The following is a 144179-nucleotide window of genomic DNA, read 5'->3' as shown; positions in this document are numbered from 1 at the left end:
TGAATTTCTAGAAAATAAACATCCATTTAAACAATATTCAGATCAAGAAACAGAACACTACATGTAAGTCAGGTACCCCTCCTGCCTCCTTCCAGTTAATAATCCCAAAGGGTAATTCCTATCCTGACTTCTTCCTCTGTAGATGAGCATTGCCTTTTTTTATGGCTTCTATGAATAAAATTGTTCAGTATGTATACTTTTATGCCTAAACTTTTGCTCAGCATTATTTTATGAGGTTCAGGTATGAAGTCTTTTTATCAAGAAAAATTATGAGGAGCATCACTAATTCTGCCAAATGAATGAAAAGTTCCCCTACTTTTCCTAATGATTTCTGACATACTAGTACTGAACCAATTCAAATGGACCCAGGTCATTGCAAAGCTGGACTTTAAGAATGTCTATAATCTCACTCGGGTACAGTAAAAAAAGATAGATGCTTGTTTTTAACAAATTCATAGACACAGACAACCAGAGGGGAAGGGGGTAGGGGAGGTAGAAGATGGTAAAGGGGTATAAATGGTGATGGAAGGAAACATGACTTTGGTGGTGAACACACAATACAATATACAGATGATGTATTGTAGCATTGTACACTTGAAACCAATATAATTTTATTAATCAATGTCACCCCAATAAATTCAACTCAATAAGAAATCCATAAATTAAAAAAAGAAAATGGTGAATGGAAAAGAGCCTTACAGTTAAGCATGGGATGATTTAAGTAACCAGAAATGTCAATTTTCGGCTGTATTCTGTCCAGTAATCTGGGACCCCATCCCTGTTCCAACATATCCTGAATGGGATACTCTGTTTGAATAAGTTGTCAAATGTGTATCACAATCACCTGGAGGGCTTACTAATACACAGGTTGCTAGGTCCCACCTCCAGAATTTCTGATTTCAGTAGATCTGGGACAGGGGCTTGAAAATTTACATTTCTAACACATTCCCAAGTGATGCTCATGCTTCTGGTTCAGGGACCACACTTTGAGAAAAACGCATCTACTCAATTTGTTTTCACACCATGGTACTTGGGAGTCCATGGAGTCTATGAAGATGCTCTGGGGAGCACCTTGGGGAGCAAGGGGGAAGGTAAATTGGTGAAGATCAGGAACTCAGCCCCACTTCAACTGCAGCAGATCCTCAAATAAGGGTTTGGGGGTTCCAAATGATATTTAAAGTAAAGATTCTGCTAAAAAAAGTTTTTAAAAGCTGAAAATCACTATGCTAAGAAATTTTTAGATCCCAAGGGAATGTAGTATTTAAACTACATGGGTGGTATATCTGGAAAATAATCCAACATGCTACAGAGACCTGGCCTCATATATGCCCTTAATCTAGATGGTCCTGAGGGGAACTTAATATCCTTGGAACTTAAAGAAGTGTTTATAAAAAAATAAAGAAATGTTTATTTATGAGGAAGAAACTAATAAGGAAAATGCTTAATTATAAATAAGGTGCAATATTATATATCCCAAGTATATTTTTTTCTGGCAATATGGCACACTAAGATTACATGTCCCCAATTACACACACATATTAATTTTAGATAAGCTATAACAAAATTTTTAATTTATAGCTGAGCTTAAGAAACAAAAGAGTAAACTAAAAGAAAAATTAAAAGAAGAAACTAAAAGAAAAATTAAAGCCAACCTAGTAATTGTAAACAGACCTTGCAATGGCCCAACGTGGTATTAGTCTAAGATATCAGGCCTTGAGTGCTAGGACTTAGAGCTAGGAACCTAATGCTCATGCAGGTACTGACAACCCAGCCTCAAAGTTTACCAGAGACAGAGAAGCTGCAACTTAAATCTCTGGATAAAGCATTTAGTAGCTTCTCTGTCCATGAAAAGGGGTTTGGAAAGTAAGCAGTGAAGAGCTTTTGCTCTCTCTGGAGCCACCTGAAGAAATACCCCTCAGGCCCATTTTATATGTGGATGTAAGGTATAAATTTACTCTACTGTGTGTCATGGGACCCACATGCTGAAATATTAAAATAAAAATTGAAGCAGAACCAATAAAACCTCTAGAATCTCAGCAAAAGCAAGCACATTTTTATAATCCATGGTACATGGAACCCCACAGAGAAACACAGTATCCATTGAAGATGTGCTCAGAAACAATAAAAATACTTTACTTTCAAAGAAATGATACAACATGCAGTTTCCATAAGAAAGAGAGTTAGTAGAAACACTGATGAGAACTCCTCCTCCTTTTGAGAATGAAATAAGGACATTTTCAGAAAAACAAACCAAGGAAAGTTTAGCAATAATATACTCACTAAAATAACTACTGAAGGCTATACTTCAGGAAGAAGGAAATGGAAATCAGAGAGCAGGGGTGAGTAGAAGGCAGGAAACAGTGAACAAACATTGGTAAACATAAGGAAATTTAAATAAGCATTAAGTATATAATGTTGAATAATATGGAACTTTAAAAACAAGCTGGTGCAAAAAAACATTGGAGCACATATACATGTAAGACAGAAGGAGACTGTTAATATTTAAAGTATTCTAAGGTCTTTTTATTGTTTGGGGGTAGGATACGGATATTACCTGAATTTGGATCTTGTTAAGTCAAGTATGAATGTTTAACCAGTGAAGAGTACATGCAGTTTCTGGCAATAGCAAGCTTGGTTATTTGATTCAACTTTCCTGTTGAAGTAAGAAGTATGTTGGACAAAATCTTTGAAAAGCACTGAAGAGCTGAGAAGACAGCAAAAGCTTCTAGGCCAAGTTTTGGATGAAAGCTTGTAACCAGAAAGGTAAACAGAATGTTCCCGCACCACCAGTAAAACCAATTTGTTCTGAGGCCATTTGCCTCCATTGACCACCTGAACTTTGATTCAGTAGCCACACAGGGCTAGAGGGAGAAGAGTTAAGGCTTAGGGCCAGCCCAAGGTAGGAGTTTAATAGGAGACCCTCTCCGCATTAACCTGAGATCCCAAAAGGCTACATTAGCTGCATAAGGGCCAACCAGAACAAAGCCTGCCCCTGTTCCCAACAATCCCAGAGAACTGTACAGAAGGCTGCCCTGGCACCAAGCAGAGCTTGCTTGCTCAAAAGGAAATGTAAAAAAGGGGAGAGAGGGTAAAAAAAAATCCATTCCTGAGCAAATGAGGCTCCATTCCAGTTCTAAAACAGATTTTCACCTTTATCATCCATGGCCTGAATCAAGTTCAAGTTGTGAACTTGGTTTTCCCAGACAGGTAGTACCCCATGGGGCTCAGTAAAAACAAGTACAAAGCCTCTTGAGGAGACTCTATCCATTGTAGACCTCAGGAAACTCCCACAAATAAATTTTCAAGAGCAATGACCAGAAAGCAGACTAAAATAGTCAGGCACATAAGGAAACAAGGCAATTTGAATTTGAAACAGCAGAGATAAACAACACAAACAGACCCAAATAGATTTCAGATAATAGATTACCATGCACATATTTTGAAACAACTATGTGTACCATTTAAAATGAAACAAGTTGTTAACTTGAAGATATCTGAGGGAAGAAAAATCTATAAAAAGTGACATAGCATATTGAGAAAAAAATAATTTATAGAAGTGAAAGATAACAGCTCAATGAATGTATCTGGCAGAAATGTGGACATACATGGAGAGAGTGTTAATGAGCTAGCATCTAAACCCTCAGTATGGAGAATGGGGAAAAATAGGAAAGAAAACAGGTGAGAAAAAAAAAGATGAGGAGGATGCAATGAGAAAATCCAGCACACTTTTGATAATAGTGTGAGAGAAAGGGAATATGAATATGAATATTAATGGGGCAGAGTTAATATTGAAGAGAGAATGGCTGAAAAATTTTCTAGACCTAATGAAGGAAGTCAGACCACACTCAAGAAGGCCAACAAATCCTAAGTAGGATAAAAAGAGATCTAACCCAGACTCTGCAAACAAACAAACAAACAAACAAACAAACAAACAAAAACAAAAAAAAAAAACAGAGAAAGAGAAAATAAAGTCAGTGAAAGGTGACAGATCACATCATAGAAACAGCAATTAGACTGACAGCTGACTTCTCAAAGAAAAATAAATTACAAAGCCACATTAGAAGCAAACCAACCGCATAACTGAAAAGATAGAAAGATTGTGAAAAGGCTCAAGGAAATCACATGAAACAAAATGGAAAAGATCAATAGCACCATGACTATAGAGAGACCTACAGCCGATAAGGTAGATGAAGCTGATGTGAAAATCCTTCATCCCACTTCAGATACATAAATACGGAACAAAACATATGTAGCCATGTTTAGAATCAAGAAAGGGAGATCACTGAGCACCAGAGACAAAGAGGGAAGACAAAGTTAGATCAGTGAGTTGAAGCTAAAACTGACCTAAGAGGTTATCAGATTCTGGCATTCTCTAGTAGGATAATGAAAGGGAGGTCTGGGGACCCTTGGGGGTCCACACAGTCAAACTGGTTTCACAATAGTACTGAGATTTTATTTGAATTTATCACTCTGATTTGTCCTTCTTTCTATAAGTATACAGCAGAGTTTTCCCAAAGCTACATGCCCTATGATATTGCAACAGATAGATGCAGAAGGTGATATGAAAATATAGCTGTCTTCTATTAAGGCAGCCATTAAAGAGATTTGCAAAAATGGAAAGCAATGAGATTACATTTTTTGCATATTTTGGAATATATACATATATAGTTATTTTTAATTACAAGTATGATTTTATGTAATATGTTTTCAGTACTGTTATTTTAAATGAACAAATTAATATTTAAAAATTTTATCACTTTTAACTTCTATTATGGCAAATATTGATCGATGTAATCCAAATAAAAGCTCCTTAGGATGTTCAATATTCTTTAATTTTTATTTTCAAATTAATATAGAGTAAAAATGACTTTGTTGGCACGCAGTTTGATTAATTTTAGCACTTGTATAGGTTCATGTAACATTAACTACAACCAGAATAAAAAACAGTTCTGTTATCCTCCAAACTCCCTTTTGCTATCCCTTTGTTGTATCTTCCACCCCCACCCCCTCCGGAGCCCTCACAACAACCACTGATCCATTCTCCATCACTATGGTTACATCTTTTTGAGAATGCCATATAAATGGAATAATACAATATATAACCTTTTGAGATTTGCTTCTTTCCTTAGCATAATGCCTCTGAGATTCTTCAAGTTGTTGAGTGAATCAATAGTTCATTTCTTTTTATTGTCAAATAGTACTACAGTTTGTTTATCCATTCACCGGCTGAAGAACATTTGGGTTATTTCCACTTTGGGGCTATTACAAATAATGCTACTATGAACATTTGTGTACAGGTTTTATGTGAACATTTCTGTAAATACTCAGGAATGGGATTGCTGGATCATATGGTAAAATTATGTTTAACATAAGAAACTAAAAAATGTTTTCCAAAATGGCTGTAACGTTTTGCATTCTGAAGAACAATGGAAGAGTTGCAGTTGCTCCTGGCTGGGTTTGTTCAGTGTTTAGAGCTTTGGCTCAAGGACCAAAGGGTCAGGGGTTTGATTCCCAGTCAAGGGCATGTACCTTGGTTGCAGGTTCAATCCCTGGCCCTGGACTTGGCGGGTGCAGGAGGTAACCAATCCATGTGTCTCATGTCTCTCTCTCTCTCTCTCTCTCTCTCTCTCTCTCTCTCTCTCTCTCTCTCTCTCTCTCTCTCTTTCCCCCGCTCCCTGTTCCCTCCCTTCTAAAAATCAATGGAAAAATATCCTCTGGTGAGGATAAAAAAAAAAAAAAAGAGCTGCAGTTGTTCTGCACCCTTGATAGCAATTGGTATTGTCAGTTTTTCTATTTTAGCCATTCTAATAGATGTGTAGTGGTATCTCATTATGGTTTCGATATGTACTTTGCTAATGGCTAATGATATTGAAAATCTTTTCATGTGCTTATTTTCATCAATATATCCTGTTTGTTGATGTGATTGTTCAAGTCTTTGGGTCATTTTTAAAAAATACCTTTATTGTTTAAAGCATTACATGTCTACTTTTCCCCCCACTGACCTCTCCCAGCCACTCCCACCCCACAGCACATGCCCTCACCCCCACTACTGTCTGCATTCATTGGTTATACTCATACGCATGCATACAAATTCTTTGGTTGATCTCTGATCACCACCCCCCCTTCCCCCTGCCTTCCCCGTTAGGTTGGATGGTCTGATGCTTCTATGAGTTTGGCTCTATTTTTGTTCATCAGTTTTTGTTGTTCATTATCTTACACAAATGAGTGAAATCATATGATATTTATCTTTCTCTGCCTGGCTTATTTCGCTTAGCATAATGCTCTCCAGTTCCATCCATGCTGTTGCAAATGGTAAAAGTCACTCCTTTTGTACAGCAGCGTAGTATTCCATTGTGTAGATGTACCACAGTGTTTTAATCCAGTCATCTGCTGATGGGCACTTAGGCTGTTTCCAAATCTTAGCTATTGTAAATGGTGCTGCTATGAACATAGGGGTGCATATATCCTTTTTGATTGGTGTTTCTGATTTCTTGGGATATATTCCTAGAAGTTGGATTACTGGGTCAAATGGGAGTTCCATTTTTATTTTTTTGAGGAAACTCCATACTGTTCTCCACAGTGGCTGCACCAGTCTGCATTCCCACCAGCAGTGCACGGGGGTTCCTTTTTCTCTGCCTTCTCGCCAGCACTTGTCGTTTGTTGATTTGTTGATGATAGCTATTCTGACAGGTGTGAGATGGTACTGCATTGTCCTTTTGATATGCATCTCTCAGATGATTAGTGACTTTGAGCATGTTTCCATATGTCTCTTGGCCTTCTGTATGTCCTCTTTTGAAAAGTGTCTATTTAGGTCCTTTGCACATTTTTTGATTGGATTGTTTATCTTCCTTTTGTTAAGTTGTATGAGTTCCCTGTAAATTTTGGAGATTAAACAGTTCTTGGAGATAACATTGGCAAATATATTCTCCCATGCAGTGGGCTTTCTTGTTTTGTTGAGGTTTATTTTGCTGTGCAGAAGCTTTTTATTTTGATGTAGTCCCATATGTTTATTTTCTCCTTAGTTTCCATTGCCCTAGGAGCTGCATTGGTAAAGATATTGCTACATGTTTCTGAGATTTTGCTGCCTATGGATTCTTCTATGATTTTTATGGCCTCCCATCTTACATTTAAGTCCTTTATCCATTTTGAGTTTAGTTTTGTGTATGGTGTAAGTTGGTGATCTAGTTTCATTTATTTTGCATGTATCTGTCCAATTTTCCCAGCACCATTTATTGAAGAGACTGTCTTGACTCCATTGTATGCTCTTGCCTCCTTTGTCAAATATTAATTGAGCATAATGGCTTGGGTCAATTTCTGGGTTCTCTGTTCTGTTCCATTGGTCTATATGTCTGTTCTTGTGCCAGTACCAGTCAGCTTCTCATGGCTGTGGACTTAGATCTAGAATCCCCTGCCACCAGCAGCCCTGTGGACTTCCTTTCCACAGTTGGATGTTACGCCAGTTTTCAAGGGACGCAGACTTGGTGCCATGCAGCTTCCTTCTGACCCTCTCAGCTCGGTGGTCTCGTGACTTTCTCTAGCCCAGATCCCCGATCCTACCATTCTTCAGGCGTCCTCTGCCCTTTCCATCTGTGAATTATCTCACCAGCTGTGTCTACTTCACCAATTCTGGGTGGGTGTTATTTGATTTAGGTGCTCCTTCTATCTGCTCTGGGATAAGGCTTGGGACACGTCTGCCTATTCGGCTGCCATTTTTTCTCCCTCCTGAGGATATTTTTTTCCATTCTTGGCCATTTTTAAATGGAGTTTTTATTTTCTTACTGTTAAGTTGTGAGGGTTCTTTATATTTTTTGGATACAAGTCATTCATCAGATGTGGGAATTACAACTATTTTCTCCTGATCTGTAGCTCTTCCTATTATTCTCTTCTGGTCTGGGTTTACCTTCTTGCCTTAAACAACTAAAAGGATGGATAAATTATATAAATCAGGAGTTTTGAGGCATTGAACATCAGGCAGCAAAGGACATGATCCTTGAGAGAAAATAAACAAAGTGAGCCCTATGATTAGGGATGGTCATATTGGTGTGGTTCTATTGGTGGACTCTCTATTCTATCTATCATTAGGAGAAACAATGGCTAAAAATTCCCCTTTTAGAGGAGAGTTTTCTGGTCACAGCACAAGCAGGGAAAACCTAAACAGAGCCTGACAGTATTCCTAAGTCAAGAAGACAGAGCTGAAAATTCAAGGACAAGGTGATTAGATTCACAGGGCACAGTAGTGTGTGTGGGTTCTCCTAGAGTCTTCAGCTGAGTACTGATCAGCATATGTATGTGAGGAAACTACCCAATGTCATGGAATAAATAATAAAAAGTGAGCATGGAGAACAAATTTTGGAGCTCAAACAGGACTGGGAAGAGTTGATATCCCCAATATCCAGATTGCAGAAATATTTTTAAACATAATTTTAATTTTTCAATTACAGTTGGCATACAATATTGTATTAGTTTCAAATGTACAATGTAGTTATTAGACATTTATATACCTTATGAAGTGATCCCCTGATAAATCTAGTACCCACCTGGTACCACAAATTCTTATTACAATATTATTGAGTATATTCCCTATGCTGTACTTTACATCCCCATGACTGTTTTTATTACTGGCAATTTGCACATCTTAATCCCTTCCCCTTTCCTCCCCTTCCCCCCACAGAATAGAGAAATCTTGAAATACACAGGGCTTTGGGTAGAGTATTCAGAAGAATAGTGCTTCCGTAGAGGACAATATTAAAATGCTGCTCTGATCTGTTGGGGGAAAATTAAAGATAAAATTACTTGCCAATCCAGGAAATCCTCTCCATCAATGGAGTAAAGAAAGAAAAGAGTTTCATTATTGAATAAGCGTTAAACCAGACTGATGCATTACAGGCAATCTGCTAATGAGATTGCAAAGACAGAAATAAATCCTAAATGAATGATAAGTTGTCTCTATGTAAGAGGACTTAAAACATTGTTTATTATACATTCTTTCATAGTTCATCCTAAGTTCACCTGGTAATTGGAGTAGCCATCTGTTCTAGTTAATTGCTTTTATGTGAAGGAAAAATAAAACTTCTCATATCTCTACAATAAGCAGGTGCTTTCAGTTTAGAGCAAGGCACCTAAGCTAAGCTCCTAGGATGACATCTTCCTTGATGTTTACATTTCAAAGAATGGCTCCCAGACCTTTAAGAAAAAAAAATCTGCGTTATAAGGCTGGCAGGAAGCTTATTTAGTCTTTGAAAAGATTTACATACATATAAAGGGACAAAGGAAGGATTCATAATACTAGGTTTCTCAAGGAAATACTCTAAGACACAGGAGAAAGAAAAGATCTCTTTCCTTTTTGGTAACGAGGAATGTTCAATTTTATTTTTATTTATTTTTCCAGATTCTACTTTACAAAGATTATAAACAAGTTTCAAAAGGATCAAACTCTTTCCAAGTAACTTAATTGCATCCCAGGAACAGCTAAAAGGTATTAAAAGAAATAAAAAAAATGTAGTGCCAAACAACATAAAATTCACAATGTTTGGCATCCAATAAAATATTACTAGGTATGCAAAAAAGCAGGAAAATATAATCAATAGTAAAAGACCTAGAAATTGAACAGATTAATAGAGGTAGTAGACAAGGCCATTAAACTGTTATAAATACAGGGGTGGGCAAAAGTAGGTTTATAATTGTTCATATAAAAATAATACAATAATTAATAAAGAATAAACTGTGTTTTGTGTACTCACAACTATAAACCTACTTTTGCCAACCCCTGTATATTTCATACATGTAGAGGCAAACATGAGTATGTTAAGAAGAGAAATGGAAAATGTAAATAAAGATTCACATTGAATTTATAGAGATGAAAATACATGTTTGTGATATAAAATACACTGGGTGGTTTTAAGAGCAGATTAGTCACGTCAATAAAAAAAGATTAGTGAATTTGAGGACATATGAAAATTATTAAAAAAGAAACACAGAGAAAAAGTCTGAAAATGAATGAACAGAACATTACTGAGTTATGGGACTATTGCAAGTAGCCTAATACATATATGTATGATTCCCAGAAGAGGAGAGAGAGGAGGACAAAGAGAAATTATTAGGAGAAACAATGGCTAAAATTTTCCCAAATATTATAAATTTATAAACTCACAAATCTAAAAAACACTCAAAGTACTCCAAGCACAAGAAACAAAAAGAAAACTACAAGTCATGTCAAAATCAAATTGCTCAAAAAACAGTGACAAAGAAAAAGAAAAGCTAAAAGGGATTAGAAAAAAAGACATTATATACAGAGAAATAAACATGAAAATGGTACATATTTTTATTAGAAACCAAGTAAGTCACAAAACAGTAAAGCAGCATTTTTAAAGGACTGACAGAAAAAACTGTCAATCTATAATTCTATATGCAGCAAAAATATTTTTAACCCTTTGCACTTGCTTGCTTTTTTCTCGATTACTTTATTCTACTCGGGATTTAATTTTTTAAATACCCCAGATTTTACAAAGCACGACAGTAGAATAAAAAACTGGAGTTTCTTTTCATACAAAATTATTTATTTGGATTTTTTAATATTTAAAATTATTGATACATTCAAAGAGTATAAAAAGAGCTGCTACCGATGCTAACCGTGTGGAGTCACACTCGACATCCAAGTGCAAAAGGTTAAAAAGAAGGAAAAATGCAGTCTTTTGCAGATACATAGAAGCTGAAGTAATGTATCACTAACAGATCATTACTGTAAGAAATGTTAAGGGAAGTCTTTCAGGCAGAAAGAAAATACCAGGTGGAAACCTGGATCTATATAAAGAAACTAGAGGCCTGGTGCACGAAATTCGTGCATGGGGGGGTGGGGGCTGTCCCTCAGCCCAGCTTGCAACCTCTTCAATCTGGGACTCCGGTGGGATCGGGCCTAAATGGGCAGTCAGACATCCCTCTCACAATCCAGAACTGCTGGCTCCCAACTGCTCTCCTGCCTGCCTGCCTGATTGCCCCTAACCGCTTCTGCCTGCCAGCCTGATCACCCCCTAACCACTCCCCTGCCAGCCTGATTGATGCCTAACTGCTCCCCTGCTAGCCTGTTTGCCCCTAACTGCCCTCCCCTGCAGGTCTGGTCACCCATAACTGCCCTCCTCTGCAGGCTTGGTCCCCCCCAACTGCTCTCCCCTGCAGGCCTGGGTTCCCTCCAACTACCCTTCCCTGCAGGCTTGATCACCCCCAACTGCCCTCCCTTGTAGTCCTGGTCCCTCCCAACTGCACTCCCCTGCTGGCCTGATCTCCCACAACTGTCCTCCCTTGCAGGCCTGGTCCCTCCCAACCGCCCTCCCTTGCTGGCCATCTTGTGGTGGCCATCTTGTGTCCACATGGGGACAGGATCTTTGACCACATGGGGGCAGCAATCTTGTGTGTTGGAGTGATCGTCAATCTGCATATTACTCTTTTAATAGATAGGATAGGGGCCTGGTGCATGGGTGGGGGCTGGCTGGTTTGCCCTGAAGGATGTCCCAGATCAGGGTGGGGGTTCCCTTGGGGCATGGGGCGGCCTGGGCGAGGGGCCTGTGGTGGTTTGCAGGCCGGCAATGCCCCCTGGTGACCCAAGTGGAGGCCCTGGTATCTGGGGTTTATTTATCTTCTACAATTGAAATTTTGTAGCCTGGAGTGGAGCCAAGCCTTCTGCTTGCTCCGTTGCAGCTGCCATTTCTGTTGGAATTTATGTATCTTCTATAATTGAAACTTTGTAGCCTTGAGTGGAGGCCTGGGCCAGCAAGGGCAGGTGGAAAGCTTGGCTTCCTCCATTGCCGGGGTAACCAAGCCTCCCTCCTGCTCTCTGTGGCCGTAGCCATCTTGGTTGGGTTTATTTGCATATTCGCTCCTGATTGGTTTGTGGGTGTAGCAGAGTGGTGGCTAATTTGCATATTACTCTTTTATTAGATAGGATGAAGAGATTGAAAAAGGAAACTATGTGAGTAACTACAGTTTTGTGTTGTTTTTTTTTACAGAGAGGAAGAGAGAGGGATAGAGAGTTGGAAACATCGATGAGAGAGAAACATCGATCAGCTGCCTCCTGCACACCCCCTACTGGGGATGTGCCCATAACCAAGGTACATGCCCTTGACCGGAATTGAACCTGGGACCCTTGAGTCCGCAGGCCGATGCTCTATCCATTGAGCCAAACCGGTTTTGGCTGCAGTTTTTTTTCTTATTTTAAAATTATCTTGAATAGATAATTGACTATTTAAAGCAAAAAGGATACAATGTATTATGGAGTTTATAACATATGTAGAAACAAATATATAAAAACAACCACATAAAAGCAAGGGGAGGGAATGTGGAAGGATACTGTTGTAAGGTTTTTATACTATACACGAACTGTTATAATATTTCCTTAAGGTTGGTTGTGATAAATTAGAGATGTATACTATAAATCCTAAAACAATTACTAAAGCAATACAACAAAAGTTATAACTAATAAACCAAAAAGGAGATAATCTGGAATAAAAAAAACCTCATTAATCTAAAAAGAAGGCAATGGGGATAAAGAAAAAATGAGATAAGAGAAATAAATAGCAAGATGTCAGATATAAATGAGACCATATTAACAATCACATTAAAGATGAGTGGCCTAAATACCACAGAGAAATGTATGAAAAAGCATGACCCAACTATATGCTGCCTATAAGACATCCACTTTAAATATAGAAAGACAAATAGATTAGGAATGAACGAATAGAGTAAGGTATTCCAGCTAATCAGAAGGAAGCTGAAGTGGCTATGTTAATATAGGAAAAAGTAGATTTCAGAGCAAGAAATATTACCAGAAATAGAGTGTCATTTCATAATGATTAAATGGTCAATTTATCAAATAATTGAACTTTAAAATGCCTGAGGTAAAACCTGATAGATTGCAAAGAGAAATAGACAAATCCACAAATATGAGATTTCAATGCCCCTTTCTTGATAATTGATAGAAAAAGTAGAAAGAAAATAAAGATACAGGAGACTTAAAATTATCAATCAACATAGCCTAATTAATATTTATAGAAAAGTTCACCAAAAATAGAAGAATATGCATTCTTTTCAAGGGTTATGCAGAATATTTACCAAGTCACCAAATTCTGAGCAATAAAGCAAATCTCAATAAATTTAAATGGATTCAAGCAATGTGAAATATGTTCTCTAACCACAAAGGAATTAATTTGTAAATCAATAAGAGAAGGATATCAGAAAAATTCCAAAATATTTGCAAAGTAATCAATGCACTTAAAGAAACCCATTGGTCAGAGAAGAGAAATCACAGGGAATTAGAAAGCACTTTGAGCTGAATGAAAATGAAAATATGACTTACCAAAATATGAGGGCAAAGGCTAAAGCAGTGCTTAGAGGAAATCTCATAGCACCAAACACTTACATTAGAAAAAAGAACCCTAGCTGGTTTGGCTCAGTGGATAGAGTGTCCTACTGTGGGCTGAAGGGTCCCCGGTTTGATTCCTGTCAATGGCACGTGTGTTGGTTGCAGGTTTCCCAGCCCTGATTAGAGTGTACAGGAGGCAACCAATCCATGTGTCTCTCTCACATCAATGTTGCTCTCTGTCTCTCCCTCTCCTTTCCACTATCTCTAAAAATCAGTGGAAAAATATCCTTGGGTGAAGATCAACAACAACAACAACATACACACACACACACACACACACACACACACACACACACACACAAGGAAAGATCTCAAATAAATGACCCAAGCTTCCATCTTAAGAAACTAGAAAAAGAGAAGCAAATAAAACACAACACAACATTAAACAGAAGAATAGAAATAATAAATAATACAGCAGAAATCACTACAATATAAAGTAGAAAAAATTGAAGCCAAAAAGCAGGTTCTTTGAAAAAAAAATCACTATAATTAACAATTTTTTATTCAGACTGAGTAGGAAGAAAAAAGAGGATACAATTTACTGGTATCAGAAATGTAACACAGGCACATTATTATAGATCCTAGACATATTAAAAGGATAGTGGAGGAATATTATGAATAATTTGATGCCAATAAATACAACAACATGTATAAAATGAACAAATCATCTGAAAGACAAACTACCAAAGCTCATTCTAGAAGAAATAAATAATGTACACATACCCATAACTAATAAAGAAATGTACATTTTATATACAAACCTTCCCATAAAGTAAACTCCTGGCACAGATGACTTCACTTATAACTTCTACCAAACATTTATGGAAATAAAATACAAATTCTATACAAACTCTGCCAGAATATAGAAGAGGGAAGAGCACTTTCTAACTAATGATATCTGGCCAGCATTAGTCTGATACCCAAATTAGACAAATTAAAAAAAGGAAAATTAGAGACCAATATTCTTCATGAGCATAGATGCAAAAATTCTTGACAAAAGTTTAGCAAATAATCTAGTATATCATGAACAGGTGATTTATCCCAATAATACAAGGAGGCTTTAGCATTTGACAACCAACCAATGTAATTTAAAATATTAAAAGATGAAAAATAATAAGCCATATAATAACTTCAGTAGATTCATTAAAAATAATATTTTACAAAATCCAACAATCCCTCATGATAAAAATTCACAGCAAATTAGGAAAAAAAGAGAAATTCCTCAATCTGTTAAAGGACACCCACCAAAAAACCCTATATGTAACATCATTCTTATAGTGAAAGATGGAATACTTTGAGCCTAAGATCAGGAACAAGGAAAAAAAGATCTGTTCTCCATTTATAGTCATCATTCTACTGGAGGTCCTAGTCAATACAATAAGGCAAAGAAATAAAAGGTATAGCGAGTAGAAAGAAAGCGGTAAAAAAGTTTTTATACTTGGATGACATTTTAGTATATGAAGAGAATGCTAAGGAATTCACAAAAGAAGCTATGAGGATTAATAAATGAATTTAGCAATGTTGCAGGATACAAGATCAATATACAAAAATCAATTGCATTTCTATATACTAACTGTAAACTATTGAAAACTGAATTTAAAAAACTCTATACCATAAAATACTTAGAGATAAATATCTAACAAAAAATGTGCAAGATCTGTGCATTGGACATTAGAAAACATTGCTGAAAAAAATTACAAAAGACCTAACTAAATTGAGAGGTATATCACGATCATGGATCTAAATATTCAATATTGTTAGGATGTCAGTTGTCCCTAAATTGATCTAAATATTCAATGTATTCTCTCTTTTTTCTTTTTTATTGAATTTATTGAGGTGACAATTGTTAACAAAATTATGCAGGTTTCACATGTACAATTCTACAGCACATCATCTGTACACTATATTTTGTATTCACTATCTCAATGCATTCTCATTTGAAATCCTATGAGAATTTTTAAAGAAACTGATAAGCAGATTGTAAAATTCATGTTAAGTCCAATAATCTAGAATAGTCAAATGCAATCTTTTAAGGGATAAGCAATTGATTAGTTGATTGATTGCAAGGTCAGATCCTGTCTTTACTTAAAATTTTATATTTTGTTCAATGTGGATTTTTACTTTAATTTTGACTTTTTAAAGTACTGCATTAAACTGCTATTTTTTTGATTACTGCTTAATTTTTTCCAGTTTTATCCTATCTAATAAAGAGGAAATATGCTAATTGACCCTCATGCTGTTGCAAAGATGGTGGCGCCCACAGCCAATAAGGAGGAAATATGCTAATTGACTCTCCCACCCTCAAAGATAGTGGCACCCACAGCCAATAAGGAGGGAATATGCTAATTGACTGCCCCACCCTCAAAGATGGCAGCACCCACAGCCACAAGATGGTGGTGCCCAGTCCCCTCAGCCCTGCCTGGGCGGCAGGCCCGGCCACTCCACGCGCCTGCCTCTGGAGTCTGCCAGTCTCCCCAGCCCCCCAGCCGCCCAGGACTGGCCCAAGGTGCAGGCAAGCCTCAGATGGTGGCTGCCCAGCCACCCAGAGCCACCCAAGGCTCAAGTAACCAGGGCCAGCCAATGCTTGCGTTGCCAGTAGTGGCAGCAGCAGAGGTGTGATGGGGTGTTGCCTTCCCCTGATCGCCAGGTCGCCTCCTGCCCCTGAGGGGTCCCGGACTGTGAGAGGGAGCAGGCAGGGCTAAGGGACACCCCCTCCAGTGCATGAATTTTCATGCACCGGGCCTCTAGTTGAGATATAATTGACATAACAAAATGTAAGTTTAAGATGTGCAATGTGATGATTTACTACACATATTCAAATACAATTTGGAAAAGGAGAATAAAGTTGAAACACAACAACCGACTTTAAGACTTATCAAATGGAAAAAAAGGAGACATACACTGAGTGGCCAGATTATTTTATTATGATCTCTGAACACATAATAATCTGGCCACTCAGTATATATATATATACACACACACACACACACACATACATATATACATTAGAGACCCAGTGCATGAATTCATGCATGGGTGGGGTCCGGCCAGCCTGGCCAGGGGGAGGGGACATGGGTGGTTGGCCAGCCTGCCTGCTGGTTGAACTCCTGGTTAAGGGGACAATTTGCATATTAGCCTTTTATTATATAGGATATACACTGAGTGGCGAGATTATTATGCATTCAGAGATCATAATAATCTGGCCACTCAGTGTATGTACTACTATTTGTAATACTTTAAACAATAAAATTTAAAAAAGGTACAGTAATCAAGACAGTGTGGTATTGGCATGAATATAGGTAAATAGATCAATGTAACAAGAATAGAGAGTCCAAAAATAGTCATGCAGAATTGATTTTTGACAAAGATGCACAGGCAATTCATTAGAGAAAGGATAGTATTTTCAACATATGGTGCTCAAATAATTAGATACCCATATGCCAAAAATAAGCTTTGATGCATTCCTCTTTTCATTTATAAACATTAATTCAAATGGTCATATATCTAAATGAAAAATCTAAAGCTATAAAACTTCTGGAAGAAAACATAGTAGAAAATCTTGTTTTTAACATTGAGTTAGACACATCTTTCTCATAGACATATAATATTGAAAGCATGTTTTATAAAAAAATTGTTGTCCAGCTGGTATGGCTCAGTGCTTGAACATCAACCCACAAATCAAGTTGTCCCTGGTTTGATTCCTGGTCAGGGCACATGCTTGGGTTGCAGGCTTGATCTCCAGTAGGATGCGTGCAGGAGGCAGCTGAACTATGTCTCTCTCTCATCAGTGTTTCTATCTCTATATCCCTCTCCCTTCCTCTCTAAAATCAATAAAAACTTATTTTAAAAAATTGGTAAAACCACTGTATACATACTAAGATTAGCATACTAAGTTTATATAGCACAGCTTTCATTTTGTTACCTTTCAGTATGCTTATTTTTAATACCATATTTAGGAAGTAGTAGCACTTTCTTTTGTATTTCATCTTTTCTACCTCCTTTACCACACTTTTTGAGTTATAGCAAGATGATGTCATAATCACCACTTTATCAAATGTTTCTTTTAAAAAGGATTTCATGAGAGTCAAGAAGTAGATTTATCCCAATACTGAAAATTCTAGGTGTCCTCTCACTCTGTTGTGGCTGTGGGTGGCACTATGAGACAGGGAGTAGGCTCTGAAAACATAAAGTCCTAGGTTTGAGTGTTGGATCTTAACAACCAAATGATCTTTATATTTTACTTACCATTCTTTAGTCTCCGTTCTCTTAAGAGTACAAAGGAAATATTGAAATCTACCTTGTGGGATTGCTATAGGGGTTAAATTAAATTGTATATGGAACAGATCAGATACAATACCCATACTGAGTAGGCGGTCATAAAGGGGAAATATTGCTTTTGTAATAATGGCAGAGTCAAGAAATAAAAAGACTATGTAAAAAATTGATAAATTGGGCCTCATCAAAAAATTTAAATCTGTGCTTAGAAAGGTGCTATTAAGAGAATGAAAAGACAAGCCTCAGATTGGAATAAATATTTGCAGATCCATATTTAACAAAGGACTTGTAGGACAAAAATATAAAGAACTTTCAAAAGCTGAATAGACCAGTAACCATTAAATTTAAAAGTTTTTTTTAAAAAATATATTTTATTGATTTTTCACAGAGAGGAAGAGAGAGGGACAGAAAGCCAGAAACATCGATGAGAGAGAAACATAGATCAGCCGCCTCTTGCACACCCCCCTACTGGGGATGTGCCCGCAACCAAGGTACACGCCCCTGACCGGAATCGAACCCGGGACCCTTGAGTCCGCAGGCCAACGCTCTATCCACTGAGCCAAACCGGTTTCGGCTAAATTTAAAAGTTTTAAAAAACCCCTTTAAAGAAAGGCATGACTAACATGACTTCATCATAGGTTTTTTTTTAAACCAACCTTCAAAAATCATATAACCTCAACTTTTGTGATGAACAGGAAAACATAACTTATTTTTTGAGGTTAGAATAATCTTGATGCCCAAACCTTACCAAAACAGTGCATTAAAATTTTTTTATAAGCCAATCTAGATTGTTAGCAGAAATGAAAACTGAGCTAAGATACAAGCAGGTTTATTTCCTACTGTGTGCTTTTAAAAAATATGAACAAGAAGGTTTTATTCAATTATTTCAAGAACTAGAGGCCCAGTGCACGAAATTTGGGGGGGCGGTGTCCCTCACCCCAGCCTGCACCCTCTCCAATCTGGGACCCCTTGAGGGATGTCTGACTGCCCATTTAGGCCCGATCCCAGACATCCCTCTCACAATCCAGGACTGCTGGCTCCCAGCTGCTGGCCTGCCTGCTTGCCTGATTGCCCCTAACTGCTTCTGCCTGCCAGCTGATCACCCCCAACCACTCCCCTGCTAGCCTGATCGACACCTAACTGCTCCCCTGTCGGCCTGATTGTCTTTAACTGCCCTCCCCTGACAGCCTGGTCACCTCTAACTGCCCTCCTCTGAAAGCCTGGTTGCCCCTAGCTGTCCTCCCCTATACATCATAAGATGTATAGATTTTTTTAGTAAGATGGGGAAGCCATTGGGTTTTGAACATAGGAGTAACATAATTTGATTTGTGTTATAAAAGGATCATTTTGACTTCTGTGTTGTGAATAGAATATAGTCTGGCAAGGGTAGAACCAGGGAGATGAGTTAGGAGAATATTACATTAACCCAGGTGAGAGATCATGGTGTTTAGGAATAGTGGGATGGTGGTGGAGAAGGTAAGACGGGGTACAATTCTGAGTATATTTTGAAGAGGAAGCCAAAAGGATTTGCTAATAGGTTAGATGTGGGTTGTGAGAAAAAGAGACAAACCAAAGAGAATCAGAAGTAAAATTAGGGTTAAAGTCATGGCCCAGGTATTTTGGCTTGAGTAACTGGAAGAATAGTTTTCCATCAACTAAAATGGGGCATGCTGGGGTGGAACAAATTTCTAAGGAAAAACCAGGGGTTCAGCATTGAACATATTAAGTCTGAGACATCTAAGTTGAGATGTCAAGGAGGCAGTTTGGTATATGATCTGGAATAGAGGGGATATATTAGGTCTAGAGTGATAAGTTTAGAAGTCACCTGCATATTAATGGTAATTAAAATCATGATACTAGATGAACTCACAGGGGGAATGAATATAGAAAAGAGGAATAAGAGCCCTTGAGTACTTAAGTATCATCTTGTCCATTTTGTCCTTGTGCAATTAGGTTTTTGGATCTAAGTGGTGGACTGTATTTTTCCCTGTTCAGCTTGGTATTTTCTCCTTTTGTCAATGCCAGTGTGTTTCCCTGTAGTTTTTGTTGGACACACCACTATGCCCCTTGTCTCTGCCATCCTTAGCTTCTCATAGGTAGGTTGATTGATATGCTCATCTGCAGTCAGGCCAGTCCCAGTTCCCAAAACAATTCATACTGGAAGCATGAAGAGTTTCAGAAATATCAAAATCTTCCTCAGTGGAGCTTAGGATGGAGTTGCTATCCTTGTTGACTCAGAATAGAATTCCCTTCTCCAGGACTCTGCATCCCCATTGCCAGGAGTGAAGGACAAGTCCTGAACACCTACCCATTTCTCCCTATTAATATTCACAGACTTGCCACCACTATCTGCTTTAAATTCACTAGAACTAAGCTCCTTATGCCCTTCAACTTTGTTTATGTCAGTAATCACAAGAACCCTGGAACTCCTTGGTCACTGCCTACACATCTCATGTTCTAATCCCATACAATTTTGTGAATTTACCTAATCTATCCCCACTTCTTAGACCTCTCCAGATCCTGAAATCCTTCTACTATGTCCTCTGGAACCATAATCTTGGTTTGCCCAAGACAAGTCCAGTTTATGCATGGTGTGCTACTGTCCTGGCCAGTTTAACATTTGCCATTCTGAAAAGTGTCCCAGATTGGATGATAAATTTATATAGTCACCCTATCCAGAATGCAAAATCTCCAGCAAAATCCCCTATATCTTTTTAAAAGTTTTATTTTATTTTTTTAAAATCCCCTATGTCTTTTCCCTGTTTGCTGACTGCTTCCCCCATTTTCTTTTTCTTTTTTTAAAATATATTTTATTGATTTTTTTACAGCGAGGAAGGGAGAGGGATAGAGAGTTAGAAACATCAATGAGAGAGAAACATCAATCAGCTGCCTCCTGCACACCTCCTACTGGGGATGTGCCCGCAACCAAGGTACATGCCCTTGACCGGAATCGAACCTGGGACCCTTCAGACCGCAGGACGACACTCTATCCACTGAGCCAAACTGGTTTTGGCCCCATTTTCTTGATCTGACTGAAATCTGGATCTATCCAAGGGCCTTACAGCCTTCTTAAGCAGTGGTTATTTTTTCTTCCACAGATTGAGGCCCTCAATGCCACTTCCAAATCACCCTCCCTTTCTCTTCCCTAAAAATCTCCATCTTTGAATTCCCTGTCACAAGATATATTATATATAATATAATTACATATAATATACAAAATTATATGTATCTAGACTCAGCCGTCAGGGGACCAGTTAGGTGTCGATCAGGCTAGCAGGGGAGTGGTTGGGGGTGATCAGGCTGGCAGGCAGAAGCAGTTAGGGGCAATCAGACAAGCAGGCAGGCCAGCAGCTGAGAGCCAGCAGTCCTGGATTGTGAGAGGGATGTCTGGGATCGGGCCTAAACGGGCAGTCAGACATCCCTCACGGGGTCCCAGATTGGAGAGGGTGCAGGCTGGGGTGAGGGACACACCCCCCAGTGCACATATTATGCACTTGTAGTAGTTACCTATAGACCATAAGGTGCCCATGCAGTTTCTCAAAGATTTTACCTTGTCTCACTGTTACTCTCTCCAATTATTCATGTTTTAATTCTTCATGATTTCAATATCTCAATATCTGATCCTTTTAACACCCTAGCCTCTCAGGTCCTTGAAATCCTCTCTTCCAGTTTTTTCTCCACTTAACTGCAGTCCCTTGCCTCTATCTTGTCATTACTAATAACTCCTACCCACTCCTATATCCACGTAGCTGAACAAGGCTGGAGAAAAACACAAAATGACACTCTTTGCTTTAAATTCAAGACCACGAACCTGAAGTGGGCACTTAATGTCATCAGGAAATAATATTATCCCAGTCCATTTACTCTCCCGGTTTCCTAGACAACTATTTCATATCTTCTCCTCTCCCTTCAAGCCTTTAACACCTCTGCACTGGTCTTCTCTCTCAGCTCATGATCTTGCTTCTGATTTCACTTAGAAAAGAGGTAATCAGAAAACAAAGCCCACAAATTTTTACCACTGCATCTATGCACCTACCTAAATCTATGTATATAATTAACCCTTTCTGCTATGACTATGGACAAACTGTCTTTGCCACCTCCCCACTACCACATACTTGTTTACTAGATCCCATCTTCTCTGGCAACTCTTTCCTCTCTTGCTCATCCTATATAATCCTATATAATAAAAGCATAATATGCTAAGTGTCTGACCCTTTGTTCGGCCAGTTGCTATGACATGTACTGACCACCACGGGGCAGATGGTCCGACCAGTAGGTTACCTGGGTTCTGGATGATTGGGACTGGGTGAGACAGGCTGGACATGCCCTGGAACCCTCCCATGGTCCCTCCCTGGCCCCGATGGTGTACCGGTGGGGTCCCTCAGCCTGGCCTGTAGGGATCAGGCCGAAACTGGCTCTCCGACATCCTCTGAGAGGTTCTGGATTGTGAGAGGGCACAGGCCAGGCTGAGGGACCCTACAGGTGCATGAATCCGTGCACTGGGCCTCTAGTCAATTATAAATTCTTCTTTTTGCCTCTATGGGTTCTTTCCCATCACTTTCAACCACAGTATTATTGCTCCCATTAAAAAATTTAAGAAGTCTTCTTAAGAGCCACCTTCCCTAGCCCACTATGCACTCTCTCTTTTTTTTTTTAATCCTCACCCGAGGATATTTTCCCATTGATTTTAGAGAGAGTGGAAGAGATGAAGGAAAGACGATGTGAGAGAAATGTTGATGTGAGAGAAAGACATGGATTGGCTGCCTCCTGTATGGGTCCTGACCAGGGCCTGGGTGGAATTGAACCCAGGACCCTTAGATCCATAGGCCAATGCTGTATCCATTGAGCCAAACTGACTAGGGCCCTATTTCTTTAAAAACTATATTTTTTATTGATTTCTGAGAGGAAGGGAGAGGGAGAGATAGAAAAATCAATGATGAGAGAGAATCATTGATTGGTTGCTTCCTGCAAGCCCCACACTGGGGATCAAGACCCCAATGAGGGGCATGTGCCCTGACCAGGAATTGAAACTTTGCCTCCTGCTTCCTAGGTCCATCCTCAACCACTGAGCCACACCAGATAGGCACCCATCCCATTTCTTTGTTCCTCTTTACAGCAAAATCCTCACTAGAATTGTTTTTATTGATGTCTATCTACAATTCCTCTTTTCCCATCCTTAAAAAAACTTTTTATTTTGAAATAATTACAGATTCACAGGAAGTTGTGAAAGTACTAGAGAGGCCCTTTGTAAACTTCACACAGATACCACCCCCTACATAGTTACATGTTACAAACTATAGTATAATTTCTAACCCAGGATATTGACATTGGTACAAAATGTGTTATTAGTTCAATGCCATTTTATCACATGTGTAGATTTGTGTAACCACCACTGCAATCGATATATGAACTGTTCCAACACCCTCTTGATAGTCACACCCTCTCCCACCCTCCACCATCCTTAACTCCTGGCAACCACTAATCAGCTCATGCCACTCCATGGTTGCTGAGGTGAAAGCAGAGGTTGAGAAGCCAGGTACACAGGACACATGTGCCAGGGTGGGTTGAGGCCCACAGCACACTGGTTGGTGGGCTCTGCATCAGCAGCAGCCAAAGGTAGGCCTTCTCCTGCTTGGGAAGCAGGAGTCAGATGCCAGTGGTCCAGTGTGATGAACCATGTGATGTGCCTTTTCTCCCACATCACTGATTTTTGCCGGGCCCCTAGGTGGCCCACCACACAACACCTTGCAGAATGTGTTCACATGGGCACCTGTAGAGGGCCCCCTGAGAAGACACATGGACATTCTTTAGATTGCTGTTGACTAAGCCCGAGACATTGGCGGAGTCATGTCAGTTGCACCCCGCCCCAGGAGTGCGGAGGTGTTGTCAGTTCCTGGCTTACCTTTGTCTAGGTTCCGGAAGAGGGCTTTGAGATGTGGAACCAGTCTAGCACCGGAAAAGAGGAAATGAAATGGACCTGGGCCCTCCCAAGCTCCTTTGATCTTAAGTTTTCCGGTGAAACCCCCTTGTATATTAGAGGATAAATAAATGTGCTGCGTGGCTCAGGGCAGTCATCTGTCCCTGCAGCAGAAGAGGTCAGCGACCCACCCGGGACCCAGCTTGAATCTATCTCTGTGTCAACTCTCTTTATTTCATTATTTCTCAATCCCTGACCGCCTCTACCAAGAACCCATTTCATCTCTCTTTTCCGTGCTGGCCACGGAAGAGGGAGATCCCCACCGCATCAGGCCCCAGCAGGCACCCATGTGGAAGTCTGCCCAGCACAGCAAGCACATATCCAGGAAACTGTCCTCGGTTTACATCATGACCTTTTTGGTCTCAGGGAGACACCCTGAAGCCCAGCTGGATGTTGTTCACTGTGAAGTCCAGGCAGTACACCTTGAGGGGCTTGGTGTCCTGGTATCTGAGACTCAGCATTTTGCTGCCCTCCTGGTAGTGTAGCAGGGAGATGCTGTTCATGACGGCTGTGATGAGGATGAAGTGTTTCATGCCAATCGTCTGTTGGAACTACAACTGCGTGTCAAGGAAGGCCATGTCCCGCAGCTCACTGGCCCCAGGTTCCACAGGACCTACATCAGCTAGCAGTCACAGTGACAGAGGGTGGTTAAGGGCCCCTTCTGCTCCTTCTCATACAGGACCTTGAACTTGTTCTTAGTCATATGGTAAGTATATCGGTAGTTTAAGAAACTGCTGAATGCCAAAACCGGTTTGGCTCAGTGGATAGAGCGTCGTCCTGCGGACTGAAGGGTCCCAGGTTCGATTCCTGTCAAGGGCATGTACCTTGGTTGCAGGCACATCCCCAGTGGTGGTGGTGGGGGTGGTGGTGCAGGAGGCAGCTGATCAATGTTTCTAACTCTCTATCCCTCTCTCTTCCTCTCTGTAAAAAATCAATCAAATATATATATATATATATATATATATATATATATATATATATCACACACAAAAGTATGTTTCCATTAAAAAAAAAAAGAAACTGCTGAACTATTTTCTAGAATGGATTATGATTTTACATTCCACCAGAAATGTAGGAAACATAGTTTTTCTTTTAAAAAATATATTTTATTGATTTTTTACCGAGAGGAAGAGAGAGGGATAGAGAGTTAGAAACATCGATGAGAGAGAAACATCGATCAACTGCCTCTTGCACACCCCCTCCTGGGGATGTGCCCGCAACCAAGGTACATGCCCTTGACAGGAATTGAACCTGGGACCCTTGAGTCCGCAGGCCTCCATGGTTTCAGATGAGAAATATGCCTTCATTTAAGTAATACCCCCCACCCCCAACCAAGTAAGATGTCATTTCTCAGTTGGTGCTTTCAAGAGTTTTTCTTTGTCTTGAGTTTTCAAAAGTTTTATTATGTAAGTGGAGGCCTACTGGGAAGTACGGTATGTCATTCCTCAGGTTCCAAGGTCCCTAGTCAGGTTTCCTTCTTCTCTTCATCTTTCAAAATATTCTTATATTTGTTTTATACATAATGTACTTAGCAGGAAGAATAGGGATAAGTACATTCGCTTCATCTGGTGAACTGGCCAGATTATTATGCATTCAGAGATCATAATAATATATATATATATTTCAGAGAGGAAGGGAGAGGGAGAGAGAGATGGAAACATCAATGTTGAGAGAGAATCATTTATTAGCTGCCTCCTGCACACCCTACACTGAGAATCGAGCCCGAAACCTGGGCATGTGCCCTGACCTGGAATTGAACTGTGACCTTCTGGTTCATAGGTCTCTGCTCAACCACTGAGCCACGCAAGCCAAGCACTTCCTCCTTCTTAAAACACTTTCTTCACTTGTTTCCAGGACACCACACTGCTCTGGATTTTCTCCTGTCACATGGCCACTCTTTCTTAGTTTTCAGTTCTTCCTTGGCTTCCTGATTTCTTATGGGAGTGCTCTGAGTCTCAGTCTTGTTCCGTTTTGTTCTGTCTATCCTGTTCTCTTCCGTTCTCTTCTTTTGGTCATCTCATCTGATCTCTTGGCTTTAAACGCCATCTACTGTCAACCTTCAAATTTGTATCTGCAGTCCATACCTAAACTACAACTTGTACTTTTAGCTGCCTATTTACTAGTAATATCTCCACTTAGATATCTAATATATATTTCAAATTTTAAAATGTTAAAACTGACTTTCTGCTCTCTACCTTTTCCAAACCCATTCTTCCTTCATTATTTGCAATTGCTTAGGCCACAAACCTTGGGATCATTCTTGACTTTTCTCTTTCTGTAACACCTCACAGCCAATCCATCAGCAAATTCTGATGGTGCTACCTTGAAAATAAATACATAATCTGACCTCTTCTGATCACCCCACTACTATAACCTGGTCCAACCTGCCATTATCTCTTGTACAGATTGCTGATATAGCCTCCTAACTTATGCTTGTCCCTTCTACTTAACACAGTAACCAGAGAAATCCTTTGAAGAAAAGTCAATCAGACCACTCCCTTTCTGAAACCCTCCCATGGTTACTAAGCCATGACTCGAGCAAGAATAAAAAATCCTTACATTATCAACACATGATCTGGCCCACTGTGAATTCTGTGACCTCATCACCAAGTACTCTGTTCCTTGTTCACAATGTTTCCACCACAGCAGCCTCCTCACTGTTCCCAGTCACACCAGGCATGCTCCCATCTAAGAGCCTTCACAATAGTTGCTTTCTCTCTGGGTGAAATACTCTTCCTCTAGGTACCAGCATGACATACTCTCTCATTCCTTCAAGTTCCTTCTTGTGTCACCTTCTTAAATGTCACCTTTTCTCAAAGCCATATCTGATCACTCCATTTTAAATTGTCACCCTCCAGATTGTGCTATATTCCTTTGCAGCTTAATTATTTTTTTCATAGCACTTACCTCCTACATATACCATATAATATTCATGTTTATATTGTTCATCATCTGTCTTCACCCCCTCTTACACACACAAAGTGTAAGCTCAGTGAGGGCATGGACTTTTGTCTTTTTCTTCACTGCTATATTTTCTGTACTTGAAACAGTATATGGCACATGGGAAGTACCCAGTGTATAAATAAATTAACAAGCCACTAATGCAGGTTGTAGTGTCCTAGTACTAATTAATCGGTAGTGGCGATTTCAATTTTCATAAGCTTGGAGTCTTAAAGTTTTGTTTTTAATTTGAATTATTTTTAATCTCCATTACATCTTAGAGTCAACTTATCTGTTCTTGTATTGTTAGGTTCTGGACTTTGCCAGGATAATGGAACGACAGTAACTCAAAATAGAATGTATTCTTGTTATATTCCTATCCAGTTTAATAAATCACCATTCTGTATATTCTAAAGGGTATTTAAAATGACCGACAAAATATATAAAAATGTGAGAATTAAGCCAAGGGAAAGTACAGATAGGCAAAATAAAATGGAATAAGAGGTGAGATTATCATAGAATACAGTATGTAAAGTCCTGTTCGCTTGCTAGGGGTGGACCAAACATTTGACTCTGAGCTTTCTAGTAGCCAATGCAAAAACAAGGCAAGAAGTGCATGATTCACTTATCCCAGCCTTCCAAGAGCAATGGTCTCTTCCCAGAGCCAGTTCTTCGCTCTACCACTAGATGGCGCGCCTTTCCACGTTATTAGATTACAGAGCAAGCCCCTCAATGCACTCCTAAACTGAGCCCAATATTAATAATAAACATTCTTTCTGAATTACATACCTGGCTCTTTACCTTCACCATTTAGTACTAGTGCAGCTTTGTGGGGAAGCTGTTAATATCCCTACTTTAATGATAAGAAGACAGGTTCATAAGTAAAATCTCTTGCATAAGCCTGGATTCCAAATTAGATCTCCGATTATTACACCACGTCGTCAACCTGCTGTCATTTGGAAAGCCTAAGACAGGTCTTCTTATTTCTAATTGGTGGAATTCTTGGGAAGCTCTCGCTGAGTGGAGGGTTTTCTTAGTGCTGCTGCCACAAAATGCAGTTGGAGTCAGAGACTAATTTTGGCTCTGACCCTTAAGGAGCTGTTTTAGACCAGGAAAATCACTTAATCTGCGTGCCTCAACTTCCTCTTCTGTCAAATGGGAATGACTAAATCTTCTCCACCTAATTCTGAAGGTGGTATGAGGATAGAATGGAGAAAGAGATGTGAAACACCCTGCAAAGTAGAAAACACTATAAAGTAATGTATTAAACCCAGCATTTGTTGAATGCCTACCATAAACTGGGCACTGTAGTAGTGGTGTAAGGCAATACTACTCAAAGTGTGATCCATGGGCCAGTGCCAGTCCACAAACTGTTTAATACTGGTCTGAGACAAGAAATTGAGAGTAAATGTTTCAAAACCTTGACAACAATTTGACAGAATAATTTTGTTTGTTGAATATAATCATTAAAAAAATTGGGCATGGATTTTGAATGTCTCTGTTTTGATTTCATTTTTCTAGTAATTCATTTTTATTGTAATTTATAAAAGCATTGGTACATGATGGATTTGTGGGGAAATTGTCATTCTCCACAAATGGTTTGAAAAGCACTGCTGTGATGAATATAAAGGAAGTATAGGCCATGGACCGTGCCCTCAAGGAGCTCTCACACTAGGGGGTGAACGGGTACCACATGGTTCCGAGAAACCACTAACATTGTTCCATGTGCTTCAGTCATTCATGGAACAGAAGGCTATACAGATCTGGATGGACTCAACAGATTAGAGACCTGCAAATCCTCAAAAGCACTCCTTAAACAAACTCTTATATTTGCCCCGTTAGCATACTGGTAGCACTAACGTAGATAGAATTGGATTTCTCTCAAATATTGGACAATCTGATATGGCATTTTTAAAAAGTAAAATTTCTTATAATAACTGTCTGTCAAAAATTATGATGGACCCAATTAAAGAACTATAAAGACTGGGTTTTTGCATACCATAGACTTTCTAGTATATTCTCACTAACAGGGCTGATGGGGTTTTTCTTCAGCTGGCAGTAAGCTAACTAACTGGCTCTTCAATCTGAACACTACCCTTGACAGGTTATTAAAAAAATTTTCCATATAACTTTTTATGATATATAATTGAATGGGTAGTACGCTTCAATAGCAAAAAATGGAGAAAGTACACAACTCCACATCCTGCTTTTCTCACATACTATACCACAGAGAATTTTACATAAAGAGCTTTCTCATTCGATAGATGTACCATTATTTATTAGATTAGGTCCCTATTGATGGACATCTGATTGTTTCTCATTTTTTGTTATTGCAAACAATGCTACAGTGAATAGCCTTGTACACACAGCAGTTTATACCTAGGTACACATAACTGGAAGAGAAATTCTTAGAAATAGAATTTGGGAATCGAAGTCTCAAATTTGTAATTTTTATAACTCTTGAAAAATTGCCCTTAATTGACGAATTGTACTCCCACCAACAATTTATGAGAGCACTCTCCCCCTCCTTTGTCAACACAGTGTATTACTAATATTTTAATACTCTACCAATGGTATCTCACTATAGTTTTCATTAATATTTCTCCAATCATGATGTTAGCTACTATTATTGGCATAGAAGCCATTTGTTCATTTTGATACTCAGCGTACAGGTACAGAGCAATTACAAATGATCCCAGATCACTATGTTTTCAGAGTTTCCTAACCTACTGTCTCTATAGATCCTCTGAGCTAAAGAACTTTGTTCATTTTCTTTTTTTAAGATTTTATTCTTTTGTATTGCTGAGTAGTATTTCATTGTGTATTCACTGAGTGGCCAGATTATTATGATCTCTGAACGCATAATAATCTGGCCACTCAGTGTATATCCTATATAATAAAAGGCTAATATGCAAATTGTCCCCTAGACCAGGAGTTCGACCAGCAGGAAGGCCGGCCAACTGCCCATGTCCCCTCCCCCTGGCCAGGCTGGCCGGACCCCACCCATGCATGAATTCATGCACCAGGCCTCTAATATATATAAATATAAATATAAATATAAATATAAATATAAATATAAATATAAATATAAATATAAATATAAATATAAATATATATTATTTATATTTATATTATTTATATTTATATTTATATTATATATATATATATATATATATATATATATATATATATATATATACACATACTGAGTGGCCAGATTATTATGCATTCAGAGATCATAATAATCTGGCCACTCAGTTTATGTGCCATTGTTTATTATTATTATTAAAATATATTTTTATTTATTTCAGAGAGGAAGGCAGAGGAAGAGAGAGATAGAAACATCAATGGTGAGAGAGAATAATCGATTGACTGCCTCCTGCACATCCCCTATTGGGGATGGAGCCCGCAATCCAAGCATGTGCCCTTGACTGGACTCAACCTGGGACCCTTCAGTCCTCAGGCCAACGCTCTATCCATTGAGCCAAACCAGCCAGGGACATTGTCTTTTATTCTGTCCTACTAGAAGCCCGGTGCATGAAATTTGTGCACGGATTGGGGTTGTCCCTCAGCCCAGCCTGTACCCTCTCCAATCTGGGACCCCTGGAGGGATGTCCCACTGCCTGTTTAGGCCCGATCCCGGTGGGCAGTCGGACATCCCTCTCACAATCCAGAACTGCTGGCTCCCAACTGCTTGCCTGCCTGCCTTCCTGATTGCCCCTAACCACTTCTGCCTGCCAGCCTGATCACCCCCTAACCACTCTGCTGCCAGCCTGGTTGATACTTAACTGCTCCCCTGCCAGCCTGTTTGCCCCCAACTTCCCTCCTCTGCCGGCCTGGTCACCCCTAACTGCCCTCTCCTGCAGGGTTGATCACCTCCAACTGCCCTCCCTTGCAGGCCTGGTCCCTCTCAACTGCCCTCCCTTGCAGGCCTGGTCCCTCTCAACTGCCCTCCCTTGCAGGCCGGGTGCCTCCCAACTGCCTTCTCCTGCTGGCCATCTTGTGGTGGCCATCTTGTGTCCACATGGGGGCAGGATCTTTGACCACATGGGGGCAGCTATATTGTGTGTTGCAGTGATGATCAATCTGCATATTACTCTTTTATTAGATAGGATAGAGGCCTGGTATAGGGGTGGGGGCCAGCTGGTTTGCCCTGAAGGGTGTCCCAGATCAGGGTGGGGTTCCCTTGGGGCATGGGGCGGCCTGAGCGAGGGGCCTGTGGTGGTTTGCAGGCTGGCCATGTCCCCTGGCAACCCAAGCGGAGGCCTTGGTATCTGGAATTTATTTTCCTTCTACAATTGAAACTTTGTAGCCTGGAGCGGAGCCAAGCCTGCTGCTCCCTCCACGGCTGGCAGCCATTTCTGTTGGGGCTATAATTGAAACTTTGTAGCCTTAAGCAGAGGCTGAGCCTGGACAGGGTGTGCGGAAAGCTTTGCTTCCCCTGTTGCCGCCGGCAACCCTGGCTTGCTCTCTCAAGCTCCGTTCTGCTCCCATTTCTGTTTGAATTTGTTTACCTTCTATAATTGAAACTTTGTAGCTTGAGTGGAGGCTTAGGCCTGCAACGGCTTGAGGAAAGCTTGGCTTGCTCTGTTACCTGGGAAACCTTGCTCTCTGTGGCTGTAGCCATCTTGGTTGGGTTAATTTGCATACTTGCTTTGATTGGCTTGTGGGCGTGGCTTGTGGGCATGGCTTGTGGGTGTGTCAATGGTGCGGTCAATTTGCATATTACCTTTTTATTAGGTAGGACTTTTGTAGAATTATCCCAAACATTTATTTGGCACCCATTTTATTGAAAACTAGTATCTCTAGGGGCTAACACAGTGCCTGGCACAATAGTAAGGGCTTAAACAAAATATGGAACAAATCAATAAGAACAATACAAGAAACATTCACTCCCTGCATTACATAGCTATATACTCCTATAACTATTTCAGTCAGTATTTGCAATGACAACTTCAAAATGAAAGATAAAGCTGCTTTAGACATGACAGTTCAGGTGCCACCATGATCTATTGCTCTGAAAGTTTTTCTCTTGCAAAATCAACTCTAAAGTGCTACCTTTTATTATAACAGAGAAATGCACTGCTTTATTCTTTCTTTATAATTAACTTATAAGATCACATTGTCTTTACTCTTTGCTTTGTAAGACCTGAAATGGCTCTTCACCAAAAGTCTGTTGACCACTGCGGGGGTGGGGCGGGAACATTTTTCCAGCTTTTCCCAAGGATGGGGGAGGTGAGCAGAGTACTCATTTAAGTTGATTTATCTACACTCTCTTGGCCAGACACATTTGTGACCATGTGCACACACTTGTGGGACACCTGGCTAAGGTTCTCATGGGGAAAAGAACAGAGTTAACAGAATCTATAACTCTTGATTGAGTTATTCACTTTGCCTCGTTAGCACCACACTCTAGCCATTTCACATGGGGAGGTATTGTATAGGCAGATGTTACTCACTATATAAATAGTTCCTGAAAATCTTGGGGTTCCAAAGGCTTCATCATTATCATCATCATATCATCAATATTAATACTAGCTAACACTTATTGACCACTTAATCTTTTTTATGTTTTATATCTACCCTATTATTCCATTTTACAAATAAGAAACTTAGAGAAGAGTGAAAATAGGTAACTTGAATGAGGTGAAATAGCTATTAAGTGTCTGAGCCTGGATGTTTTGAGCTCAGGCAGTTAGGCTCCAGAACCTACTCTCAAATCTGTTTTGTTTTGCAATTCACAAAAGAGAAAATGTTTTTTGAGCCTGGTTGGTGTTGCTCAGTGGTTGAGCATTGACCTACGAACCAGAAGGTCCCGGTTCGATTGGAGGGTGTGCAGAAGGTAGCCGATCAATGATTCTCTTTCATCATTGATATTTTCTCTCTCCCTCTCCCTTCCTCTATGAAATCAATATAAATACATATTATAAAAAGTTCTTTTTTGAAATATACTCCTAAATCCCAACAGGAGCCCTCCAAGTTGTCAGCAGTCAGTGGTGACTCCAAGTGGTAACAAGGGTGTACTGCATCCATCTCATATTCTCCATAAATCACTCCTGCCCAAGCTCTCCCAAATGACTTTATTCCAAGTAGAGCCAATATGCTCACTCTATAGAGGTAGCTTCATGACAAATCTGCTTATAACCAGATTGCCATCCTTCAAACTGTCTTTTTTCTTTTCTCAAAGAAAGGGGCTTCTTTCCAAGGTTAGCTTGTATTTTGCATCTCATTTCATCTTGTCACATATTTCACTCCATTATTTATCCTCTTTTTTTCTTGCCTCTTCAATTTCCATTTCACTAATGGCTCTTCCCTTTAAATCTACAAATAAGCTCCAGTTCTCCTATCCTGGAATGACAAAACAAACAAACTCACCTCTCCTTGACCAATCACCCCAGATCCACCTTCTTGAAAAAGAGTTTCAATAAAGGGGTTCCCTTGCTTAAAAGCCTTAATTTTTTTCAATCACCTTTTGAAGTACAAATCTCAGTCCAACATTCAGGATCTTCGAAAATTGGGCCTCTCTGGATCCGGGTGAGGCCACGCGCCCCTGGGTCTGGGAGAAGCCACGCACCCCCGGGGCTAGGTGAGGCCATGTGTCCCTGGATCTGGGTGAGGTCTCGCGCACCTAGGTCCGGGTCAGGCCACGCGCCCCTGGGTCTGGGAGAGGCCACGCGCCCCTGGGTCTGGGTGAGGCCACGTGCCCCTGAGTCCGGGTGAAGCCGTGCCCCTGGGTCCGGCCAAGACCAAACCAGAGGGAGTCGGACCTACGTTACCACCATTTGTCCACCATCCAGAGCTGAGGGGTCAGTGCTGACATGTACACATAAGGAACTGGTGGACATTGAAACTGGGTCTCTAAAGAACTGTTGGTCCAGAAAGAAACTCACTACAGACTGATTCATTTGCCTGTCAGCATAACTATTATTGCTCGTCTCACATTCAGTTCTTATAAGTATATCTCTAGGGACACATGATCTCGCTCATCTAGGGGAAATGATGAACAACATAGACTGAGGAACAAGAACAGAACCAGAAACAAGGAGGCATCGATCGGACTAGCGGGCCTCAGAGGGAGGATAGGAGAGGTTGGGAGGAGGGGGGAGAGATCAACCAAAGGACTTGTGTGCATGCATATGAGCCTATCCAACGGTTAAGTTCAACTGGGGGTGGGGGCATCCGTGGGGAGGGGTGTGGGATGGGAATGGGGGGAAGAGGACAAATATGTGACACCTTAATCAATAAAGAAATTAAAAAAAGAAAAGAAAATTGGGCCTCAATTTACCTTCTGATTATGTCTCCCACAATCCTCCCTAAACTTCCCCACCATAAGCTTCAACCTGAAAGGTCCTCATTTGTGATATTTTTTCCTCACAAGATGTTATCTCCACTTGGATTTACCTTTATCAGAAGACTCAACATAACCTATTTTAATTAATTATTATTAAGTTATAATTCTTTCTAGTTACTTGTCCCCCCGTCACCCACCCATGCACTACGAGTGCCCGAAGGCAGAGACTAAATATTACCAGGTGAGAAAGTAAAAAATTAGCCTGGACTGAGAAAGCAAAAATTCAGCCAGTCATCAGGCTACAATAACAGACACTAATAAAGCCAGCTGCAAACTTAACAGGGAACAGTATTTATCCAAAAGACATGCAGCTGTAAAGTGATAACAACCCTATTTATTGGAGTGAACACCACTTTTTTTTATTCATTGAGAAAATTTATTTTCTACAATTAGAGATGATAAGAAACTTTTCTGCTTGAAGTCATAGTAGTGAGAATAAAACATCCCACATTTGTCTAGAGGGCATGTTTCTTTGACTCAGAGAAGCAGCCTTGATTTCCAGTCCAGGTGCAGAGCTTCAGATAAGAGGTATCTAGACACAACATTTCACATCTATCTTTGCTTTGTGGTCCCCAAGGAAACAGGACTCTGGATTCACTTCACGGCCCAGACCTGATGTTGACCTCTTCACACAGCCGAGTTTTGAGCTTACCAAAACAATGCTTCATTTAAAATCTACCTAAACTCCACCCTTCCCCCTAAATCCTATAATGACTTTTTTTCTTTGTTGAGATGTCCCACAGTTTTTCTGGTGTGGGGTCTCCCTCATTGCAATGGGTCAAAAAGCCTGACTTAAACAATTTTATTGATTGATGAGAGGGAGAGGGAGAGGGGAGAGAGGGAGAGAGGGAGAGAGAGAGAAACAGCCATCATACTTTGTTCAACTCATTCATGTATCCATTAACTGATTCTGTATGTGTCCTGAATGGGATCGAATCTGGGGATTGAACCACAACCTTGGCATATCCAGACAATGCTCTAACCAACTGAGCTACTCGGCCAGGGCAAGCCTGACTTTTTGGATTACAGATTTGTCCTTGGTGGCTTTGCACCGACTGGGTGTTTTGTATCCCTGGCCCTTTAGCTTGCCCAAAGTAGGCATCCAAAGTTGCTCACTACAGTAGGCTCTGAATTAGAGTACTGGGATTCTAGTTAGATTACCTGGATTGATTATATGGATTCTAGTCTCAGTTCCACCATAGCTAGTTAGCAGGATCATCTATAATAATAAAAGCATAATATGCAAATAAACCGAAAGACCAAACAGAATGACCATCTGGACGACCTTCCGGATGACCATGCAATGACACGCACTGGCGCCAGGCCAGCCAAGATGGGTGTGATGCGATTGGTCGGGGGGGGGGGCCCCCTGCCATTGCCCCAAGATCTCCCTGCAGAGGGAGGCCCAGGCCACCCTCTGCAGGGCGATCAATGGGGGGGCTCTGCGATTGATCACCCCACAGAGGGAGGTCCAGGACACCGGCCAGCAATGCTGTGGCAGGTGTGTGGGGCCAGCCAGTGATCACCCCGCAGAGGAGGCCCAGGCCAGTCAAGTGATCACACCCCACCCCTGTCACCTGCAGAGGGAGGCAACCAGTGGCAGGAGAAGGGAGCCAGTGTCCTACAGATGGCAAGCAGTGGCAGCCAGGGGAAGGAAAGCCCAGATAGGCCCTGATTGTCAGCCAGGCCTAGAGACCCTACCCAAGGGGTCCTGGATTGCCAGAGGGTGCAGGACAGGCTGAGGGACACTCCACCCCCCACCCTGTGCACAAATTTTGTGCACCCAGCCTCTAGTCTTACATAAAAGTCAATGCATCCAATTGACTTTTTTTCTTCTGTAAAAGGAGGGGCTGTGACTTATAATACTAGGGCAAGGGTTTTGGTGTCTGGTAGACCCACTTACTACCACTTACTAAGATGTGTGATTTTTGCTTTTCTGAGCCTCCCTTTCTATTTTAATTGTTAAAATGGATAAAATACTAAAAACTGCCGTGTAGATTTCCCAGTGCAATGAGAATCAAGTTGGCTGTTACAAGCATCACTATATTTGATCACTAGTCCTACTTCCATTACGTAAGTTAGGACAAGTTAAGCTTTGTGTGTCTCTGTTTTCTTATAAATAAAAGTGAAGAAATAATAGTCCCTGAACCAATGGGTTATTGTGGGCATTAAATGATATGAAAATAATAAAGGTATTGAAAAGTGTCTTGCATATTATTAGAGTCTTAAAATGTGTGAGCTAATAGAATTAGTATTCGATTTCTAGTAGTAACTACTCTGTGGGCTCAGGATAAACAGTTTCATGCTAAGGACAAAACCAAAAATCGTTCCGCAGGCTCTACACAGTGGAACACAATGCAGTACTTCTCTTTCAAAAGCAAAGGACACGCCCAGCAGTGGGTTTAGGGCCTGCCCAGTCCTCATTAAATATGGCAGCGAGGGGGGGGGGCTACCTATTGCGGCTGCGCAAGCGTAAACCCCTCCCAGCTCCTCGATCTCAGCTGCAGTTTAGGTCCCGCCGCCACCCGAGCTGGCATCGCCCCCTCCCCGCTTGCCCAAGGTGTGGGGAGAGGGCCCCGCCAGGGCGCGCAGGCGCAGACGTCAACTCTGCTTGGCCGATACTTGGCAAGGCGCCCGTCACGTGAGCGCGCGCCCGCTCGGCCCCTCTCCTCCTGGCAGGGCTGTGAATGAAGCTCAGCCGGCTACGTGGGGCGCTAGCTCAACTTGGTGTTCTGGGCGCCAGAGCCAACTGAGCGCTCGGCCCGCCAGCCGCGGACACGGGCTTCACCACTCCAGATCTCGGCGACAGGTAAAGACATTTGAGCTGTCCCTTCCCCAACAGGTCCTTCGCGGCCCGCTGCCTCCCGGCCCACCCCCCCGAGCACCCCCTGCGTTCAGCGACAGGGAGAAGCGCTCCCCGCTGGCTCGGCCCCCTGGAGATGGGGGTTCCCCACGCCTGGCCGCCGCCTGGCACTTGAAGGAGTTAGACCGGCTAGTTCTAGCCAGCGAAGGGTGGCATCTTCTCGGGAGCCCAGCCCTAGTCTCCGAGCTAGGGTCCCAGCAAAGTTTTCTCGCAGAGCGGCGCCAAGCCCGCCCCGCTTTTGAAAGGGGGAGGTTAGCTGCAAGGCGTCCCTTTTCCAGAAGTGGAGCAGGGTGGCTTCGGCTGGCAAAGCTCTGTCAAGGCCCCGTTCTCCTGCCTCCAGCTCTGGACTCACAGGGTGGTGTGGGTCTTAGAGAAGTGGAGTCCAAACTCTCGGAAAACTAGTTGCTGCTAGTTTTTCTTTTCCCACTTAGCGGAAAGGCGGTTCTCTCCAGATTGTCCAGGCTTGCGCCTGAGTGCCTTCACCGTGAAGGGCTTTCCTTTCACATTGATGCGCCTTTACCTTACATTTCAGAGCAAATCAGTTTCCTGGACTGCCAAGTGAAGCCGTACGTGTGCGCCTGATAACGTCTGTGTAAGCTACCTCGACTAAAGTGAAGGAAATCCAGAAGTGTGGGGCATAAAAGCCAGTAAGAATCTACTTTACATAAACTCCATACGTTTATTAGCAAGTATCTGGGTTGGACTTTAGAGATGTTAAATTTTGCTTGTTTCCACCAAGCGCGGATCGGTACTATGTAACTGCACCCGAAATAAGGGGAGGGGGTGGGGGGGGGCGTGGAGGAGAAGAAGGCAAACCCAAACACCGTTCCAGGTTCCAGATAAGTAAGTCCTGGGAGCGCTTTTTTATTTTTCTTTTTTTTTCTGGCGAATCCATCCTAGGACTTTGTGGATCTTTCTTTATGCAAAGCATTGTCTTTTCTCTGTTGTTGTTTTTGGAACTAGTGTACACCATTCGCGCTTTGTCCTTGAAACATCCATTATGAAGGCCAAAATGATCACTCCCAACTTTGTGTTCGTCTTCAGTACGTGTGTGCTAGTGCTTTTATTTCATGGTGGAGGTGATGCTTGTATAAAAGCTATGGAGCCCGGCCAGCGTGGCTCAGTGGTTGAGCCCGTTCACCTATGAACCAGGAGAGGTTTGATTCCCTGTCGGGGCAAGTGCCCGGGTTGCGGACTCCATGCCCAGTGTGAGGCGTGCAGGAGGCAGCTGACCATTGATTCTCTCTCATCATTGATGTTTCGATCTCTCTCTCCCTCTCCCTTCCTCTCTCTAAAATCAATAAAAATATATTAAAAATATATTTTGAATGGGGGAGGTTAGATTTTTATGGTTTCCACCCCCTACTGGGGATGGAACCTGGGACACTTCAGTCCTCAGGCCCACGCTCTATCCACTGAACCAAAACTGGCTAGGGCCGATCAAAATATATTTTTAAAAAAGTTATGGAAATAACAATGTGCTTTGATGTTGACCAGGTCAGAAAGGTTAGAACATTTTCTTTAAAAAAAGCAAGTTGGCTCATATGCTAAGTAAGGAAGACCAACTTATTAACTAAGAACTTGTTTAAATGGACAAGCAAAGTGTTCAATATATTAAAACTCAAAATCAAAGTAATCGAATCTTTTCATTCCCCCCCCCCCATTCCTAGCACCTTTTAAAAAAATGTTTTCATTGACTTTTTTAGAGAGAGAGAGGATAGAAACATAAAAATATCAATGTGAGAGAAACACCAATTGACTACCTCCTATATGCTCCCTCCTGGGGATCAAGCTCAAAACCCAGGGACCCAGGCATGTGCCCTGACTAGGAATCGAACCAGTGACCTCTTGGTTCATGGTTTGACACTCAACTACTGACCAACACTGGCTGGGCCCTAGCATCTTTTATATCCTTGCAAATAGTATTGTCCTAAGGTGGAATTTGACATTTAAAAAATAGGAATGAGCTGGATTAACTTGACTTTACTTAAAGTAGTATTGTATTTTCTGGCGTATAAGCGACTGGGCATATAAGACGACCCCCAACTTTTCCAGTTAAAATATTGAGTTTGGGATATACCCGCCCTATAAGATGACACCCGGCGTATAAGACGACCCCCAACTTTTTGAGAAGATTTTCCTGGGTTAAAAAGTCGTCTTATACGCTGGAAAATATGGTACTTTATTTTTGCTTTGGTCTTTCTCCACCCCCTTCCCCTTTATAAAAGCAACATATGCTCCCTACAGGACATTGGCTAAGTGTGGAAAAGTATAATGAAGCAGAGAGGAAGAACCACCCAGAGAGGATCACTCTTTTTATTATGCTTCCTTCCTTTTCTTTTCCTATATAAGATCTATTTTAAACTTTAAGTAGTCACAAAATTTGCTGTCCCTTCTACAATTTCTTTTAATGTGAAGTCAGGGGTTTGGGGAAGGGCATTGGATATTATGCTGCTCTTTATTTCCCAAAGCATGGAACATCAAGATAGGAAAGATGCTTAACAATTATCTCATCCAAGCACCCATCCTTTGAGATTCCAAATCCCGTTTGTTGAAGGTCCCGTGATTCACACAAAATTGGACAGCACTCAGTGGCAATGTGAACTGACTCTTGATCTCCCCATTTTATGTGTCTGCAGCGATCCCTTGCTGCTTAGGGCGAACTTGATACTGCCTGTCTGCATATCTTTGAAAGAGAGATTTAGGGAGGGACAGGAGAAAGTTTTCAAGGATTTGAAATATTTTTTAAATTTAGGTATCCATTTTTTATTTACATTTTCAGGGTTGGGGCTTGAACATCTGTCATAAAGTAAGACCACACCACTGCTGTTCCATCTATATCCCGTTAAAACCTCCCTACAAAACTGGGGTGCTCTGGGAAACTCTGAGCCTGTGACCTCAACGTGGGAGTGGATAGGATCAACATGGCCATGTGGCAGGGTAAGAAAATTAGCACTCTTTCCTCTAACTGGTTTTTCCTCCTTCTCTATCTTCCATCCCTGGTTCCCCCAACCCCAGCTAGTGGCAGGCAGCCAGCTGTTTCTTTAATTTAACCCTTTGTCTTCACAAGGACAAAGCGTTTGTGTTTAAAAGTAGTTCGATAGCTAGAAGTTAAAAATATTTAAAAGTGGGGATGGAGGAGTGGTGGGGGAAGTAGAAGGAAAATGTCGTGCCAGAAGCATTTTCAAAAAACTTCCTTTGTTTGAACATGTGCTCGTGAGGGTTATATTGAGGAAACAGTATATTTTTTTTCATATTTGTGTTTTTCATTTGTTTCTGGCAGTTTTCTATCATAAGGTTCTCAAAGGTGAAGGAGACAGATGTCAACACCTTCCTGGCATCCTCTTCCCAGTAAAAACTTTAAAGCATATTTAATGTTACAATGTTTATGTTTGGTGATAGAAGGAAAATGCCTGTTTAATATTATGAACTACTCAAGAGCAAAGCTCACTGATATATTGCCTGCTGGATTATATCTCTTGTGAAGCTGTGAATTGCTGCTGGCACAAAGTTATTTCTTACTTTTAGTGGGGTTGAGGATTGGGCCCTTTGGGATAGTATCAGAATCTTCAGGGGTGCGTGGGATTTTTATGTTATCAAAGCCGAGTGTAGGTTTAAGACTTGATAGAGTAAACTACTCAAATGGGTCTATGACCCACAAAAGGTTAAGGATGGGGTAGAATGAAGAGTTCAGATGTTTATAAATACTCAACAGGTAGGTTTGTTGGTGGTCTGATGTAGCTTTTAAAACTGTATCCTGTTGGTTATGGCTTCAAGTATGGAGTCACACATATGTAACAACTATTTTTTGATATAAGAGGGTTGTCAAGTTAAAGACATTTGTTGAAATGGGATTCTGCCTGTGTGCCTGCTTTGACTCACACAATGGGCATTTATCTGGAGCAGTTTGAATATTCTTGTTAAATCCTGAGATATTCATTCATTCAACAAACAGAATACAGAGATGAATAATACACGGAACACTAGACAGTTCCTTGTCTTATGGAAAAGACAGACAAATAAACAAAAATTGTGTCAGGCTGAATAAGTGTTATAATAGGGAGAGGTACAAAATGCAATAGATGCCCAGAGGAAAGCATAATGAACTCTGAGTTTTGAGCCGGTTTAAATAAACGAGTGGGAGTTTGCCAGATGGGCAAATGAGAGAATTGCATTCTGGGCAGACAGAGAAGCACTGTTTGGGAACTTCTAAGTTGCTCTGTGTGCCTCGTGTGAGATGTGTGGGGCATGACCTCAGATGAAGCTGGGAAGGTAGTTGGGGGGCCAGATAAAAAAGAGCCTTGTATGTTCTACGGAGGATTTTATACTTTTATCCTGAAGACAAAGATTCTAAACATGGAAGTAACATGGTCAGATTTTGTTTAAGAAAGTTGACTTTGGCAGCAGTGTTGAAGTGGGGTGGGAGCTGGATAGAATGAAAGCCAAGAGCCATTTGGAGAGTTTCTGGTATACTGCTTTAGGGAAGAGATGGTAAAGGTCTGAGCAGAAACAGGAGCAACAAAGATAGAGAGAATGGAATGAATTCTAGAAATGTTCAGTGACCAGATGTGGGAGGAAGTGAGCCTGGAGCTATTGGTGCTATTCACTCAGATGGGGAATGTGGGAAGTTATGAGAGGGGCATGGGGATGGATGGTAGGAACTTCCTGTACCTTGTTTCGTTTGGCTTGTTTTGTTTGAGACACCTGTGGGCTGTCAGGTTACTGTTTAAAAGCCAATTATGAAAATATGGGACTGGAGTTTGCGCGGGTGAGGATCTGAAGTATTGTTCTAAATGATGCATAAAAAGCACATGTGTTTTCTCTGTGTTTAATGGAAATGCCATTAGTAGTTAATGATTTATTTATTGTATAATACATATATTTTAATGGATAACAATTTTAATAAAAAGGTCATTCGTTATTTTCTTTTTTTTGTTTTTTACTTTGTTTTTTTTTAAATTTTATTTTTTATTTTATTGATTTTTTACAGAGAGGAAGGGAGAGGGATAGAGAGTTAGAAACATCGATGAGAGAGAAACATCGATCAGCTGCCTCCTGCACACCCCCCACTGGGGATGTGCCCGCAACCAAGGTACATGCCCTTGACCGGAATCGAACCTGGGACCTTTCAGTCCGCAGGCTGACGCTCTATCCACTGAGCCAAAACGGTTTCGGCCATTATTTTCTTAATAAATAATATATTTTCCTATCTCAGGCCCTAGAATCTGATATGTCTAAAATCACATTGGAGTAAAACCTAATTTTTCTAGCATTAGTGAAGAGGGGAGTATGACACTTAAGTAACTACAACACATTTCTTGTTTTGGGCAACCTCTGAAGTGATAAGCATTATACAATAGTAGTTTGGGTGGCAGCATAGTATAGTAGTTAAAAGTATGGGTCTGGGTTCAACTCAATTGGTTCCATCATTTGATAGTTGTGAGACCTTGGGCAAGTCCCCTAACCTCCTCTGTGTCTCAGTTTTCACCTTTGTAAAATGGGGATAATAATAGGACTCACTTTATAGGGTTGTTGTAAAGATTGAATTAATATATGCAAAGCACTTGGAACATAGTAAGTGTCCTATAAGGTGTGTGCCATTATTACTAGTACTGAGACATTTAGAATATTGTGTATCATATAATAAGTGCTCAGTAAAACTTAGCAATAGCTGTTGTTTCTACTATTATACTTCTATTACTACTATTCCCTGCAGGCAATTTAATGTTGTTCTTGGAAGTCCCACCCTGTGGTAGTCTGTTTGGGTCTTTAGTTAGAGGTTTAGAACTGAAGAGATCCTTAGAAAACCTCTAGCCCAAACCCCAGAGCTTAAGTGACATGCCCATAATCAAACAGGTTGGTAGTAGTGACTCAGGTCTCTTGATTCCTTATTCTAATTTTCTTTCCATGGGCTCATGGAAGAGGGGATGTGTGGGCCTTTCAGCTCATGGAAGCTCTGAGTCAGTCTCTGAAGCTAGCTTAAGTGGTAGAGGAAGCCAAGTTTTCTTAGTTTCTCAAGTCACCTCTGTTCAGTTCCTCCATGGAGAACTGGATCAGAATTCCCATACCTCTTAAACATGGCCAACGTAATTATTTTGACTTCTTGATGGAGCCCTCTAATACATTTCCTGGCCACTTTAAACAGAGTATACTGGGCATAATTTAATATTTTTTGCTAACTCAGGATCATTATTAATAACATCAATTTTATTGGCCTAATAGTTAAGGAAATGTTGAAGAGAAGACTAGCCAGTTTGCGATGAGATAAGGTTGGAGACTTGTGTTGTCAGTTGTTATTTATTTATTCAATTAAGATTTATGGCCCTGGCCAGGTAACTCAGTTGGTTAGAGCATTGACCCCATACACCAAGGTTGTGGGTTTGATACCTGGCCAGGGCACATACAAGAATCAAACAATGAATGTATAAATAAGTGGAACAACAAATTGATGTCTCCCTCTCTCTCTCTCTCTCTCTCTCTCTCTCTCTCTCTCTCTCTCAAAGCAATCAATCAATCAATCAATCAATCAATCAAATAAAGACATTTAGGAAGCACCAGTTATGCACCAGGCACAATATGTAATGGTCAGTAAAAACAGGTATGGTCTCTGCTCTCATGGAGCTTACCGAATAAGATAAAAGTAGCATTTCAAATTATTGAAATGTGCTGAAATGATTTGGAAAAATTATACCAATATAAATTTAGAAGGATTAAAATCGTTTCTTAATAAAGGAGGGGGTGCATCAGAATTGCCTGTGGTGCCTTTTAACAATATTTCTGTTCAGGTTTCACTCCCCTTCCAAAATTGTGATTCAGTCTTAAGACATGAGCATTTAAAGAAGCTCTGTAAGCAATTCTGATGTGTAATCCTGTTTGGGAACTGCTGCATTAAAGAATCTAAAATTTTTTAAAAAGATAAAGACATGATAAAGGAACTAAAAAATATAGGAGAATATATAATCTTGGGGTAGGGAAGATATTTATATGTATTATATCAAAGGTAGAATAATAAAGAAAATATTAATATAATTAAGTATATGAAAACTTTAAATTTCTGCACAAAATCATAAATAAAGTTAATGAGGAAACTAGAAACAATTGCAACAAGACGCATTCTTTTTAAAAAATATATTTTATTGATTTCAGAGAGGAAGGGAAAGGGAGAGAGAGATAGAAACATCAGTGGTGAGAGAATCATTGATTGGCTGCCTCCTGCGTGCCCCACTCTCGGGATCGAGCCTGCAACCCAGACATATGCCCTGACTGGGAATCGAACCGTGACCTCCTGGTTCACAGGGTGACGCTCAACCACTGAACCGTGCCAGCCAGACAAGACTCATTATTCTTAATACATAAAGATTTACAGAACAGTAAGAAAAAAAATAATATTTTACTAGAAAATGAGCAAATGATGGGAATAAGAAAATACATAAAAGAAGAAAATTTAAGTTGCCAGTAAACATGAAAAATATTCTTAGTAGTAAAGGGGAATTAAAATGGCCCTGGCCAGGTAACTCAGTTGGTTAGAGCATTGACCCCATACACCAAGGTTGTGGGTTTGATACCTGGCCAGGGCACATACAAGAATCAAACAATGAATGCATAAATAAGTGGAACAACAAATTGATGTCTCCTCTCTCTCTCTCTTCTCTCTCTCTCTCTCTCTCTCTCTCTCAAAGCAATCAATCAATCAATCAATCAATCAAATAAAGACATTTAGGAAGCACCAGTTGTGCACCAGGTACAATATGTAATGGTCAGTAAAAACAGGTATGGTCTCTGCTCTCATGGAGCTTACCGAATAAGATAAAAGTAGCATTTCAAATTATTGAAATGATTTGGAAAAATTATACCAATATAAATTTAGAAGGATTAAAATAGTTTCTTAATAAAGGAGGGGGTGCATCAGAATTGGCGTATCATCAGTCAGAGAAAGTACCATCTGATCTCACTTGTATGTTGAATCTGATGAACAAAATAAACTGATGAACGAAATAGAAACAGAGGCATGGATGCATAGAATAGACAGACAGCTGTCAGAGGGGAGGGGGTTTAAAGGCTGGATGAAAGAAGGTGAAGGATTAAGCTACATAGACTCAGACAACAGTGTAGTGATAGAGGGAAAGGGGTTGGGGTAGGGGGAGGTGGGCAAAGGGTGGGGGGAAATGGTCATGGAAAGAGACTTTGCTTGGGGTGATGGGTGCATGATGCAGTATGATCTTATAAACCAATGTCACCCCAATACATTTAATAAAAAAAAGTAAATTGGTATACCACTTTCTCCAACGAAATTTGCAAAGAGTAAAAAAGAATGCATGAGAAAACTCAGTGTTGGTGAAGACATTCTCACACACTTCTGATGGGAATGTCAATTTGGCAATATTTATCAAAACCTTTTGACCCAGTACTTCCCTTTCTTGGAATTTATCCTAAGGAAATAATGAAAGATGTGTACAAAGCTGTATCAATAAGGATATTGATTGTAACATTTTCTATAGTGGGAAAATTGATGGCACTTGGATTCTGATGCATTGATACAATGGAATACTATAGTTGCTAAAATGATAATGTAGCGTTCTATTAGGTTCTTTTTTTTTTTTTTTTTAATATATTTTATTGATTTTTTACAGAGAGGAAGGGAGAAGGAGAGGGAGAGGGATAGAGAGTTAGAAACATCGATGAGAGAGAAACATCGATCAGCTGCCTCCTGCACACTCCCCACTGGGGATGTGCCCACAACCAAGGTACATGCCCTTGACCGGAATCGAACCTGGGGCCCCTCAGTCCACAGGCCGACGCTCTATCCACTGAGCCAAACCGGTTAGGGCAAGGTTCTTGATATGATGTTAAAGGGTGGGGCAGAGGGAGGCTGATCTCAAATGATCAATAGTTGAAAGTGTGGGCTCTGAGCTTACAGCTGGTTTGAAATTCCACCTTTATCAACTGCATGATGTTGGGAAGTTACTTACTTTAGTGTTCTTCAACTTCCACATCAGTTCAAGATGGATATAATAGCAGCAAAACAGCAGAGAACTTAATAGTTCCCAACTTGTACACACCCATTAGGATCCCCTGGGGATCTCTTAAACCCACCCAGGCTCAGGCCTTACCTAGTCCAATTAAGTCAGAATCTCTGGGGACAGGATTTTAGAAGCCCCCGTCCCTCCCCCCCGCCTAAGTAACTCCAATGTGTAGACAAGTTTGGGAACTGCTGAGTAATACATAGGGTAGCTGGGAGGATTAAATGAAAATATCAGTGTCTGGCATGTGGTAAGTACTCAATTCATGGTGACTATTGTTAGTAACTGTTATTTTATTTATTGACTTACTTATTTTTGGTTAACCCTTACTAGAGGATATTTTTTCCATTGATTATTTTTAGAGAGTGGAAAAGAGAGGGAGGAGAGAGAGAAGCGGGGAGAGAGAAACATCAATGTGAGAGACACACATCGATTTGATTGGTTGCTTCCCACATGCTCCCTGATCAGGGCTGGGGATCGAACCTATAATCCTTTGTTTAGGTACACAGGCTGATGCCCTAACCACTTAACCATACTGGCTGGGCAGTAACTTATTTTTTATAGTATGATCCATTTTAATATATGTGCTTGTGTCCATGTATGTATAATATAAATAAAAGTCTAAGGGGATATAGACAAAAGTATTTATAACGAAATTATAGTTAACTTTGGTTTTGCTTATTTGTAAATTTTTCTGTAAGTAACATGGATTCCTTGATGATTTAAAAAAGGATAATTTCTGAGGGAAATATCAGATATATGTGTGCCATACAGCTTTATATACTAAGGTATTTATAATAGTGAAAAACTGAAGACACAGTTTCCATAGTAAGGGGAATGTAAGTAAATTATGGTAGGTCCATAGAGTAAATTATCTGGCCATTAAAAATCAAAAGTAAGGCTGGGGAAAATCTTCATGATATAATGGAAAAGTATGGGATTATTCCATTACTGGCTTTTTAATTTAAACACTAGAGGCCTGGTGCATGAAATTGTGCATGGGGGTGGGGTGGGGTGGGCCAGGGGGGGGGGCAGTGTCCCTCAGCCTGGCCTGCGCCCTCTTGCAATCCAGGACTGCTCAGGTAGGGTCCCTAGGCCTGGCAAGTGATCAGTGCCTATTGGGGCTTTCCTTCCTCCAGCTGCTGGCCGCTGGCCCCATCCCTGCAGCTGCCACTGCTTGCCATCTGTGCAGCGCTCCCCCTTCCCCCACCATGGGTCGCCTCCCTCTGCGGGCAACAGGTGTGGGGTGTGATCGCTTGGCTGGCTTGGGCCTTTCTCTGCAGGGTGATCGCTGGCCGGCCCTGCACACCCACCACAGCGTCACTGACCAGTAGCCTGGGCCTCCCTCTGTGGGGTGATTGTGGGGCGATGGCGGGGCCCCCCCGACCAATCGCATTGCACCCGTCTTGGCTGGCCTGGTGCCAGTGCATGTCATAGCATGGTTGTCAGGAAGGTCATTCTGACGGTCATTCTGCTGGTTGGTCTTTCGGTTGATTTGCATATTATGCTTTTATTATTATAGATGGGTTTTTGTGTATCTCTGTGTTTCATGTTATATACACACCTATGAATGTAACAATCAATAGAGAATGGAAGGAAACGAAACAAAGTTGTTAAAGTGGCTATCTCCAGGTAGTAGGATTAACTTACTATTTTTCTTTTATAATACTTTCCAAATTTTATGCAATGTATATGTATTACTTTTATAATCAGAAAACAAGTATTTGAAAATGTGATATGAAATAATAGTGCCTCCCACAAGGAGTGAATTGTGTGGGCTTCTGGACAGCTGCTTCAGCCATTCTGTGTCCTCTCTATCTCCAAAATAATAATAATAAAAAAGAAACCAAGCCCCTGAGGGTTTGGTTAGAGCAGTTTTTTTTTTTCTTTTCTATTAATACTTTCTCAAGTGCTCTTGTAGTTTTTGACTGCCTCTCCTCTTGACTCCAAAAACTCTTGGGGAATGAGAGTGGGGACAGGGAGATTGTACAAAAATGGGGAGATGACAGTGTGGGAATGAAATAACAAGGCAAGGTGGCGAAATATATCAGGGCAAGCATGAATAAAGCAGAGGACAATTTTAATAAAATAGTTGCAATAAGAAAAGGTTCTGTTGGCTTCAGATCCAAAGGAAGCGTATTTCCACCTTGCAGTTTTTTGTGTGTGTGTGTTTTTTTTTTTTTTTTTAGCACATCACAGTGTATTTGTAAACACTGGTGATTTAGCTAACACATGGGGGCCAGGGGAGCATCACAGAGTGTTCAGTGAGTTGATGACAGAACTTCAGTGTGAAATCTGGACAGCTGTGTGGCTTGATAGTTGGACTGCTATCACCTAGGAAAAGCCATCTGTTCCTGCCTGTTGACCAAAATGTTAGTATCTGTGTAACTCTCAAACGAAAGTTATGCTGTTAGAGCAGGAGTAAAGAAACAGAGCCCCTCTCCCCACTTTTTTGTCTGTCTGGCCCAGTGTCTCACCTACAGCCGATACAGAAATGAGCTGTTTTTCTGCACTACTAGTATTGCTCTTCTACAACTCAACTCCTCAGTGGGGCAGGATAGGTGGGGAATGGATTATGATAAAAAGCATTGGTTAGGGGACAAACCAAAATAATTTTCCAGCCCTGGCTGGGCGGCTCAGTTGGTTGGAGTATCCTCCTGTACACCTAAAGGTTGTGGGTTCGATCCCTGGTTGGGGCCTATGCAGAAGGCAAATGATCGGTTTCTCTCTCACATTGATGTCTCTCTCTCTCTCTCTCTCTCTCTCTCTCTCTCTCTCTCTCAATCAATAAAAACATATCCTTGGGTGAGGATTAAAAATAGAACAAAACAGCCCAGCCAGCATGGCTCAGTGGTTGAGCATCAACCTATGAATCAGGAAGTCACGGTTCGATTCCCAGTCAGGGCACTTGCCCGGGTTGTGGACTCGATCCCCAGTGTGGGGCATTCAGGAGGCAGCCCATCAATGATTCTCTCTCATCATTGATGTTTCCATCTCTCTTTCTCTCCCTTCCTCCCTGAAATCAATAAAAATACATAAAAAAAAACACAGAACAAAACCATTTTTCAGACAATTTTTCTCTAAGAGCCAGCTATTCCTTCCCAAGCAAACAATTGTGGAAGGAACATGGGCCTTGGAATCAGATACACGTGTATCTGAATCCAGCTCAGCCAGTTGGTAGCCAAAGTGACCTAAACTCCAAAGGCCTCAATTGTCTCATCTGAGAAGCATGGTATCTGGAGACTGACTCCCTAGGTTTGAATCCTGGCTTGGTCATTGCTAGCTGTGGGCAAGTTATTTCATGACTTTTTGCCTCATCCTCTTCATCTATAAATACCTTAATAAACAAAAATAAAAAATAAAATAATATGGGGTTAATAATAATCATACCTACACTTAGGATTATTGGGAGACAAAGTGAGTTAATATGCACATATACGGCCTTTCAACATTGCCTGGCACTTGTTAAACACTGTGGTACATGAGAATGAGAATCACCAAAATGCCTAGCCTGTCTTAGTTCTGTGATTGTATAATAATTGCAGTAGCAGCAGGAAAACAAATTGATATGCTCTTAATCGGATGTTTTCAAACTGGAAAGTGTCTTTAAGGGTAATCTATTGCAAATGTCTCATCTTGGAAAGATGAAATCAAGGCCAGTCTCTGCCTATTTCACTCTATTGCATTATACTGCCTTCCTAGGCTAGACTATTTTATAATTTTCTGCTAGATGTTAATCCTTCCCTACTCCACTTTATTGCTACAAGCTCAGTGCCCCTCCCGCCCCAAACAATTGTTTTGTCATTGAGGCTTCCAGGGTGTGTTTTCTCTTCCCGTCACTCTGTTAGCATTTTTGAAATAAACTATAGGTTTTAACCAAAATTATGATTCAAAGTTTCCTGTTTCATGTAAGGCTGTTCTGTGTGTGGTGGGGCAGGAGGGGAGGATGGACTAGAAAGTTTCAGTACAGGTGGCCACACATGCCAGATTCTTCTTATTCCTACCTTCTGTTAACACCAGGTATTTATAGACCTGTGGCCAGACCAAAGAAACTGTTGAGGACTTAATAGGATGAGGTAACCCCTGTAGTAGTGACCTATTTTAATATTTTTCAACCCAATGCCACTCAGGTACTAGGTAGCATTTTATTATATTTATTTAGGATTTCTGCCCTGACGACTTCCATGAAGAGCAACACAGAAATTGTAACACAGAGCAGTTAGAAATAAATCCAGGACAGGGACTATTCAATGGAGATGAACTGGATATTACCAAGTATGTGGGATACTCTGGGCATTGAATTTTTCTTTTTTTCTGCCCTGCCCCTCTCCCTCCAAAAAGATATCATTAACATCTTCTGGACAAAAAAAAAAAAAAAAAAAGTTCATAAGTAGAGAATCCCCCCTGGCCCTGTCTGTACTAAGTCTTCTAATAACTCAGCACTGAATATTTCCAGGTTGCAATCATGATCTTGCCTCTTGAGCTTGAGAGTGATGAGAGGCAGGTGGGCAGAGGAATTGCTGCTACCCAAATTTCCCTCTGCCAAGGCCTTCTTTTCCTTGGGCTCTACTGGTAATTTTAGCTAATAAAAGAGTAATATGCAAATTGACCATACCTCTGCTACACCCACAAGCCATGCCCACCACCAATCAGGAGCGAGTATGCAAATTAAACCAACCAAGATGGCTACGGCCATGGAGCGAGCAGGAGGCTTGGGTTTCCCTGGCAATGGAGGAAGCCAAGCTTTCCGCCTGCCCTGGCCTGCCCTGGCCTCCGCTCAAGGCTACAAAGTTTCAATTATAGAAGATAAATAAATCCCAACAAAATGGCGGCAGCCATGGAGCTGGAGAGAGCAGGAGGCTTGGGTTTCCCCAGTGATGGAGGAAGCCATGCTTCCCACAGGCCTGGCCTGCCCTGGCCTCCGCTCAAGGCTACAAAGTTTCAATTATAGAAGATAAATAAATCCCAGATACCAGGGCCTCCGCTTGGGTCGCTCGGGTGTGTGGCCGGCCTGCAAACAACCACAGGCCCCTTGCCCAGGCCACCTCATGCCTCAAGAGAATCCCCACCCTGGTCCGGGACACCCTTCAGGGCAAACCAGCTGACCCCCACCCATGCACCAGGCCTCTATCCTATCTAATAAAAGAGTAATATGCAAATTGACCATCACTAACACACAAGATGGCTGCCCCCATGTGGTCAAAGATGGCTGCCACAAGATGGCCAGCAGGGGAGGGCAGTTGGGAGGGACCAGGTCTGCAAGGGAGGGCAGTTATGGGTAATCAGGCCAGCAGGGTAGGGCAGTTGGGAGGGACCAGGCCTGCAAGGGAGGGCAATTGGGGGCAATCAAGCCTGCAGGGAAGGGCAGTTGGGGGGGACCCAGGCCTGCAGGGGAGAGCAGTTGGGGGGGGACCAGGCCTCCAGGCGAAGGCAGTTAGGGGCAATCAGGCTGGCAGGGGAGCAGTTAGGCATCAATCAGGCTGGCAGGGGAGTGGTTAGGGGCAATCAGGAAGGTAGGCAGGCGACCAGTTGGGAGCCAGCAGTCCTGGCTTGTGAGAGGGATGTCCTACTGCCCGTTTAGGAGTATTGGGCCTAAACGGGCAGTCGGACATCCCTTGAGGGGTCCCAGATTGGAGAGGGTGCAGGCTGGGCTGAGGGACACCCCAACCCCCGTGCACGAATTTCATGCACCGGGCCTCTAGTAGATAATAATAACAGAGCCTCTTCCACTTACATTCTTTATAGCGAATAATTGTACTGCCATCCACCCAGATATCCAAGTCAAAACTTTGTGAGACACCATACAGTCCTTGTTCTTCCCCATGTGTAGCCCATCCCTGGTGACCTAGATAATTTCCCTTTGTTGCATTCTGGCAAATGCCTACTCCCTTTTGGTAATCAGCTGAAAAGTTGTCTCTTCTCTGTAGTCTTTCTTAAAACCTTGGCCATCCTCTGGTAAAATTTGCCTTAATCTTTTTTTGTGTTTCCCCACTATATTGTATGCCCATTGACGGCATTAGCTGTATTTGTTTAATACTTCTGTTTTTATGCTGGCTGTGTGCCAGACACTACATTGGTTAAGTGCTGGGGTTTTAACAGTGACCTCAAAAGTCATGATTCTTCTAATGAACAATATAAACTGATGAAAAAAAAGATCCAGAGACATTGAAGCATGCAACAGACTAATGAATCTCAGAGGGAAGGGGGTAGGGAGCAGGGAGAGATTAACCAATGAACTTACAAGCATATAAGCATAGCCCAAAGACTGGCAATAATGCCTGGGGAGGGGAAGGGAGTAAGGTGGTGGGGATCACTGAGGCGGGGACATCTGTAATACTTTCAACAATAAAGATAAATTAAAGAAAGTCATGATTCTTGCCTCCTAAGTCTTGCTGTTGTGTGAAGGTGTTGGAATACAAACAGATAAACACACAAGTATTTCATTATGAAGTGCTGTGAGTGCTACAAAGTAAAGTCCTGTGAAAGAGAATAATACATGAGACAATTTACTAGAAGGAGGGTTCTGGGAGGAAGTGACAAGTTCAGCTGAGACTGAAAAATGGCTGGGCATAGTGAATGAGGTATACAGGGGCACGGGATGAAATTGGACAGGTGGGCAGGGCTCTGGTCACACAGGGTTGTGTAGGTCATGTTACCAAATACCCTGAGTGCAATGTGAAGGCTTGTGGATAGATTGGTTAGGGCAGAGTGACAGTAAATGAGAGGGGAGTGTCTTGTCCATCTTTGCATACCACAGAGAATGTCCAGCACATCCTATTGATCTTTTGCTTAATGAGTAATAATTGCCTTACCTTCCTCTAGAATTGCCATGGGGTTTAAATGAGGTATGGTATACTGAGGTGCTTTGCAAAATATCAAATATTAAGCAAGTGTTATTCTAGATATGATTCACTACATTCCTTTTTTAAAAAAATTCTCACCCAAGGACATGTTTTTATTGATTTTAGAGATTGAGGAAGGGAGAGAGAGATAGAGAAACATTAATTGGTTGCCTCCTGAATGTGCCCTGACTGGGGATCAAACCCACAACCTAAGTATGTCCCCTGACTGGGAATCGAGTCCACAACCTTTTGGTGTATAGGACAACACTTCAACCAACTGAGCCACCTGTCCAGGGCCCCCTAGATTCTATACAGTGATGCTTACAGACATTCATTATCAGTGGAAAAAATAAAACAGATTCTTCATTTAATTAGCAAAATCAATCAGATCATCTCATGCCATGAATATGCAGATGTATTGTGTTCTTACATAGTTAAAATGTGTCTTAATTGCCAATGCCTTTAACTAATTACTAGAGGCCTGGTGTGCAACATTCGTGCACTGGGGATATGGGAGTCCCTTGGGGGATGTCCAACTGCGGAGGGGTCCTTACTTAGCACTGCCGTAGAGGTGGGAGAGGCTCCCGCCATGGCTGCTGTGCTCACCAGCCATGACCCCGGCTTCTGGCTGAGCAGCACTCTCCCTGTGGGAGCGCACTGACCACTAGGGGGCAGCTCCTGCATTGAATGTCTGCCCCTGGTGGTCAGTGTGCGTCATAGTGACTGGTTGTTCCACTGTTCGGTTGATTTGTATATTAGGGTTTTATTATATAGTATGGCTGAGTGCAAAACACCTTATATCACACCACTATGTAGCGCTCTTGGTGTTAGAGATAATTGTGGGTATGTTGCCAGGAGGAGTATAGGTTTCTTTTCTGTGCTGCATTCACTCATAAAATCTCCAAACCTAAGGAATTAATTATTCAAGAGATGGACTATGCTGTACACCTGAAACCTACATAAAATAACATTGAATGGCAACTATAATTGACAAACAATAAATTCATATATATATATATTTTTAAAAGAGCTGGATTAATTTTGAGGAGTATATTGTGCCTTCTGAATTTGCGTTTGGATGGGGGCAGGGCTAATCACAGCAAGGTGTGGCTGCCACTAACTGTGGCATTTGGGTTTTCAGACTGTGTTAAAATAAAAGATGTAACAAAATCTCCAGTAAGTAGCTATTTTTGTGTTAAATATCTAGTTCCCTTTTTGAGCTGCAGGAACTTTAGGCGATTGATATAAAAGTTCACCTCTGTGCAGTGTTGGTGGCAATATAAATTGCTGGAGCACATTTAGAGGACAGCTTGATGTCCTTATCAAAATGTAGGAATTGTATATCTTTTGTCCCAGTGAATTTAGACTAAATAAGAACTGCACAAAAGTCACTTGGTAGGGGATGTTAGTTGACTTGTTGTTGCCATTTTTTTTCACTATCAAGAATCGATGTCTATTATGAGAGACTGGTTATATTAACAGTGGTGTATACACACAATGGGATGCCATGCATTTCATTAAATGAGTGAAGTAGATGTATATAAAATGATAGGGAATGCTGTCCAGGATACATTTTAAGTGGGGAAAAGGGTGCATAGTGGTATTTGTACAACAGAAAGAAGGGGAGAGCAGAGGATAGGCATGAGTTTGTATATATGTATATTTACATATGTATACACATCTTCTGGAATGATGCACAAGAAACAGTTATTGTTACCTTGGAAATTAGGATTGTCAGGACTAGGGGTTTTTCATTTCCACTTGACACCTTTCTATACTGCTTGAGTTGTTTACAACAAACTATAATGCCTTTAGAGAATAAAATTTAAATAACACCCATACCCCACTTGAATCTTTTCTTGATACTATTATACTAAGAAATAAAAGCTGTAATAGTGATTCAAGTGAGAGGTCAGATCTGAAGCACAGGAGGCCGATTCTGGGAAAATAAAGGGCCTCTGAAAGCTACCAGGGAATTATAGTGGCTAGGGGCCTTAGGGGAGGAGCATGTGGCTTTGTTAAACTGTGGCTTCATGCTAAGAAAGTGAGATAAAATTAGGTTAAAAGCTTGGTTTCATTGTTTGCTTTTTTTTTGATGAAGCAACTTTAATTATGTCATTGGTTTTGGTCTGTGGGTATGTTAATACCGAAGTAACATAGTGATTGTATTGTAGGCCACAATTAAACAATTAAGTGTCTTTGTCTGGATAAATAGTTGTTCTTGCTTAACTTGTTTAAATATTGTAAGTGAATGCTAGGCTACAATTTCTTGAGCGTTTTGCTTAAGGACCTGAGGAGGACTGCAGGTATGGTCTTATGTTGAAGTGGAGATTTAAGTTCCCTGATATTTATATAATAATGTCTTGATTAAATTAAATCCTCAAATGCTTCAAAATCATTTTAGTCCCTCTTCCTCCCCCCAAAAGGAGGCTTTTGCCTGAGATACAAGAAGTAAAAGGAATGTCCAGCTGAATGTCCTCTTGATTTGGTTTAATGAATAGTTCTTTCACTCAGTTGTGTGTTTAGAGACAAAGAGTCAGTAGCCTGCCGTAACTGGCCCTGGTTCTCTAATATTTGAAATTTTAGTCAGGAGATGGGTGGTAGAAAACTTAACAATAGATCAAGAAACAAGACAGGCTTTACTCTAGGATATATAATTGTATGCATAAGATGTATAATTGGGCAGGCAGCAGAGACTGGAGTGATGGGAACAATTATGAGAAAGGAGAAAGGCTAAATAATTTTGGACTGTTGATAGGTGTAGAAAGACTGAAATAATAAAGAATGCAACTTTTGAGATATTTTTCTGGTTGTAGAAATCATAGAGCATGAGGAGCTACCTAGAGTGTGGTTTGAGATTGAACCTGGAGCCTGGACCTGGAAGTTATGCTTACAGAACCAGAAGGAGGATTCTCATTTTTTAAAATATATTTTATTGATTTTTCACAGAGAGGAAGTTAGAGGGATAGAGAGTTAGAAACATCGATGAGAGAGAAACATCGATCAGCTGCCTCCTGCACACCTCCTACTGGGGATGTGCCCGCAACCAAGGTACATGCCCTTCACTGGAATCGAACCTGGGACCCTTCAGTCCACAGGCCAACGCTCTTTTCACTGAGCCAAACCGGCTAGGGCAGGATTCTAATTTTTGATGGTGATCACAGCAGCTGTTAGAATTAGCCCCAGCTTGAACTAGGCATTAAAGAAGATGGAACTTGGAGAAGCAACCGGATATCCTAGAAAGATGGACAGAGAAGACCTGAGCCTCAGGTGGGCTGGATTTTATATCTGCTGAGAGCCAGCATTTGGTTGCCTGTGTAGAGGATGTTGCTGAGAGGCCCCACTCCATAGTAAAGCATTCTGATTTGACTGAGGTAGAGAAAGAGATGAGGGTAGATAATAATAGCTATTATTTATTGGATAATTACTGTGTGCTTTCCCCATGTGTTTTACATGAATTTTGAGCTTGTAACTAATAGAGCCTGGATCCAAGACAGTCTGTCTGGCTTTAGGTCCTGTGCTCTTGATTACTCTGTATTCCTAGAACCATCACTCCAAGAATTCCTCCTCTATCACTACCCTCGAGCAATCAGGGTGGTAGCCAGTTGTGAAAGAAGGAAACTTCCTATTAGAGCAGTGGTCGCCAACCTTTCAGACCTCATGGACCACCAGTGGTCTACAGACCACCTGTTGGCGACCCCTGTATTAGAGTACTCTTGCTGTGGTACTAACGAGCAAGTAAAATAATCTCAAGGGAGTAAGAAAGCAGAATACTTGAATAAACAGCTGATGGATAAGTGAAATGCAATTCTGTGGCCACAATTCTGTATTCTTTCTAAACTGAAGAACATAATTTAGTATCTTCTGTGTGGAAGACACTACTAGGTGCCACTTGTGGGACTATGAGGACTATCAGAAGCAGATACTTTTACAAGGTACATTTGAGGGGAACGATAAAAGAAAAGTATCATGCTAGGCCTATTATATTTTTGTGCATTGTCTCATTAAATCCTCATAACAACCCTTTATTGACCAAACGATTTATTATCAAAACCATGGAACTTGTGAGTGAAGTGGTGTGCTAATCAGATGGGGTACTGACCCAGGAAAACCAGGACATGTGAGACAGTTGGTAGTATCCTCATTTCACAAATGAGAAAAATGAGGCTCTAAGTTACAAGGCAAGGAACTGGTAGAGAGAGGACTTAAAGCCAACTCTAGTTCCCAAACTAAGAGATCTGTGCTTAATTCTATAAGCAATGGGGGCAATTGAAGGGCTTTGAGCAGGGAATGTCATGGTTAGAGCTATGTAAGATGAATATCCTATATAATAGAAGCCTAATATGCTAAATGTCCAGTCAACCAGTTGACAGTTCAACCAATCAAAACGTAATATGCTAATGATATGCTAAGGCTGCTCAACCCCTTGCTTTGACATGCCACCAGGGGACAGACAGTTGACTGGTCGACCAGTCGCTATGACGTGCACTGACCTCCAGAGGGCAGACAGTCGACCAGTCAACCAGTCGCTATGATGTGTACTGACCACCAGGGGCAGATGCTCCGACTGGTAGGTTAGCTTGCTGCTGGGGTCTAACCAATTGGGCCTGAGGGAGATGGGTCTGACATGCCCTGAAGCCCTCCTGCAGTCCCTCCCTGGCTGTCCAACCTCCTGCGTCCCTCCCCGGACAGCTGTCATGTGCCTTTCATGGAGACAGAGAGCATTGGACCAGGGGTAGAATTGTGGAGGTTGAGATTTCAGTTTGGATGATTATAGATATCTAAATGGATATTCATCTGCCCTTGGTTTGGGGCTTAGGGGAGGGTTTGGGCTGGAATAGAGATTTGGGAATCTCTTTGGGAATCTCCTTCTGCCTGCCTGATGTATAGATGGTAAATGGAGCCTAGGGTGTGTGTATAATTTGAGAGGAGAAAGCTGTCAGTGATGGAGTCCTGAGGAAACCCAGATAATCTCTCTAAGTGGTTCCCCTAACCTTATCTAATAACACAAATGAAAAAGGAAACACATTATCTAGCCTCAGAGGAAAAGTCAGATTATTTTTGTTTGCTTCCGCCTTCAGTCCCATCTCTTCCTGTCTATTCCAGGTACTACTTATCCAATAACCCCTCACCCCCTTTTCTTCTGGTATCTTTTCTTTTCTTTCCACTGGACCCGTTCACTAGACTGTCCATAAACTTGTGGTCTCCCTTTGCTGTGCTCTCTAGCTACCAATACATATCTAGCCAGCCACTTAAGCTTTCTAGGCCTCAATTTTCTCAAAGATTGAAGGGCATGATGTAGGGAGAAGGTTATGATTTTTAAGAAGCGTCTTTCAGAGCTAAATTCTGTTCTGGGGTCTTATTCCTCTCCCCTTTTCCCTTTTTGGTTCTGTTGTCAGTTTCGTTCCTTTTTGAAACTTCTTTCCCTTGGCCACAACTTTGCTGTACTCTCCTAGTTCTCCTTCTGTCTGCCTCTCCACTGCTGCTTCTTTGCTTTTGCTTCCTTCTGCCCCTTAATTATGTCCATATTTGGGAGTGTCAAGTTCTTTGCCTTTTCTCTCTTTATACTCTCTCCTTCCCAGATTTCACCTTCTCTTCTGACTTTACTTATGTTGGCTTTTAATTATAGAAGTAACACATGATTACATGTTCATCTTAAAAAATATAGAAGCATCTTGACTAAAAGGTGAAAGTGCCCCTTCAACTTCCTCCTCATAGGTAACCACTATTATCATGTTGGTGTCCTGTCGTCTATGTGTTGAGTCCCAAGCCTATAAATTTAGCTCTAAACTCTAGTTTTTCTAGTATAGCTGCAATCAGAATACCCTTACTCAAATGCTACACTATCAGCATGTCAAATTCACTAACTTAATGACTTTGGGCATGTGGTTGATGTGATTGCTTCTGTGTTTGTTTCTATTCTGTGATTCCTTCATGTTTGGTATTTCTTTTTGTATTCCCCATAGCATTAAAGAGTAGATAGTCGCTGTATGTTTGGTTGATACTTTTATTTTATGGCCAATAAGCTTTTGCTAATATTCCTTTCCAATTTGCTTATGTGCATAGACCCAAGGAAATAGAATATCCCTTTGTCAAAACCTGTGTAGGACCCAGTCATTGGAAACTGGACATATGAGCAGTTAGGTGAGTAAGAGAATCCTGGGGACTTGATAGAGGAGAATAAGGTGGTAGATGGGTAGTATATTGGAAACTTTGATCAGTAAATTAAAGCCAAGGTGCCAATATTAAAGAAATGTATCATAGGCTCTAAAACTTCATCTTTTATTTTTTTAATCGAGAGGAAGGGAGAGGGAGAGAGAGATAGAAACATCAATGATGAGAGAGGATCATTGATTGGCTGCCTCCTGCATGCCCCACACTGGGGATTGAGCTGGCAACCCGGGCATTGAACCATGACCTCCTGGTTCATATGTCAGCACTCAACCATTGAACCACGCCAGCCAGGCTAAAACTTCAACATCTTAATCTAAAATATTAGCTATTGAAATAGCTATTTGTGTGAAAACATTGTTTGGGCTTTGAAAAAAAGATATGGATAAACTCTTCAGTGTAATGAGTCATTTTACAAAAGTATTTTCCACTATATGGGTATTAACTGTAAATTAATCAGGAAGGTTATGCCTTTTGAGAATCCAGATTGCCAATGGAAGTTGATCGCTCCATATTGCATTGATGAGGTTGTGTCATAAGCAATGACACACTGAAAATTGAACTTCTCTCTGTAAGCTTAATTCCAAAGGAATTTAAGGTAGCCATGGTTGAGGATCCATAGTTGTGGTTCTCAAAAGGGGGCCATTTTGCTTCTCTCGGGGCATTGCTTCTATGGAGGCATTTTTGGAGGTTGTTACTGGTTTCTAGTGGGTATAAGTTAGGGAAACTGCTAAATATCCTATATTGCCCAGGACAGCCCCCATAACAATGATATCATCTGTGCTGAAGCTGAGTAATCCAGCTCCAGGGAATTTGGGGTTAGGTGGAGATCTGTGGAGATGGTCATTAATGCCCCTTTATGTTTATGCTGATGTCCTGTAATTTTTAACCTTGGAGGATATGATAACTGTCTGGATTTCAGTGATAGCAGTATAAATATCAGATGAATCTTATTTGCTTTTCTAAGTAGTCTAATTATCTGGATATGAAGGGAAATTATCCTCAAACTTTGCCAATGCTCATTTTTTTTTTTCCAAGGGGAACTTATTGCCAAGAACACTTAAGGAGAGATAAACAAGAATGCTAAGACCTGATGCAATTTTATCTTGAGTTATTATTGCTAAGGTGTACTGCATTTTAATTCTTAGTCCTAAATATTGCAGGCAACCTTATCTTAAACTGAGAAATAGCTTAGGAGTTTAAGTGGGTTGCCCAGGGGCACATAGTGATTTAATCATACATCCCGGGACAGAAATCGACTTTATTTTTTTCTTTTGATTAAAAAAAATTTAACTGTTCAATTGCAGTTGACATTCAGTATTACTATATTAGTTTCAGGTATACAGCATAGTGGTTAGACACTTATATCTTATGAAGTGATATAGTACTCACCTGGCACCATACATAGTTATTGCATAGTTATTGACTGTATTGCCTATGCTGTACTTTACATCCCCGTAAATATTCTGTAACTACCAATAGAAATTAGGTTTCTTGATTCTGCCATCACTTCTGTATTGATTCTTCTCTGCTTTGAGTATTCTGAAACGCACAATTAAGTATGTCAAAGATTGGATGGTCTTGGGTGCTGGGCATTTTGCAAATTTTGCAAAAATATCCAACCTCATCAGTCATCTATAAAAAACAAAACAAAAAAATAACCCAAAATAATGCAGAATAAAACTTAATGAGTTCTACTTTTTCACCTATTAACATGGATACAATATTATAGCAAATGGGGTACAGAGGTTAAAGGAAGTGGTAGGGCGAAATAATCCTTAGTATAACACAGCTGGATGGCATTTCTCTAAACTACCATTTTGAAGAATGTTGCCTTTTAGACCAACTCCCGAACTCCATTTGGCTAGCACTTTGGAATTTTAGAAGGGTAAAAATATGATTTTCCATTGCTCCCAGCTACCCTGCACAGTTTAATAGACAACTAAGAGAGAATAGAACCAGCATTGATTTCCTTTATGAATTAGGGAAATACACTTGGTTTCTTCATATGCTCAGTTTCTTCATATAGTAAATGGAGGATGATAATGATAATGACAGTTAATATTTATTGAGCCCTTGCAATTTGCAAGGTACTGCTCTAAGCCCTTTACACATATTATATTATTAAACTTCAGTAAAACTCTATAAGGTAAATAACTGTTATTTACATTTTAAAATTGATGACACTGAGGCAAAGAGAGGTTAGGTAACTAGTTTTCATAGTTAACAAGTAGTGTCTGGTATAAATTGAGACATGCTATAAATGGAAAATACACACCAGATTTTAAATAAATTGTATGATAAAATTAATATAAAGTATTTCAACAATTTTAAAAACATTGATTAAATGTTGAAATGATACTGTGTGGGATATATTGGCCAAACAATATCTATTATTAAAATTAATTTTTGCTTTTCTTAACACAACATCTAGGAAATTTAATGTTATAGTATGTGGCTAGCATTTTTAAATTTCTGTTAGATGGCAGTGCTAAATGAAGAGTTTTATCAAGCTAGTTCCTCCGGGCGTGGGTGATTCTCACCCTATTATGTACATGAGACTAAAAGCTGAGGAAGGCAAATATATTAAATTCATTGGGCTAAAGTTTGTTGCTGTTGCCAGGAAGTCTCTAAGGTGGATATTAGGTCTGTTCTCTAATGTTTGCATTAAGGGATGAGGAGAGAGGATGCTTTAAACTTAAGTTCTAAAGTTTTAGTCCTATAGACATCTAATGAATAACTGTGTAAGACACTGTGTTGATACTGTGGCTCAGATAAAAATCAGGGACTTGCCATCAAGGAGCTTATAATTTAGTAAAATAATATGTGTACACACTACTTTACATAAAACCATATGTAACGAGTGGTAGAAACAAAAGGGCTTAGAATCTTAACAGCACAAAAGGTAATTTGCAGCTATGGTAAGGAGGAGGGAAGGTTTAGGAAGGAGGTGACAGTTGAGCTGGTTAGAGAAAGATAGGATTTTAATAGAGGCCTTTTCTGTACAGGTCATTGAGCTGGAATAGATTTTTGCTCACCAAATGGAAGCTCTGTATAGCACAAAATGGAGAGAGGTTTGATACATCCAAATGGGGAAATTTTAAGGACCCGTGTGTGTTTCTATGCCTTCCTCTGTGGACCCCTTCTTGCATAGGCATAGAAACTTACACTCACCTCAGGGACCAGACTACTTATCTAAGTCTTTTGATTTCTGATCTCCTGGTGCAGCCAGGCAGCAAGTGTTGCTTAAGCACATAGCTTGTGCCTGTGCATATGTTTTTAGGTATGTACAGATGGATGGGTAGGCAGATAAATTATTTTTAAACTGTAGTTACAATGGGCCAACCTTGATCTTTAGATTTAACATAACATTCTTCTTATGAATTGTCTAATCACTGAAGCAAATAATTGTAGCTCCCTCCATTGGGAGGAGTAAGGGGGCAGAAAGAGGCCAGAAATATTACTCTCATAGTAGCTTCTCTACCTTAAAAGGAAGAAGTGAAAAAAAAAACCCAACTCAGCCCCCTTCAATACCACCGTGTTCAAATTTATTCTTTCCTTCCACCTACCAATTGTTCATCAAATTGATTGGTTTGGTTTTGTGTGGAAGTCATTTGGCACTAAAAAGAGAAGACTGAAAAAAAAAAAAGAATATTGCTTTCAAGATAAAATCCAAAAAGAATAGAAGTTTATAGCCTTAAGTAGTGAAGACTCTCCATCCTATACTTGCAGGGCCTTTGTCTTCCAAGTGGGTTTTGTTGTTTGATTGTTTTATTTGAATAGAGTTTTGCCCCACTAATGTAGAAGATGCTATAACGACTCCTTCCTCTTCTCTGGAAAGGATACTATACAGTTCATTGGTTTTTCCTTACATAGAACCCTAAAATGTCAAAGCTACAATGGGATACTCTTGTCGTAACTAATTCTTTTAAAGATGATTATCTTTACTATTAAAAATTAATATGTCTTTATTACAACCAGTTTTTAAATTTAGAAAATACAAATAAGGAACAAAGAACTTCAACATTCCCAGTTTAAAAAAGAACATTTAAAACATCCATGGTCCTTTGTATGCATGCATAAAAGCATAATCCATTGACACAGTCAGTAGAGGGGGTGAGGGCATGTGCAGGGGGGGAAGGTGGGAATGAGTGGGGAGACATCAATGGGGGAAAAAGGATTTGTATGTAATACTTTAAACAATAAAGAATCTAAAAAAAAAGAAAAAGAAAAATCCATGGTATATAACTTTCTAGATTATATGTAACTTTAACAATAAAATGAATTATACCATTTTATAAACTACATTTTTTTCATCTTTACATCATGGACATATTTCTATATCATCAGCTCTTCCTCAATAACACGTTCTACTACTCCATTGTAATGCTGTACAATGATTTATTTAACCAGTATCCTATTTTGAGACATTTGTTTTTAGTGTTGCAGTGAACATCACTTTGTCACATCCTTAACAGTTTCTTCAGTATGAATGATAAAAACTCTCGCCAATACTGTGTATTATCATTTGGAAAATATTTGTCAATTTGTTGTCAAAAAGAGCTTTTTGTTGTGATGTATTCCTTTAATCCCAAATAAGGTTGTGTTTTCTTCATATGCTTATATTATTGATATTCCTTATTGGTTAGTTACTTTTTAACTAATTTAAGAGTTAATTATTAAGGATAGTAACTCTATCATGATGGTGCACATATTTCTTCTCAGTTTTGATATTTGTTTTATAATTGATTTATTTTTATTTTTATATGGTCAAATGTACCAGCCTTTCCTTTATAGTTTATACTTTATTTATTTTTGTTAATCCTCACCGGAGGATATTTTCCCATTGATTTTTAGGGAGAGTAGAAGAGAGAGGGAAATACAGAGAGAAACATGGATGTGAGAGAAACACATCAATTGGTTGCCTCTTGCACGAGCCCTGACCAGGGCCTGGGCCTGCAACCAACATCTGTGCCCTTGACTGGAATCGAACCTGGGACCCTCCGGTCCACAGGCCGATACTCTATTCACTGAGCCAAACCATCCAGGGCAGTAGTTTATACTTTACGCATCTCACCATAGGGCAGGGAGTACTAAGAGCCAAGGAGATGTGCCAGAATTCCTGCATATTCCTTCTAGACCATACTCCAGGTACTTGGGAGCTGAGAATTCCCTGCTCAATCTGCCTCCAGGGCTTGCAAGGGCATCTTCTCTGAGTCTCCTAAGTGGGGGTGGATTATGCCACAGGTTGAACTCTCCTAGGTCTAAGGGGTGGTTGTTTGGTGGGAAAAATGTGTGGATAGAGCTTGGGTGTGTGGATTGAGTAGTCTACACGTATATACCCAAGGCCCCTAATTGCTTTGGAAGGAGTGGGGTCAGAGGAGGGAGGAGGAAGAAAGAGGGGGATTGTGAGTTTACATTTATATTCTTGCCTCTGGCCTTGCAAATGTCAGGGATGGACGTGTTTTTCATAGTAATATTTATTATTTTAATTACATTTAAAATTTGAGTACATCTGGCATTTCCTTTGGGAAGAGATATGAGGTCAAAATCAACTTTCTCTTCTCTGATTTTGTAGATGGGGAAACTGAGCCTTAGGTTATAATTTATCCAGAGTCACAGGCTAGGTAGTGTGAGAACTGTCTCTTAGGACTGACAGACTAGTGTTCATTCCTTTAGACAGATAGACCTAGGCTTGACTCATGGATCTGGTACTAACTGGCCTTTTTTTAAATTAATTTCAGAGAGGAAGGGAGAGGGAGAGAGAGAGAGAGATAGAAACATCAATGATGAGAGAGAATCATTGGTCGGCTGCCTCCTGCATGTCCCCCACTGGGGATCAAGCCTGAACATGGGCATGTGCCCTTGAACAGAATTGAACCCGGGACCCTTCAGTCTGAAGGCTGATGCTCTATCCACTGAGCCAAACCAACTAGGGCTAACTGGCCTTTAACATGTTATATAGGACAGGTCTCTGATTAATTAAATAAGGGAATCCTACCCACCCCCCACCCCTGTACCCCACTCTTCGGCCAGCTTGCTGCACTTTCCAGGTTTTGCACCTTGTCATCTTGTGGTCAGTTTAGACTTCATCCTCTGCTGCAGGCTGACTGTTGCCTCTGTTTATAAAAGTAAAAACTCTATAGCTCTTTGTCACAACCTTTGCTCCTCAAGCTTCAGCTAGAACCCAGCAGAGGGGAACGCAAATATCTGTAGAAACCCAACAAAGCACTTTTATTTTACAGAGTTGGTGTATTTTTTCTTAAGGCTTCTACCAGCTGTTCAGTTACCTCATCCCCAACATTCTGGAGATACCATAAGCATAGCCATTGGTAAAAGTCTGAGATAATTTGGCTGCTTCTGAACACAAGTTGCTTATTATGTTGACCTTGGTTTATTTTTCTCTATTTTTTCAGAAATTCATCTAGATTTGACTCAATATTTTATCTTCTGTTTCTACTTTTAATCATGTACTGCATACTCCAAAGATAGTTCAACCTAGAAACTATTATATTAACCTTTGTGATGGCAGGTTTCTTCTTCTTCTTCTTTTTTTTTTAAATCTTTAATGAAGGAAAGTCCTACTCTATTTCCCCTGAGTTAGAAATCACAACTTATGTCGTTCAAGCAGAAAAAACCTTTTAAATAAAACTGTCAAAGAATAGTGAGCTTTGCGATTTTAATATATGCTGCATTGGTTGATGGAGGAAATTGTTCACAGGTACTTTTTTAAAAAATATATTTTTATTGATTTTAGAGGAAGGGAGAGGGAGAGAGAAATATCAATGAGAGAGAGAAACATTGATTGGCTGCCCCCTACTAAGGATCAAGCCCACAACCCAGGCAAGTGCCCTGACTAGGAATGGAAACATTGACCTCTGGGTGCATTGGACATGCTTAACCAACTGGGGGACGAGAGCCATACTTCTTCCAGAAGATGTGTCTCCAGTCCAAACTAGCCTGTCATCTAAGATTCCTAGAATCCTGTTATCTTACATTTGATCTAGTCCAGTCTCTGACTCAGCCTGGCAGTTCACTCTCCCTGCAGTGGTCTTGAGTGGGTGATCATTCCAGATTCCAGTTTTACCACAAGTAGTGGTTCTGGAGTGAGATTTCTTGAACCTGACACTTGACTAGCTGTAGTTATAGCCTTGGGCAGATTATTTAACCCCTCTTTGCATTAGTTCTCTCGTCTGTAAAATGGGGATAATGGTACCCACCTGACAGGATAGTTGTGATGTTAAAATCAGATAATAAATGTATAGTACTTATTACTGTATGTCTACTAGCACAGAGGAAGGGAGAGGGAGAGAATATCAATGTGAGAGAAAAACATTGCTTGGTTGCCTCCCATACACACCCCAGCGGGGGATTGAACCTTCAACCTGGGTATGTGCTCTGACTGGGAGTTCAACCATGACCTTTTGGTGCACAGGATGACAGTCAACCAACTGAGCCACATTGATCAGGGCAGCATTATTTTTAAGTATGGCTATTGAATAAATCATCAATCAACCTACCTGTATCTCACTGTCTCATGTGAATGTATTCGATAGGGAAAATATGTTCAATGACTTACTAAAACTCAATGATACTTTGTCACTGGCATTACCTCAATCTACCAGTCTTACTACCTGATCATTGCTTATAACCATCAGTTTAATACTACATTGTAGTCTGTTGTTGTTTTTTCCATTAGACTAGCAGTCTTGATTTCTGAGCTGTTTTAGAAATGTTTGGGTTTCAGAAATTGGGCTGTAGTTGTCAAACTACAGTCTTCCTTCCTTGATTTTTCAGAGTATACCAGCAGCGGCTCCTCAATAAGGAATATTGGTTACCTCGGTACCATAGGATGTCATTTATGTGCATCCACAGACCCAAATTCATTTTAAATTCCTTGCCATTCTCAATATTTCAGTATCTATTGGGCTCTTACAAACTATTATTCACATTTGTGCTACCATTTCCAATTTGAAAAGTACCCTTATCATTTAAGAGGGAATAGAAATAGAATCTGAGTCATCCCAGTGATGTTCTTGCTTGCTCACTCTCTTTGTCACCTGTTCACATATGTCTTTTACTTAGGGTTGACAATCTTACCTTGAAAAATCTGAACTTTCTATAGCTTCATTAGTTCTTGTAGCCTACCAGTGTATTCTCTGTGTAGCTACATTGTGTTCTTTAGTCATTTCTCCTTCAAAATCATGGGGGATTGATGATATTATAAGAATTTCCCCCCAAAAAAATCTTTTTTTAAAAAATTCCTCTTAGATTAGTTCACTTAAGAGTCACTGTGGTCTCTTGTAGAAATTTTCATTTCTAAAATCTGGGGAATATCTTTGTACCTATCACTTTTTTGTCCTTGGTTATTACCCAGTAGTACTTCAGATGACATGGCCATATTTCCTAAATTTTCTTTCACTTCTACTTTTACCAATCAGTTCTTCTTTCTTGGTAAAACATACACAGAATTGTAGTTCCTCTCACTGCTTCCTCAGCATTCTAAAGGTTGAAATTTTAGCACAGTTCTTCCCTTTTGATATAAATATTGTTTCCTGGCTAACATTTCCTTCTCAGATATCCTGTGCTCTCCAGAACACCTGTTCTTTGGTCAAGAAATGTCCACATATTCTCAGCAATTCTTCTGGAACTCTCTGGCTTGATGACACAATTTTCTTCACTGCCCTCTTAAGAGGAAGCTGATCATTTCCCTGTAACTCCTCAATCTTAAAGCTAGCTGCTGGTGCCAGCTTGTTCAACAACTTTCTTTTTTACTTACTCCTTAATATGCATGCTGTGGGGTGGTGTACCCACTCTCTTTATTGGCATAGATCTGTCTCTGGGCTACTTACATTCTTTGAGGCCTCTGGCACCCAGCTTAGTATTCTATGCTATCCTGACTCCTGGCATCATCCTAGAACTTGTCATCAAATGTTCCAGCAAAATACTTCCTGGGCCTCTAACAATATGACCTTTGTTTTTGCTCTCTTTCAGCACCTTCTTTATATGGGCCACACTCTGGGCCTTGTCACCAGCTTGGAACTGTTCTACTTCTGATATTTCAAACTCTGAAATTCAGCTTTTCAACTAATACCTGTAGCCTTTCACATTCTCTATTCCCTTACTCCCACAGAACCTCGTTGACCTCATCAGCACTTTCAGTCTCTTCTCTGATTTCAGTCCTGTGCTGCTTCTATGGTCTTTCCCATTCAATCAACCATTTCCCACCCCCAGTGAATCCTGCCAGCCATTTTATTTTGCCACCAGTATCCTCAATTCCCTCTTATTCCCCTGCACCTGCCCTGCCAATCCCCAAACCTAGATGGACTTTAGCATCTGTTTTCTTCTATCCTGTTCCCAGGCTTCCAAGTAGTACTTGGGAAAATAATATTACCATAGCGATTATATCCATGACCAGACTGTGATTTCTGACCACAGCTGGATCCTCAATGGCTGCTCACTTAATCCTTTTTTACACATTCTTGATTGGTTCCTTTTCCAATTTCCCACAGCATCTGTTCCATTTTATTAGCATACCCCTTTGGTTCCCTAATTTAGCCTTCCTGATTCCCAACTCCCTTCAGGAGATAATCTGGTTACATACTTTCCTGAAAAGATAGAGCAACATTGCTCACAAACTTTCTATTTCCCTCAAAATATTTATCTCCATGGCTACTTTTATCTTCATTCTTTTTGTATCAACTTTTCCAAAGCTAACATGTCTTTCTTTTTAAGTATCCTCCATGCCTCCTTTAAAATTTGTTATATTAATCTCTCCTTTCTCTTGTATCTTTAGTATTTTTTTTTTCAAACAAGTTCTTGTTGTTCTGCCTGTAAACATCCAAGAATCCCTCTTTCACCTACTTCCCCCAAATTATATTTTAATCCTATCATTACCACCTACTAATGGGGCATCTTTTTCCTTCATTTTATCTGAAAATTTCTTGAAAAAGCCATCTATACTTCCTCGTCTTTGTCTTCAATTCATGAACTCTGGCTTGTGAACCCTTCCCTCTACTAAAAACTGACTTATCATAGGTCAGCATTGATTTCAAAATTCAGATTGGGTAGATTGGATATCTTGAGATGCAGAAAACAGAGAAGGGGAGCTGTGTGTGTGTGTGTGTGTGTGTGTGTGTGTGTGTGTGTGTGTGTACACAGGATTACGCATGCTTGTTTAGTGGAGAAAAGAAGTATGATGGACAGGGTATGGAATTCAATACTATGCCTTTCTTCTGTTTCAGGGAAGTTCATTGCATAATCTAACAGCTTTACTTCTTTTTCTTTGCTTTTACTCTCAACCATTATTCACCATGTTTCCACCATCTCATTTGTTGAATTCTGTAAGAAAATATCACCTTTTGCCCTGGCCGGTTTGGCTCAGTGGTTTAAGTTTTGGCCAGCTGACCGAAGGGTTGCAGGTTCAATTCCCAGTCAAGGGTACGTACCTGTTTCAGGTTCCCCAGCCTTGGTAGGGGCGCATGTGGGAGGCAACCAATCGATGTGTCTCTTTCATATCAATGTTTTTTTCTCTCTCTCCCCCTATTCTCTTCCTCCCACTCTTTCTAGAAATCAATGGGAAAAAAATTCTTGGGTAAGGATTAAAAAGAAAAATATTTGTTACTACAAATTATGATGATGATGATGATAATGATAGTGGGCCACCTTTTGGCTACTTACTCTGTGCCATACACTGTGATAGATCTTTACATGCATTATAAACTTTAATCTTCATAACAGCTTAATGAAATAAGTATTTTAATACCCATTTTACAGATGGACCAGTGAAGGTTCAGAGAAGGTAAGTATCCTAACCAAGATCACATGACAAGAGGTAGCACAGATAGTTGAACCCTGGTCAGCCTGGCTTTCAAATTCTCTCTAACGACTGCACTCTACTGCTTTCTATGATCTAGTGCCAGATGCCATCTCACTAGCTTTTTTTAAAAAAAATATTTTTATTGATTTCAGAGAGGAAGGGAGAGGGAGAGAGAGATAGAAAAATCAATGATGAGAGAGGATAATCGATTGGCTGCCTCCTGCATACCCCCTACTGGGGATCGAGCCCGCAACCCCTGGCATGTGCCCTTGACTGGAATCGAACCTGGGGCCCTTCAGTCCGTAGGCTGACACTCTATCCACTGAGCCAAACCAGCCAGGGCCCATCTCACTAGTTTTTGATGATGATAGGAGTGACTGAATCATACAGTAGATTTATATTTAACTTTTTAAGAACATGCCAACCTATTATCCGAAGTGGTTCCTGATGGGAATGTAAAATGGTAGAGTCAATGAGTTTTACTTGCTCCTGTACTTGCCAATAGTTGATATGGTCAGTGTATTTAATTTTAGCTATTCTAATAGGTATGTAGGTATAACTTATTGTAGCTTTAGGTTGCCTCTTATTTTTTACCTATTTGTGTCATATTTAAAGTGGGTTTCTTTAAGCAGCATATAGTTCTTTTTTTTTATAGTTCTTTTTTATCTTTATTGTTGAAATTATTACAGATGTTCCTCCCCCCCCCCCCGCCATTGCCTCCCTCCACCCAGTTCCTGCCCCGCCCCAGGCCTTCACCACCCTAGTGTCTGTGTCCATAGGTAATGCATATATGCATATAAGATCTTTGTTTAATCTCTTCCCACCCCACCCCCCTTTCCTCTGAGAATCATCAGTCTGTTCCATTTCCATGCCTCTCATTCTATTTTATTCACTAGTTTGTTCTGTTCATTAGATTTCTTATTCCTTTATTGTGATTTTTAGATTCAGTTGTTGATAGGTATGTATTTGTTGCCGTTTTGTTGTTGTTCTTCTTCTTCTTCTTCTTCTTCTTCTTCTTCTTCTTCTTCTTCTTCTTCTTCTTCTTCTTCTTCTTCTTCTTCTTCCTCTTCTTCTTCTTCTTCTTCTTCTTCTTCTTCCTCTTCTTCTTCTTCTTCTTCTTCTTCTTCTTCTTCAAGAATACCCTTCAACATTTCATATAATACTGGTTTGGTGGTGATTAACTCCTTTAGCTTTTTCTTGTATGTGAAGCTCTTTATCTGACCTTCAGTTCTAAATGATAGCTTTGCTGGGTAGAGTAATTTTGGTTGTAGATCCTTGCTATTCATCACTTTGAATATTTCTTGCCACTCCTTCTGGTCTGCATAGTTTCTGTTGAGAAATCAGCTGACAGTCATATGGGTACTCCCTTGTAGGTAACTAACTGTTTTTCTCTTGCTGCTTTAAGATTCTCTCTTTGTCTTTAGTCCTTGGCATTTTAATTATGATGTGTCTTGGTGTGGTCCTCTTTGGGTTCCTCTTGTTTGGGGTTCTCTGTGCTTCCTGGACTTATAAGTCTATTTCTTTCTCCAGGTAAAGGAAGTTTTCTGTCATTATTTCTTCAAACAGGTCTTCAATATCTTGCTCTCTCTCTTCTTCTGGCACCCCCACAGTGCCAATGTTGGTACGCTTAAAGTTGTCCCAGAGGCTCCTTACACCATCCTCACATTTTTGGATTCTTTTTGCTTTTTGCTCTTCTGGTTAGGTGTGTTTTGCTTCCTTATATTTCAAATCGTTGATTTGATTCTCAGAATTCTCTACTCTACCCTTGAATCCCTGTATATTATTCTTTATTTCAGTCAGTGTATGCTTAATTTCTGACTGGTCTTTTTCCATTTTGGGGGGGAGGTTTCTAGAAGATTCTTGACTAACCTTATAACTGTGGTTTTGAACTCTATATCCAGTAGTTTGCTTTCGTCCATTTGTGACATGTTTTTTTTGTCTCTGCATTTTAGCTACTTCCCTGTGTTTGTTTTTATGTATTGAGTAGAGCTGCTATGTCTCCTTGAGTTGGTAGAGTGGCCTTGTGTAGTACATGTTCTATAGGGCCCAGTGGCTCAGCCTCCCCAGTCACCTGAGCTTGGCACTCTTGGTGCACCCCTTTGGTGCACTGGGCTGAGAGCACAGTCTTGTTGTAGTTGAGACTTGATTGTTATTGGTGTCACTGGGAGGAATTGATCTCCAGGCAAATTGGTTGTGAGGACTAGCTGTGACTACAGTGGGAGAGCTGCTGTGCAGGAGACACCCCTATGGAGCAGGACTTGCTTCAGTGGGGCTTTGGTACTCACTGAGTCTGCCCCTTGAGTGTGTCCCTTATGGATGTGTAGAGTTGTAATCTGGTATGGTCTGACACTGACCAGTGGGTACACTGGCTCTTGGGTCTCCAGGGAGGTGCAAAGTCAGCCATTCCTGGGGCCACCCAGCAGGAGCTATAGAGAGATCTGCAGATTTATCCTCTTTGTATCAGGTTTGGAGGTGCCCAGATGAGGCCCAGCTATTAAGCAAGGCAGGCTGGTGCTTGTGTCAGGTCTTGGGCCTTTTATTGATAGGTTTAGGGCTCCTGGATCCAGCTGTAGCTCATTTGAGAGATTTTAGCCTGAGCAAGGACAGGAGATTCATATGCAAAAGAGGCTGCACACAGCTTGGATGGGGCTGTAAATTGGATGATGCGGGGTCTTAGGGAATAACCAGGGTGGAGCAAACAGAAATGGCTGCCAGTCAGCCCTGTGACCAGGGAGGTCCCAGCATAGGAACAATGCCCACTATGAGCATCTCTCTCTGGAAGAAAGCCATCCCAAGTTCCTGCCCCAATGCCAGACAGTCCAGTTTCTCCTTGTATGTGTCTGGGTCCCCCAGAGCCTCGCCTGGCACTGGAGTTCAGAAGAAGTGGGACCTTGTAAGTTCAGTTCATGGTGCCAGCCTTTTAAGAGGAACAACTGGGTCTCCAGCAGCCTCTGTGTCACTGAGCCCCAATCCGCACTGGTTTTTACAGCCCGTAGTTCTTACTGCCCGTAGGGATTTCTCTTCCCAGCTCTGGGACCATGGGCTGGGGGGCTGGTGTGGGGCTGGGACCCCTTGCTCCTCTGGGCAGCTTCCATATAGAGACCATCTCCCTCCCAATTAAAAAACAGCACATATGAGTGCTGGATCAGCCCATTCCACGCCTCTGCATCTCCTACCAGTTTCAGTGTGCTTTCTTCTTTACTGCTCTAGTTGTAGGACTTCCATTTAGCCATAATGTTGGTTCTGTATTGTAGTTGTAATTTTGATGTTTGTTGTGAGAGGCGGCGTGTACAGGCGTTTACCTACACTGCCATCTTCCTTTCTCCAGTACATAGGTTTTTGCCTTTTAAATGTAGTCTATATATTTCTGCCTTTAATTGGTTTGTTTAGACTCTTTACATTTAAAAACAGCTTTATTTAGATATAGTTTACATACTATATAATTCACCTATTTAAAGTATACAATTTAATGGTTTTTATTATATTCAGAGTTGTGCAGCAGTTACCGCAATCTAATTTTAAAACCTGACAGGGAATGCATCCCTTTGGTGATGTCTACAATAGGCAAATCTATAGAGACAAAGAGTAGATTTTACTCCATTTCCACATTCTGGTGTGCATGTGTGCATGTATACATATTTTCTGAGCCAGTTGAGGGTAAAATACATACATACGTCTTAGCCCTTTACCCCAAATCATTCAGTATTTCTTAGAAATAGAGATATTCTCTTACATAACCATAGTAGTTATCAATTTCAGTAAACTTAATATTGATCTCCCAGAAAGAAGCCCTTTATCCATTAGCAATCAATCTCACTCCCTCACCCCAGTCCTTGGCCACCACTAATCTACTTCCTGTCTATAGATTTGCCTATTCTGGAAATTTCCTGTAAATGAAATAATACAATATGTGATCTTTTGTGAATGACTTCTTCAGCATAATATTTTGTTTTCAGCATAATATTTGAAAAGTTCATTTATGTTGTAGTATGTCACCCTACTTCATTTCTTGGCTGAATAACATTTCATTGTGCAGATATGCCACATTTTGTTCATCAGTTGATGGACTTTTGGATTGCTTTCATTTTTGGCTATTATGAATAATGCTACTATGAACATTGATATATGAGTTTTTGAGTGGCTATATATTTTCATTTCTCTTGGCTATATGCCAAGGAGTGAAATTAGTGGGTCATATCATAACTCTGTGTTTAATGTTTTGAGAAACTGCAAAACTATTTTTCCCCCAAAGCAGCTGCATCATTTTACATTCCCAGCAGCAATGTATGAGGGTTTCAATTTCTTTACATTCTTGCCAACACTTGTTATTGTCTGTCATGGGATGTCTTTCAATTTATTTAGGTCTTGTTTAATTTGCTTTAAGAATGTTTTAGAGATTTAAAGTATATATTTTGTATGTTTGTTGAATTTATTCTAAGTATTTTATTGTTTTTATGGTATTATAAATACATCTCTTTTCTTAATTTTATTTCAGATGGCTTGTTGGTAGTATACAAATGCTATTGATTTTTACATATTAGCCTTATTTCTTGCAGCCTTGCTGAACTCATTTACTACTTCTAATTTTTTTTTTAGTGAATTCCTAGGATTTCTATATACAGTATCATGTCATCTGTATTTACAGATAGATTTACTTCTTACTTTCCAATTTGGATGCCATTTATTTACTTTGTCCAGCCTGATTGCCCTGGCTAGAACTTCCAGTACAGTACTGAATAGAAGGTGTGAGATTGTACATTTCATCTTTTTCCTGATCTCAGGAGGAAAATATTCAGCCTTTCATCATTAGTTAAGATGTTAGTTTTGAATTTTTCATAGCTGATCTTTAATCAGGGTGAGGGGGTTTTCTTCTATTCCTAGTTTATTGATGGTGTTATCATAAAAGGATGTTGCAGCCTCTGCCCTAGGAGTGACCTGGGGTAAGGGTGATCAGGGCCCTGTATTCTTATCCTGCTGAGCCTGGAGTACAATTTCTGCCCTACAAGTGGGAGCTGGGTGAGGGAAGGTCTTACTGGCTGCATCTTATTGGGATACAACTTCTGCAACACAGGGTGGGGGATGAGAAACACCAGAAACCTGCCCTTCCTGGGGTGACACTGTAACCTCAGACTGGGAGCTGAGAAGGGAAGGAGCCGCCAGGTAGAGCTTCTGTAACACAGACCTGGGGGGTGGTAAGGAAGCAGGTTTTAGTTCAAATGCCATCTAGTCTCGCTATTCTTGCTGAGATTTAATAGATTTTCTTTAATGTATGTTTTTCCATTTCCTACATGCCCTTAGGACAATTTCCAGAGACTTTAAGTGATTGCTTTTAAAAATAATTTTTACCAGTTAAATTGTTGCTTTGCTGAGGAGAGAATGGGCTAAGCTCTTTACTGATTAAAACTTACAATTAAAAAATTATTTGGAAATAACTTCAAACTTACAGAAAATTTATAAAAAATAGTACAAAGAACATGCATACACTCTCTATCCAGATTCACCTATTGTTAATATTTTATTCCATTTCCATGTTCTGGTGTGCATGCGTGTATGTATACATGTTTTCTGAGCCAGTTAAGGGTAAAATACATACACACATCTGGCCCTTTGCCCCAAATCATTAAGTATTTCTTAGAAATACAGGCAGTCCTTGGGTTACGTCAGACTCAACATACGTCGTTTCGTGGTTATGTCGTCATCTCCCATTTATTTATATATATAAAAAAAGTTCCGTCATTTCGACATATGTACATACGTACTTTACATTTTTTTTGTACTTTACATTTTTTATTATTTATTTACCACAAGTAAAGGTCAGGAATTGTTATCTTTCTTTAAAATTTTTTTTTACTCTTTCACTTCATTACTGCTGTGTCTGTGCTCCATGTGAGTGACGTAGGTGCTTATGTAGTTGGGTTCTGACTTATGGCGAAAATCGCGTTACGTTGCACCGTAGGAATAGATCTCAGACATAACCCGAGGACCTACTGTAGTATAATTTCTTACATAACCATAGTATAACGATCAATTTCAGTAAATTTAATATTGATTATCTATCTAATCTACCAGAGAAATTGTAATCTATTTTTATCTCATGCATCCTCTGTTTTTGTGTCTGTTGTATATTGTGCAAACTATTAATACAGTGGTGTATACTAATAATACAGCGGTACATACCTGGGAGCACATGCTTAAAGTTTTTCTACTGATAGATGTGCAATAAAAAGATTTGCGAAGTGGCCAGTCCAGAGTTTGACCAAGCGCTTTGAAAATATCAGCTCAGCTAATTCTATCTTGTGAAACAGGCTAGATATATATTTCCCACCCCTATCAAAAATGAAGAAACACCGAGGAATTCACTGAAGATATAAAGCCTAGCAAGTGTTAGACCTGGGCTTCAACCCCAGGGTTTTTGAACCCAGAGTCAGTACTCTTTCCATACCAAGTGACTTTGTTGAATAAGCTTCCAGCTGTTTACATGTGACTTTGATATTTTTTGAATTTTAAAGCAATTTAAGATCATATCGTCTTAAAACCTGTGCCAGATGCTTCCACCATATAGATTTGAAGACATCATGGCTCAGTGAGGTTAAGTGGCTTATGTTTTCTAAACCCTCCTATAAGCAAAGTAGGACAAAATGAATCTTACTGCCATTTCCCTTCCTCCTCTCAAAGTACCCGCCCCCCACATCCTCAAAAATGTTTGACTTGATTGCGTAACAACACTTACATGACACTTTACTGATTACAAAGCATTTAAACACATTCTTTTATTTTAGAGCCATACCAACTCTGTGAAAACAAGATCCCAAGGTGATGCACGTGTACCTTTAAGTCTGAGAAGCACTACTCTAGGGCCGTGGTCAGCAAACTGCGGCTCGCGAGCCAGATGCGGCTCTTTGGCCCCTTGAGTGTGGCTCTTCCACAAAATACCACGGCCTGGGCGAGTCTATTTTGAAGAAGTGGTGTTAGAAGAAGTTTAAGTTTAAAAAATTTGGCTCTCAAAAGAAATTTCAATTGTTGTACTGTTGATATTTGGCTCTGTTGACTAATGAGTTTGCTGACCACTGCTCTAGGGCATCAACCCTTCACTTCTACTCAAACCTGGCTGTCATTATCTCTTTATGAACCTCTGTGACAATGCCCATGAATTCTTGTCATGGCCAGTGCCAGAGACTTTCTCTATAGCCATCAACTCACCCATTGAAAGTATACAATTCAATGATTTTAAGTATATACTAGTACAAATGAATTTCAGAACTAGGGTTGCCCTAGCCGGTTTGGTTCAGTGGATAGAACATCGGCCTTGGACTGAAGGGTCCTGGGTTCGATTCTGATCAGGGCCACATACCTCAATTTCAGGCTTCTCCCTGGCCTGGGTCCTGGTCAAGACTCATGCAGGAGGCAACCAATCAGTGTGTTTCTCTGTCTTTTCCTCTCTTTTCCACTCTCCCTAAAAATCAATGGAAAAATATCCTCAGGTGAAGATTAACAAAAACAAAACAAAACAAAAAAAGGGTGGAGGGAGGTTTGAGTAGGGGAAACCTGAATGCTTTTAGTTTGCAGTTATATATGTACAAAAACTGCTTTTTATATTTATACTAGAGGCCTGTTGCATGAAGAATCGTGTAAGAATAGGCCTTCCTTCCCCTGGCTGCCAGCACCAGTTTTCCTCTGGAACCCAGGACCCAGGCCTTTGCTCCGGCCGCCACCTTCCGCCTTTGCTCCGGCCTGAGTTTTCACTCCGGCCAGAGCCTTCAGTCTTTGCTCCAGCCAGAGCGCCGCTCCTGTAGCTCCCTCTGCCCCCTGCCCTCCCTCACATATTAGGTGTCCTGCCCCACCCAGCTGCTCCGTGCCTGTGTATGCAAACTATCCCACCATCTTTGTTGGCTTAATTTGCATACTCATGCCTGATTGGCTGGTGGGCGTCATGGAGGTATGGTCAATTTGCATATTTCTCTTTTATTAGTGTAGATTTAATGTTAGACTTGTGAAAGCAACTTGCCTGTGCTGCCATTCCTCTAACATAGCAGCTGTTATTCTTTTTGTGTTTCCTTCTTTTGAAGGAAGAACAGGCTTTGCCTATGTACATAACTATTTTTATAGGGGAGTGTTCTGCTGTCATAATAAACAAAGGTAAACTTGATCCCATTGTTAGTTTGTTCTGCTTGGGGGCAGGGTGGTTTGGTGGAATTTGAGGTCCTAGGAAAAGCTACGGAAATGTATTTAGACTCATTTTGGTTTTCTGGGAAGAAAACACTACCAACTTCAGAACAGAAATTTTTCTTAAGCCTCATTAAGGAAGCCAAGGATATTGATAAGACAATGAGAGAGAAAAGGACTCCTTTAAGGGGAAAGACTTTCCTATATTTTATTTGGATTGGACCATTTTCTAAAGAAGCTTTTTAGTGAGTGGAGGTGGAGGGAGAAAAGAATTTCAGAGCATTGTCTATTTTGGAGGAGGGAGAGTTAAAATAGGTGCTGGGGTTAGGGATTTGTTTTCCTAACAAATGGAAGTATGTTAGGGAAATGCTCCCTAACATTGAATATATATATTTTTAAAAAGCAGTTATTTTGCATAGAGGACCTTTTTTCTTTTCTCTTTTGGGGACCCTTTTTAAAATGAATATACAGAGGTGAGCAAAGGTAGGTTTACAGTTCTGAGTACACAAAACAGAGTTTATTCTTATATTATCATTTATTATTTATAATACTAGAGGCCCAGTGCACGAAATTCGTGCATGGGGGTGGGGGGGGGGCGGGTGTCCCTCAGCCCAGCCTGCACCCTCTCCAATCTGGGATCCCTCTCACAATCTGGGACTGCTGGCTCCCAACCGCTCACCTGCCTGCCTGCCTGATTGCCCCTAACTGCTTCTGCTTGCCAGCCTGATCACCCCCTAATCTCTCTCCTGCCAGCCTGATCAATGCCTAACTGCTCCCCTGCTGGCCTGATTGCCCATAACTGCCCTCCCCTGCTGGCCTGGTCATCCCTAACTGCCCTCCCTTGCCAGCCTGGTCACCCCTAACTGCTCTCCCTGCAGGCCTGGTTGCCCCCAACTGCCCTCCCCTGCTGGCCTGGTCGCCCCCAGCTGCCCTCCCCTGCTGGCCTGGTCGCCCCCAGCTGCCCTCCCCTGTTGGCCTGGTCGCCCCCAACTGCCCTCCCCTGCTGGCCTGGTCACCCCTAACTGCCCTCCCCTGCAGGCCTGGTTGCCCCCAACTAACCTCCCCTGCCGGCCATCTTCTGTCCACATAGGGGCGGCCATCTTTGACCACATGGGTGTGGCCATCTTGTGTGTTGGAGTGATGGTCAATTTGCATATTACCTCTTTATTATATAGGGTTATTATTAACCTACTTTTGCTCACCTCTGTATGTGTCAGTCACACTACAGTGAATCCGTATACACACTTCACAAGTCAGGGACATTAAAAAAAATTTTTTTTAAATCCTCAATCGAGGATATTTTTCCATTGATTTTTAGAGAGCGGGAAAGACAGAGAGAAATATCAATGTGAGAGAAACACATCGATTGGGGCTGAGGAGGAGCCTGGAACTGAGGTACATGCCCTTGACCAGAATTGAACCCAGGACCCTTCAGTTCCCAGGCTGACGCTCTATTCACTGAGCCAAACTGACTAGGGCACAAATCAGGGAAATTAATGGTGGCATCCTCAGTTTATAGATGAGGAAATTGAGGTTCAAAGAAGTGAAATGACATGGCCAGAGTCAGATAGCAAATAAGTGTCAGGTCTACAATTCTAAACCCTGGTATGGTTTTCTGAAAGTCTACTGTTAGTTCCACAGTAACATTGTTGCCATAGTGGTCAGTTTCCTAGAGGTATCTGAGATGTCTTTGTACCTCTTTTTGTTAGACTAAAGTCAGTACCCAAGGTTGTATAAGAACCACAAGGGAGGTTTTAAAAATATGTGTGTCCAGACTCTCCCCAAAGAGGATTTATGAAGGATGACAGAAAAAAAAAGAACCATTTCCCCCATTTCCTCCTAGCTCCTCTTTCCCAGAAGCCAGGCTGTACAAAGGCTGATTTTAGTGTGTGGAGCAGGTGGTGGGCAGGGCTGGACAAGCTAGCCCCAAGCTGATTCAGCTGTGATGGTGACAGCTGCTCTTCTCCAGTTGCCCATAACTAGCTGATCTCAATCACCTGGAAGAGGGACAGGGCGCAGAAGGGTCTTTTGTGGCCATAGGCAACTGGTGTCAAGCTTTCTGGGCTCAAATTGTACCTCTGTTGCAAACCAATGGTGTAATCTTGGGTAAGCTGATCCTTTAAATTTCCCAGGAGACAGAATAAAACACTGGTTAAGTGTAGGGCTTTGGACCTTTTTTTATGTGTCTGTTGGTCATTTCTATGTCCTTTTGGAAAAATGCCCATTTTTAAATCGAACTGTTTCTTTGTTTTTGTTATTAAATTGACAGAGTTCTTTACATATTTTGGATAGTAACCCTTTTATCTGAAATATGGTTTGCAAAAAATTTTCTCCCATTCTGTAGGTTGTCTTTTCATTTTGTTCTTTCTCTTCCTATACAGAAGCTTTTGTTTGATGTAGTCCCATTTGTTGATTTTTGCTTTTGTTGTTTGTGCTTTTGGCATAATGTTCAAGAAATCATCAATACCAATATCTATGAGCTTTATTCCTACCTTTTCTTCTAGGAGATTTATGGTATCAGGATTTATTTTTAGTTTTTGATCCATTTTGAGTTAATTTTTGTGAGTGGTGTGAGATAGAGGTCCAACTTCATTGTTCTGCATGTGTTTCCTCAGTTTTCTCAGTACCGTTTGTTGAAAAGACTATCCTTTCCCCATTGGGAGTTCTTGGCTCCCTTGCTCAACATCACTAATCATCATGGAAATGCAATTCAAACCCACAGTGAGATGTCATCTCACACCTGTTAAAATGGCTATTATCAAGAAGACAACAGACAGCAAGTGTCTTTAAGCAAAACGACCTATAATGAAACCAATTTTATCATAGGCTAATTGATATGAACAAGATTAAGTTTCTATGGCATCTCCTTAACATTATAATGATACTAGAGGCTCAGTGCATGGATTCATGCATGGGTAGAGTCCCTGGGCCTAGCCGGCAGATTGGGGCCGTCTCACCCAGTTCTGATTGGCCAATCAGGTCAGGTTGGGCAGGGGGGAGGGGCCACGGGAGGTTGGCTGGCCACGGGAGATTGGCTGTGGGAGCGCACTGACCACCAGGGGGCAGCTTCTGCTTTGAGCATCTTCCCCCTAATGGTCAGTGTGTGTCATGCTGTCCTGTTGTAAGTGTCGTAACGGTCACTAGGCTTTTATATATATATAGATGATGTTGAATGAAAGGACTTTATTCAAGAAATTGCTTACATTATGGGTGGAAATATAAATTGGTTGAACAACTATGGAAAACAATGTGGAGGTTCCTAAAAAAATTTAAAATAGATCTACCATATGATCCAATAGTTCCACTTCTGGGTATGACACAAAGGAAATGAAAACAGGATTTTGACAAAATATATGTACTCTCATGTATATCATCATTATTCACAATAGCCAAGATATGAAAATGACCCAAATGCCTATCAATGGATGATGAATGAATAAAAATGTGGTACATATAACAATGGAACATTATTCAGCCATCAGAAAGGATGATATTCTTTCACTTGCTACAACATGGATGGACCTTGAGCACATTATGCTAAGCAAGATAAGTCAAACAAAAAGACACGTACTATATGATACCACTTATATGTGGAATTTAAAAAAAAAACACCTGTAGACAAAAGAGTAAAGTGGTAGTTACCAGGGGTTGGGGGTGGGTGGGTAAGAGTGATGGTGTTTAAAGGTATAAACTTTAAAGTAGTAATGAATATAGACAGTAATATCCTATATAATAAAAGGGTAATATGCAAATTGACCGCAACGGCGGAATGACTGAGAAAGACCTGTTGCTGTGACGCACACTGACCACCAGGGGGCAGACGCTCAATGCAGGAGATGCCCCCTGGTGGTCAGTGCGCTTCCACAGGGGGAGCACCGCTCAGCCAGAAGCCAGCTCTGTGGCCGTGCTAAGGATGTCCAACTAATGGCTTAGGCCGGCTCCCCATGGCTGCAAGAGGGTGCAGGCTGGGCTGAGGGACACCCCCAAGTGCACGAATTTTCATGCACTGGGTCTCTAGTTGTACTATAATTATGTAATGAGATAAATATCACTACATCAGCAATCATAACATAAATGTATTAAAGTAATATGCTTCACACCTTAAACTTATACAATGTTACATGTCAAATTTATTCAATAAAAAAAGTGTTGGGACTTTGAGATCCAAGGAAAGTGGGTTTACGCTTCTAGTTCTACCACTTTTACTAAATGTACACCCAGGGTCAACTTCATGGTCATGCGACTGGTACAGTCCCAAGGCCTGGGTATTCAGAAAGGCCTTGTGCTTGGTTTAATTCTCTGCTTTCTTGATCTTGAATTTCTTTTAAAAAATATGTATTATTGATTTTTTTTCTAGAGAAAGATGGAGGGAGAGAAAGAAAATAAATGTGAGAGAGAAATATCAATGGGCTACCTCCCACACACACCCCAACTGGGAGTTGAGCCCAAAATCTGTGCTTGTGCCCTGACAGGGAATTGAGCCAGCAATCTTGGAGCAACTTTACTTTTATAAATATTAAGTAGGTTGTAAATGTTATTTTATGATAAGATGTGTTAGCTAATGCTACAGTGGTAATCATATAGCAATATACAAATGTATCAAATCAACAAAACTTACAAAATGTTATTGAGATACAATTGTATCTCAATAAAAATTAAATGTAGACATATAATTAATTCAACATTCTAATAATCATAGGAATCTTTATATTTTAATTCCTAAATATATTAGACAGTAGTAGACTTTTAATGTGACTAATTAGTATTTATAAAAATAAAGTTGCTTCAAGATATTAATTCACACATTGCGTATAAGTGTACCATTCCATTTTCTTATAGTTTTTCACTATTAAAAGTTTGGATCCTTGACTCATCTGGAATGAATTTTAATCATTTCCCCAAAAGCATTTATTGAAAGTTCCTTTCCCCAATGGGCCATCATTTCTCACACCATAATCCAAAGACATGGTGTGAATTCTTTTTCCACTATCCATACTCCCACATGGTTGAAATTGCTTGAATCCTATTCTAATTTCAGATTTCATGGTTAATACATTCTTCTGTCTCTGAGCCTATTATACATCTTTTTCTACTTTTTAATCTGGAAACTCAACCCTTATACTACACCCTAATCAGAAAATAATGATAAAACAAAGAAAGAAAAAACAAACAAACAAACAAACAAAAAACCCTGCATCTTGAAATTGCATTGAAATACACTATGGGTATTTTATGTCCTTTCCATGCATCAGGCTTTGTGTTTCAGTCTTGGCAGGTTTTTATTCTGTTTACTAATTTTTAAATGAAGTTTGTATGTGTAAAAGTCAAGTCTTTCAAGATTCAAGTGTAAATCCAAATATTACTAAATGTATTCCTTCCTATTATTAGAAGCCAGAAAACAGCAGCTGTTGGACTTTTAGGAGACTAGCAAAAGAACACTGAGAAGAATATATTTGGACTACAGTCAACTAATTGTGTCCAAGCTAAATATGATGCTTAAACCAATATAATAAACCTCCAGATTAATTTTACCAAACTCTCAATGGCATCATTAAGGAAATCAGTCCAAGTCTTAGGGTCCAGTGATCTTTGCCTCTGAGTCTGACGGCTCTGTGACCCAGTGGGCTATGCATGGGAGGGAATCTGGGGTAATCATCCTGGCTTTGGTGGCAGTTACTCTCTTCCCTTGATTGTCGTTATCACCATGCTCATTTCTTTTTGATTTTAGCCTCCTAATTTTCAGCTGTGTTTTAGAGTGGGCACAGAAACAAAACATTGTTTTTAATGCAGGCCACATTTAGGACCAAAATCAGATGGAAGTTGTAAAAATAAACATTTAATAATCCCTTTGATCCCTAGCCTGTTTGGCTCAGTGGCTAGAGCATAGGCCTTCGGACTGAAGGGTCCTGGGTTTGATTCCCAGTCAGGACACATGCCTGGGTTGTGGGCTTGATCCCCAGTAGGGAGTGTGCAGGAGGCAGCGGATCAATGATTCTCTCTCATTGATGTTTCTATCTCTCTTTTCTTCTCTGAAATCAATAAAAATATATATTTTAAAAATCCCTTTAAATGTCTTAAAGGGCAAGGGGTAGCCTAAATGTAGAGGAGCCCCCTGCCCTTGGTGGGAAACTTATAATGTTTACTTTCAGGATATCTTTTTATATTCCAACTAATAGCATCATATAAAGCAGGATGGGGAATTTTTTTCTAGCAAAGGCCATTGACTAAATGAAAGAATTCAATTAAGGGTCACAACTTTTAAAAGTCTTACAAAAACTAGAGAAATATAAAAAGTTCTATTCATCTGATTTTAAAATTAGTAAAAGGGAACATAATCCCCCCTAATCAGGAAATGCAGCAAGTAATTTACAAGAAGTACTTGGGTTTTATGTTATTGGCAATAAAAAAAGAAACAGAGGAGAAGGAAAAGGAGGGATGCACTGAGTTCCATGTACATAAAGGCTGGTCCCCTCTAAAAAACATAGGAACTAGATTTTTAAATAAAGCAACTACATAATTCCAAGCTTTGCTATTGAAAGCATCACAGAAATTGCAGTGCAAGTTTGTATGTTGTGTGGAAAATGATTCCACAGATTTAAATACCAACTATTTATATTGTTCATCTCTTAAAAATTTTTGTCTCTGTTTCTATTTGTGTTTATATAGAGAAAATGTTTTACATTACTTTTATCATTGGTTTTGCAGGGTTTTTAATTTTTGTTATTGATAAAGTTTTTCAGCTAACAATTTTGTACATTCAGCTAACATTTGTACAAGTAGCATGATAATTTAGTAGATAAATTAAATCATATAATCTAAGTTCCTTGAGATCAGAGACTGCATGTTTTGTTCATGTGCATATCCCTCAAAATGAACAATCAGTTGATGAGGAGGAATAAATTTTGTATCAGATTTGGTTTAATCACACCTCTGAGATTAAAAAATATGAATACAGCTGTGACAAACATCTTTTGTACAAAGCAACCTTTTACTTGGTAGAGAGCAGGTCTAATTTTGGGGGGGAGTTGTTCCTGAACTGAGAGTACTGAGTCATACAGTGGGTTTATGTGGCAGTATAGTCAACAGTGTCTTTAGTGTCTTATCCCAGTATCCCACAGTTATTTATCTTTATCTTTATTTTTACTAATACAGTGGGTGGCTATGGTACTAAATAATCATTTACTTGTGGATCATGTCATTCATTCTGGTTATAGAAACCATCCGTCTCTAACCTCTTGTTCTGAGGAAAGTGGACATTAAATTTATACTTAGGTGGAAAGTTTTTTGTACATTATATTGTCACATTACAGAAGTAAAATTGACAGGATTTGTCAACTATCCAGGTGGAAATGAAAGCCTAAATGATTTGGCATTGTTGTTCTCCTTTCAGACATAATCATATTTATAATATTAAAAGAAAATCTTTCTATTTTCAAAATCAGAAATGAATGTTGAATTTTCAAACCGTATTTATTTTTTTAGTTTTATTTTTACTGTTTTATTTATTTATTTTTTGTTTTGTTTTATTTTTATTTTTATTTCTTTATTGATTAAGGTGTCACATATTTGTCCTCATCCCCCCATTCCCATCCCACGCCCCCACTCCCCTGTTGTCCTTAACCATTGGTTAGGCTCGTATGCATGCACACAAGTCCTTTGGTTGATCTCTCCCCACTACCCCCACCCTCCCCTCCCCTCCCTCTGAGGCCTGACAGTCCGATCAATGCCTCCTTGTTTCTGGGTCTGTTCTTGTTCATCAGTCTATGTTGTTCATCATTTCTCCTAGATGAGCGAGATCATGTGTCACTAGAAATATACTTATAAGAACCGAATGTGAGACGAGCAATAATAGTTATGCTGACAGGCAAATTAATCAGTCTGTAGTGAGTTTCTTTCTGGACCAACAGTTCCTTTGAGACCCAATTTCAATGTCCACCAGTTCCTTATGTGTACATGTCGGCACTGACTTTTCAGCTCTGGATGGTGGACAAATGGTGGTAATGCAGGTCCGACTCCCTCTGGTTTGGTCCCGCCCGGACTCAGGGGCACGGCTTCACCTGAACTCAGGGGCACGTGGCCTCACCCAGACCCAGGGGCGCGCGGCCTCACCCAGACCCGGGACCCAGCCTCACCCGGATTCAGGGTCACACGGCCTCACCCGGACCCGGGATCCAGCTTCACCCAGACCCAGGGGCGCATGGCCTCCCCCGGACCCAGGGGGGCGACCTCACCCAGACCCGGGACCCAGCCTCACCCGGATCCAGGGGCACGTGGTCTCTCAGACCCAGGGGCGCGCGGCCTCACCCGGGCCCGGGACCCAGCCTCACCCGGATCCAGGGGCACACGGCCTCACCCACCCAGGATCCAGCTTCACCTGGACCCAGGGGTGTGCGGCCTTGCCCGGACCCGGGGGCGTGTGGCCTCACCCGGACCCGGGACCCAGCCTCACCCAGATCCAGGGGCACACGGCCTCACCCAGGTGAGGCACGCCCGGTGACCGGCCACTGCTGCGGACCCGGGCACCGATGCAGCGACCCCTGACCGGCCCGCCGCTGCGCGCCGGGATCCAGCTAAACCCGGACTCAGGGCCACATGGCCTCACCCCGACCCAGGGGCATGCAGCCTCACCCAGACCCGGGGGCTTGTGGCCTCACCCGGGCCCAGGACCCAGCCTCATCCAGACCCATGGGTGCGTGGCCTCTCCTGGACCCAGGGGCGCGACCTCACCCGGGCACGGGACCCCGCCTCACCTGGACCCAGGGGCGAGCGGCCTCACCCGGACCCGGGAACCAGCCTCACCCGGACCCAGGGGCGTGGCCTCACCCGGATCCAGGACCCAGCCTTACCCAGACTCAGGGGCGTGAGGCCTCACCCAGACCCAGGGGCGTGAGACCTCACCCGAGCCCAGGGGCACGCAGCCTCACCCTGACCCAGGTCTCAGCCTCACCCGGACCCAGGGGCGCGCGGCCTCACCCGGACCCGGGACCCAGTGGGGCCTCGTCCTCTTGATCCCAATTCCTGTCGGCCAATTCCCTCTCAGCTATTCCTTCGGCCATTTTCTCAGAGCTCTGGGGCGGCTGCCGTGGAACTCGCTGGGCGGCGGGCTCGGTGAAGCTCCGGCGTGCCCGGTGAGTGGCGGCGGGCTGGTCCGAGGTCGCCACGGCGGCACTTGGGTCTGCAGCGGCAACCAGTTGCCAGGCGAGCGCTCCCGGATCCAGGACCCAGCGGGGCCCCGTCTTCCTGATCCCAACTCTCATCGGTCAATTCCCTCCCAGCAACTCCTCCGGCCATTTTCTCAAAGCTCCGGGGTGGCTGCCGCGGAACTCGCCAGGCAGTGGGCTAAGCGAAGCTCCAGCGTGCCCGGTGCGTGGCGGTGGGCCGGTCCGGGGTCGCTGCATCAGCGCCCGGGTCCGCAGCTTGGCCGGTCACCGGGCGTGCGCACCTGGCCGCTTCCATGGTGCTGAGATTCTCGAAGGACTCGGGGTCAGCAAGTGCGCGGTCTCCCACCCCATGTCTCCCAGGGGCTCGTCTGTCCGTGCTCGGCAGCGAGTGGAGCCGTCCCCTCGGCTGGAGACCGCCGGGGGAACTGCGCCGAGCACGTTCCAGGCCGCCATTGCGTCGCCAAAGCCGTAGTTCTTAAAAAGTGTGGACTTTGGGTCACCGGCATCAGCATCATCCCACGTACCCCTCTCTTTTATTCTAGTTGTAGAGCATCTGCTCAGCCAGCCCTCTGGTGGTTCTGGATGGTGTCTGCTCTGCTCTCCCGTCGTAGTCTCAAAATTGTTGTGGTAGGCAACAATCAGGCTTCCGCCCTATGCCTCCATCTTGGTCCTCCTTTGTATAGTTAAGTCTTGATTGTTGTTGGTGTCACTGGGAGGAATTGTCCTCCAGGCCAATTGGCCGTGAGGACCCTCTTTGTCTATAAAGGAAGAGTTGCTGTGCAGGAGACCCGTTTATGGGCCGGGTCTTGGTGCAGCAAGGCTTTGGCGCTCACTGAGTCTGCCTCTTGAATGTGTCCCTTATGCACGTGGTTGAAATCTGGTGTCATCTCATACCGACCACTAGATGCCCTCATTTCTGGGTCTCCAATGGAGTGTAGGTCAGCTACTGCCTGAGGCCACTCAGCAGGGATTACAGCAAAAACTGCAGTTTCCTCCTCCTGTCTGAGCGGCCCTGGAGCAGTCCAACTAGAACTGCAGTTTATCTGGTCAAGCTGCCACAGGGCAGGCCACCCACATGCAAAAGCCTCTGCTTGGAGCCCAGGTGGGCCTGCAAGACTTGCGGGGTGGGTCTGCAAGACATTCGGGGCGGGTCCCAGGGCGGGGCGGGTCTCAGGGCGGGGCGGGGTCTCAGGGCGCCACCAGGCCATGGCATGGCGAACCGCAACGGCTGCAAGTCTGCTTTTTCTGCCTTTCCGCGTTTCCAAGTCCCCTCGTCCTGAGCTCCAGCGCAGCAAACACTGATTGCTGGGCGCACCTCCGCAAGGAAGTTACTCCCACTCTCCGACATGAAGGCCGAGAGTCCAGCCTCTCCCCGCAGGCATCTGGGTCTCCCGCAAGTCCCCAGAAGCTGGATTTCAGGGTGATGGGGAGCTAATCTCTCCTAGAGTTGGAAAAAAAGCCGAACGACACTTCCCCCGCCACCAGCCCGACCCACGCGCCTCCGCACCTTATCCCCTCTGAGTTCGCTCTTTCCTCTTCCCTCTTAGCTGTAAATTCACCATTCAGCCAGCTCTCCTGTGGTTCTGGGTGGCAGACGCTCTGTCCTCAGTTGTATTTTTGAAATTGCTGTGCGTGGCGCAGTTCATTTGTTTAACTTTGCCGCCTTCTTGGTTCTCCTCTCTTAAAATGGCTAAAGGACTTGAATGTAAGACAGGAAATCATAAACTTACTGTTTTTTTTCTTATGAATCATTGGTCTTACTTAAAATAAGCCTTGCAACCTCAGGCTAAAACCTGACTTACCATAAAGAACAATTCCTTTGAAGTGCTAGTATATGATTTGCTAAAATTTCATTTAGAATTTTGCATCTGTGTTCACAAATAAGACCAACCTATAATTTTCCTTTTGATATTTTAGCCATATAAGCCAGGTTTAGCAATATAGCTGACATTTACCTCATGAAAATGAATTTTCTAGAACACTTTTAAAAACCATGTGTGTAATAGGATTATTATTAATTTAATATTTAAACATTTAAGTGCTATTTTTGTTTATTTTGATGTTTTTTGATAATATTGATAATTCTCTTGGTGTATTTAGATTCTTATTTCACTTTGGGTACTTGAACTTTTTTTTTTCTTTTCAAGAAAGTTATCCCTTTCATTATTTGTCTATTTGTAACATATTTTTATTGATTTCAGAGAGGAAAGGAGGAGAGAGAGATAGAACATCAATGATGAGACAGAATCATTGATTGGCTGCCTCCTGCATGCCCCCTACTGGGGATGGAGCCAAAACCTAGGTATGTGCCCTGACCCAGAATTGAACCATAACCTCCTGGTTCATGGGTCAATACTCAACCACTGAGCAACTCCAGCCAGGCCTGGTTTGCTTTTTAAAAATCATGGTAATTGAGTCCTATCCTGATTAATTTTATTAATAACTACAGGCCCGGTACACGGATTTGTGCGCCAGTGTGGTCCCTCGGCTTGGCTTGCGGAATCAGGCCGAAACTTGCTCTCTGACATTTCCATAGGGGTTCTGGATTGTGAGAGGGTGCAGGCCAAGCCGAGGGGTTCTAGTATGGATACAAGATCTTTGTTTAAGCTCTTCCCACCCTCTCCCCACCCCCCTTCCCTCTGAGATTCATCAGTCTGTTCCATGATTCCATGTCTGTGCTTTCTGCTCCTGCGTTGAGCATCTGCCCCCTGGTGGTCAGTGCATGTCATAGCTGCCAGTTGGCCAGTTGAATGGTCGGCTGGTCACTTAGGCTTTTATATATATACTAGAGGCCTGGTGCACAAAATTCGTGCACAGGGAGGGTTGTCCCTCATCCCAGCCTGCACCCTCTCCATTCTGGGACCCCTCGAGGGATGTTCAACTGCCTGTTTACAGGGATCAGGCCATGTTGGTGTGGCCAGCCTGGGTGAGGGGTTGAGGGCTGTTTGCAGGCTGGCCACACCCCCTTCAGGGTGGTGGTCTCCACTGGGGTGCCTGGCCAGCCTGGGTGAGGGCTGATGGCTGTTTGCAGGCTGGCCAAGCCCCCCAGCAGGGACCCTCACCCATGGGGGTGTGGCCAGCCTGGGTAAGGGCTGATGGCTGTTTTCAGGCTGGCCAAGCCCCCCAGCGGGGACCCTCACCCATGGGGGTGTGGCCAGTCTGGGTGAGGGCTGATGGCTGTTTGCAGGCTGGCCAAGCCCCCCAGCAGGGACCCTCACCCCATGGGGGTGTGGCCAGCCTGGGTAAGGGGCTGTTTTTCTTTTTCTTTTTTTCCAGCGCCTCCTTGAGCAGAGGCCAGGGCCGGCTGGAAGCAGCTATCTGGGATTTATTTATCTTCTATAATTGAAACTTTGTAGCCTTGAGCGGAGGCCAGGGCCAGCCAGAGTGGGCGGGAAGCTTGGCTTCCTCCATCACCAGGGGCAACCCAAGCCTCCTGCTTGCTCCAGCTCCATGGCGGCCGCCATCTTAGTTGGGTTAATTTGCATACTCTCTCCTGATTGGCTGGTGGGTGTAGCGGAGAGATGGTTATTTTTGCATGTTTCTCTTTTATTAGTGTGTGTGTGTATGTGTGTGTGTGTGTGTATATATATATATATATATATATATATATATATATATATAGACTAGAGACCCGGTGCACGAAATTTGTGCACGGGGGCATGTGTCCCTCAGCCCAGGCTGCACCCTCTCCAATCTGGGATCCCTCTTACAATCCAGGACTGCTGGATCCCAACTGCTCGCCTGCCTGCCTTCCTGATTGCCCCTAACCCCTTCTGCTTGCCAGCCTGATTACCCCCTAACCACTCCCCTGCCAGCCTGATTGATGCCTAACTGCTCCCCTGCCAGCCTGATTGCCCATAACTGCCCTCCCCTGCAGGCCTGGTCCCCCCCAACTGCCTTCCCCTGCATTCCTGGGTCCCCCACAACTGCCTTTCCCTGCAGGCTCAGTTGCCCCCAACTTCCCTCTCCTGCCAGCCTGGTCACCCTAACTGCCCTCTCCTGCAGGCTTGGTCACCCCTAACTGCCCTCCCTTGCAGGCCTGGTCCCTCCCAACTGCCCTCCCCTGCTGGCCTGATCACCCACAACTGCCCTCCCTTGCAGGCCTGGTCCCTCCCCACTGCCCTCCCCTGCTGGCCATCTTGTGGTGGCCATTTTGTGTCCACATGGGGGCAGCCATCTTTGACCACATAGGGGTAGCCATCTTGTGTGTTGGAGTGATGGTCAATTTGCATATTACTCTTTTATTAGATAGGATACTTGTTATTATTTGAGATTTAAAAATTGTTGATATGTTTAATTTCTTTTTAAAAATATATTGCTATTGATTTCATTGATTTCAGAGAGGAAGGAAGAGGGAGAGAGAGATAGAAACATCAATGATGAGAGAGAATCATTGATCAGCTGCCTCCACACACCCCGTACTGGGGATTGAGCCTGCAACCCGGGCATGTGCCCTTGGCCGGAATCGAACCTGGGACCCTTCAGTCCGCAGGCCAACGCTCTATCCACTGAGCCAAACCAGCTATTGCTGATATGTTTAATTTCAACAGAGTTGTTGTTTTGCCATCTGGCCAGATGTCTGGCTTCTTCTACAGCTTTAGTTAGTCATTTTCTCTATTATTAACAACCGTATGTTTTAAAAACACCTACCTGGAATTTATTTTCTAGAACATGAAAATAAATTCTTTTCCATTAGTCAAACGTATGAAAGGATTTGTTTGTTTAAATTTTAAAAATCCTTTGGGTCTTCTGTATGTTACCAGATGTAATATTTAGCTGACTCATATGTGGTAAACATTTAAGAATGATAAGTTTTCCTTTGCATTTATAGTTTAATTTTCCATCATTTCTATTTTTTTATTTAGAAAAAGAAGTCATTTATTGAAGAAAATACTTGGAAAGTTACCTTCTTCTCTACACTAGCATATCTAATAAACTGTCTTAAAATTTAGCAAAATAGAGCAGTTTTCCCCCAAAAGCAAAGTGACTGTATTGTTTTCCAGTTTAGTTTCTCTGTAACCTAATATTTTTTAAAAATATATTATTATTGATTTTAGAGAGGAAGGGAAAGGAGAGAGAGATAGAAACATCAATGATGAGAGAGAATCATTAATTGGCTGCCTCCTGCATGCCCCCTACTGGGGATTGAGCCTGCAACCAGGGCATGTGTCCTTGACTGGAATTGAACCTGGGACCCTTCAGTCTGGAGGCTGGCACTCTATCCACTCAGCCAAACCGGCTAAGGCTATAACCTAATATTTTAAAATAAAATTATATAAATACATATGCAATGCTAATATCATAAATATATATTTATAAGTTTTAAAATATGTCCTCAGTCAAGTCTATCTATGAATGTACAGTTTGTGGCTAAGTTTATATCCTATCTGCTTTCCTCCTCCCACCTATCTGATATTTTGGGAAATGCAATCCCCTACTGTTAGGAATCAAAATGAAAAGTGTGGCAAGTACAGCTGGTAAAGTAAATATACTTTAAAATATGAAATGAATTTCAATAATTCATATGAATGACTTTTAAATTATCTGCTCTTTTAAAATAAGATCATCCCTGACACACTTTCTACTTCATTCAAGTGCATCTGAAACATTTCATTTTTGGTTAGCATAATGGAAAGTTAACAAAAATACAGTAATAGTAATTACATATTTTTTTCTAAAAAATTCATACAAATCTTTTTTCCCTCTAGTGACCTACTTCATTTAATTTTTATTTTAAAATACTGCATAAACCATAGTGTTTGCCTTGCAGTTCACATGTATTCTGGGGGCAGGGTTTCTGGTCATTTCCAAAATGATGAGGTAAATAAAAAGTTTAATACGTTTCTTTACTGCAGGACTTCTCAGAGCTTTAAAAATGTTTGTGTTTTTCCCAAACTTTTTTTGGAACATAGGACAATAATACTTAAAAAAAAAAAAAAAAGGAACAGCCCAGCCGTCGTGGCTCAGTGGTTGAGTGTCAACCTATGAACCAGGAAGGAGGTCATATTTCGATTCCTGGTCAGGGCACATGCCCAGGTTGTGGGCTCGATCCCCAGTGGGGGGCATGAAGGAGGGCAGATCAATGATTCTCATCATTGATGTTTTATATATCTCTCCCTCTCCTTTCCTCTCTGAAATCAATAAAAATATGTTAAAAATAGGAACATAGTGACATCTTGTAGAACCAAATATTCCATAATTCACAGTTTAGCAAATGCTGGTCTAAGGAATATGTATTTGTACTCATTCAGAACAGGATGCTAGACTTGATAATCTTCCAAAAACATAAGATTATATTATGAGGAAAAATAGCACATTCAGAAACAGTTCACACAGGCATAATACATGCCAAAAGCTTGAGTGCTGTTGAGATAACCATCTTATATTGCCAACACATTCTTGAAATGACATATTCGTATCCTCATAGGCACCCCCAGCCTACCCCATGTCTCTAATGTATTTCTTTATTTCTTTTTCAATTACACTTTACATTCAGTATTATTTTGTATTAGTTTTAGGTGTACAGCTTAGTGGTTAGACAGTCATATACTTTACAAAGTGTTCCCCCAATATTTCCAGTATCCACTTGGCACCATACATAGTTATTGCCATACTATTGACTATATTCTCTGTGCTGCAGTTTATATTCCTGTGACTGCTTTGTAAATGCCAATTTGTATTCTTAATCCCTTCATCTCTTTAACCCAGTCCCCCAACCAAACCTCGCCTCTGGCAACCATCAGTATGTTCTCTGTGTCTACGAGTCTATTTCTGTTTTGTTTGTTTATTTATATTGTTCTTTAAATTCAACATATAAGTGAAGTGAGATGGTATTTTTCCTTCTCTGGTTGACTTATTTAACTTAGTATAACCTCTAGGTCCATCCATGCTGTAGCAAATTGTAAGATTTCATTATTTTTTATGGCCAAATAATATTTCATTATATCTAAACACTTTTTTATTCACTCACCTACTGGACACTTGGGTTGCTTCCATATCTTGGCTATTGTAATTTTGGGTTTCTTTGGCTATATATCCAGAAGTGGAATTACTGGGTCATAAGGCAGATTCAATTGTGATTTTTTGAGGACCTGCCATACTGTTTTCAATAGTGGCTGCAGCAGTCTGCATTCCCACCAGCAGTGCACAAAGGTTCCCTTTTCTTCACATCCTTGCCAGCACTTGTTGTTTATTGACTTATTGGTGATACCATTCTGACATGTGTGAGGTGATATCTCATTGTGTTTTTTATTTGCATTACTCTGGTGATTAGTGACTCTGAGCATCTTTTCATATGTTTGTTGGCCATCTGTCTATCCTCTTTGGAGAAGTCTCTATTCAGGTCCTTTGCTCATTTTTTAATTGGATTGTTTGTGGCTGTGTGTGTGTGTGTGTGTGTGTGTGTGTGTGTGTTTAGCTGTATGAGGTCTTTATGATTTTTGGATATTAACTTCTTTTTTATTTTTATCTTCACCCGAGGATATTTTTCCATTAATTTTTAGAGAGAGTGGAAGAGAGAGGGAGAGACAGAGAGAAACATTGATGTGAGAGAAACACACATCGATTGTTGCCTCCTGCACGTGCCCTGACCAGGGCCTGGGCCAGGGAGGAGCCTGCAACCGAGGTACATGCCCTTGATCAAAATTGAACCCAGGACCCTTCAGTCCACAGGCCAATGCTCTATCCACTGAGCCAAACCAGCTAGGGGGATATTAAATTCTTATCAGATGTCTTATTGACAAATATATTTTATTCAATAGATTGTCTTTGGTTTCCTTTGCCGTGCAAAACCTTTTTAGTTTGATGTAGTCCCATTCATTTATTTTATTTTTTGTTTCTCTTGCCTGAAGAGATGTATCAGAAAAAATATTGCTATGAGAAACGTCACAGATTTTACTGCCTATCTTTTCTTCTAGGAGTTTAATGGTTTTGAGACTTACATTTAAGTCTTTAGTTCATTTTGAGTTTATTCTTTTATATGGTGTATGAAGCTTGTCTAGTTTCATTTTTTTTGCATGTATCTGTCCACTTTTCCCAACACCATTTAATGAACAGACTCTCTTTACTCCATTGTATGTTCTTGGCTACTTTGTCAAATATCAAATGACGATAAAGTCATGAGTTTATTTCTGGTATCTCTATTTTGTTCCACTAAGCTATATATTTATTTTTATGCCAATACCATGCTATTTTGATTACTATAGCCTTGTAGTATAGTTTGTTGTCAGGTAGTGTGATACCCCCAACTTTTTTCTTCTTTCTCAAGATTGCTGTTGCTATTTGGGATCTTTTATGGGTCCATATAAATTTTTGGAATGTTTATTCTAGTTCTGTGAAATACACCATTGGTATTTTGATAGGAATTGCATTGAATCTGTAGATTTCTTTGGATCATATGGACATTTTAATGATGTTAATTCTTCCTATCCATGAGCAGGATATATGCTCCCATTTATTTGTATCTTCAGTTTCTTTCTTCAGTGTCTTATAATATTCTGAATACAGGTCTTTTACCTCCTTGGTTAAATTTATTCTTAGGTGTTTTTTTTCAATGCAATTATAAATGGGATTGTTTTTTAATTTCCCTTTTTGATAGTTCATTATTGGTGTATAAAAATGCAACAGATTTCTGAATATTGATTTTGTTTCCTGGTATTTTACTGAATTCATTTATCAGTTCTAGTAGTTTTTTTGGTGAAATCTTTTGGGTTCTCTATATAGAGTATCAAGTCATCTGCAAATAGTGATAGTGTTACTTCTTCCTTTCCAACTGTATGCCTTTTATTTCTTGTCTGATTGCTGTGGCTAGGATGTCCAGTATTATGTTAGAAAACGGTGGTGAAAGTGGGCATCCTTGTCTTGTTGCTGATTTTAAGGGAAACACTTTTAGATTTTCCCCATTGAGTATGAGGTTAGCTGTAGGTTTGCCATATATGGTCTTTATTATGTTAAGGTATATTTTCTCTATTCCCACTTCACTTAGAGTTTTTATCATAAATGGTTGCTGGATTTTGTCAAATGTTTTCTGCATCAATTGATATGATCATGTGATTTCTATCCATTTTGTTTATGTGGTGTATCATGTTAATTGATTTGTTCATATTGTACGAACCTTGCATCTCAGGAATAAATCCCACTCAATCACGGTGTATGATCTTTTAATGTATTGCTAATATTTCAGTTTGCTAATATTTTTTGAAGATTTTGGCATCTCTGTTCACCAGGGATATTGGCCTATAATTTTCTTTCTTTGTAGTGTCTATACCTGGTTTTGGAATTAGGATAATGCTGCCTCATTAAATGAGTTTTGGAGTCTTCCCTCCTCTTGAATTTTTTGGAATAATTTAAGAAGGATTGGTACTAATTCTTTGAATGTTTGGTAAAATTCTCCTGTGAAACCATCTGTTTGAGGACTTTGTTGGGAATTTGATTACTGCTTTGATTTCATTAGTTGTAAACAGTCTGTTCAGATTTTCTGTTTCTTCTTGGTTCAGTTTTGGAAGATTTTATGTTTCTAGAAATTTATCCATTTCTTCCAGCTTGTACGATTTGTTGGCCTATAGTTGTCTGTAATATTTTCTTATAATCCTTTGTATTCCTGTGGTATCACTTGTAACTTCTCTTTCATTTCTGATTTTATTTAAGTCTTCTCTCTTTTTTTCTTGATGAATTTGGTTAAAGGTTTATCAATGTTGTTTATCTTTTCAAAGAACCAGCTCTTGGTTTCATTGATCTTTTATATTGTGTTTTTTTTCAGACTCTATTATTTTATTTCCCCTCTGATCTTTATTATTTCCTTCCTTATACTCACTTTGGGCTGTGTTTGTTGTATTACTAGTTCCGTTAGGTGTAAGGTTAGATAGTTTATTTCACATTTTTATTCTTTCTTCAGGTAGGCTTGTATTTCCCATGTAGGACTGCTTTCGCTGTGTCCCATAGATTTTGGGTTGTTGTGTTTTCATTTTCATTTGTCTAGAGGTGTCTTTTGATTTCTTCCTTGATCTCATTGTTAACCTACTCATTGTTTAGTAACATGTTACTTAGTTTCCATGTATTTGTGTGTTTTTCAGTATTTTTCTTGTTATTGATTTCTCGTTTTATACTATTGTGTTTAGAAGAAGCTTGATATGATTTCAATCTTCTTAAATTTAACAAGACTTGTTTTTTTCCCTAATATGTGGTCTATCCTAGCAAATGTTCCATGTGCACTTGAAAGGAATGCATATTCTGCTGCTTTGGGGTTAAATGCTTTGAAAATATCAATTAAATTAATCGGGTCTAGCGTGTCATCGAAGGCTGCTGTATCCTTGTTGATTTTCAGTCTGGAAGATCTATCCATTGATTTAATGGGGTGTTAAAATCTCCTACTATGGCTGTATTACTGTTGATCTCATTCTTTATGTCCATTAAGATTTGCTTTATATACTTATTAGTGGCCTGGTGCACGAAATTCGTGCACAGAGGGGGGGTTCCCTCAGCCCAGCCTGCACCCTCTCCAATCAGATATTCCTCTCGCAATTTGGGACTGCTGGCTTCTAACCGCTCACCTGCCTGCCTGCCTGATAACCCCTAACTGCCTCTGTCTGCCTGCCTGATTGCCCCTAACTGCCCTCCCCTGTCGGCCTGATCTTGCCCCCAACTGCTCTCCCCTGCTGGCCTGATCTTGCCCCCAACTGCCTCTGCCTGCCTGATCACCCCTAACTGCCCTCCCCCTGCCAGCCTGATCTTGCCCCCAACAGCCCTTGCCTGCTGACCTGATCTCACCCCAACTTCCCTCCCCTGCTGGCCTTATCTCACCCCCAACTATCCTCCTCTGCTGGCCTGATCGCCCCTAACTGCCTCTGCCTGCCTGATCATCCCTAACTGCCCTCCCCTGCTGGCCTGATCTTGCCCCCAACTGCCCTCCTCCACCGGCCAATTTGGTTCTGATTGGTTGGTTTCTATGCCAAGTCAGCATCAAAAGTTCTGCCTCCTAGGCAGCCATTGGCTCCTCACAGTTCACCCAGATTTGGTTCTGATTGGTCGGTTTCTATGCCAGTTAGTGTCTCTGGGCCTATCAATGGGGTCTGATCAGAAAGGTGGGGCTGATCAGCAGCCCTGGTGGAGGCCTGGAGAGAAATGGAGGTGCAACTGCTGGCCCGGCCGGAGAGAAAGAGAGAGGCAAGTGCTGATCAACAGCTGCAACACAGGCTATGGATCAGATCCTGCTTCTCTTTTCAGGCCTCTCTCTGGGCCTGATTCTCAGCCCCCTCAGCAGTCAGTGCTGGGTCACCACGCCTGCAGCAACCCAGGGCTGACTGCAGGACTGACTTCTGGTTGGTCGAGCCTCTAGTCATGATGGACCCAGGGTTTTTATATGTTAGGATTTGCTCCTATGTTGGGTGCATAAATGTTTATAGAGATTATATCCTCTTGTTGGATTGGTCCCTTTATCATTATGTAATATTCCTCTTTGTCTCTCTCTTTTTCAAAACAATATTTTTATTGATTTTAAAGAGGAAGGGAGAAGGAGATAAAAACATCAATGATTAGAGAAAATCATTGATCAGCTGCCTCCTGCACTCCCCATGCTGGGAATCAAGCCTGCAACCTGGGCATATGCCCTGACCAGGAACTGAACCGTGACCGCCTGGTTCACAGGTTGATGCTCAACTACTATGCCACACTGGCTGGGCTCTTTATTAATTTTAAAGAAGTTCTTTCTTATACTAATAATGGATTGGTGGTAATGAACTCCTTTAGATTTCTTGTTTCAAAGTTCTTTATTTCTCTTTCAGTTTTAAATGATAGCCTTGCTGGATAGAGTAGTCTTAATTGTAGGGTCCTGTCTTTATCACTTTGAATATTTTGAGTATTTTGTATTTCTGTTCTGAAATGTTTCTGTGGAGAAATTAGCACTAATCCTTATAGGGGATCCCTTGTAGGTAACTTTCTATCTTTCCCCTTTTAAGATTCTCTTTTTGTCTTTAACCTTTGACATTCTAATTATGATGTGTGTTGGTGTGGGACTCTTTGGGTTCATCTTTTTTGGGACTCTCTGCACTTCCTAGGCTTGTGTCTTTTTCCTTCAGCAGGTTAAGGAAATTTTCAGTCATTATTTCTTCAAATAAAGTTCACAATTCCTTGCTCTCTCTCTTCTCCTTATGGCACCTGTATGATGCAGATGTTGTTATGCTTCATGTGGTCTCAAAGATCCCTTCTGTTACTCTCACTTTTTTAAATTTTATTTTTTGTTAATTCTCACCCGAGGATATTTTTTCCATTTTTTTTTTAAATAGAGAGTGGAAGAAATGGGGAGAGACAGAGAGAAACATTGATGTGAGAGAGACACATTGATTGGTTGCCTCCTGCACACACCCAGACCGGGACAGAAGATCGAACCTGCAACCCAAGTACGTGCCCTTGATGAGGATCGAACCTGAGACCATTCATTTTGAGGGCTCATGCTCTATCCACTGAGCCAAACCAGCTAGGGCTATTTTCATTTTTAAAATTCTCTTTTTGATGCTCTGATTGGGTGTTTTCTGCTACCTTGTCTTCAAAATCACTGATTCAATCCTCTTCTTCATCTAACTTACTGTTGTTGATTCTTTCTAGTATATTCTTCCTTCAGATGTTGTGTTCTTAATTTCTGAGTGGTTGATCTCATTCCAATCAAATCCAATCAACTGCTGCCAGACTCTGCCCTACAAAACTACTTCTTTCTTCATGTCAATTCTTTATTCATGAACCTAGTACCACTTCCCAATACTTATTGTCTCCACTATAAATTCCTACATGTGCTTGGGTTTCAAGGCCTTTATTATCTTGCCTTACCCCATTTACCCATCCTTCATTCCCCACCTCACCTCCACACCCCTTGACTCAGATGTACCATCACTCTCAACTGGTGTTTCTCAAAGGAGCCTGTGCCAAGAGACAAGCTAATTGTGTTTTTATTTTTTCTAACTTCTAGTCCATCATGGATTGAAACTTTTGTATAATGCAACAAAGATCATTAGGAGAATGAAATTATCAAGACATATAAAATATAAGCTTTATATTTATTATTAGATTTATGAGACATAAAATTGCTCTGTCAAATTGCTATAAAAGTTTCTAAATGCTTATTAATTTCTGGACTTGTCTTAGTGAACAAGTTGGGGACTGGCAGTAGGCCTTTGAACCATACTTTGAGTAGCACTGCTCTACCTCCTGCTGATTCACTCTGCCTTGCCCAGTGCTTAGATCTTACTTGCTGTAGCTTGCAATGCCCTATCTCTTTATCACTGATCTTACCTGCCCATGTTAGAAGGCCCAGACTGTGTGCCCACCTCTGCAGCTATTCTAAGCTTCCTTGAACTTCTGTTAATACCGCACTGTTTACACACCATATTTTGTTTCTTTAATTGTTCCATCTCTGTTAGTACCATCCACTTGCTGCCTTCCCAAGTAGCGTGAATTACTAAAGAGTATAAAATGTGTCTTCCAAATAAAATATTGTATCCTGGCATTTAGCCATGTAAGTCTCTCAATACACAGTGGTTAAATAAAAAATGAATGTTTTTTCTATCCAAATAAAAATAACACCCCCCAATTTGTCTTCCACAATACATGCTAGGCATTTGATTAAAACATGTACTTTTAAAGAATATTAAATTGATTATAGTCTATGCATATAGAGAGTACTCACTTTTCAATATTGCCCTGTCACATTATCTTTTGGCCACTGTGTAGGGTTATAACTATGGCGCAGGTTTGGTTGGTTGACCTGCCTCTCATAGGCATTTTCTGCTGATTCTGACCAGTTTTTGGGGGCCCTGATTTTATGATTCCATGGAGTATCAATGTTAAGAATGTGTGAAACATCGAAAATTGGTTCATATTTATCCAGTTTCTATTAATTTCTGTCACACATACGCACACCATGCAATGCTTTGTACCCTTAGAGATTAAAGGAAACTTTAAACTGAGAGTATTACAGTTGTCCCAAGTTTGGTAATTTTTGAATTAGCCTGTTTCAGGTTAAGTGGCTCAGTCTGCACACCCCTTAATCAATGAATAATTTCCCCTTATATGCATTTAGATGCAAGGTTGGTTCTTATTGTCCATGCACCAGTAGTCCACAAGCAATTATGCTTCTATCTCAAACAGTGAATTTACTCCAAATGACTGGAACACTATGCCATTTAAGCATTTCTGCAACAAGGTGTTTAATGATGCTACAAGTGTAGCCAAAGGATGCTGAGATTTTAAATTTTTCTATTAAAATATAACACACGTACAAAATAGCATGCAATTCCAAAGTTACAGCTCAGTGGTTTGTCACAAAGTGAACACACCCATATAACCAAGGGTGGTGAGAATTTGACTGGGAACTTTCTTTCACAACCTCAATGATGGTTTCTTAAACATATGGCATTAGTGGGAGTGTACATTATGAAGTGTAAATTGTAATCCATGTACAGAGGTGCTTAGTTGAGTGAATTAAAACTTTGACTTGTCACATTGTCCTGAGAGCATTGACACCATCTGTCTGGTTGCACAAATTTTGATAACTGCCCAAATCTGTAGGGTCTTTCAGTTCATTCTTTTTAAGAAGTTTTCCAGGTGTTTTGAATTATATTTAGTGTGGTTAGTGGCAAATTTATGAGCTGGCTGACTACATCTTCTTGATGTACCATAGAATCTGCAAAAGGGTCTTGGGGTCAGTCTCTCCCTTCATTCTGTTCTTTTTTTTTTCTTTCTGAAATTTTATCTTGGAAAAATTACAGAAAGGTTCCCATATCCTCATTTCCCCATTTTCTTTGGGCTTTCAAAGGATGAAGTCTGACATATTATCTTAGGCATCTTACATAGGATTAGACACAAACCTCATAAAGTACCTGTGCTGTGCAACCTGCCTGTTTCCTTCTTCAAGTCAAGGTTCTATGTAGATTGTAGGATTAGCATTTTATTTCTATTTTTAAAATATATTTTATTGACTTTTTACAGAGAGGAAGGGAGAGGGATAGAGAGTTAAAAACATCGATGAGAGAGAAACATCCATCAGCTGCCTCCTGCACACTCCCTACTGGGGATGTGCCCGCAACCAAGGTACATGCCCTTGATCGGAATCGAACCTGGGACCCTTCAGTCCACAGGCTGACGCTCTATCCACTGAGCCAAACCGGTTAGGGCAGGGTTAACATTTTAATTAGTACCTACATTAAAATACCCAGTGACTATCCAGGCGCATCACTGGCAGAATCTCTAAGACCTCTGTTTAGGAATAAAAGGGAAGAAAGGGAAAAAATAAATATTGTGTTTTTTGTCAAGGAGAAAACTGGCCACACTGCTGAAGCCTATTGCAATAGAACTAGCACTTTGCCAGGACAATATATTGAGTGTTCTGCACATTGTTTTCTTCATTATCCGCCCAGTAATAATCTTAACTCAATGATATATTAACTTTGTGGCAAGCCAGCAATTCTTTTAGATTGTTTTTAGTGCAGGTTGTTATTTGCTTGCCCTTATAATTAATTAAAGGATATATTGAAATTATAAAGGTATGCATATATGTGGAGCCATAAGTTTTCCTTGGTTTATAAGGTAGTTAATTAAATTCTGCTGGCCCACAAAAACCTAACTCGTAGTTACACATAGGCAGAGGACAATAGGGCACACTTGGTGTGCTGTTGTTTTCCTTGAACTAACTAGGAAGGGCTTGTTACTTGGTGGCTGGTGGGTGATGGGATAAGTAATACAATAGTTTAAACAGATTTAAGAATACATAAGACAATTTAGGAAATGAGACACCCCCCTCCCCCTCTTTGAACTTCTGGCATAGAAAAAGATGTGCTGGGCCCCAATGGATTTGGATTTCTTCCTCCTTTGGCTTGAGCCCTAGATTCTAGGCATTAAAGATTTACTCTCTACACCCGCCTTCTCCACCACCAGGGTCAGCCTCAGAGCAGCATTTCCCCAGGGACCTGAAGAGGAAGTATTTCCGGTTGTTCTTGCTTTTTAATTTAAGAGCTTTGTTTAACATGCTTGCTAGGGGAAAATGGTTTTTCATATTGAAGGGAAGTATCTAGTTGGATTTTGTGGTCTTTTGTTATTAAAGTTCTAAAATTGCAGATTTTTAGTATCACATGATGTGTGTTATTCATGTGTTAAATTCCAAAAGGGGGAGAGAAGGGTAGGGAGGGGGACCAGAGTGTCGTGATTCTAATGGGCTCTTTTAGATTCAATATGTGATCACTGAGGAGAAAAATAAAAACAGAATTTTCAAATTAAATAATATAGTTTGAACATTAATCATTATATGATCAAAAAGCATTTCTTTTCTTTAAATCTCACCCAAGGATATTCCCCCCACCCCCTTGACTTTTAGAGAGAGTGGGAGAGAGGGAGGAGGGGGAGAGAAAGAGAGGGAAACATCGATGTGAGAGACACATGTACTAGTTGCCTCCAGCACCCACCCTAACTGGGCGGGGATCGAACCTTCAACTGGGTACATGCCCTTGACCGGGAATTGAACCCATGGTCCTTTGGTCCAAAGGCCAGTCCTCTAAACACCCAGCCAAAACAGCCAGTGTGAAAAGCATTTCTTGAACACCCATTATGCATCCAACACTATGGAGGAGGATACCAAAGAAAAATGCCCCAAACCCAGTTTCTCTTGTGCTTATTATCCAAGAAAAACGAAGGAGGTAGAGAATGAGCATATAATAAAAAAATGAGTACCGTTGTCTAATGAGAGTTTAGGAAAAGCAGAGTATCATAAAAGAAGTGAGACTTGAGCTGGGCCTTTAAAGACTGTTAACATTTGGACATGTAGAAAACAAGGGTGACAATCCTGTCTGGCTTAGTAACACAAATCTGGTTAGGGTAGGTGGGCAGCTGATCATGAGAAAATTGGCTTGACTGGGCAAGCAGACTGTGGAGGGTGGGGGAATATGAAATTTGAGTGTGGTCAATAATAGGGAACAGTCTTGGGGAGAGGAATAACAGATATTGAAAGGTGTAAAGCAGTTGGGGCCAGACTACACAGTGGGAAAGGTGGGGATAAAAAGTAAATGAATAAATATGAAATACTGCAAACCAGGAGGTTTGGACTTGGTAACCAATTAAATATAGGGGTTATAGTAGGAGGAAGCAAAAGATAATGACCATTTTAAATTGGTAAGCTCAAAATAACAATTAGCACCTGGCCGGCGTGGCTCAGTGGTTGAGTGAACCAGGAGGTCACAGTTCAATTCCTGGTCAGGGCACGTGCTTGGGTTTTGTGCTCGATCCCCAGTGTGGGGTGTGCAGGAGGCAGCCAATCAATGAATCTCTCTCATCATTGATGTTTCTATCTCTCTCTCCCTCTCCTTTTCTCTCTGAAATCAATAATGAAATTATTTTTTAAAAGACAGGGTTGGAGCTAGAATCCAGTTCTCTAGATTGTTTAATGTTTTTTATTCTCCAGCTCATTGAGAGAATAAAGATTAACCTTCAACTCAATGTAGCTTGTCTCTTGGACCTAAATTCAGATTAAGACTTACTCATAAGGTTACATTTTAGAATTACAGAGGTGTAGGCAGTATTTGTCATGCTAGTAGTCACCACGCCTTGGGTGGGTGGTTAGGCAGAAGGATTGAGTGTGTGTGTGTCCCAAAACCTGGCACACCCTGAAATCTTCCTGAATTTGTAAATCGTTTTATCCATATCTTCTTGCACAATAATGGCTAAGGGGAAATTATTTGAATAACTGCTGGTAAGACTTTTTGGGGGCCTTGAAATGGCAATACTTCAAATGGGAGCAACTGTACTTAGCTTAAAAACAGATAGATTTATTTCACGGATAGTTAAGGAACTTCTACCCTGTGTCTGAGGCCTCCCAAGTAATGTCAAAGTCAGTCTCTTCCCTTAGGAGGAGATAAGGCACAATGCAAATAACTCCAGCACAAGGCAGGATGTGTGTAAGTGCTATATGAGCCACTCAGAGGGGAAACTTTCTTAGAGTGGGTTCTTGGAGGAAATGTAGAGTGCAAAGGCTTGACAGCTCTTAAGAAAAGCATAAATGAAGAGATAATGAATCTATTCATTCTGCCAGTCCTCCAAGTTGCAAGACGTAATAAGTTTATGTACCAAATGAATGGTGTAACTGTGTCTATTTTTAGAGGGGACTTGAGCTCATAAGTCCTTCCAAGTTGTTGTTTTTTGTTTAAATTTCCCTCAAGCAATAAAGTAAAATCCACTCAACTGCCAGTTTTAGCATGAGCTATAAGGGGTTGGGAAATGAGGGGGAGATAAGTGTTTCATGTTGGGAACACCAGCATAGGATAGGTAGCTTGCTCAGAATTAAGAGTAGCAAAAATATATTAAATGCCTTGGTATCTGTGCAGCACACAGCATCCTTTTGCTTATTGCTTTGCAATGCAGCATGACCAGTGAAGGATGATAAGACTCCAAATACCTAATTCTTAGCCCAATCCATTATCTTTGTGTTAATGCTGGAATCCTTGGAATTTTATGATGTAATCATGCCCTGGCTTAATCCAAGTTTTGTAGATTGCTTAAAATGTTCCTCACACTCATCTCATTTATATTAGCTCAGTTACTACCTCATTCAAGCCTTATTTCCAACACTGTTACAAGATTCTTCTTCACAAAATACCACATACAATGAGTTGCCAATTCCTGCTCTTGAAATCTATTGAACCCCTCCTTACTACTCCTCCCCCCCATCACTTCCTTTCTATTCTCACCTCTAATCAGCCCAGTTCTGACCCTCTTGATCTCTCTCATCTATTGGTTTTGAGAGCTGATCTTTTAAATTGATCTCCCTAATGCCAATCTATATTTCCACTTGCTGCTAGACTAAACTTCCCGAAGAAGCATTTTGTTCTCCAATTTATAAACTGTGGTTACTGCCCATGGCCTGCAGCTGTGTTTCACAGACATCCTGGTTGTTTGCATACCATCTTTATAATATTCATGTCCATGTGGACTTGTAGTCTTTCTTTAAATCAGTACATTTAATCCCACTTCTAGGAATATATCCTAAGAATCCTGAAACACCAAACAAGAAAGAAAATATGCACCCCTATGCTCATAGCAATGCTGTTTAAATAAACTTCATAAAACATGAGTTGGGGTTAGTTTTAGTTTATTCGTCTTCACTCTCAAGTAATCACATTAAGAAAAACACCATCGATAGGCCACCTATAAAATCCCGCCCCCCCAGAATGCTTGCTCACCACATTGATAGTCTAACTCATTATTCTTGCAGCATTTAGGGACCTTATTCACCCCCTTCCTGGCAGAACTCTCTACTCCAGGCTAATTGGTTTATTTGTGACCTTATAGGTAGCTCCTTTACTATCCTCCTCCCTACCTTCTGGAATACCCTCCTCCACCTCCTCTTCCTCTTGACCTGTCAACATCTTTCCCATCCTCTTTGGTAGTTCTTTAACTCATCTGGTCTACAGCAATGTGCTTCCTCTCTAAATTCCTGCATTTCAATTCTACTGCCTTGTATAACTACAAGGATCTCTTACTCTTTGAGACAGCATGGAGGGACCTGGAGAGTATTATGATAAGCGAAATTAGCCAGTCAGAGAAAGACAGATATCACATGATCTCACTTATATGTGGAATCTAATGAACAAAATCCATTCTATCTGGCTGAATTCTGTCCTCATAGCATCATAAAGTCTCAGAGTTGGGATGGAGCTAAGAGAACTTTACATAGGACTCTTACTTGGTGTAGAGACTTCAAGCTCTTTAGGACAGCAATCACACTATATATATATCAAGCCTCAAATGTACATATCCTTTTTAGAGTTTTCTTGACTCTGGATGTTATTATTATTTTAATCCTCACCTGAGGATATTTTTCCATTGATTTTTAGAGAGAGTGGAAGAGAGAGGGAAAGACAGAAACATCAATGTGAGAGAAACACATCTATAGGTTGTCTCCTTCACGAGCCCCGACAAGGGCTTGGGCTGGGGAGGAGTCGTAACTGAGGTATGTGCCAGAATTGAACCCAGGATCCTTTGGTCTGCAGGCCAACACTCTATCCTCTGAGCAAACCAGCTAGGGCTCTAGATGTTATTAAGTGTACCATTATCTCATGATTTTTCAGGAGCTTGTTATCTAGCTTATCCTGATGATTACCAGTTTTTCCACCAGAGGTATCAAAGTCACAACTTTATTATTTAGCCTTCAATGTGTCATGCCCCTGTCTACCCGTTACACCTTACTTCAATACCTCCTCACCCACCTCCTAAACACATACATATAGTCATCTTGGTCTTCAGTTCATTTTGCCACCTTCTCCTTTACTTCAAAGTTATAATAATGAACATTTTGTTAAGGATTCTATCTCTGTATCTGTCTCTCAGTTCTTTCTTTCTCTCTCCCTTGGCCCCAGTTTTTGAGCAGAGTAAAGTCTGGGACTATCCACCTTTTAGCAGCTTCTTTCTGGCCCCAGACAAGGGACAAGGTGAACAGTTGAGGTCATAGGCACTTATGGGGATCTTTGAATGATATTTCTCTACAAAGCTTCATTTTGCTGGTACTGATACTAATGATGACGATCAGTATTTTCATTAGTATTTGCAGTGTACCAGGTGCTAAGCGAAGCACTTGTCATGTTGTCTAGGTCAACCCTTATGACAACCCAAAGAATGAGGTACTACTACAGTCCCCACTTCATAGATGAGGAAATTCAGGCATAGGGCAGTCACACACAATTGTTAATGGCAGAAACAGGAGTCCCACGGCTGAGACTACACTATACCATGCAAACAACACAGTGCAGGAAGTATGTGGGAGCAAGAGTCCCATCTCCCCATTGCATATTCCTGCTCTTACACACAGCAATATATGCTTACAATGTCCAGTCACTTAACACTTCTTACTTCCCCTCCCACCACCCTTTCTGCTCCTGCCAATGTGAAGGCATTTGCATATCCATGCAGATAGATAGCTTGCTACTGAGGGAACCTTCTCATGAGCAACCACACAGACCCAGAAGCACACTCACTTTCTGACCTGCTTGCTACCTCACAGGCCTTATGCCTTACTTATATGTCAGTGTGTGAATTTTCTCACTCCTCCTCCCACTACACAGGTTTGCAGGCAAATGAGCCTTTCCTTGTCTCTTCTTCCTCTCTCACACACAGAATGACAGAGACAAGAACCTTCTGACCCCATCATCCTTTTATGTGCCTTGACTGGAGGAGAGTACACTTTCCAAATCCCACTCCCACCTATGGAGTTTGCAGGAGAGTAAGCCTTCACCCAGCCTGTAGGACTGAGATTTCTTAATGCCTTTCTTATAGGTCTGGTGAACAAGAGTCAGCTTTATCACAGTGATACCTGCCCTGCCCATAGATGATGTGCACAGGCGTGTAAGAGTATAAGGCTCCTTATGGCCTCATGTCTCTTGGTACCTGTGTCTGTGCATGTTCTCTGTGAGGAGGAGCAGGTGACTCCTGACCTTTTTGGTCTCATATGTTGGGGTGTGAGCTGTCTCAGGTCCCCTCCCCCACACAAGTGTTACAGGTGTGCAGGTATTCTGAGCTGTGCTGACTCTTAAATGCAGTAGGCCTTCTCAGTACCCTTCCCACAAGCACACTTTGTATGATAGTGGACTTTAAGAAAAATGGCTCAGACTCCTAGGCATGTATGTATTCAGTTGTATACACATACATACACACAGTGAGGGAGAAGAGTCCTTCTGACTATTAGTGCTTGCCTTGTATTGTGGAGTGTATGGAGGAATAAAAACTATCTGTTCCTCTTAACTTAGGGAAAAATAATAAGATGCAAAACGGGAGTTTATCCTTGAAGGATGGTGGGCAACTTCTAAGCTATAATCTGTTGGCTAACAAGAGTGAAGACTAAAGAAGATGTGTCAAGGTGAACACTCATTTGGTTCTTTACACTATAATTAGTGTTGTCAAGTAATGACATGTAAGCAAAAACAATATGAGAATTATCTGATAGCTGATAAGTTTGCTTGCTTAGTCTGTACATGAAAAGCCTTTGTCTTTTTTAATTGTTTGAAAGGTATTGGAACATTGTTCAAATTATAATTATTTACATCATAAAAATAGTGTGAATATTTATGATGTCTTAACATTTTTATAGGGTTCATCAGTAAGTATGTTTCTAATACTTGCTCCGTCTCTGCTTCTGTTCTCTACTCCTTCCCCCACAAATGCCCCCACTGTCTATGCAGGAGTACAAGCGTCTTGAGCTGTCCCATCTTTTCTACTTTGAGTATGCATGCAAGGCTTTGAGCTTTTTTATTTTTTATTTTTTTTAAAATATATTTTATTGATTTTTTACAGAGAGGAAGAGAGAGGGATAGAGAGCTAGCAACATCGATGAGAGAGAAACATTGATCAGCTGCCTCCTGCACACCCCCCACTGGGGATGTGCCCGCAACCAAGGTACATGCCCTTGACCGGAATCGAACCCGGGACCCTGGAGTCCGCAGGCCGACGCTCTATCCACTGAGCCAAACCGGTTTCGGCGCTTTGAGCTTTTTAAAAACATGCTTCCCAAATACACACACACACACACACACACACACAACACACACACACACAACTGAACCAAGTTACGTGTTCTCTTATGCACCGTCTATTGTAGTGTGTGTGTTTTCCATGTCCCTTCCCACTTGCCTTTCTTATCTTGCATTCCTCTTTCTTTCATGTGCACACATACACATGTTGTGCATGTAAGAGAGACATCTGAGTTGTCCCATTTCATCCAGCATGGCAGGACTGTAAGCCTTCTAGTGCTGCCCCCTTCCTACTCCATGCATCACTTACACTACAGTAAATGTAACCTTGTTAGTACAACCTCCCAACGAGCACATTGGTTGTGCTACATAGTCAGCCTCATTGCTTCTTTCTCTGCGTGCGTACACACACACACATTTATGACAGCCTTCCTATTATACATTCCTTATCTTTGCTCTTTCATTTCCCCCACCCTCTTCCATACATGTGTGCCCCAGATGTGCCAGAGAGTGAGTCCTTATTACCTTTGGTTCTCATACACACATGGGTACACACAGCTTGGGGTTTGGTTGTTAGGCCCACTGTCTTGGCAATCAGATTACCTATGGTGGAATCCTGGTGCAAATTAAGGCTTTAATATTCACCTCAGCATTAAAATCCCCCCTTTCAAGGACCCCAATGTGTTGGGCAGTTTCATCATCTTACTTGATAGATCTACACACAGTTGTTAATTACCTCCGTGTTCAGACTCTACCTAGTTTCTGGGATTCCCCACTCCCTTAGTTGTCCTTTTACTTCACAAGCTTCTCTTTTCGGTCTCTTTTGATGGCTCTACCTCTTCTTCCTTTGTTTTAAACATTAGAGAGATAGAGGGTTTAGTCTTTGGACAACTTCTTTCTACTTCTCAGTAGTCCTCAGCTGTTCTCATCTTGTCCTGTGGCTCTAGATACCATCCTCTGTGGATAACTTACATATTTATATATCTAGACTGGACCTTCCTCCTGAATTCTAGATGCCTGTGTCCAAACTGTGTAATTGACACCTGTCTATGGATGTCTAATAAGCACCTCAAACCTTAACACAAACAAAACTGAAGTCCTCACTTTCCTCTCCCCTCCCTCAGTGTTCTCCAGCTCAGTAAATGACATTCCCCAATTGCTCAGGCCAGAGATGTGTAGGTTTTTAATATGTTAAAGTCTTTGCATTCATCCTTGACACTTATATTTTCTCCACATTCTAAATTCAAGCCATAATCAACTCTTACCGGTTCTACTTTAAAAGTTTTAAATTGCACGCTGTTCTTGAGTAGCCTGATAAAATCTTTTTTTGCCACCCTATTCCATCCTTCCCAGGATAAATCATCCTTTGTCTAGTGTATCCACACTATATATGTTGGTGTTGTTTACTTCTGGAAGTTCCATTAATGTTTTCAGACTGCACCTGACCACAGGTAACTGAAACTGCTGAAAGTAAAACTGTGAATAAGGGGGGAAATGACTGGATTTTCTTTCTTTCTCACATCTTATGCCTAAAAAAAGCTATATTTTTTTTTGTGTGTGTTTTTTTAATTTCTTTATTGATTAAGGTGTCACATATTTGTCCTCATCCCCCCATTCCCATCCCACACCCCTCCCCACGGATGCCCCCACCCCCCTGTTGTCCTTAACCATTGATTAGGCTCATATGCATGCACACAAGTCCTTTGGTTGATCTCTCCCCCCTACCCCCCACCCTCCCCCTACCCACCCTCTGAGGCCCGATAGTCCAATCGATGCCTCCTTGTTTCTGGGTCTGTTCTTGTTCATCAGTCTATGTTGTTCATCATTTCCCCTAGATGAGTGAGATCATGTGTTACTAGAAATATACTTATAAGAACCGAATGTGAGACGAGCAATAATAGTTATGCTGACAGGCAAATGAATCAGTCTGTAGTGAGTTTCTTTCTGGACCAACAGTTCTTTTGAGACCCAATTTCAATGTCCACCGTTCCTTATGTGTACATGTCGGCACTGACTTTTCAGCTCTGGATGGTGGACAAATGGTGGTAATGCAGGTCCGACTCCCTCTGGTTTGGTCTTGCCCGGACCCAGGGGCGCGTGGCCTCAACCGGACCCGGGGGCGCGTGGCCTCTCCCGGACCCAGGGGTGCAGTCTCACCCGGACCCGGGACCCAGCCTCACCCGGATCCTGGGGCACACGGCCTAAAAAGCTATACTTTTTGAATCTCCCTCCTATGATTTGGCATCAAAGTGAAACTTAGCAAGTTGACACCTTGTCTGTCCTTCTGACACTCTTGTGCTCTGTCTTCCCATACATAGACCCGATCATTTTTTATGCCTTCCCTCCATGAAGCACAAGGGGTAATGAGATACTCTCGTATTCTTGCATGGGTTAGTATTTCCTCTCTCTCTCTCTCTCTCTCTCTCTCTCTCTCTCTCTCTCTCTCCAGAAGACTGTGCCTTCTTGCATTCTTTGTTGGGTCCTCTGTGTAAACACCAGCATGTAAGATTCTGAGGTTTCTTATCATGTGTCCTCTATGCATGATCTGCTGTTCTTTTATCTGTAAAATAGTGACAGTAATGATTTACCTTGTAGATATTTTATGATGATTTAATTAGCTAACACATGAAAAGCACTTAGAACAGTGTCCTATAAATAATAAACACCATAATGGTGTTTGGAATTTAAAAAAAAAGGAAAATGGAAAAAACAGGTAGTATATAGTGAACATTTCTAAAGGTACATATGTGAACAAGCATGAAGACATACCTTCTCATTTCAGCATGTCTGGGGCACAGTCACATGCAAACTTGGCCATGGGGTGCGTGCACACACACACACACACACACACACACACACACACATTCTCATTTACTCATATGCATACAGTGTATAGGAGAGCAAATCTCCTGACTTGCTTTCTCTCTTACATGCCTTGAGTGTAGGACCGTTGTCATCTTAATTACCCTCCCACACCCAAGGCTTGCAGGAGGGCAAGCCTTCTCCTCCCTCTCCAGTGCACAAGCATGAGAACAAACACATACACATGGAAGGTGATTGAGATTTTGATATAGCCCCTGCCTCATATGTCCTCCCTCATGTGTTCTGTTGTGGAACATATAAATATACCACTCGTACCAAACCCCACTCTGAATGACTGTCTCACTCCATGTATGCCCCTCCTGGCTTACCCAGAATAGCCCCTCCCTTGGCTGGCTCCCTTGCTTTCCGTGGGCAACCCCCAGGCTGACCCACCTTACTTTCCAGAGTATAAACACACATTGTGCCAAGAGAGTCTGTCCTGCTCCCTCTCTCACATCCCTTGCATGGTGGAGGGTGCGCTTGCTGAAAACCCCTCCCACATGCAGGGTTTGCAGGATGGTGAGCCTCAGCTTTCTTTGCTCTCTTGTGCATGTGGGCATACATGTACAGACACATTCACAAAGATAAGAACACACAAGTGGTAGAAAGGAGAATGACCCACTGCCCTGTGTCCTTTCTCTCATCTCATTCCTAAATAGTTCTTGCAAGGGAGCAAGTTTTCTCTTACCTTTCTCTTGTACAAAGTGCAGGTCCTCACAGTGACAAGGACAACCTAGAAGGAGGTAAGTCTTTGGAACTGTTCTTGCCTTGCCAGCACCTAGCGGGGAGGAAAAGAAGAGCCTTATCAGTACTCCCATAAACGGGGTGTGGTGGAAAAAGGAGCCTTCTAGCTAATGCTGACAAACCCAATGTGTGAGGGAATTAAAGAACATCTGTGCACGCAAGCACATGTGGTGCAGGAAGTGAGATTCCCTTACTATCCCATGAGAGCTTTCTCTGTTCTCTTCCCAGACCAGGATTTGCAGCTGATTCATTCACTGAGTCATTTATTTATTCAACCAATACTTACTGACTGAGTATCTACTATGTGCTGGGTGCTCTTCTACACATTAGGGGTATATCAATGATAAAAAGACAAGAATCCCCTGCCCTAGTAGGGGGAGACAGGCAGTAAACAAAGTATCAGGTGAAATACATAATGTGCCAGTTCGTGATAAATGCTCTGAGGAATCATAAAGCAGGAAAGGGGGATAAGGAGTGGGTGGGGCAGTGGAGATGGTGGTGAAGTTTTAGGATCAAATAGGGCAATCAGAAAAGACTACTATGTTTTATGAACAACAAAGAGGCCATAGTGGCAGGAGCAGAGGGGTTGGAAGTAGCAAGATATGATGGAGGAAAGGGAAAGCTGATGATTGTTATAGATCTCTAAATGGTGAGAACTCTTGCTTAAAAAAATCACAACCATAACATAATTATCACACTTGATAATTAACAACAATTTATTAATATCAAATATATATTGTTCACATTTTCAGTTGTCTCAAAAACATAATAAACTAGGATCCAAATAAAGTACATAACATTGCATTTGGTTGATAGTTATTGTAGTCTCTGGATTATAATGTCCCCCTCCATCTTTATTTTTTCTCTGCTTATAATTTCTTTGTTTTAATAAAGTAGACATTGGTCCTGCAGTTTCCCACAGGCTGGATTTTTGTGATTGCATCCCTGTGGTACAGTTTTCCTTGTTTGTATTTCCTGTAAATTGATAGTTGTTTTGAGGAGCCTGATCAGATTCAGGCTTAACTTTGAGGAAGGGGACAGAAGTACTTCCATTAAGAGGCACATAATGACTGGTTTTGTCTCCCTTTCTGTGATGTTAGTTACTGTTGATGTTCAATTCCTAGAGCCTTATTTCATTAGGTTTGCAAAATAATGATATTCTAATTTCATTATGTTCTCTTCATTTATTAGCTGGAATACTTCGATAAAGAAAAACTTCCCCTTATCTACTCTTTGATTACCCAGTGGTGCAATTTTTATAGGAAAGGCATGATGTTTGGTTTTCTTTATTATTCAGCACTCAAAATAATGAGTTGGATCACTAGCTTACTCAAAAGAGGGTTTAAAAACATTATAAGCTCGTGGGTTTAAATACATTTGATCTTTCAAGCCATTGCAATTCTTATCCTCAGTGAAGCTCAAATGTCCCATCTTTTAGACATTTTTTAGAGGGAGCTTCTTTAAATTGGCTTCTGAGTTATTTTGTCATGGACCCAGTAGTTATTCAGTAGCTTCTCCACTTTCTGGATTGAGATAATGTTCCAGGCTCATGTCAGACATCTCTTTCCCCAGATCTGGAATCTACCATGTTTTCCATAAGCCTTGGTTCCTTTTATTTAGAGACCACATTCTAGGTACCAAAGGTGCTAGAGGACTGCCTCAGGATTGCTTCTCAGGCTTCTTCAATAACCAGAACAAAAACAATGCTTTGTTGTTGCAGCATATACGGTAGGTGAGTGTTCAGAGACAGGAGACACTGGAGACTTTGGCTTCATACTCACAGGAGCAAATGCCCCCATTTTCATTCATTCATTTTCTCCTCACTACATAGTTGTTAGTGCATTCTACATGCAGTGCTGGTAGTGGTGAAAACTGATCATATGTGGATATATTTTAAAATTAGAGCTGGTTGGATTTATTGATATATTGGATATGATGTATGAGAGAAAGAGAAATCAGAGATTGAACCTTCTCTTTCCTCTTTTCATGTATGGGTTGGACACCTGTGCCAATACTGAGTGTGTGTGTGTGTGTGTGTGTGTGTGTGTGTGTGTGTGTGTGTGTGTCTGAGGCTTTTGCTGTGTACCATTCTCTCTAATCTAAGTACCCAGATGTACGTGCTTTCCCGAGTGCAATGCACCTGGGCAAAGATTCACAGAGGGTGGATGTCTACAGCACAGAGAACAGAGCAGCTGTCACCTCTCTTCATTCCCTCTCTCTGGGTACTCCTTGATACAGTCAAGCACATGAAACATTCAGGAGATTAAGCCATCTCATCTGCTCCTTTTCACATTCCTCCCTTCAACATGTAGGGTTTACAGGAGAGCAAGTCTCACCTACCTCAAGAACTACATACATGAGTGGCCCTAGCCAATGTGGCTCAGTTGGTTGAACGTTGTACCATGCACTGAAAGGTTGCAGGTTCCATTCCTAGTCAGGGCACATGCCTAGGTTGCAGGTTGAATCCCCAGTCAGGGCACGAATGGGAGACAACGGATCGATGTTTCTCTCTCACATTGATGTCTATCTCTTTCTCCCTATCCCTTGCTCTCTCTCCAAAATCAATAACAAAATAAAAAAAAATACATACATGAATGCATCCCCAGTCCAAAGGCACAGACCCTCTGAGTCCTCTGATGTTGCAGTTGAATTCTTGCCTGTTGAACAATGAACTGTCCAAACCCTATTACAAAGTAGTTTGTGCTCTCATGTTCTCTCCTGCTGGTGGAAGGTATTGCCTTTAATTTGTAAAAAACACAAGGTCTGTGAAGTGCAATGAAGTGAAGCTCCATGAAATGAGGTATACCCGTAATGATAGTGCTGTGCTCCACTTGGTTTATTTGTCATGCCATTTCATTTACTTGGCACCATTAAGAAGTAGGCTTGTAACCTCACCTTGAGAAAATCAGGTTGATTCTCTAAGCTAATTTGTAGTAAAGCTTGCATTTGAACCAGGATTTGACGATACCCGAGTCCATGTTTTTTCCACTACACCAGTGCCATCCCAAGCAGCAGCATCACCTGGGAACCTGTAAGAATGCAAATTCTTGGGTCTCACCCCAGGCCTATGAGAACCCCTGTAGTCTGTATATTACCAAGCTCTCCATATGATTCTGATGCATGTTGAAGTTTGAGAACAACTGTACTCAACTATGCTGCTTTTTGGGTCACATTCACACAAAGGATTTGGGGGATAGTGAGCCTTGGTGATATCTCATATTTATTCTCTCTCTCTTCCTCTTAGTCACACACCTCTGTCCTCCCAGTCTCTTTGTCCTTGTAGATTTATACATTTTTTGTTGTTATCCAAGAGAAGACAAAATATGTGTTCAACTAGACATCTTTTTAAAAATATATTTTTATTGATTTCAGAAAGGAAGGGAGAGGGAGAGGTAGAAACATCAATGATGAGAGAGAATCATTGATAGGCTGCCTCCTGCATGCCCTCCACTGGGATCAAGCCCCCAACCCGGGCATGTGGCCTGACCTGGCTCATAGGTTGAAACTTAACCATTGAGCCACACCAGCCGGGCTCAACTATACATCTTTAATGTGAAGCTCAAGAACCTTCTCTTTACTTCTGTAGTGTCACAAGTAAGCAGTATCTGTGAAAAAGTGTAAGCCCTCTTGTTAAACCCACAAGGAACCTTCTGCCCTGCTCCCCCTCTCTAATCCTTGCTACCTGGGTGAGAGTGCTATCAGAATGCAATGCACCTGGGCAAGGATTCCGAGAGTGAGAGCTTCATCTTCATTTAGGACAGAGAACCTTCCCATGCTCCTTCCATCTATTCCACAAATATTTATTGATCACCTCTTATATACGCAACACTAAATTGGACATTGAGCACACCGTAGTAAATAAGACATGCCTGGGCCTTTCCCTCATGTTGCTTATACTTGAGGGAGAAGAATGGAATTCTTCATCAGCCATTATACCTACATGAACCAAGAGTGAATAGGCCATAGAGTGGATTTCTCATTGCGGCTGTCACCCACAAATACACAAAAGCACGAGTCTTCTCTGATCCCACAGAGAAATATCAGGAGAGAACATTCTCTGCCTTTGTACAATCACTCATAAATGACTATATATATATCAACAAAATTCTTTGCCATACACACACACACACACACACACACACACACACACACACACACACAGGGGTGGGTGCTTGAGCCTTCTTGTCTGCTCCCCCTCTTGAATCCTTGGAACCTAGGTGTGAGTGCTATTTCAGTGCAACACACCTATTCAAGGGTTCAAAGAGGCCGAGCCTTGTCTGCAGGTAGAAGGATTGGGTACCTGTACATCACCTCTTTCACCTTCACACCTTCTTTCAAATATTTGCTATGAGATGCCAGCCCTGCACTGGGTGTTAGAGATACAATGGTGATAGACAAGATAGACAAGATCTCTGGCCCAGAGTCCTCATCCCTGGGCTTTCTAGAGGACAACTATGGGAAGATGGACTTCATTCCCTCTGTGCAGGCTTACCCTTCTGTCAGGGCATGAGCTTTCTCTTTATTTCAGCTTACTATCAGATATTCTAATGGGGGAACATACATTGGGTGATGAGACTGACACCACCGGTTGTTGCCCTCAATGAATTTATAGTTTAGCAGAGGAATAGAAGGGAATAAAGTACGTATTGTACTATCCTCCAACATATGCATACACATGTTTGCCTGCATACACAGATTGTCCCAGCCTTCTTGTTATCCTACAAACACATAGCCAACCCTTGCACTCTCATGTGTGATCTGAGAAAAATGCCACTCTACAGCGACCAGTACATATTCAGAGACTCTGTCTGAGAGAGAATGGCCTTGTGACCTTATGCACAGGGACAAATACATAATGCACACTCTGGAGAGATGTATCAATGTTATTAAATGCACATAGTGATGCTTTGAGGAAAAGGAACCAAGAGAGTTAATATGCACATGCACACACATACAGGGTGCGGGTGCCCAAACTTTCTGCTCTGCTCCTCTTCTCTCATCCTTTGTATCTGGGTGAGAGTGCTTTCTGAATGCAAATGCACTGGAGCAAGTATTCTGGAGGGTGAGCCTCCTCTGAGTGGAGAAGGATAGAGGATTTGTACATCTTTTCTCAGCTGTTTGCTGCATGCCTGCTTCTCCTTTGTCACTCATTCTTTTTTCCCAAAACAATATTCATTGGTCACTGTGCTGGTCACTTGGTCCCTGCCTTCCTGGATCTTACAGTCCGGTGAAGAAAATGGACTTTGTCATCACTTACCACCTCCTTCATGTACTGAGGGGGAGTGGACCACATAGGGGACTTCTTATCTATCCCCCTAACTTACACACAAGTATGATACATCTCATTCCTGTTCTCACGCTGGAGAATGTCTTCATTTTAGTTTAATCATACATAGATGAGCTGTTTTGTTAAACACACACTCAGGGAGTGCAGGTGCCAGAATCTTCTGCTCTGGCTCCCCCACTCTAATCCTTGCTACCTGGGTGAGAGTGCTTTCTGAATGCAATGCACCTGGGCAAGGATTCTGAGAGGGGCAGCATCATCTTTGAATAGGACAGAGCCCCTCTATATCTTCCTACCCTCCTTTCTACAACTACCTGTTGAGTTCCTACTCTATTTCAGATGCCATGCTGGGCAGCTGACTCACAAGAAAATGAGCCACATCTGGTCCCTCCTTGCAGGTTGCAGAATGGACTCCTCATTCATTATGCCTGCATATCCTGAGGGTAGGCAGACTGCACATTGGGACTTGACATGACCCCCTTCCTGGGATCATACAGATGTGTGTAGGAGAATCTTCTAAACCTCAGCACACAAATGCAATGTGTACAGAAGGGCCCGAATGGGTACACACACACAGACATGTAACATGGAGTGGGCTCCTGACCAGGTGCATCATTCTCCTTTGTTCACTGTAGGTGCCATTGCTGCACTGAATTGCTGCCCATGTGCAAGAACTTTAAGGGAAGGAGCCTTGTCTACATGTAGAGAGACAGAACTTGGGCAGCAACTCTCTCTCCCCCTTTTCCTTCCTTCCACACATATTTGAATGTCTACTAGATGCCAGGTACTATGCCAGTCACAGAAGAGATAGCAGGGATGAAAATGGACAAGGTTGCTACCTTTACATTCAGGTCGGGCACTAATCAACACACTATGACAGGTGGATGCTGTGGACTAATAGGCTACTGTTCAGAAAAATGAAGTAGATTTTTATGTTCCTTGCTATCTGCTCTGTAAACACAAACATGTGTAGGTTTTGCGAGAGATTTTCACCCCTCATGCCCCCAGACACACCCAGCGACATGGATCTACATGCAGAGATTCCCATCCCAGTGTGTAGACCAGTGGACTTTCCCAATCCTTCCATCGATAGGGACTAAATGAGAGAGGTCTTACTGCTGCTCTCCATGCTGCTGTGTATGGGAACAATCCTTCTATTTACCTTTCTGTACAATCATATCAATCACATGTGAACACACTATATGCAGAAAAGTACGCCTTCCCTGTAAGCACACACAGCATTCAGGTATACACACACAGAAGGCGTGTTCCCTATACACAGAGCTGCATCCACAGTGTGTGTAGGATACGACGTGTCACTAGCAGTGTTGTCTCACCTATGTCCAGTGTGTAGGGCACTGGAGCTTTCTACATGCTCCTCCCACAGCCAGATTTTGAATGAAATTGGTCCCTTTTGCATACGCAGAAAGGACACTTCACTTTGTACAATCATGGACAAATCACCTGTAAGCAGGAGAGTGATGTTTCTTGTACACACACACACACACACACACACACACACACACACCTTCACACACACAATCTGAAGGCGCCTGAGTCTTCTATTCAGGGTCCTACCTCTCATTCTTGGTATTTGGGTACAAATGCTAGCCAAGCCCATTACCCTTGTACAAAAATTCAAAGAGAGGGAATCTCATCCATGTTTAAAACACCAGAGAGTATTTACATCACCTTCCCATTCTTTCATTTCTTTAATGTTCATTTAGGGTGCTTGTTCTCAATGTGTGTTCACTGGACTAACATCATCAATATCATCTGTGAACCTCTTAGAAATACAAATTCTTGGACCCCACCCCTGACCTACTAATTCCCGAACCACAACAGTCTGTATTCTAACAAGCCTTCCCACGGATTCTGATGTTCACTCAACTTTCAGAATTACTGGTTTGGTTTAAGTGCTGGGGACGTAGTAATAAGCAAGTCAGGTGGAGGCTCATCCCCCAAGGGACTTAGCCTATAAAGGGTGGAAAGGAATGAGCATCCTTATTTTTCATGCACGTTCCCAGTGCTGTGTCCCTGCAAGCTGTGGCAGAAATTACATTGGCTCATTATTCTCCCCACCTCCTCCAGAACCACACACTTGGATATCATAGGGGTTAAGTGAACTCACAACCAAGACTCTATCAAGGAAGAGCCTTATCATTACTTTTCAGGGCATGCACTTAACACTGTAGGCACACATGCTTACACACACATGCACCTGGTGTGCAGAAGAATGAACTGCTCCTTCTCCCATACCCATTGCATATCGGAGTTGTGAATTCTCAAAGCACCTCCTGTGTGCATGGATTACAGGAGGGTGAGCCTTGTCATCATGAACCTTCTGCCAAACAATTTAATCAGTACATATTTATTGATCAGGTTTTTTTGGTTAATCCTCACCCGAGGATAATTTTTCCATTGATTTTTAGAGAGAGTGGAATGGAGGGAAGGAGGGAAGAGAGACAGAGAGACAGAGTGAGTGAGAAAGAGAGAAAGTGACATATCAGTGTGAGAGAGATATATCAATTGGTTGCCTCCTGCACATGCCCTGACCAGAGCTGGGGATTGATCCTGCAACCCAGGTATGTGTCCTTGATTAGGAATCCAACCTGTGGCCCTTTGGCAAGTGGGCTGACACTCTAACCACTGAGCAACACCCGCCAAGGCTTAATCACTTTTTATGTGCCATGCACGGTGCTAGTAGTATTCTGCTGAATAAGAGAAAGCCTCTCTATAGGACTCGCTATCTCTAGTGGAGGTGTGTGGTGAATGAACTTCCCCAGGTCTTGAAAACAGGCATGGAGAATGTGCCAAGAATTGAGCCTTCTCACTCTCTTATGCATACCCACATTTTCCATGCTTGCGCGTGGACACACACACACACACACACACACACACACACAGCCACATTTCCACACAAAACTGAAAGGCAGGAGAGAGACTTTATATATACTTGTCTGCAGAAGTGTGAATTTCCTTGTTGCACACACACACTCAAATGCACGTGTGGTGTTGCAGATGCCTGGACTGTGATATTTGCCCTCCCTCCCCTGTTCTTGAAATGTAGGCATGAGTGTTGGCTTATCAGTACAGTGGTCTTATGCAAGAGTACAAGATCCTGAGCCTGGTCTATGTGTAGGACAGAGCCTGTGCAGCACTTCCCTTCCATCCTCTGCTTGTTCTTTTAGTCACTTTTTTGTGTGTGCATTTATCTGTCCATTCATCCATCCATTTAACAAAATTACTGAGTTCCTGCTGTTTGAGGTTGCCACAGTGAACTAGCCATAGGGATGTCATCCTTGCAAGCATGTCAAACGCATGGCCAGTGGGCCACGTGCCTCATTTAAATAAACAGCGAGTTTGACATGCTTGGTTTAGTAGGTTTCTGGAGAGTCAACTTCCTCGTGACAATGCCTGTAGCTACATGGGCTCGGGGTGCAGGAATCCAGTTTCTCCTTTTGTCTTCACACAGACTTGCATGTGGTGTGCACGTCCCGAGTCTGCTGCTCTGCTCCCCCTGCCCCCCCGTAATCCTTGCTATTTGGGTGCTAGTACTGTCTCAGTGCAGCACACCTGGGCAAGGATTGAGAGAAGTTGGGCTCGACTGCACTAAGGACAGAGCTTATACATTACCCCTCTCTCCTTCTCCCTCTCTTCCTTCCTAGTCAGAGTTTTTGAGTGTCTGGTTGGTATTGATAAGCACAGACAGCAAGATTTGGGGCACTCTGGTGGGCTTGTCTGTGTTCTAGAAGAAATGTCCTTATCAAATAATGTCTATGTACTCAGGTGCCCAGAGTGCAGGATAGTGAATTTTTTCTTGATTCCCCTCCTGACTCCACACACAGGGTGGTGGGCAGGGAACAGAGCCTTCCTATCTGCTCCCTCCCTAACAGTTCTTCAACTTAGATGAATGCTATCTTAAGTATTGTCTTTTGTCAAGGGGAGGGAGCCTTGCCTACAGATGGCAGGACTGAGTGCTGTTATGTCTTCTTGCCTTGCCAAATTTGTATGGAGTTTCTACAATATGTTAGACACTATGTTGAGCGTTAAGGATACAGTAATGAACAAGACAGGAAAAATCTTTTCTTTCTTTCATCACAGTTTTGTAATTTTCCTCATGTAGATCTTGTACACATTTTGTTAGATTTTTACTTGATTATCTCATTTTTGGAGCTAAAATGTAAATGGAATTGTGTTTTAAATGTCAAATTACAACTGTTTATTGCTGATTTATAAGAAGGAATTTGGCTTTTATATGTTAACCTTGTATCCTGCAACCTTGCTATAGTCGCTTATTACTATTTTCAGAGTATTTTGGTTAATTCTTTGGGATTTTCTATACAGACACTTACAGCTTCTGTGAACAAAAAGTTTTATTTCTTTCTTCCTGATCTATATATCTTTTGTGTCCCTTTCTTGTCTTTTTGCATTAGTTGGGACTTCCAGGAAGAGCCTGAATAGGATGAGTGCAGACATCCTTGCCTTGCTCCTTGATCTTGGCAGGAAAGCATCTAATTTCTCACCATTAAGTATGTTAGCTCTAGGTTTTTTGTAGATGTTCTTTATCAAGTTGAAAAAGTTACCTTTCATTTCTAGTGTGCTGAGATTTTTTTTTTAATGATGAATGGATGTTGGATTTTGTCAAGTGCTTTTTTTGTATTGACTTAAATGCCCATAATTTTTTTTCTGTAGCCTGTTGATGTGACACATTAATTACTTTTTTAAATGTTGGATTTGCCTTGCATGCCTAAAATAAATCACAGTTGGTCATGGTATATAATTGTTTTTATACATTGTTGAATTTGATCAACAATTATTTTGTTGAGGATTTTTTTGCAACTATGTTTGTGAAACATTGGTCTATAATTTTCCTTTTTTATAATGTCCTTGTTTTGTTATTATGATAATTCTAGCCTCATAGAATGAATTAGGACATTTATCTCTGCTTCTGTTTTTTGAAAGAGAAAGTAGAGAATTCCTTCTTTAAATATTTGGTAAACTTCATGTGAACCCATTTGGGTCTGGTGCTTTCTTTTTTGGAAGTTTATTATTTAGTAATCAAATTTTTTCAATAGATATAGGCATTTCCACTGACCTATTTCTCTTTGTATGAGTTTTCATCGATTCTGTCTTTCAAGGAATTGATTTACTTCATATAGGATATCAAATTTGTGAGCATAAAATTGCTAATAATATTTTTATTATCTTTGTAATGTTCATGTGATGAACACTAATGATTCTTATTTCACATTTGATATTAGTAATTTGTATCTTCTCTCTTTTTCTTAGTTAACCTGGCTAGAGGTTTGCTAATTTTATTAACCTTTCAAAGAACCAACTTTTGGTTTGTTTGATTTTCTTTATTGATTTTCTGTTTTCAATTTCACTGATTTCTGCTATAATTTTTGTTATTGGTTTTCTCCTGCTTAGTTTGGGTTTAATTTGCTCGTATTTTACTAGTTTCCGAAGGTGGAAGCTTAGGTGATTGATTGTAAATATATATATTCAATGCTATAAATTTCCTTATAAGCACTAGTTTTGCTGTATACCACACATTTTGATAAGCTATTTTTTCATTTAATTCAAAGTGTTTTTTAATTTCTCTTGCAACTTTTTCTTTAACCCATATGTTATTTAGAATTGTGTTGTATAATCTTAAAGTATTTGGGGGTTTTCCAGCTATCTTTCGCTTATTGATTTCTAACTTGTTTGTTATCTTAGAGCAGACTGTATGATTTCTATTTTTAAAAAATTGGTTAAGGCATGCCTGGCCAGCGTGGCTCGGTGGTTGAGCATTGACCTATGAACCAGGAGGTCATGGTTTGATTCTCGGTCAGGGCACATGCCTAGGTTGTGGGCTCGATCCCGTGTGGGTCGTGCAGGAGGCATCTGATTAATGATTCTCTGTCATCATTGATGTGTCTATCTCTCTCTCCCTCTCCCTTCCTCTCTGAAATCAATAAACATATATTTAAAAATTTTTGTTAAGGTGTATTTCATGATCCAGAATGTCATTTAGCTTAGTGAATGTTTCATGTGAGCTTGAGAAGACTATGCATTCTAATGATGTTGTTGGATGAAGTAGCTATCAATTAGATCCAATTGATTGATGATTCTGTTTAGCTTAACTGTATCCTTACTGATTTTCTGCTGATGGATCTGTCCGTATCCAGTAGAGGGATGTTGAAGTCTCCAACTATAACAGTGGGTTCATCTATTTCTCCTTGCCATTCTCCATGATTTTGCTAATGTATTTTTATGTTCTGTTGTTAGGCACATATATGTTAAGGATTGTTATGACTTCTTAAAGAATTGACATCTTTTTCATTATGTAATGCTCATCTTCATCCCTGATCATTTTTCTTGCTCTGAAATCTGTTTTTCTAAAATTAATATAGCTACTTTAGCTTCTTTTTGATTGGTGTTAGAATATTATATCTTTTCCCATCTCCTTCTTTTTGCTCTGTCTTTATATTTAAGGTATATTTCTTACAGAAAACATTTGAATATTGTATTTTTACCCACTCTGACAGTTTCAGTCTTTTAACTGTTATATTTAGACCATTGATGTTTACAGTGATATATAATGTGGTGGAGTCCATACTATTTGCCATATTTCATACCCTTTCCTATTCATTGTTCATGTTTTTAAAAAATGTTCTCTTCCTCCCTTTTTCTGCCTTCTCTGATTTTAATTGAGCATTTAAAATATTTTTGTTAATTTCAGAGAGGAAGGGAGAGGGAGAGACAGAAACATCAATGATGAGAGAGAATAATTTTTCAGCTGCTCCTGCACGTCTCCTACTGGGGATCGAGCCCACAACCCGGGCATGTGCCCTTAACCGGAATCAAACCCAGGACCCTTCAGTCTGCAGGCTGATGCTATATCCACTGAACCAAACCAGCTAGGGCTGATTGAGCATTTTGTATGATTCTATTTTTTTCTACTCTCTTAGCATATTAATTATATTTCTTTTTGTAAAACTTTTTTAGTGCTTGTCCTAGTGTTTGCAGTATACATTTACAACTAATCCAAGTCTTCTTTCAAATAACACAGTATTACTTCATAGATAATGCAAGTACCATATAATATAATATTCTCACTTCCTTTCTCCTGTTTTTTATAACATCACTCTTTCATTTTACTTAACTGTAAGGTATCATCACCGAATGCATTGTTACCATTATTATTTTAAACAAACTGTTATCTGTTAGATCAATTAAAATAGGAAAAATAATTAAATGTTAACTAGAGTTATGGTGATTATTTTACAACAAATACAAATATGAAATCATTGCATTGTAGACCTCAAACTAACATAATTTTATATGTCAACTATACCTCAATTTAAAAAAAGCAGGTGGGAAAAAACGAATAAACAAAATATTTTACCTTCATATATTGCTTCTCTAGCACACTTCCTTTATATAAATCTGAGTTTCTGACCTGTATAATTTTACTTTTCTTTTGAAGAATTTCTTTTAACATTTTCCGCCAGACAGGTGTGTTGCCAGCAATTTCCCTTAATTTTTGTTTTTCTGAGAAAATTCTTTATTTCTTATTCTGCTTTGAGGGATTGTTTCTCAGGACTCAGAATTTTTGATTGGTGGTTCTTTTTAACCCTTCATATATTTTATTCTTCACTCTTCTAGATTGCATTGTTTCCGAAGAGAAATCTGATGTAATTCTTATCCTTGTTCCTCTATAGACAAAGCGTTATTTTCTTCTGGCTACTTTCAATATTTTTTTCTTTGATTTTGTAGTTTGGATATCATGTGCCTAGTTATAGATTTTAAAAAATATGTTTAACCTTCTTAGTATTCTCTGAGCTTTCTGGACCTGTAGCTTGGTATCTGTTATTAATTTTAGAAACTTCTCAGTCATTATTGCTTCAAATAAAGTTCTGTGCCACATAACAACATTTCCATCAATGACAGACCACATACGATGATGGTCCCATAAGATGAAAATAGAGCTGAATATCCTGTAAGAATTGGAGGATGTATGATTCAGAAGGAATTTTTTTCTGTGGTGTAAGCAATATCTGTGGCGCTTGGCAATATATCCCTTTCTCATTTACAGCATCTCAATTTTGAGTACATAGATTATATTTCAATCAGTCAGGCACGGACCTGTTTCATTACAGAGGAGCCTGCCATATTCAGAGGTGCTATAGTCCTTCTAATCTAGCTTAATGCTCTTTAGAGTACATTGTTGTAAATTCTACATGTACAGAGGTCCACAAGATCTATTTTAACAACTCTTAAGGGCCATTGCCACTTAAGTAAAAACTTTCTGTGTTAGGGTGGAGTCAGCCTGTCCCTGTACTCTTTTAATATTTTCAGGTTGTAATGCTGTAAAACATAGAATTTCTTCTATCAGGTAAATGCCAGAGAGAGCCCTTTGTACCAGATAGTCAATGGAACAAAACACAAATTTCCAGAGTAAAAATATTGAGTCCTCAGTTCTACATCCTACATGTTAAATACCCTAATTTTTCATGAATAATACAAAGTTCCTTATTCTGACCCCCTGCTCCAACATGCAATAGCTCAAACCATAATGCTATGACAATCTGCTATGTTCCTTTACTTTTCCATCTTGATTTCATATTCCTACTGACCCTCAGACCACCTTTCACTCCCTCCTGACAGTCACTATTATGGCCATCTACACTTTACCCAATCAGTTTCCCCTTGATATTCCCAATCAATCCAGCCCACATCTCTGTTCATGGAGCAACACTGACAGCTTCAATGTCCTATTTCTGACCCTGTAGTATCCAGTAATGTCCTAGGCCTTCACATTCACTCACCATTAACTCACTGACTCACGCAGAGCAACTTCCAGTCCTGCAAATTGCCTGCTGCACATGCTTCAAGCCAGGCCAGGGATCAAACCTGCAACCAGATATGTACCCACGACCCTTTGTTGTGCAATCCGACGCTCTAACCACTGAGCACACCAGCCAGAGCTCTATGTTCTTTTCTGGGGATTTCTCTTGTTCTTTCATTTGGGGCATATTTCTTTGTCTCCCCGTTTTGTCTGCCTTTTTCTGTTTGACTCTGTATGTTAGATAGATCTGTTATGGCTCGCAGGCTTGTCATGAGGGCTTTCTGATGTAGGTGCGTTGTGGGTCTCAGTGGCACAATCTCCTAAATCACCTGAGCTAGGTGCTCCAGAAATATTTCTTGTGTGGGTTATGTGCCCCCTATTGTTGTAGTTGAGTCTTGACTAGGGTTGGTCCATTCATGGGTGGAGTTAATCTTCAGACTAGTTGAATATAATGACAGACATAGTTCACTGTGTATGAGTTGCTGTTCAAAGACTGCCCCCGCCCCCAAGGCAGAGTTGTTCCCCTTTGGCTGTGTCATTAGTGTGGCTAGTTGGGTTGAGCTCTGGTGAGGTTTGAAGCTCAGCACTAGTTGTGTTGGTTCTGGGCCACTTGGATGGGGCTTTGGTGCAGGTCAGTGTCAGAAGATGTGTGTAACTGGCCTTGGGCTATCTGTCTGGACCACTGTGCTATTCACTGATTGTGACTGTCTACTGGGCCGGGATGTGTGTGGGAAGAGCCAAGCTGTGTACAAGGGTCAGCTTCCTGTAGCTGTGAGCGGAGCACAGATCAATAAAATGTCCAAGGCTCTCTGAGGTTGGCATCTACCTGTTGACTACTCCACCACCTCTTGAGGTTGCCTGGACTTCCTCCAGAGCCTTTTGAAGAAAGACTGTAGAGTGGGCCCAAGCTGGCATGCCCACTGTCCCTTCCAGTCGACATAAGCTCAGTTGGGTGGGGTGACTGGGTCAGGAGGACGGTGATAGTGGGTTCCCTTCTTAGGGGCGGCATGGCCAGGCAATCAATAGGGAGATGTGGCCCCTACTCCAGAACCATACTGTTGTAGGCGAGAATGGCAGCAGGTGTCTGACTAATGGGTTCAATAACCTTGGTACTTGGGTTCTGGCTAAGAAATAATTCAAAGTCTAGGCCCAAACTGTAATTTATTGGGTAAATCACAGAGATAGAAAAAGTAATTCCTAGAATAAATGCGTTTAGCAAACAAGTTCTAGAGGTAAAGGAAGGGCCCTTGGAGCTTGAGAGCGAGGAATCTAATGGTAATGTGCCTGGGGAGGGGGAGAGGGGAAAGGGAAAAGAAATAGAGAGGGAAGGGAAAGGCAGGATCATGCTCCCCGGAGGGAGAGCGCACTGGGTCTTCCATCCTAAGGGCTTTAAGGGCAGAGATTTTGGGGGAGTCCCAGAGAAAGATCCTAATAGAATATTCAGCAGTTTCCCAGGTGTGTCCATTCAGGGTTGTGATCTCCACTGATTGATTGGCCAGCACCAGGGTAGTGGGTCATTATTCCATGCAGCTGGTCCTGATGCCAGCCCTGGCTGGTTTTGCTGCATATTTGGGCCTGGAGCTGAAATACAACTGAGGCCTAGATGCTATCTCTATGGAGGAAAGATCAGGGGGTCCAAACCTCAGGACCAGCGATCTGCTAGGGGAGGAAATGTCACCCTGGGGTTGAGGTCCCACCCTGCAATTGATTGTCCATTGCTAGGCACCTGGGGCTTTCTCTTGCTCTGCTCATGTCTGCCTAACTGCCCAGAGCAATACCACTCATTGTCTGCTAGATTCTCTAACTCTACCTCCCCAGGAGGAGTGCACCACAGGTTCAGGTTGGGTACAGCCAGCTGTTCCCAACTTCAGGAGCAAGATCAGCAGGGTGAAACAAGATAAGCAGGGTGGGGCCACCGGGATTTGGAAAAACAGATCACAATAATCTTAGGTTAGTCCAGCTGCCATGGCTCAGTGGTTGAGCATCAACCTATGAACCAGGAGGTCATGGTTTGATTCCCAGTCAGGGCACATGCCTGGGGTTGCAGGCTCAATTCCCAGTGTGGAGTATGCGGAAGGCAGCTGATCAGTGATTCTCTCTCATCATTGATGCTTCTCTCTCTCTCTCTCCCTCTCCCTTCCTCTCTGAAATCAATAAAAATATATTTTTTAAAAAGATAATCTTATGTTGGGGGTGGCACCAGCAAAGCCCATGGAAAGGGAGAGAGAGCTTTACGCCTGCCCTTCTCTGTGTGGCCGCACCCACTGGAGCCTGGACCAGAGCCTCTGAGGGAGACATGCTCTTGGAGGCCCTTCCTTCCCTTGAGGAACTGAGCTCAGTAGGGCAGGGCCACCAGGACTTGGGAAGAGAGATCAAGACAGTCTTCCATTGGGTGTGGTGCTGTCTGAGGCTGCAGGTGGTGGGGAAGATTGGCCCATGTTCCAAAGCCTCACGGTTCACTGTCTGTCTGTATTTCTCTGTTTCTCCAGAGAAAGAGCACACCAAACGTCCCTGTTGGGTGCAGCCAACAGTCCTTTCTGCTGGACTCAAGCTTGGCAGGCTGGTGTCACCAGTATTTGGAGGACCCGGTTAGTGCACTCCCTAGGCTGCTGGTGAAAATAGTTATAAATTTCGATGTTGTCTTTGTTATGCCTGACAGACCCTTGTCCTTGAACCTCATGACACTTCTCTAGCCATCTCATTTATCAGTTCCTTGAAAACTTTTATAACAGGGTGTTAACATATTTGAGAAATCTCTGAGATAAAACTAAAGAAAAGCTGATCTGCTAAGAGAAGGTAGCATATTATTGTTTTAATTTGTCTGAATTTTGCAGCCCTTTTTTCTTTAACAAATTATCTACTAACTAGAAGCCCGGTGCATGAAATTCATGCATGGGGCGGGGGGGGGGGGGGCGAGTCCCTCAGCCTGGCTTGCACCCTATCCAATCCAGGACCCCTTGGGGGATGTCTGACTGCCACCTCACAATCCTGGACTGCTGGCTCCTAATCGCTCACCTACCTGCCTGGTCGCCCCTAACTGCCCCCCTGCCAGCCTGGTCGCCCCTAACTGCCCCCCCCTGCCGGCCTGGTCACCCCTAACTGCCCCCCTGCTGGCCTAGTCACCCGCAACTGCCCCCCCTGGGCCTGGTTGCCCCAACTGCACCCCCTCCCGCTGGCCTGGTTGTCCCTAACTGCCCTCACCCCCCCCGGCCTGGTCACCTCTAACTGCCCCCCACCATGACCTAGTTGCCTCTCATGACCCCTTCCCCACCCCCTCCCACCCCCTGCTGGCCTGGTTGCCCCACACAGCCTGCTATTCAGTCGTTTGGTCATCCTTCACCACCCTGCCGGCCTGGTCATAGGCAGCCATCTTGTGAGGGTTAATTTGCATATTACTGCTTTATTATATAGGATGTCTTTTGCCTTTTTATCTGTTGGGATTCAATTTTAATGATCTGAACTATTTCTTTATATATTAAGGCTATTACTCCTTTGGAACAACACTTACGTGAAATATTTGTTATTTGCTTCACTTTGACAGCTGTCAACATGGTCTCTTCTAACTGGTTTATTCTCTTCATTCTTCTCACCAATCATGGGTGTTGCCCAAGTATAGTTTTTCCATTCTGTGTTCTTGCCCTACTTCAACAACTCTCAAAGTGTTGTCTGGGATTCCTGAAGCCCTTTTGGGATCTGCAAGATCTAAACTGTTTTCATATTAATATTAAGAAATTATATTCCTCATTCACTTTCATTTTCTCATGAATATACAGTAGAGTTTTCTAGAGGCTGTGTGACAGGTAATGATGTCATTTCTCTGATGACAAATGGAATATATGAAGCATAATCCAATTGTCTTCTATTGCAGACATTAAAAAAATTTGAAAAAAAATTTTGAAAAATGCCTCTCACTAATTTGTTTTGTTTTAGAATATATGGATTTTTAAAAATGTTAATATTAACATATAGTGGGTTGATCATTGTTATATTTAAATACATTAATACATATTCATTTTAAACATTGGGGTTTTAATTACTAAAGGAGTAAATACCTTTAGATAGAACTCACATAAATAATAAGTCTTTAGGCTCCTCAATAATTTTGAAGACTAAAGAGATCCTGAGACCAAAAAGTTTGGGAACTGCTGTTAGTTAATGCTTGCTTTGATTTCTTTCTTTTCTCATAACCCCTACTCATCTATGAGGATGACTCACAGATGAAGACCACGCTTTGAGAAGAAGCACTATTTTTTCCTTCTAAGACTTTTAATCCATAATTCTGACAGGTAGAGAAGGTACCCTGGGTTAAGGATTGGTCCAAACCTTCTATATAAGCATCTTCTATGTCATCTCAGAGGTTACACTTGATGATTCACATTTCATTTTTGCTTTTCTAAACAAAGTAACTAAAACTGGAATTGAAATATAAAATATATTATTTACTGAGATATCCCATTGTGTCAGGCACTTAGGGACACAGATTTAACACCTCTACTCAACTAGTTCAAAGTATAGTGGGTAGGCAAAAGGTGATTTTATGTGTGTACCAGTTCGTATCATCTTCAATGTTATACTTAGGATTGTCTTCATATTTTGTTTTATTTTAAAAATATTTTTATTGATTTCAGAGAGAAAGGAGAGGGGGAGAGAGACAGAAACATCAGTGTTGAAAGAGAATCATCGATTGGCTGCCTCCTGCATGCCCCCTACTGGGGATTGAGCCTGCAACCCAGGCATGTTCCTTGACTGGGAATTGAACCATGACCTCCTTGTTCATAGGTCGACGCTCAACCACTGAGCCACACTGGCTGGGTTTCATGTTTTATTTATAACTAGAGGCCCACTGCATAAAATTTGTGCACAGGGGTGTGTGTGTCCCTCAGCCCAGCCTGCACCCTCTCTAATCTGGGACCCCTCAATGGATGTCCGACTGCCCGTTTAGGCCCGATCCTCCCTCTCACAATCCAGGACTGCTGGCTCTCAACTGCTCGCCTGCCTGCCTTCCTGATTGCCCCTAACCGCTTCTGCCTGCCAGCCTGATCACCCCCTAACCACTCCCCTGCCAGTCTGTTTGCCCCTAACTGCCCTCCCCTGCAGGCCTGGTCACCCCTAACTGCCCTCCCCTGCAGGCCTGGTCCCCCACCAACTGCTCTCCCCTGCAGGCCTGGATCCCCCCCCCCAACTGCCCTTCCCTGCAGGCCCGGTCGCCCCCAACTTCCTTCCTCTGCCAGCCTGGTCACCCCTAACTGTGCTCCCCTGCAGGCTTGATCGCCCCCAACTGCCTTCCCTTGTAGGCCTGGTCCCTCCCAACTGCCCTCCTCTGCTGACCTGATCACCCACAACTGCCCTCCCTTGCAGGCCTGGTCCCTCCCAACTTCCCTCCCCTGCTGGCCATCTTGTGGTGGCCATCTTGTGTCTACATGGGGGCAGCCATCTTGTGTTGGAGTGATGGTCAATTTGCATATTACTATTATATTAGATAGGATAGAGGCCTGGTGCATGGGTGGGGGCCAGCTGGTTTGCCCTGAAGGGTGTCCTGGATCGGGGGGGTTTCCCTTGGGGCATGGGGTGGCCTGGGTGAGGGGCCTGTGGTGGTTTGCAGGCTGGCCACGCCCCCTGGCAACCCAAGTGGAGGCCCTGGTATCTGGGATTTGTTTATCTTCTATAATTGAAACTTTGTAGCCTTGAGTGGAGGCCAAGGCAGGCCAGGGTGTGCGGAAAGCTTGGCTTCCTCCATCACCGGGGGCAACTCAAGCCTCCTTCTCTCCAGCTCTATGGCTGCTGACATTTTTTGTTGGGATTTATTTATCTTCTATAATTGAAACTTTGTAGCCTTGAGCGGAGGCCAAGACAGGCCAGGGTGTGCGGAAAGCTTGGATTATTCCATTGCCGGGGAAACCCAAGCCTCCTGCTCGCTCCATAGCTGCAGCCATCTTGGTTGGGTTAATTTGCATACTTGCTCCTGATTGGCTGGTGGGCATGGCTTGTGGGTGTAGCAGAGGTATGGTCAATTTGCATATTACTCTTTTATTAGATAGGATGATATGGCAATACTTATACATTGATAAATTCTATAATGCCTCTCTTAAGCCTTTCTTCCTCTTGCATTTTTATTTTGCTGTGTCTGCAGTATCTGGCATATTTTACTTTCCCAGAATGCCATATGAAGGTCAACAAATATTTTTGTGGAGCAAAAACAAGGAATAGGAAAGTTTATTGCTTCTTTGTGCTTGCTAGCATTGGAATATGGGATATACTTTACATTTTTCTTTGAAAGGCCCTCTGTATCAACCCATCCATTGGTTTATACATTTGTTTTTGCCAAATGGGTTTGTTGAGATGGAAATATTGATTTATTTGAATCAACACATGCTACTGTCACTAGCATCATTCTCTGATCTGGCTCTTTCAATACAAGTGTTGGGAATATATATACTCTTCTTCCTTCCCAAATCACCTGCATTGAAACTGGAAGTAACAAACTGGCCTCCTAGCTCTTTCCTTTTTTCTCCCTTCCAGCCCACTCCTGCCACACTTACCTCTTAAAATTATGTTTTTATCATGTTGCTTCTCAAAAAGCACAGTGATTCCATTGGTTTCCCAGGTCCTTCATGATCAATCTCCATCCATTTGCTCAGAGATACCTACCCTGTCCTCTAATCAAGCACATATGTCAGCTCCATTCTCATCTTAAGTCTTTGGCCATTTTTTCCCTTGGGCCTAGAATACCCTCTCTCCTCTCTGAAGCCCTCTCTAGCTTACAATCTCCTCTCCATTTTCTGAATGTAGATTGCATATTTATTCTAAAAATTTAATACTTAGCTGTTGTGTAAGTGCATTATGTAGAAGTTTTCTCCTCAACTAGATCATAAATTCCTTGAGAGTAGTGACAAAGGTAACAAATGTTTTTTTGTATCCCCAATTCCCTACCTTCATAGTAACAGGCATAGCTATTTTAAGTGTCAGCCATATACCGTATATTTGTTGATTAGCTGTTAACCCTTCCTCTCTGACTGGAATTCTTCTCAATAAGCATTTATTGAACATGTAATCTGGAACACTAAAGTTGCTGTAACAACAGAAATGAGAAGGATATGGTGTATGTATGTAATCACAAGACTCAGTGGAAGAGATTATGCAATCAACATAGATGTGTGAACAAAGCGGGTGTTGAAGGAAAAGCCTGTTTGAACTGGCCCTAGATGGAATGAATGGAGTTTTAGGAGGCCGAAAAGAAGATAGGGGACTGGATGAAATTCCTGATAGAGTATGTGGCCTAAGCAAAGTCAAGGAGGCATAAAAGTCCATGGCCTATGAGGAGTATAACAAATTTGTAGTAGGAGGTAAAAGTCTATCTGGGTAGATGGGATCTATATTTGATTTGGCCCTGAATGCCATGATAAAAATTTAAACTTGACCCTATAGGCAATGAGGAACCAGCTTATGATTTCAAGCAAGAAAGTGACAAAAGGTACTGAAAGTTCCTTTAAGCTGAAAGTGTCAGCTATGTAACACATCCACCAAAACAGCATTTTTCTTGACTGTTTTCTTCCCCAGGACTCCATTATATGACAAGCCCTATTTGTAATCCACCAGTTGGGATAATAAATCAAATTCTCTTACTTTGTTCTTGGCCTACTGTAAAATCTGGCTGACCCCAGGATTGTGGCCATCTAGAGGTTTGATTTATGCCAGATGTGCCATTCTCTAGAACGACATGTCATAATGAAGCACCAAATTGTCATAGAAAGAGCACTGGACTTAGAGTTCAACTAGATACGATTTCAAATCTCAGCTTTAATGAACTTTAAATGATTTCCTTATTTTTCTGATGCTTTAACTTTTTCTCTTAAAGCTCTTAATACCTTCAAAATAAAACCAAAGGCTGGCCCCTGCTGATTTGGCTCAGTGGATAGAGCATTGGCCTGAGGACTGAAGGGTCCTGGATTTGATTCTGGTCAAGGGCACATGCCTGGGTTGTGGGTTCGATCCCCGGTGGGGGGCATGCAGGAGGCAGCTGATGGATGATTCTCGCTTATCATTGATGTTTCTATCTCTCTTCCTCTCCCTTCCTCTCTGAAATCAGTAAGAATATATTTTTAAAAAAACCTCATAGAATGAATTATCATGGCCAAATATCACTTTGAGTTTTACTGATTGTATTTATTTCCTTTGTTGAACTCCCATATATAACATCTGTTTTGCTTGATTTACTTGCTTCTTCCAATTTTCTTTTGTTGACTCTTTATTTCTATGTACTTATTAAGGAAGCCCTTATGTACTTTATAACCCAAATAGTGAACCAGATAGCTGCTCCAGGAAATGTTTGGAATGAGGCAGTTCAATTTAGCTGAATTGTTCTGTGTCAGTGGGTTACAGGAAGGAGTGTGTAAGGTCCCTATGGGGAAACTGGTGAGTTTTCCAGCTTCCCCTTTGTTGAATTTTCATCTTGTATCATCATTATTTTGTTTTAATGAATTCCCAGAACAATAGTTGTACTCATTTGAAAATATGACTATAGGACATGTCCCACAACCAAACATAAATTATTTTTGGATTCCCCATACATTTTCTTTCTATGATTTGTGTGGCTCATGTAGAGTTGCTAGAACTGTGTATTTTAAATCATTTCCTGAATGAGACATGTAAACAGTGGAGAGAAAGGGAAAAGATTATGCATTATTTTTCAAATTGTTTTCTGCGAGTGCCCCACGTTGTGCTGCCAGTTGCAAGTGTCCGTCCCCCCCATGTCCCGCGTGGTTCGTGGCTTAGGGTTCAGGGTTCGGGCTCTGGAGGAGGCCGCACACAAATGAAAGAGACAAGACAAGAAAATATTAATTTGGGAATTGAGGGCCAGGCAGAAGCCCAAGGGAGGACTACACTTTGCTCTGGCCTTGCCATCCCTTTTATTCAGGTTTGGGATCCACCTATGGCCCTTAGGCAGGCAACTCCAGTAACAACTCTGTGATAGCCCATCAGCAAGGGTTTACATAAGACCAAAAGGTGGAGGTTGCTTCAGCTCCCTTTGTCTCAACTAGACAGTGGGTGGTTGGCTCTGACCCTTGCCAGAGCCTCAAGGTTGACCAGCCTTCCGGGTTCCTTGTCCATCTCTTTCTGCTGGTGAAGGCCATGGGCAGCTTCCGACAGTTTTCCTTTCTTTCAGTGCTAGTTACTATATGGGATTCATGGGCATTTAATAAATTTAAACAAAAAGAAAACCTCCTGAGGTATGCTACACTGTTCGACTCATTCTCATCAGCTAAAATGGTGCTTGTTTTCAGCTAAGATTTCTAGAAACCTGGAATACCTATTCCTGACATTAAGTGCTTTTTGTAGGTTCATTGAATGTAGTAAATGTTAGCTGCAAATATTGACTCTAATGCCACCTGCATTTTAAAAGGAAAGTTGATGTGGAGGGTGAGGGCAGGGAACATGCCTTCTTTGCATTTTAATTTTTTGTGCTTAAGTTAATGTTATTTCCACTGTCCCCCTCCCCATCCCCGTTATTATTCTGTTAAGTTTGAAGTAGCTACAAAAGTGTCAAGTGGAGTTCTTGGGAATTTAGGACTGGAGGTTGAGGTAGAGGTGAGAGCTAGAGAGTAGATTTCCTTAAAGGGTAAAATTAAATACAGTAGTCCCCCCTTTATTCAGTTTCACTTTATGCATTTCAGTTATCCATGGTCAACTGTGGCTCAAAAATATTAAATGGAAACTTCCAGAAATAAATAATTCATAAGTTTAAAATTGCACACCATTCTGAGTACCATGATGAAATACTGTGCTGTCTTGCTCCATCCATCCCACCCTGGGTGTGAATCATCCCTTTGTCCAGCATACCCATGCTGTATCTACTGCCCACCTCAGTTGCCATATATGTTGAGAGAGAGAGAGGGAGAGAGAGAGGGAGAGAGAGAGAGAGAGAAAGAGAGAGAGAGAGAGAGAGAGAGAGAGAGAGAGAGAGAGAGAGAGAGAGAGAGAGAGAGAACATATTCACATAAATTTTATTACAGCATGTTGTTATAATTATTCTATATTATTATTGTTGTTGTTAATTTCTTACTATGCCTAATATAAATTAAATGTTATTATAACTTTTATTTACAGGGAAAAATACTGTATATGAGGGTTTGGTATTATCTGTGGTTTCAGGAATCCACTAGGGGTCTTGGAACTTATTCCCCATAGATAAGGAGTGGGGCTTTTGTAAATCAAGGAAGAAGCTGTTATCTCAGTCAGATCCAGAGCAAAGTAGAAGAGATTTTTTTCCCTTAAAACTAGAGTAGATACTTCTTCCTGGATGATAAGGGGCGGGAACAGATATTCAGGATTTCTTTTGTGTTGTTAGTAATAGGGAAAAACTGCTCAGGATCCTGTGGAACCTCAGGTTCCCTAGAAGTGCAGTTGAGATAGGGAATTTGTATAAGTTCATTGTTGCAGGAGGGCTTGGAGAAGGGGAGTGAAGGAAGCAGAATAGAGAAGTGGGGGAAGAGTTCAGTGAGGATAAAAGGATTGGGGAACACTGAAGGAACTCTAAGATCACAAAGCATGAATTCTTAGTGTCCTAGAACTCACTTGATCCACATAGCATAGAGACTTTGTAGCTGAGGAAATGGTTTGATGATCAGTAATTTTGTACATTATAAATACCTTTGTGTAAATGACCCTACCTTCCCTTTATGATCACATCAGCATGGTAATGTTCCTGTGGGAACCTATTGTTTATTTCATGTCTGCACAGAATTCAAGTTATTTGTGCATATTGGGAATGTATTTATTTGATTTATATTCATCCTTATCTGCAAGTGAATGGAAGGTTTCCCTTGGAATATGTTCTCTTGGTTTCAACTATCCTCCACCTTGATGTTGAAAACTTCCATGTCTTTTGTCTTCCAATCTTCATCTCATCTACCCTAACCAGCATCATTGTTGTATCTGTTGTATCTGTCCCACTGTCCCACAGTGATTTGTACATAGGAGGTGGTTCTTAAATGTCACTCACACTTCAGTCAGGCTGGTCTCTTTATTACCGTGAGGTATTGTGAAATTGAAAACATGATTTAGACTTTAACTTTTTTTAAACACTAACCGGGCAAGTTACTTAGCCTCTCAGCTTCAGTTTCCTTATCTGCACTAGGAGTGATAATGCCAAAGCATAGGACTTTGAAAAATTAAGTGGAAGAGTTCACTTTAAGCACATAAGCCTGAAAATTGATAAGCACCTGGTAAATGTCATTTCTTTCTCCTTTATGCTCAGTATTTAAAATATTGAATTTATCTGTTATGATTCCAATTTTTCAGGCCTATTGCTTAATTTGTCCTATTTAGTTTTTACAATATTCATCACACATGATTCTGATAACCCAGAGTAAGAAGTTTTTTAAAAGTGTTGGAATACCTCAAAAGTAATATTATTTGCCTAATCCAATAGAACTTTCCTGACTATGATTCGCAATCAAGATTTCGTTTTAAAACATTGGAGGGGCCCTAGCCAGTTTGGCTCAGTGGATAGAGTGTCGGCCTGCAGACCAAGGGGTCTGGGGTTCAATTCTGGTCAAGGCCACATACCTTGGTTGTAGGCTCCTCCCTGGCCCAGACCCTGGTTGGAGCTCATGCAGGAGGCAACCAATCAATGTGTTTCTCTCACATCACTGTTTCTCTTCCATTCTCTCTAAAAGTCAATGAAAAAGTATCCTCTTGTGAGGATTAACAACAACAACAAAATGCAGGGGAAAAGGGTAGATAATGTAAAGTTGGTTATAATTATGGTTTTTAAAAATCGATAAACTAAGATTTTTTTTAGTAAAATTTATATTTGAAGGTTTACACTTGGGATGTCAAAAATGTTTCATCTTTCATATTAAATTCATGAGCAGAGAACAACATTGAATAGCATAATATGCCTCTTTCTCCCAGTATTTCTGTGCATTTATGTTGTGTTAGGAGCTCTGGAAGACTCAGAGGCATAAGGTAATGCCTCTTTCTTGACTCCCAAATGGCCACCACATTTCTCAATACTGATGTGTAGTTTTTACTTCAGTTTATTACTTGTGAATTACTGTGAGTTTTGTACATATGTCCTCATTTGGTGTGTTTGTTTGCATTGTTCAAAAAAAAGCCTGCTTTCAGCTACATGGTAAGGGTAGAGGTACATTGCATTTAGAGGGAAGCTGAATATACTAAGTAGTTTGCATGTCTATATTGTCAAAAGAAGAGTATGAAAAAAATACCTAAGAATAAATATAACCCAAAAGGTGAAAACTACCCACGTGTCCATCAACTGATGAATGGCTAATCAAAATGTGGTATAGCCATACAATGGGTATTATTCAGTCCTAAAAAGGAATGAAGTACTGATACATACTTATAATATGAATAAGCCTTGAAAACATGAGAAGTGGAAGAAGCCAGACTCAGAAGGCCACATATTATATGATGACATTTGTATGACATATCCAGAATCAACCAATCATAGAGACAACAAGAGAATGGAGGTTATATGGGGCTGGCGTGAGGATGGGGAGTTATATTTACTGGATACAGAGTTTCTGTTTGGGGTGATGAACATTTTCTGGAAATTGCTAGTGATGATGATTATGCAACATTGTCAGTATACTTAATGCTGCTGCATTGTCTAGTTTAAAAATGGGTCAAGTGGTAAATTTTATGTTATGTGTATTTACCACAATTTAAAAAAAAAATAAATGTTAAGGAGTTTGTAGGTCATTATAATAAGCCGCCTGTTTTTCTTTCTGCACAGGAGCCATGGATAATAGAGGCTTTCAGCAGGGGTGTTTCAATAGCTTCCAGAGCAGCTCCAGTGATGAGGACTTGGTGGACATACCCGGGACAGCTATGAATTTCTCCCTCAGAGATGATGTTCCTCCCTTAGATGGAGAAATAGAAGGTATCATTATTGCTGATGACAAGTTATCTTTTTAAAATTATTTTTAATGTACATATAATAAAATTTATTTTCTGGTGCATAGTCAAATAACCCATGCATGATTTTGGTATCCACCGCCATCAACAAGGTACAGAACAGTTTAACATTCCCTTTGTAGCCAGACCTCCCTACTCCCAACCCCTGGTAACCACGGATCTATTCTCTTCCCTTAAGGTTTTTCATTTTCAAGAATGTCATATAAACCATGGCTGGTGGGCTCGGTGGTTAGGGCATCCACCCAGCCACCAAAGCGTTGTGGGTTCAATTCTGGTCAAGGGCACGTACCTGTGTTGCAGTTTGATCCCTGGGGCTCAGATGAGGATTTTAAAAAAATGGAGCTGCATAGTATGTTACCTTTCTTTTTTTTTTTTAAAAAAAAATATATATATCTTATTGATTTCAGAGAGGAAGGGAGAAGGAGGGAGAGATAGAAACATCAGTGATGAGAGAGAATCATTGATCAGCTGCCTCCTGCCTGCCCCCTACTGGGGATCGAGCCTGCAATCCGGGCATGTCCCCTGACTGGGAATTGAACCATGACCTCCTGATTCATAGATCGATGCTCAACCACTGAGCCACGCTGGCCAGGCGTATGTTACCTTTCGAGACTGACCTCCTTTACTCAGCTTAATGCCTTGGAGATTCATTCAATTTGTTCATTCCTTTTTCTGGCTGAGTAGTATAGCATGGTCTGGGATTGCTGGGTATGTTGAGCTTTATAAGAAACTGCCAAACTATTTTCCAGAGTGGCTATACCATTTTGCATTTGAACTAGCTATGTATGATAGTTCTATTTGTTCAACATCCTCAACAGCTTGGTATATTTCATAATTATTTATCTTAGCCATTCTAATAGATATGTAGTGTTATCTCATCATGGCTTTAATTTAATATCCTTAATGGCTTATGATGTTGACCATCATTTTATGTGCTTATTTGCTAAACTTATATATCCTCTTTGATGAAGTGTCCAAGTCCTTTCTCCTTTTTTATCATTGGATTTGTTTGTTTTTTAGTATCTGGAATACATTTATAAAATGAGAATTCCCCTCATCTATTCTCTGGCTACCCATTAACATCATTCTTTTCGATGGCTATACACAATTTCATAGTATAGCTGTATCATGGTTTATTTAACCAAGATCTTTTGATGTATATTTCAGTTGTTTCCAATGTTTTGCTATTACAAACAGTGCTGTAATGAACAACTTTGTGTGTGTGCACGCGCGCACAGATATCTTCTATGTATATGAAAGTGTGTCTGTGCCATGAGTGTATAAGACTGCTTATTTCTCCACAACCTTACTGGTGCTGAATATTATAATTATTTTTTCATCTTTATATGTTATGATAAGTAAAATAAATAAATAAATTCCCATTATTGATTTAAATTTTGCTTTTTTAAATTAATGAGGTTGAGCATATTTTTATGTTTACTAACCATTTAAATTTCTTTTTTTGGAAGTTTTCTGTTTACATAATATTATTAATATTTTGTCTAATATAGGTTAAATATATTTTTTCCATTTCTGGTTTGCTTTTGTTAACTTTATTTTTTAATTTACAAATACTCAGACAAGGGAAACAAAAGAAAAAATATACCAAGGGGACTACATCAAACTAAAAAGATTTTGCACAGCAAAATAAATCAATAAATAAATAGCCTACTAAACAGGAGAACATATTCGCCAATAATACATCTGATAAGGGGTTAATATCCAAAATTTATAAAGAACTCACACTACTCAGCACCAAAAAAACCCAAAAACCCAACCCAAACAGTCCAATTAAAAAACGGGCAGCCCTAGCCGGTTTGGCTCAGTGGATAGAGCGTCAGCCTGGGGACCGAAAGGTCCTAGGTTCGATTCCAGTCGAGGGCACATGCCTGGGTTGTGTGCTCAATCCCCAGTGGGTGACTTGCAGCAGGCAGCCGATCCATGATTCTCTCTCATCGTGGATGTTTCTCTCTCTCTCTCCCTCTTCCTTCCTCTCTGAAATCAATAAAAATATATTTTTAAAAAGGGCAGAAGACCTGAATAGACAATTCTCCAAAGAGGACATAGAGAAGGTCAATAGACATATGAAAAGATGCTCAATGTCATTAATTGTCAGAGAAATGCAAATTAAAACCACAATGAGGTATCACCTCATACCAGTCAGAATGGCTATCATAAGTAAATAAATCCACAAATGATAAGTGTTGGTGAGGATGTGGAGAAAAGGAAACCCTTTTGCACTGTTTGTGCAGCCACTATGGAAAACAGTACCGAGGTTCCTCAAAAAACTAAAAATGGGACTGCATTATGACTCAGCAATTCCAATTCTACGTATATATCTGAAGAAATCGAAAGCACTAATTCAAAAGAATATATGCATGCCTATGTTCATTGCAGCATTATGTACAATAGCCGAGCTATGGAAGCAACCCAGATGCCCATCAATAGATGAGTGGATAAAAAAGCTGTGGTGCATATTTACGATGGAATATGACCCACTCATACAAAAGAATGAAATTTTACACTTTGCGACAGCGTGGATGGACCTGGAGAGTGTTAAGTTCAGTGAAATAAGTCAGTCAAAAGAAAGACAAATACCATATGATTTCACTTACATGTGGAATCTAAAGAACAAATAAATGAACAAAATAAACAGAAACAGATTCATAGATACAGAGAACAGACTGATGGTTACCAGATGGGAGGGGGGTTGGGGGGCTGGGTGAAAAAGGTGAAGGTATTAAGAAGTACAAATTGGTAATTACAGAATAGTTACAGGGATGTAAAATACAGCATTGGGAATATCCTACCTAATAATAGACAGATATGCAAATTGACCGTACCTTCGCTATGCCCGCGATTGGTCAGGAGGCGTGGGGGGGCGGGACTCAGGGTGGCTGATTGGGCCGGCAGGACGCTGAGCTCGCGTCGCCAGCGGCGGCTCAAACTCAGCGTCTGCGCCATGGCTGTGCTGCGGCACAGAAGGGGCCTCTGGGGCAGCGAGCTCACGTCCCACCGCGGACCATCAAAAGCGGGGGAGCTGGGTGCCTGTCCGCTCAGGCACCAGTGATCAAAAGCAAAAGCATGGGAGCTGGGTGCCTGTCCGCTCAGGCACCAGGCCTTTCAGAAGCCTCCGCCGCGCCAGAGGCTTCTGAAAGGCCTGGTGCACCAGCGGACAGGCACCCAGCTCCCCCGCGATCGAAAGCAAAAGTGTGGGAGCTGGGTGCCTGTCCACTCAGGCACCAGGCCTTTCAGAAGCCTCCGCCATGCTGAAGGCTTCTGAAAGGCCTGGTGCACCAGCGATCAAAAGCAAAAGCATGGGAGCTGGATGCCTGTCTGCTCAGGCACCCAGCTCCCCCATGATCGAAAGCGAAAGCGTGTAGGGGACCCTACACGTGCATGATTCAATCATGCACTGGGCCTCTAGTAGTCAATAATATTGTAATAACTATGTATAGTGCCTGGTGGGTACTGGACATTTTGGGGGGGGGAACACTTTGTAAGTTGTATAATGTCCAATCACTGGGTTATACACTTAAAACTAATATTATATTGTATGTCAACTGTAATCGAAAAATAAAAAAGTATTTAAAAAGAAAGTAAAATAATCTACTTACCATGAACAAAAAAATCTACAAATATTTTAAAATTTTATGTAGCTAGGTATATCACCCTTTTCTTTGGTCACTTCTGAGTTCTTGTTGTAATTAGAAAGGACTTGAATTACTTTTAGGTTAAATTTGTATAATTACTTAAAACTACTCTCTGTTTTTTTTAACTGGTTGAAATTGCCATTCTCAAAGGGAATCAGAAACTACTATCAGAATTCATTATTTAGCAAATTTGTACTAAGAACATATGTTATTGTAGATTCTTTGCGAGGTTTGGCAATTAGCAAGGCTTTAAGAAACCATCCCTGCCTTAATTCTAGCTAGCTAAACAGACCCCTAAGGACTTATGAGAGTACCTACCTCTTAGAGTAGTTTTATAGGATTAAATGAGCTAATAACATATACAATGCTTATAACTGT

At 41.2% G+C, this 144179-nt stretch overlaps 1 protein-coding gene and 5 non-coding genes across 6 annotated transcripts; all 6 read left to right on the top strand.

The window, feature by feature from the left end:
- Window positions 1-36477: 36477 nt before the first annotated feature.
- On the top strand, window positions 36478-140170 carry LOC129148601 (H(+)/Cl(-) exchange transporter 5-like). Its single transcript, XM_054714015.1, has 5 exons — window positions 36478-36763; window positions 37350-37464; window positions 39600-39757; window positions 122807-122902; window positions 139967-140170. Exons 3-5 carry the CDS (start codon window positions 39742-39744, stop codon window positions 140146-140148), a joined length of 294 nt encoding a protein of 97 aa, XP_054569990.1. The 5' UTR covers window positions 36478-36763; window positions 37350-37464; window positions 39600-39741; the 3' UTR covers window positions 140149-140170.
- MIR532 (microRNA mir-532) lies at window positions 112400-112478 on the top strand. The gene has a single exon (NR_129232.2). It is a non-coding gene; the product is annotated as a microRNA mir-532 (primary transcript).
- Window positions 112787-112866, top strand: MIR188 (microRNA mir-188). The gene has a single exon (NR_129230.2). It is a non-coding gene; the product is annotated as a microRNA mir-188 (primary transcript).
- On the top strand, window positions 116745-116828 carry MIR502 (microRNA mir-502). Its single transcript, NR_129234.2, is given in 1 exon segment — window positions 116745-116828. It is a non-coding gene; the product is annotated as a microRNA mir-502 (primary transcript).
- On the top strand, window positions 118540-118625 carry MIR500 (microRNA mir-500). Its single transcript, NR_129231.2, is given in 1 exon segment — window positions 118540-118625. It is a non-coding gene; the product is annotated as a microRNA mir-500 (primary transcript).
- MIR660 (microRNA mir-660) lies at window positions 120617-120694 on the top strand. Its single transcript, NR_129233.2, has one exon. It is a non-coding gene; the product is annotated as a microRNA mir-660 (primary transcript).
- Window positions 140171-144179: the final 4009 nt, after the last annotated feature.

The sequence above is a fragment of the Eptesicus fuscus genome, chromosome 1, assembly GCF_027574615.1.
Source record: "Eptesicus fuscus isolate TK198812 chromosome 1, DD_ASM_mEF_20220401, whole genome shotgun sequence".
NCBI lineage: Eukaryota > Metazoa > Chordata > Mammalia > Chiroptera > Vespertilionidae > Eptesicus > Eptesicus fuscus.
The sequence above is the reverse complement of the archived record's forward strand: the minus strand, read 5'-3'. Positions and strand labels throughout refer to the sequence as shown.

Bases quoted from the DNA above. Each gene is read 5' to 3' on its own strand.
- LOC129148601 (XM_054714015.1), top strand. The intron at 122,903-139,966 runs GTATGTTAGCTC...CTTTCTGCACAG, and splicing joins ATCTAATTTCTCACCATTAA to GAGCCATGGATAATAGAGGC.